The sequence below is a fragment of the Ahaetulla prasina genome, chromosome 7, assembly GCF_028640845.1.
Source record: "Ahaetulla prasina isolate Xishuangbanna chromosome 7, ASM2864084v1, whole genome shotgun sequence".
Classification (NCBI taxonomy): Eukaryota; Metazoa; Chordata; class Lepidosauria; order Squamata; family Colubridae; genus Ahaetulla; species Ahaetulla prasina.
Window position 1 is genome coordinate 66,186,472 of NC_080545.1, and position 117,066 is coordinate 66,303,537.

Here is a 117,066-nt window from a genome sequence, read left to right on the forward strand (position 1 = left end):
CTATTGTGTGCTCTGTATTGTTGTGATTGAAGCTGAAGTAATCATTGACAGGTAGGACATTGTAGCAAATGATTTTATGAGCTATGCTTAGGTCATACCGAAGGCGGCGTAGTTCTAAATTTTCTAAACCCAGAATTTCAAGTCTGGTGGCATAAGGTATTTTGTTGCAAGTAAAGAAGTGGAGGACTCTTCTTGTGAAATATTTCTGGTCATGCTCAATTGTATTAATGTCCGATATGCAGTATAGGTTCCAGACAGATGAGCTGTATTCGAGAATTGGTCTAGGAAATGTTTTGTATGCTCTGGTTAGTAGTGTCATATTACCAGAAAAGAAGCTACGCAAGATTTACAACTCTTAATGCCTTTTTGGTGATGTTGTTACAGTGGGCTTTGGCACTTAGATCATTTGATATGAGTACTCCAAGGTCCTTGACAGAGTGAGGGTCATCTACAAGGTCATGTCCACTTAGCTAGTATTTTGTGTTCTGATTCTTTTTGCCAATATGTAAGACATCTCACAACCCCTCATAACATTCACCCTGCTGGTAGTCTCCCAGGCCTTTATATATAGCAGCAGTTCTCAACCTGTGGGTCGGGACCCTGTTGGGGGTCGAATGACGATTTGCCAGGGGTCGCCTAAGACCTTCGGAAATATGGGAAGTATACTTGCGAGTTGAAGAATCGCGCTCCAATGGTTGACTCCACAAGCCAGCTGCAGGCTCTTCAAATCGCTAGCTGAATTTGGCTTCAGACATGATCAATTAAAAAAAGAGAAAAATCTTTGCTCTGATGTCTCCCTCTCAAGCCAGCTGCAATCACTCCCAATCGCTAGCCTAATCTGGCTTCAGGCGCGATAAACTTAATAGGGGAGAACTCTCCGCTTTAATGCCTCCGTCCTCAAGGCAATCGCAAGCAGTTCAGATCGCTAGCCAATATGGCTTCAGACACGATAAATTCAAAACGAAAATAATTTTACGGTTGGGGGTCGCCACATCATGGAGAATTGTATTAAAGGGGTTGCAGCACTATAAAGGTTGAGAACCACTGATATACAGGTAATTCTCAACTTACAACCATGATTGAGTCCAATATTTCTGTTGCTAAGTGATACCATTGTTAAGTGAATTTTGCCCCATTTTACAACATTTCTTGCCACATTTGTTAAGTGAATCACTGCAGTTGTTAAGTTAGTAACATAGTTGTTAAATGAATCTGGCTTCCTCATTGATTTTGTTTGTCAGAAGGTCACAAAAGACCTTTTCACAAGATATGACCCTAGAACATGCAACCGTTGTAAATATGAGTCAGATGCAAGCATCTGAATTTTGATCATGTGACCATGGGTATGCTACAATGGTTGTAAGTGAAAAACGGTCATAAGTTACTTTTTTCAGTGCTGTTGTAACTAAATGAACTGCTATAAATCGGGGAATACCTGTTGTCTGGGTATAGCCAGTTCAATATCAGGTCAACTGACCAGCCAGGAATTCATCTACATGAGCTTAAAAAGTCCGGCAGGAAAATCACATCCAAACTGAGATCAAGCCAGATGCTGAATCATAATGTAATGGCAGAGCCTGGGCTGTGCTAAAATAACTCCCTGATCCTATTGATATGTTTCTGGTACACTAAGCCCATGGCTGTTATCCTCTGCCAAGGAGGCCCGAGTCCCAAGGCCCCAGCCAAGAATGGAAAATTGCCTTTGCCAGTCCACCAAGTCCAGCTAGCTTTCAAGGCCAGGACAACTCTGATCACACTCATAAAAGTTTTCTGTTGCTTCTCGTCATCATTTCCAGCTCTATGCCGAACTCCACCAGAGGAACAGGATCCTATACCAGCCAGTCCACAAGAGGGATCTCCCCAAAGCAGAATTTGCCCATTCTCATGCTCCATATATCTAGTCATCATCCGTTCCTTCAGTGCATTTCTCTTTTTCCTTCTCAAGTAGAATTCTGTTTCCTTTTAAATCAGATTTGGATTACATAAACCCCTTTATTTCTGCAGAAACACTTTTCTTTCTCAAACCCATCATTGTATTGAAACACACCTCAGAAAAGAAATGGTTTTACAGAATGAGGAGCAATAGTGTTCAGGAAGGGAAATCTTTTCAAATGCCTAAAGATTCCTGTCCACCAGAATGATTGTTGTTAACAAACTCTAATCACTTTTACCTTCCAAACAGATGCTCAAGTTTTTTAGTTGCTCATAAACTACAGGTACTAGATGCACCAAAAATGAAACTGAAATGATTTTAGGATAGAGACAGCAGCCCTTCTCTTCCTTATTACATATACTTGATTTGTGCATGCCAGGAAGTTAAACTGACAAATGAGAAAGCTGACACCACCAGAAAATAGGTAACAATTGGATAGTGGTGATTTTAACTCAGTCACCAGTGAGGACAACACATTTCCACACCGATCCTCTACAGAAAGTATTGAGTCTGAATGGATGATTCAAACAAATTCATGATGGCAACTTTTTGTGGACACAAAGAGGGGAGAGATTTGTTTTAAATTAGCAGTGTAGAAATGCCTCTTAGCCAGGGATGAAATGTTTCCGGTTCAAACTGGATCAGCCGATCCAATAGTGATTGCGGCAGGTGGGTCGGAGAACCGGTAGCAAAAAATCCTTGCCTGCCCTCACCCATGCCCACCCAATCGCCCAGTCACCTGCTTGCCCGGTTGCCGCTTCTTTCCGGCTTGCTCGCTTTTCCTGCCCGAATGGTAGGAATAGGTTGTAAAAAATGCTTTTAAAAGTAAAAAAAAAGGGCTCTGACGATCACAGCTGAGCTGCGTGATCATCAGACCCTTTTTTTTTTACTTTTAAAAGCATTTTTTAACAACCTATTTGGCCAAATAGGCTGTAAGAAATGCTTTTAAATGTAAAAAAAAAGTGCCACATCTGATCACCCCCCCACACACACTGTTCTGCTTACCCCATGCCTCCTTCTGGCGTGCACTTGGTACATAGCTTGCACTGCACATGCATGTGCACAGCACATATTTGGCATGCAGCACGCATGTGCAGCCAGCAAACTGGTAGTAAACCAGTTCACCACTGCTCTTAGCCATTTTTCCCAATGGCACAACACAGGAAAGAAAAGCTATATTTGGATTCTCTATAAAATGCATGAATTAGACAGAGGAATTCATGATGAAAAACATATATGAAAATACTTTTGGAATCACCTATAAAAACCCCATATAATGCTAAACTATCAACTGCATTTGTATACCATACTAAGTTTTCATCTCAGATTTTTTTCTACTTTAGTGTATTTTTAGTGAAAGTCATTATACCTGGTTGTAAATGGCGAGATGAGTTTTATATAAAACAAGAATAATAGTTCTAAAAAGCCCATTTGAATTCAATGTGCTATGTACAAACCTAAGAGCTCTCTTTGAGGGAGATGGGCAGTTCAGAAATGTGAAATGTAAATAAGTACAATAAATGAATAAAGAAAAAGTTACATGTGTTCTTTAAATCAGGGGTCTCCAACCTGGACAACTTTCAGCCTGGCGGACTCCAACTCCCAGAATTCCCCAGCCAGCTTTGCTGGCTGGAGGATTCTGGGAGTTGAAGTCCACCAGGCTGAAAGTTGCCCAGGTTGGAGACCTCTGCTTTAAATACAGCTAGAGCACTATATGAATTTAGAAAATTGGGACAATTGGAATAACCAGTAAAAAGATTTTACTGCTGGGGCATTGGACATAAATGATGGACTCTGCAATTGTGACTTGCAACGTTTATGCAGATTTGTGTTTTTGCCTGAGAACAAATTCAGATATATTTGCAGGAAGTGCCAATTTGTGGTTCTTATACAAAAAGCTAAAGGACTGGAACAGTGAATGGCATGCTTCAACTGATGAGAAAAGGTGCAGGTTTAACCAGTGATGGGATTCAGCCAGTTCGCACCACTTCGGGAGAACCGGTTGTTAACTTTCTGAGCAGTTTGGCAAACTGGTTGTTGGAAGAAATCATTAGGGTAGAGAACCGGTTGTTAAATTACTTGAATCCCACCACTGGGTTTAACAGATTAAACAAGGCACTACAGGAGGAGCTCTGAGCGACTTTTCTCCTCTCATATCTAACTATAGTATGAACATTTATTTATTTTATTTTATTTAATCATATTTATATACCGCCCTATCTCCCGAAGGACATATCTGGCAAGTTTTTCTTTCTGATGGCTATGCAAGATACTGGCTTTATCTTTGTCCCCAGCAGCCAATGACTGTGTCAGCCTTAAGTTGTCCTTAGGTATATCAATGTTAAAGTATTTGTATCCCCCTTAATATGCCTTTGTCCAGTGCTGGTAAACTCAGTTATACTTCCCTGGCCATAACATTAAAGGAAAAGTCAGGCAGCCAGTGGAATCAGTGCAGTACCTACTGACTGTTAGAGGCTGTTATAGGCATATTTCCCCTCTTCTGATCCCTGGTCAGACTTTTCACCTGCTAATTTTTTTTCCCTCTGTACAAAATGAAACACAACAAAAATGCACAATAATAACAAACTGCTCTGCTAACACTACTGCAGGGACTTTAATGCTTTGGTCCTTACTGGTTTAGCACAAAGCTAAAGTAGCAAAACAGTGAAATGACGGGGCTAACTAGCACATTGCCTTTCAAACAGAACATAGAGGACTCTAGTAGCTAGTATTTGTTGTATGAAGAAAGGAAAAGAATGGGAGAGAAATTCTAAAAGTGCTGTTTGTGACTCAGCTCCTTTTGTGACTTGGATTTTTTTTTTAAAAATTGATGTATGTTGTAACTGAATGGAGCAAAGGAGGAGGAGTACAAATAACAGCCTAAAAATGAAAGTGGAATCTCTCATCTGAACCCTCTCCATTCCTACTGCACTGCTTGCGATTGGTGAAGGCTTCTCCTGTTGGCTGGTGACATAGGAAAGTATAAGACAGCAAAACAAAGCATTGTATTTGTCACACATTGCACATGCAAAATCAGGACACCACCATTTGGCAGGAATAAGAACATACACAATAGAGGCAGAATGTGGATTTTCTATTTTAGGCCAGAATACTTTTCCAGTGATCAAAAGATGGTGGTAGCAGTTTAACTCAACAGTGAGAAGACTAGAGGAAGTTAGTCTATTTAAGGAAGATATTCAAAGAAAGGTGCTAACACGGTGAACAAAAACAGCTTCTAGAAGCAAGAGAGGTAGAAAAATATTCTCTGTGCTGGAACACAAGAATGTTCTGGCCCTGATAGAAACAAGCCCATTCCCTTCCAGGAACGAAAGGTACTGGAAACAAAAAATGGGCAAACTGATTCCAGAATGGCAAATGACATGCTGCTGGACCCTACAACAAGAGAAAAAGGGCTTGATGATTAGTGACTTCCTGCTACAAGGATCTGAGATAAATGTATGGGAAATGGACCCTTAAATCTACTGCCTCTGAATGACTGGCTATACAAATGGGCAGAGTGACAGGGATTTCATTCAAGGGACTATGTTGTGAATTATCTGGATGATAGGTCACAGGAAGAAAATAGGTTGCAAAGAACTGGTTAAAAATATGTTTGGCTGAAGCAAGATATTGATTAGGAACGTTTTAAACAAAATCCTATAAGATCTGGAACATAAAAAGGAAATAAGGACCTAAAATGAAGTCTCATACATTGGAGGAGAAAGATAAAGTATTGGTACAATGAGGCCCATTTGAACTACGATATATAGTTTGTTCAATATTAACAAAAACCATAAAAGGGGGGAAGAAGTATGTTGAAAGTATCCCCATAATGCTGAGAAAGCCAAGAGAATAAGAGAATAAATTTGGTGATACTGTCAAGAACATTTAAAATAAATAGAAGATCAAAGAAAAAAACTTATGAATTATCTTTGAAAATATACCTGTTAAGAAGCAGACAAGGAGAATGAGAGATTGATCAGTAAGCATTTTAATTACAATGCAGTAATTATCTCAGATTGGCATGGATTTGTCAAAAAGCCTTGTCAGACTAATCTGGTTTTTAAATGTAGTAACTTCTTTAGCAGACATAATATAGTTTGATTTCAGCATAACATTTGATACATCTACTTAAGCAAGCTGGTTAAGGGGTGGCAGGATAGTCAAAAGTTTGGCTCAGAAATCATAACTAATGCTCATTAGTAGTACTCATTAAACTGGGCTGAATTATTTGTAGGGTGCCACAAAGTTCAGTTCTGCATCCTGTACTATTCAACACTTTAAATAATGAATTGAATGAAGAAGGAATGCTAATCAAATATATAGATGCCACAGATTGGGTGAGATAATTAATACTTAAAAGTTTGGATTATGGTATGGGCTAAAAATAACAGCTAAATGTACAGAGAGTTAAGAAATGTTAATTATATGCACAGGTGTAGGATAGGGAACCCCTGGATTGATAAACTTGGTACTGTAATTTATTACAAAATGAGTATCAATCAGCAGTGGTGATGTAATAGTAAAAAAAAACAGTTCTATCTTGCATCAACATAAATACTGTTTTAAGGAATGGGAAATAATATAATCAAATTATTTTGAATTGATTATATCCCACCTGGAATGTAACATTCACTTTTGGGAAACACATTTTAAGAACCAATCTTTCTTAAACTGTGAAACAGTTTTGCTGAAGAACAACGGGCGTGATCAGACAGAAAATAAAAGAGAATAATAGTATGTTTCAAATATCTGAAACGATGATAGACAAAAAAAGTTAAGATTCCACCACCACCCCCTGCATTCAAGAATGCATTTTATGGAATTGTGAGCCTAACTTATAGGACAGCAAATTTAAACTGAATGCATGAAATGCAGTGTGAATGTTGTGAAAAATCCTTACAGAAAGAATGATTCATTCATAGACTCTTTTTCAAGCAAACACTATGTAGCTATCTACCAGGATTATTTTAACTTAGATTCCTGCAGTGGACAGGAATATTATTTAAAGTAATATGTGTAAATCCAATCATACAACACAATTCCATATATATGTTCACATGTACATGGTTTGCTTAACCATGATTACTAAATAGATCCAGGGCTAGACCAATGTCAAACTATTTCCATTTATTTCTAACTTAGAACTAATTATGAGCCCTTTTATGTTAGGCTAGTACTATAGATACTTTCCTCTATCAGATGGCCACTCCAAATCAATATTTTTTAATAAATATTTTATGCTAATTAATGAAATGACTATCACAATGGATGTATGAGTTATCCAGAATAACATCTACATGTAAAAGGGGGACTACAGATTATTAAGGCTGTGCTCAGTTGCCGTAGCAACCAGACTTCCAAAGTGATGCAATGAAGAAATAGCATCAAACAGCATCGCTAAGTATATATGACAAAGTCAGAGGGAAAGCAAGCCAGCCTAGTGGGGAGTTTTCTCGCTGCAGAAAAGAGAACTGCATTGTCTGAATTTGCAGCCATGAACAGCAGTCAGTCCAAAACTGAAATTGGGGCGTTTGGGTAATCATCAATTTAAACCATGAATCTGGCTAGAGCAAGACAGCTATGTTATATCTATGGAAAAGTGAATATATTCAGTGAGATTTACTGCATTACCATGTAAATGATAAGCATGATTCCCAATTCCTTTCTAAAGGACTGGTGATAAATTTCATCATACTGTAATTCTGAGTAACAGCAGTTGAAGAAAAGGAATTAAATAGATCAGCTTCCCAGTGGTCATGTTATCTGGGGAGAGCCCTAAATGGGGACAAATGTATGTTTTCCTCTCTGAAGGAGCAAGGAAAGAAAATTCTGTATGATCCATAGTCCCAGCAACATCCACTTTGCCCTAATGATATGACATTTCAGCCATGTTTTGAATACTATATACAGGATATAAATAATGCACATAGAGAGGATGCTTCATGGATGGTGCACTTATTCACTTAGACACTCTCATTTATTCTTTCTTTACAAAACTCACTTGTAAACCTTGTAAACCTTATTAATTTAATAATGGGCTGGATGACAGAAAAAGATGAAAGTGTTATAAATAAATAGGAAACTGGACTTGGAGATTGAAGTTCAGCCTGTTTGGCTCCCCCTGGAAAAGTAATTTTTCACTCTGCCACAGCTTTTTAGTTCTGAGTTGTACTTTAATTTGCAAATGGCAGCTACTATGAGAATTGTTTTTATACAATTATATTTACTACACCAGCTGTGTCACTTCCTTAAGCACTCAGATATAGTGTAAGCCCTTGCTGACATCCAACTTGATTGTTGCAATGCATTCTGAATAGGGCTACCCTTGAAAAGTACCCGGAAGTTGCACTTGATGTACTGTAAAAATCTAACTAAAACAACTGCACAATATTTTACTACTGTAAATGCACGAATGAGGGCAGAAATGTATTTTGGTAGGAAGAAGTCTTGTCATGTTCTTAGATTGTTGGCACAAATTAATCATGCTGGCACAATTAGAACAATAGCCACTTTTTTTTTGCATGAAACAAATTCTTCGACTAAAGCTATCATTTGCATAATAGTGAATTAGCATAATTAGCATAAAGTGAGCAAATCCATGTGATGCATGGATTATGCTTAAGCATAAACAAGGAAGAGAATCATACAAATTTTGAAACTGCCTTCTCTTTTAATATAATTGTTTGATCTATAACCAGCCTTTCCATTTAACAGGTATTCAGGGTAGCTAATAATGACTAAATATAGACTAAAAATAATAAAAAAATAAGTTAATTAATTTTAAGAATCATTAGTAATTTAAAGATTATTATTGAGCATATGATGAGAACATGACAGAAGGGAAGTAAACATGTATGTACAATCCAAGTGATTATACTGTAAGTAAAACATCTTTGTGGGTATGGCATGGCAATGGCCTCATAATTGAATATCCAACTCAGCTATCCAGGCGATCACCATCACGGTTGCTTCATGCGGATATTCTAGAGCAGGGGTCTCCAACCTTGGCAACTTTAAGACTTGTGGACTTCAACCCCCAGAATTCCTCAGCCAGCAAAGCTTCTGGGAGTTGAAGTTCACAAGTCTTAAAGTTGCCAAAATTGGAGACCCCTGCTCTAGAGAACCAGAGAATGCAAAGTTAATAGGCAACATTTAAGGTATTTTTTTTTTAAATTAAATGGGAAGGAGCAGTAGAGCTGGATGTCATCAATTTAATGATGGTATCCACTTCCAAGTCACAATCACCTCCTTTGCAATTTAATGTAGATATTAAACAGTACCACCTTTTAGATATAATCCCAGAACAAGAACCGTAGCTTCAAAGCTCAGCCCTGACAGTTAAATGAGAATTATGCTATTGTCAAGGGTACAGAACCTGCTGAGAGGTTCAGGAGAATGAGGGGAGCCATACTCCCTACTTCTAATTTCTGGCATGAGAATGGCCAAGATAATCAAAGCAAGGTGATATGCTACTGGAAAGCAAATTAATGCAGGCCCTAACCATCAGTATTATCCAGATGAGTCTCTTCTTTAATTTTTATTAAAAATTATGCATGAAGACCAGACCTTAGGAAGAGTCTTCATTTCTCCCTGATGTTAGGGTAGTGGTGGGCTTGTGTGTCAAAAATTTGGAAAATGCCTAACCTGACTTTGCTATTATCACCCTATACCAAACAAAAGAGAAACAATTCTTTACATATTCATTTATTTTAGAAAAAATAGTGCAATCATATGCGTGATCCTCAGAATCTACTACTCACTGCTTACCTTTAGGCTATGACCTCTGTTGCCAGGCCCCTGTGGTCTACTTGAGGTAGCTCCAGGTCACATAAAGCCTTCATTCTTGAAACTGCTTTGTAGAATACTCTTCTGTGGCCACTGCATTCTCCCCAAAACATGCAAAAACACATCCCAGTCTTGTATAATTTTGAATGCTCCAGAGATTTTGGAAAACTTTGCAAGAGCACACCATGTGGCCTTTGTAGCCTTCAAAAATTGTGCAGGAATAGGGCTTGCTTTTGAGCATGGTTTTTGGTTTTTGGTGAATACTGGCTTGCCATCCAAAATATTGTGGTATGTTATCTTTGGCAGATGTCATGGGTTCTCTGTCACTGTCTTAGGATGACTAAAGTAAGAAGAAACTAGAGAGAAACAGCACTGATGCAGAATGGCTGAGGCTGCAGGCACTAGAAAATATGTTATCTTACCCTTTTGTGCATACAGCATTTACAAATTTGGTAGATTTAGCATTTTGCCCAAATCAGTAACAGCCACCATTTTAGACATGAAGAAACCATGTCTTTGTTCTATAGCACATTAGCACAGCATATTCTGTAATCAGCTATTATATGTTCTCTACTTATTTGATTTTGATTTAGCATGCTGCTGTTGAGATTTATAACATGAAGCCAACCTTGCCAACTGTAGTCTATGAATAAACCACAATTGGCTGTTTTGTATATCTTGTCATTATGAATTATGAAAAAATCATAGTTAAACAAGCCATGAAGTATCAGAGATACAGTTGATGGGCAGCACTTAGTCAACAATCTCATATTTATTTACTTAGGAATAAGTGCTAGAGAACATAGTGGGATTTATGACTGAATAAATATGAATATGATAGCTGGCCACCAGGGTTATAACAGAACCAACCTTAAATCACATGAGAAAGAAAGATATTATTAGTGTACTGTATAAGCAATACATTGGTCCTTGAACCAATTTCGCTATAATTAAAGATCTTAAATCCTAGAATAAAGCCAGCTGTGAGACTTTAGGCCAGTCACTTTTTCTCAGCCCTAGGAAGGAGGCAATGTCAATCTAGTGCTGAAAAACCTTGCTAAGAAAATTGCAGGGACTTGTCCATGCAATCTCCAATAATTGGACATGATTAAATGGAAGAAAAACAAACAAACAGTGCATTGGCCCTTTTGCCCATTTGGGTATAAGCTAAAGTCTCTAAATGCTGTCCAGGAGACACTAGAGCTCTTAAAAAAATAAGCATGGCAAGGTACCTAATGACGAGCTAGAGCTAAAACAAAGGGCCAGGGTCTAAAAATTATCAAATAATTACAGAACAGCAAACAATGCAGCAGCATCAAACATGGCTAGTATTAATACCTGAGCTATAGCTTTTTAACATATACAATGCCATATCAATATTTATTGATACTAATTTTATTAATATTTTAACTGTACTATCTTTCTCTTCAATTAAATGATGTTTATTCCTAAATTTGTGATATGCATCCTAATTGTAGCAGTACACAGCATGGTACAACCATACAGACCAAGTAGCAAGATTTTCTAATTTTGTTTTTTTTTACAAAAGAAAATAGAGAATACCCAAGAGGTAGGAAAACGTCCTCCAAAACCTGCACCTAAATCTAGTGCTTTTTGTATTGTTTTGCAATTATACTCACCAGTACCACATACTTTTTATTGTAATGGTGCCTTCAATATGTGTTGGACAATTCTTAGAAGAGAATTCTAAGTGTTGTAGTCCAACATATTTCAAGGGCTCCATGTTGTGGAAGAACATGGGCCAAAGTGATTGAGTCTTTAAGTCTGTCCCGTAGCAAATCACGACCAGGAGACAAGTGAAATAATAATGGATCATTTTATAAGCGCATAGTTTATAAGCATATTTTATAAGCATATGCTTCTACAAGCATAAGTGTTATGTATTCATGTTTGTACCTTTAAATATTTGAGCGGGAAATCAGCACGTTGCTGATTGGTCGAAGCCTCCAGCAGAACTGTATAAAAGGAGAGGTTTTTCCCCCAGCCTGTTGCTGGGTTCACCCTATATTAAAGAGCTGTTGTCACTACCCTGGTCTCCAGCCTCGTTACTTCCCGAATATAACATTGGCGACGAGGATGGGATTTCGAGGCTGAGGAGAACCAGAACCGAGCTGAAGCACAATAGACCCGAACCCAGCAAACCCAGGGCAGAAAAGCGGAGATGGCCAGTTACACTCCGCCCGCACCGTTTGACCCGGCTAAAGAGAAATGGGGAACGTATATGACCCGTTTCGACAGCTTTCTAGAAGCCAACGAACTGCATGGAGTTCCAGATAACCGAAAGAGGGCTTATTTCCTAAGCCACTGTGGTCCGGAGGTCATCGATATCGCGGAAGCCCTGGCAGAGCCAACACCGTTGCAGTCGGTGTCATGGCCAACTTTGCAGACTTTGCTAAAAAATCACTTCGCACCAACGCCGTCCAAATACGTGCGGCGGTTTGAATTCGGAGAGCGAAGGCAGATGGAGGGCGAATCCATCGGTGACTACATGGCCGCCCTAAGGAAAGCGTCCAAGGACTGCGGATACCGCGACCTAGACGAGGTGCTTCTCGAGCAACTCATCCGAGGGGTCAAAGATATCCGTTTGCGACGACGGCTGCTAGCAAAGAGCAACCTCACACTGGCCAACGCTCTGGACGAAGCCAGAGCACATGAAATGTCCACCCAAGCGGCAGAGACACTGCAGAAGCCGGTTCCACAAAAGGCGAGCGCAAAGGCAACTCCGGTGCACCAGGAGGAGGTTCAGACCGAATCCGACGGTGAAGACGAGGAAGGGGTCTGCCGCACCGAGAAACGCGACAAAGGGGACCGAGACGAGTGCGGAAGCTGCGGGGGTCAACACCAGCGCCAACGCTGCAAGTTTAAAGACGCGACATGTCGGCGGTGTGGGAAGAAAGGGCACCTAGCTCAAGTTTGTCGAGCGGCCCAACCTTCCCGCCGAAAATTCAAATCGGCCAATCAGAGCGCGGAATCGGCAAGGCGGCCCGCGATTGGCTCAAACAAAAAAGGCGCGGATTCCAACCAAACAACTGTGGTTATAGGCCGCGCCTCGACCAAAGTGGAGAAGAAGATCTTCACCAAGCCAAAAATAGAGGGAGTACGGTGCCGGCTTGAAGTAGACACGGGATCAGCGATCACCATCATGTCCTGGGACACTTTGGCGAAGTCGCTGCCGTCCGTCGCGAAGCGCCACCTGCAAGCACAACGGCTACGAGTGCACGACTACCAGGGGAATCGCATCCCTGTTCGAGGGACCACCTCCGTCCGAGTCGAGTACGGTCCACATAAAAAGACCCTGCCCATCACGATCGTCGAAGGAACTCTGCCCAGTCTGTTGGGACTAGACTGGTTTCGTGCCCTGGGCATGGGAGTGACTGGCATCTACAGAAGTGACTGTAACCTGAAAGACATTCTCTTTAACGAGTTCGAAGATGTCTTCAAGGACTGCCTGGGCAAGTACAAGGGGACCCCTATTTCCTTCAACTTAGACCCCCAGGTAGCCCCCATTAGGCTTAAGGCGAGGAGAGTCCCTTTTGCCCTAAAACCAAAAATCGATAAGGAGCTGGATAAGCTCATTAATCAGGGGATTTTGGTGCCAGTCGACCACGCAAAGTGGGAGACGCCAATCGTCACCCCCATCAAACCGGACGGGTCAATTAGAATTTGCGCTGACTACAAGGCGACGCTTAACAAAGCCTTACAGAAAAGCGCTTACCCGGTTCCCGTGGTGCAACACTTATTGCACTCTTTGGGGCAAGGGCAAGTCTTTGCGAAGTTAGACTTGGCCCAAGCCTACCAACAACTGCCAGTAGATGCCCGCACAGCCGAAGCCCAAACGATTGTGACGCACAGGGGGGCCTTCAAGTGCACCCGATTGCAATTTGGGGTCAGTGTGGCACCAGGGCTGTTCCAAAACCTGATGGAACGACTACTGCAGGGGCTCCCAGGGGTAGTTCCCTACTTCGATGATGTCCTAATTTCAGGGGAAAACATGGAGGAATTGGGGGAGCGGTTAAGAAAGGTCTTGAGCATTTTCCGGACAGCCGGACTAAAAGTCAAGACAAACAAATGCCAGATAGGGGTCGAATCCGTCGATTTCTTGGGCTACCGGATAGACAAGAAAGGAATTCACCCTACTGAGAGCAAGGTTAAGGCAATTAGGAAGGCTCCAGCGCCCAAAAACAAAGCAGAGCTGCAGGCATTCCTCGGATTGGTTAATTTTTACGCGGTCTTTTTAAAGAACAAAGCAACTGCTATGGAACCGCTGCATAGGCTCTTAGGAAAAAATACTGTTTGGTCTTGGGGAAAGTCAGAAAATAGGGCTTTTGAAGCAGTAAAGAACCTGCTCTCAAGTGATAGCCTGCTCATCCAATATCACGACTCATTACCCCTAGTGCTGGTTTGCAATGCCTCCCCTTATGGGGTGGGGGCTGTACTCAGCCATAGACTTCCAAACGGCACAGAAGCCCCTATAGCGTTCTACTCTAGAACAATGTCCTCCCCAGAGAGGAACTACAGCCAATTAGACAAAGAAGCACTAGCCATTGTGTCAGGGGTCAAAAAATTCCACGAGTATGTCTTTGGGCGGAATTTTGAAATCGTGACTGACCACAGACCACTACTAGGGATACTGGCTGGCGACCGCCCAACGCCTGTGGCACTTTCGCCACGCTTGACCCGTTGGACTATATTTCTAGCCGCTTATTCGTACAAGCTGCAGCACCGACCAGGAAAAGAAGTGGGGCATGCAGACGCGTTAAGCCGCTGCCCACTACCAGGGGCGACCGAAGACCCCACTCCGGGGACGCCCATCCTACTTATTGACTCGTTGGACTCTGGCCCAGTCACATCAAAGGAAGTGGCTCGGGCATCATACCGGGACATTGTGTTAAGGACTGTACTCGGTTGGGTACAGAGAGGGTGGCCCGCTGCGCCGGGCGAACGGTTCAAAGAATTTGTTAAAAAACGAGATGAGCTCTCGGCTCAAGGGGGGTGCCTGTTATGGGGTGATCGTGTAATAATTCCTGAGAAGTTAAGGGGAAAGGTATTGGACCTCCTCCACGAGGGTCACCCAGGGATCGTAAGGATGAAGGGGTTAGCTAGAAGCTATGTATGGTGGCCACTCATGGACGCAGAGATTGCTGAGAGGGTAGGGAAATGCCAAGCTTGCCAAGAGTCCAGACCTCTACCCCAACGGCCCCAGTCAGAGAATGGGAAAAGCCCCAAGGGCCTTGGTCAAGAATCCACATTGATTTTGCTGGCCCTTTTCACGGCCAAACATTCCTAGTGGTTGTGGATGCATTTTCCAAATGGTTGGAAGTCATAATCATGAAATCCACTACGGCCAAGCAGTAATCGCAACTCTGCGCCACCTATTCGCAACTCACGGGTTGCCGGACACTCTGGTGTCCGACAATGGGCCCCAATTCACGGCAGCCCAGTTTGAAGAATACCTGGCAGAGGAGGCATCCGACATGCCCTCTCTGCGCCTTTCCACCCTGCGCCGAATGGCCTTGCAGAGCGTTCCGTCCGAGCGCTAAGGAGGCATTGTCCAGGCTCAAGCCAGGTGACTGGCAAACAAAATAGACTTTTTCCTAGCCGTCCAGCACAGAACCCCAAGCACGGCCACCGGAAAAGCCCAGCCGAATTGCTAATGGGACGGAAACTCCGTGCCCACTTGACCGCTTGAACCCCATTACACACCCGAGGGTTACAAGGCGAACTAGAAAGACAAGGAAATGAGCATAGGCGACGGGTGTGGGCCCGAAACTATGGGGACGGCCCTAGTTGGTCCGCAGGGCAAATAATAAAGATAACCGGCCCAAAATCGTACGTGGTAGAGCTACCAGACAACCGAGTGTGGAGGCGCCACATAGATCAGTTAAGGAAACGAATAACTGACCAAACCGAACCAAATGAAATAGATCATGACCAATACCAATTTGAATCCACAGTTGACAATGACCCGGGGGAGGCGCAAGACTTAGCTGAGGTCCCAGAGTTCCAGCGACGCCATCAGGTTCCCGAGGGAAGCAGCAGGGAAAGTTCCAAAATTAATCCAAGGCCGGAGGGCCAAGAAAAAGAGTCGGCCAATAATCCGGAGCCCGTTGGCCCAGAGAAAGAGCTGGGAGGAGAAAACAGCCCCTCCGACCAGCTCAAAACACCACCCAGAACTGAACCGCGCAGGTCAGAAAGAACGAGGAGACGCCCAGATTATTTGCGTGACTACGTCGAAAAATAACATGTAAATAAATATGTAAATAGAGGCAAAGTGTTTTCTGGGAGGGGAGGAGTGTTATGTATTCATGTTTGTACCTTTAAATATTTGAGCGGGAAATCAGCACGTTGCTGATTGGTCGAAGCCTCCAGCAGAACTGTATAAAAGGAGAGGTTTTTCCCCCAGCCTGTTGCTGGGTTCACCCTATATTAAAGAGCTGTTGTCACTACCCTGGTCTCCAGCCTCGTTACTTCCCGAATATAACAATAAGCATATACAAAATGTATTTTCTCGCTCTTGAGCGAACTACCACCAACCCACCAAGCCTGCTGGTTTATTTATTTATTTATTTATTTATTTATTTATTTATTTATTTATTTATTATTCAAACTTATATACCGCCCTATCTCCCAAAGGACTCAGGGCGGTTTACAGGCATGTAAAAACATCAATATACAAATTAAAATAATCATTAAAAAACTTATTCTAATGCCCAATTATTAAAAATAGAAATATAAATATTAAAATCAATTTAAAACCCCTCTAAATTTAAAATCTAAGCCAGTCCTGCACAGATGAATAAATGTGTCTTCAGCTCGCGACGGAAGGTTCGAAGATCCGGAAGTTGACGGAGTCCTGGGGGGAGTTCGTTCCAGAGGGCGGGAGCCCCCACAGAGAAGGCCCTTCCCCTGGGCGTCGCCAGACGACACTGCCTAGCTGACGGCACCCTGAGGAGTCCCTCTGTGAGAGCGCACGGGTCGGTGAGAGGTATCTGGTCGCAGCAGGCGGTCCCGTAGATAACCCGCCCTATGCCATGGAGCGCTTTAAAGGTGGTCACCAAAACCTTGAAGCGCACCGGAAGGCCACAGGTAGCCAGTGCAGCCTCGCAGGATGGGTGTTATCACGGAGCCCGAGGGGCTCCATCTATCACCTGCGCAGCCGCATTCTGGACTAACTGTAGCCTCCGGATGCCCTTCAAGGGAAGCCCCATGTAGAGAGCATTGCAGTAATCCAGGCGAGACATCACGAGAGCGTGAGTGACCGTGCATAGGGCCTCCCGGTCCAGAAAGGGGCGCAACTGGCGCACCAGGCGAACCTGGTAGAACGCTCTCCTGGAGACGGCCGTCAAATGATCTTCTAGAGACAGCCGTTCATCCAGGAGGACGCCTAAGTTGCGCACCCTCTCCATCGGGGCCAATGACTCGCCACCGATGGTCAGCCGCGTATTTAGCTGACTGTACCGGGATGCCGGCATCCACAGCCACTCTGTCTTGGAGGGATTGAGCTTGAGCCTGTTTCTCCCCATCTAGACCCGTACGGCCTCCAGACACCGGGACAGCACTTCGACAGCTTCGTTGGGGTGGTCCGGTGTGGAAAAGTACAGCTGGGTGTCATCCGCGTACAGCTGGTACCTCACACCGAACCCACTGATGATCTCACCCAGCGGCTTCATGTAGATGTTGAACAGAAGGGGCGAGAGGATCGACCCCTGCGGCACCCCACAAGTGAGGCGCCTCGGGGCCGACCTCTGCCCCCCTGTCAACACCGACTGCGACCGGTCAGAGAGATAGGAGGAGAACCACCGATAAACGGTGCCTCCCACTCCCAATCCCTCCAACCGGCGCAGCAGGATACCATGGTCGATGGTATCGAAAGCCGCTGAGAGGTCTAATAGGACCAGGGCAGAGGAACAACCCCTATCCCTGGCCCTTCAGAGATCATCCACCAACGCGACCAAAGCTGTCTCCGTGCTGTAACCGGGCCGGAAACCGGACTGGAACGGGTCTAGATAGACAGTTTCATCCAGGTGTAAGGGAAACTGATATGCCACCATACTCTACAACCTTTGCCGCGAAGCGAAGGTTGGAGACCGGACGATAATTACCTAAAACAGCCGGGTCCAGGGAAGGCTTCTTGAGGAGGGGCCTCACCACCGCCTCTTTCAAGGCGGCCGGAAAGACACCCTCCACCAAGGAAGCACTCGTAATCGCCTGAAGCCAGCCTCGTGTCACCTCCTGCGTGGCCAGCACCAACCAGGAGGGGCACGGGTCCAGTAAACACGTGGTGGCATTCAGCCTCCCCAACAACCTGTCCATGTCCTCGGGAGCGACAGGGTCAAACTCATCCCATAAAATGTCACCAAGACCACCCTCAGCCGTCTCACCCGTATCACCGCAATCTTGGTCCAAACCATCCCGAAGCTGAACGATTTTATCGTATAGATAACCGTTAAACTCCTCAGCACGTCCCTGCAACGGGTCATCCCGCTCCCCCTGGTGTAGGAGGGAGCGGGTCACCCAAACAGGGCGGCTGGGCGGTTATCTGCCGATGCAATGAGGGAGGAGGCGTAGCTACGCCTCGCTTCCCTCAATGCCACTAGGTAAGCCCTAGTATAGGACTTCACTAGTGTCCGATCAGCTTCTGAACGGCTGGACCTCCAGGAACTCTCTAGGCGTCTTCTCCGGCGCTTCATCCCCCTCAGCTCCTCGGAGAACCAAGGAGCCGGTTGGGACCTGCGCCGGGTCAGAGGCCGCAAAGGCACGACACGGTCTAAGGCCCCCGCCGCGGCCCGTTCCCAGGCCGCAACAAGTTCCTCAGCCGAGCCATGAGCCAGACCCTCAGGAAATGGCCCAAGCTCCGTCCGGAACCCCTCCGGGTCCATCAGGTGCCTGGGACGGAACCAACGTGTCGGCTCCGTCTCCCTGCGGTGGTGAATGGCGGTCAGAAAGTCCAGACGAAGGAGAGAGTGATCTGACCATGACAAAGGTTCAGTGACTATTTCCTTTAAGTCCAGATCTCTCGACCACTGACCAGAGACAAAAACCAGGTCCAGAGTGCCACCCCCAATGTGAGTAGGGCCATCAACTACTTGGGTCAGGTCCAAGGCCGTCATGGAAGCCATGAACTCCCGAGCTGCCGTCGATGACGAGCCGGACGATGGCAAGTTAAAGTCCCCCATGACTAAAAGTCTGGGGGTCTCAACTGCCACCCCGGCCAGCATCTCCAGGAGCTCGGGCAGGGCAGCTGTCACGCAGCAAGGAGCCAGGTACGTGATCAGCAAACCCATCTGGCACCTATGACCCCATCTCACAAAGAGGGATTCGCACCCGGCAATCTGAGGTACAGTGGTCTCCCTCGGCTCTAGACTCTCTCTAATCACAACCGCCACCCCCCCACCCCTACCCTGAGCCCTCGGCTGATGGAATGCACGGAAACCCGGTGGGCACATCTCCACAAGGGGCACACCCCCTTCCGTGCCCAGCCAGGTTTCCGTAACGCCTATAAGGTCCGCAGCGCCCCCCTGTTTAAGGCAGGGGCAATAATAAATCCAGCATGGGTTGCCTCCTAACCCTTTTTTTAAGATATTAAAAAATAGCTGCATTTCTTAATAATCTGGGAGACAGAGAATATGGATATATGTTATGGAGAATGGGGAATATGGATATATTTTATAGTTATCCATTTTGTATACAGCATCATTTTCTAAACATTTTCCCATCAGTTGTTCTGTTACTTGTTTCAGCACACAGACAATAAAAAATCTCTTGATCTTTGTGCAGACTATTTTAAAGCAGGAAAACTATTTTTTGTGTTCAGTGTGTATATTTTGAATAATTGGTATAGCTGTACCTTGTCACTCAACTGCTTTGGAACTCATCAAATTTGGTACTCAACACATTTTTATGTGAAAATTTTGTCCCATAGTCATCCTTTGTTTGGCACTCAAACGCACAAAGTAGAACCTGTTGGAGTCAGCTGCCTTGTGACTCACTAGATTATTCCTTATGGGAAAAATTTGTTTGGTACTCATCATTTTTGGTACTTATTGTCTCTCCTGGAACCAAGTAATACTGAGTACCGAGGTACCACTCTAATAGCAATAGCAATAGCACTTATATACAGCTTCATAATGCTTTATAGCCTTCTCTAAGCAGTTTTACAGAGTCAGCATATTGCCCCCAACAATCTGGGTCCTCATTTTACCGACCTTGGAAGGATGGAACGTTGAGTCAACCTTGAGCTTGGTGAGATTTGATCTGCAAACTGCTGGCAGCCGGTGATCAGCAGAAGTAGCCTGCAGTACTGCACTCTAACCACTGCACCACCACAGATCCTAATGCTTTTTACTAAATAAAAAAAATCTTTTTATGGCACAGTATGTAATAATTAAAAGCTGGGGTGAGGTCAGAAAGTGAAACAGATTGTTATATCCTATCTTTCTTTAGCTTTTACAGGCTAAAATAGGGACTCAGATATGATTACCATTCAGTTAATAATGACTTTTTTTCTGAAGAAAGAAATGATGCAATTTTCAATTTCTGACAGTAGCCAATCAAGCTACTGTCACATTTTAGCCAGATGGACTAAATGCTGATGAGGGCTATCTGAGCCAATCAAATTAAACTATGCAATACCAACTCTCATTGGAAACCTTGTTAATTATAGGCTAGTATAATGTTTCTCAAATTTGGCATCTTTAAGATGTGGGGACTTCAAATCCCAGTTGCCATGTTTGAGGAACACTGTGTTAGTAGTTGTCAAAACAATGTGTTACTTCATGCCGAGAACATTTTCTCTGGTTATCTAGCAATATTACTTTCTGAAATGAGTGCTGACTATAATGTTTTATTTATTTCTCATCACATAAAACAACAAAACTAACAAAATCCCTGGAAACAAAACCCCAAAAATAATAAGAACTCTTGGGTTATGTGTTCTGTATTATTTTTGATTTTGAAGCACACTAAAATATACAAAATTCATATACATAGAGACATGTCAAATATCCATCTGTGGTATGTATCTAGAATAATGATGTAATATTTAAAAAGAGCACTACATATTCCAATATGTTGGTTAAGTATAGATTTGTCTCCAAAAATGTTCATATTCTATTCATATTTCATATTCATATTTTTATAAATACACGGCTTTTCCTATTTTGAAATATATTATCAATATGAACTTCAATTATCAATTGAAAAGCAATTGTTTAGTTGACAGAATCCTGATTTAAGAGAAAAACTCTTGTGTAGTTTCAATTTTGTCCCTTTTCCCCAATTCAGTTGAGGTTTCAATAGTATATTCATTTACCTGGCAAAAAACTCCACTGAATACAATGGGTCTCAGAATATGCTACAAATGATAAAACACCATAACTGGAACAAAGTATACTTAACCAGGGCACCTACTATTTGGCTATATTCACACAATATTTCAAAACCAAAGAAAAGGGTTACAGTAATTATAATAAAGCAGTGTAAATCTTATTCTATGTCATGTAACTTGTTAACTAAGGCTCAAATCTGACACAAAGCCTCTCTTATTGTGTACACGCAAGCTGCTACCTCTCTAATTTGCTGAAACAGGAAATAGAAAGTTAAACTAATGTTGGTTTCAAATGTAGTAGTACACACTACTTTATATTATTTGTACACTACTTTATATTATTTGGTTTGGCCTTCTTATGTGTCAGGGCATGATCTATTCCTTGCTTTGACTAATACACAGCCAAATGAGCTTGTTCAATAAACCATAGGTAAGCAAACCATGTCACAGTATAAAGTATGCCCCTTGTTTGGGCAGATGGACATTTCTCAAGCTTTAGAATTTTCTGGTCAAACCCCCTTTTAAAAAGGTTATCCTTGCTTTTTTCCCCCCTGGTTTCCATATTTCAGAATTTGAAATTGTGTGAGGAATTTTATTTAATGTTGTAATTTTCATTTATGTTATCATACATATAGTTATTTTCTTTAAAAACTGTAATTTAATTTGGATCGTAATTCCCCCCCCCTTTGTCCCATTATAGAGATTTTATTTTATATTTAAAAAAATAGAAAAGTGAAATGTTAATGTACACCCATATGTGTATGGAAGCCAATATATATTTATCAGCATGAGTTAGTTTTTAAGCCTGTGGAGACCAAATAAACTGTCTACTTTTGTAAAGAAAGAACCAGCAAGTAATAAAATGTTACAGCAATGCAGACAGGGATAAACTGCATAAATATCCTTTACTCCATAGCAACAGAGCAAATTAGTTGCAAGAGTTAGAGCAGTAACAATCATGGAATGTTACAAAATCATCTACTGATGTCAGTATTGTTGCGCTTTAATGTAAATGTAAAATCAGGATTTCTGAAAGTTGTGTATACTTACCTATCTGATGACTCCCTCCTTTTGAATTTGGCTAATCAAGGCTTTACCTATATTTTATTTATTTATTTATTTATTAGATTTCTAGACCTATAAAGCTTATTCAAGTGCCAAAAACCAAAATCACATATAATTTTTGTAATAGCTATGTTAAAAATATACAATATTATGCTTTAGCTTGATAACCCCATTCACACTATATCCTAGGATAGATTGTTTGTTAACAGTGATTGATGATATAGCAAGTTGTGTGAATGCTTAAAAAATAACCCTTACTAAAAGACAGACGGATGATTAAGTTAATGCTAAATAGGAATTTCTATATGATTAATTCTCATAGAACGTTTATCTCTGGTTAATATAAATTTAGCTTGATTGGTTATTCCAATTGTCTGGGTTTGCTTGGCACACTGAACCATGCAGAAGTAATACGGTACTGCCTGTGCTCATGCAACTTGTTTGGCTGAAATGTGGCTCAATATGTTGTTTGAACATATCTGCTGTGGGTGCATGTCATGTCATTTCAAATAGTTTGGCTAAGGAATATGTACCTCTCACCATCTTATTTCCAATACATGCAGAAAATCATTAGGTTTGCTACTTTCACAAAATCTGAAATAGTTATTTCTTTGGAAAATCAATTTGAAAGCAAGATTTGATATAAGTTACAAATTCTACTTCTGTAAATGGTAGATGATGACATTTTGTAGTTGGATGACAGTTTAAAAATATGATCTAAAAATTTGGCCAATGACGGGTAGAAAGAACCACTTTCTTTCTTTTGGCTTGGTGAATTATGCAAGTATGCTATTTATGTAGCACACTGAACTAGCAAAAACTAGCCTTTTTAAAAGTCACTGTGCTAAATAATATGGTTGTGTATCATGCTAATTCAGAAAATTATTAGTAAAGGATAGTTAACTAGTGCACCATGTGAACACATCCACACAAGGTCTTCACCTGAAAGCAAAAAGATGACTGCTGAACAAAGACCAATCGGAAGGGTTCTTGATACTCTCTGAGGTTGTTTTCTTGCAGATGTTTCATTACCAAACTAGGTAACAACTTATTTAGTTTGGTAATGAAGCATCTCAAGGAAACCAATCATGCTCAAACAGCACCAAGGACCCCACAGTTCAAACTTGAGCTACAAATATTCTCTTCCGTTGAAGGCCAAGTTCTTCATTCCTTTGCATGTGTAGAAGAGAAAGAACAGAAAGAGCATCAGAAGCATAAAGGTACTGAAGGAAAGGCCCATTACCAGCTTAACCAAAGACCAAGGAAGACCCTGAGAAAAGATATTGTGCATAGGACTGATACTGGAAGAACCAAAAGTATAGAGGACTGGATTATGTTCTTTTTGGATTCATCCCCCACCGCCCCAAAAAACCCTTAATTGTTGAATGAAACTATTTTTACTAGGGACTCATAAACATTTAAGATTCAGTTATACAAATTTGTATAAAATATGCCTTTAAAATATGTTTAGAAGCTTTTGAATGCCCCCTTACTCTCTGCATATAAAGGTAGTACTCTACTTACAACAGCTCATTTAGTGACTTTTCAAAATTACAAAGGCACTGAAAAACGTGATTTATGGCTGTTTTTCAGAGTTACGACCTCTGCAGCATTCCCAATATTATGTTGATCAAAATTCAGATGCTTGGCAACTGGTTCATATTTATGATGGTTTTGCTGTGTGTCAAGGCTATGTGATCACTTTTTGTGACCTTCCCACCACCAAATCAGTGGGGAAGCCAGGTTCACTTAACAAACGGGTTACTAACTCATCAACTGCAGTGATTTATTTAACAACCGTGGCAAGAAAGGTCTCAAAATGTGGCAAAACTCACTTAACAAATGTTTCATTTAACAACAGAAATTTTGGGCTCAGTTATGGTTGTAAGATGAGGACTATCTGAATGAGTTAAGTGAAAATGATGTTACTAAAATTTCTGCCCTGCAAACATTTTGCTCTGCACCACAATCTGAATAATCCTATGGATCAGAATTAAAATATTTTATATTCACCATTCTGTGAGATGCCACTATACTATTTGCTTATTCAGCCAGTTTAGAAATTCCTATAGTCAGGCTATAGTTGAAATATATGCATTTGTACAAGTTATTAAGAATTTGTGAAAAATATGAACTTCTAATCAGTTTAATATCCTTTTGGTAGTATGAACATTACTGTTATAAATCTGGATTTATTTCTGAAATCAGAAAAACACACAATCAGATTCAAGATGATTTGCTCATGGCTTATTGAAATTACCAGGTTTTCTTTGCTTCTTACATGAGCACTTTGTCATAACTTAGAAACATTACTGAACTTCTCTAATTCCACATAGGAATGATGTAGATGATTTAGCATTTTGCTGCTGTAGACCATGAAAGATGTTCTAACATTCTTACCTTTTATGAGAAATTGAGAAGAAATGGCTTGTTGCTGATCTCTAAAAGTTTTAAATGTTATGATTTGATGACAGCTGCATTTGTTTACTCAAGGGACATTTCTGACCGCATGCTTTTTATAGGTTGCATTAGTCAAATATATGCACAATTATGGATTATGTGTAAATAATTATTCAGAATATGTAATTGCAAGGAATTGATGTCTACTTTAAAATAATTAAAGTTATAAAAATTCAAGAAGCAATTCAAACAGGAGACCAAAAAGGTTTATTACTCACAATGACTGCATTAAGAAAAAACAAAAATGGTATAACAGAGTCAGCCCACTTGCATTGTGGAAAGCTTAAGTTAAGACAGAATAAACTTGGGGATCTCGGCTCTCCTGCTAATGTCCATACCTAGAAAAAAAAAAGTATTTTCCTTTTAGAGCAAAGCAGCAATTATGTCAGAATACAATCATTTTTCCAATCTACAAAGAAGTTATTTAGTTATATATATATATATATACTTCTATACATATAGAGAAGTTATATATATGTTTTCTGAGGTTTTCGCGGGTGTTTGTATGTAGGTCTTTGGTTATTCGGGTTTTCTCCCGCGTAAAATTGGAAGTGTCTTGGCGACGTTTCGATGAAGTCTCATTTGTCATCTTCAGGCTGAAGATGACGAATGAGACTTCGTCGAAACGTCGCCAAGACACTTCCAATTTTACGCGGGAGAAAACCCGAATAACCAAAGACCTACATACATACATACATATATATACACACACACACACACACACACACACACACACACACACATACATACATACAGGTTTTGGTATATACCCTTCTCTCTGGCACCAGGCCAAACAGCTTCCCAACAAAACTCCCATCCTAGCGTGAGGGAAAATCTCATGGACTACCAGAAGATTAAAACGGTAAGGATCCCTCAGATCTCAGGTGGGAGGCTATTCTAAAGGGCTGCGGCAGCCATGAAAAAGACACAACACTTAAGGGAAGAGAACCTGGAGTGCGTCCACTCTAACAAAGTGGGATGAGCAGATATATATTCTCAGAGAGAGATAGTCCTGCAAATAACTCGGCCTGTGCTATATACATAGTACTTGGATGGGAGACCAATAGGAAATAGCAGGAAGGTTAGCTAAATTGGTTTTTAAAAAACAAAGTGGAAGAAAGTGTTAGTAAGTCACTTCTGGTTGGTAAGAAAACTACATAAACATTTCCATGAAACCACCAGAAGTTGTTCTTAATTTGAAAGAGTCCTGACTTGCAGAAAAATTGCTGATTTGCAGAAGTTTTGAATGCCAAAATCTCAAAAGTTTGTTCTTGCTCATGTTTAAAGGGACAGATATGAGGTGGTTGAAATCATCTAGAGCAAACTAGGTTGCATTTTCCTGATTTAAGGGATAGCACCTGCAAATTAGTATTTATTTAGCAAATACTAAATAACTCTATATCAGTGCACTGCTGGTTAACTGCTAGTTTGCACAGGCTGGCAATTCTGCCATTTAAAAATGAACGAAACATCATGCTTATACCATATTTAACTATGGGCACACTTGATCTGAAATGTGTTGTATGATTTACATTACATGTCACAGAATGTTGAAAATATCTGAAATTCTATCACTGACGCTTTTGTTTATAATGCTGCAATCTTATTGATTCTTATATATTAATTAAGATCAACAGAAATCTCTCCATGATTTAGAGATGTTATTGCTGCTTATTACAATAACAAAACACTGATAAATTATTAGATTTAACAGTCATTTTGCCATAAACTGTTACTAATGTAGTTGCAAATCTGCTCAATTCTTCAGTTGCAAATCTGTATCTATCAAATCAAGTTTATAAAAATATACTTTATATTGTTATTGGTATTTTAACAAATATCAGATTAACTACCTTTATTTCCAAAGACGTTTAGTCCTGAGTACAGATAGTCCCCATTTTAAGGTCTACCCTTCCCAAGGTCTATCTTTAAGTCAAATTTGTATGTAAGCTGGAACAATATAATTGTATAAGTAATATTGAATAATTAACCATTATGTATTTAACTTGAATCACTGTATATTTAACTCAAATTTTGCTGCAATAGGCTCTGTTCTTAACTGTGGGTTATTCTTAAATCAGGGCATTCTTAATCTGGGGATTTGTACACAATCATTCTACTTATATAATGAAATGTATGTGCAATCTTGAATATAAGTCTGTATACTTTATATATGGATATGCTATACTTTTATCAATGACACTTTTCTCTGCTGCCTAAAGGATTAATTCATACATGTTCATGTACTTCCTTTTAAGCAGATATTGTAATGTTGTACTTCATCTACATCCCTTTAAAGCAGATGGAAGTGCCAATTTCAGCTTGCCAAAACACTCTTAATGTAAATAATCTATAATCAAAACACCTAGATGAAATTATGCATATGCTATGGTTAACTGTATTTCTCTTATTTAGGCAAGTATATGATACTTACTTCTGAAACTCCCATTCTCGATTATCTAATGGGCATACCTGCCGAGTCTTAAGCCAGCGGGAAATGCAGTGAAAATGGAAAGCGTGCTAAAAAAAAAGGAGGGAAAGTTATGAAAACAGCATGCTGTAAACTGTTTTATTTCTATTTTAACTTTGTAGAATTACTTCAGAAGATGATGAGATCACCAGCATATTCTGGGTAAAAATTATCACCAGGAATTGCAAGGCAAAGCCTGATGTACAGAGAAGGTCCCCACGCTCTCTGTTACCCATCCTTTCAGTTTTTTGCTTTCTATTTAAGCCCTTTAATTTTAATTGCTTTATATTATCTTTTTCACCTTTTTATTATATTGTAAATTGCCCAGAGTGCTGGATTGGTGAGATGGGCAGCATAAAAAATTAATTAATAAATAAAACAGTTTCAACCAAATACACTAGCGCAAACAAATTTCAGTTATGTTACAAAGGAGAATGCTATTAGGTTCACTGCATTCCCCCAAATTTGGAGGCTGTTTCTAAATATTTTGCTTCTTAAGACTTCTAATTTATTTAATACTGGAAATTATTAGTAATTCTTATTGCTACTGGAATAAAAAATGTATTTAAACGGCATGAAAGTAGATTCCTTACATTACAAACACCCCATGCAACAGTGCATTCTTCCGAGGTAGCTGATGCTTGGTTAGCTTGGCATTCTATACCTGCAAGAACAAGAACATTAATGTTATGATTCATAACTAGTTATTTGAGTAGATGAAACAAGAACCTGTGATGACAAGTATGTTCTCTGCTAAAAGTGGGACTGGAGAAACGAGACAGCTATACTGTATGAGTAACAAAGAAGGTTCAATACGACATAATAAACAATTTCTCCATTTTTTATTTTCATTACATAATAAGAAGCTATAGAAGCCAACAGACCAAGCATAGCAAGCAACACCGGTTCTCATAATCATAATGACATGGACAAATTTGTCCATCCATGACTGGAATGAGTCTTAAAACCAAATAAAAAAGAGAAAACAAAGAAAAAGGGGTTGGGCATAAAAATATGCCTTCTATTAGAATATATTGCATGGATGTGTAACTGATAACTCTCCAAAGCCTGAGTGCAGCCCTAAAAGCCTTCAAACACTGCATTCAAATAATAATTTGCAATGTAACAGAAAAGGAAAATTAGTAAAAATACTAGCATAATTATGTCTCCATCTACATTTAGCTAAATTTATTTATTTAATGTGGTATACTTGCTATTGAAATCTCTTTTAACCATTTACAATAAATTTAATATCAAGACATTAAAAACAGCAAAAATGACAAGTAAAAAGAAAACAAATCAAGAGGAATAACAACAATTGCTCAGACTCCATATTTTTTTCTTTGCAAATGGAAAAGGAAATTTATTATTCATTTGAATTTTGAATGACTATTTATTCTGAATCTCAAAATTAAGAAATGGTGCTCAAGGCAAATTGGGATTATCAGTTTATTTTTGGCAAATTCTGTTCACCAAAATAGTCCATTGGAAGTATATGAACTGCTTTTGGCAGAAAACTAAGGATTGCATATGGGTTTTCAGAAGCAGAGTTCAATTTAATTACATTCCGAATCCATGATTCTGATGGACAATCAAATGCTATTAAAAACAGGCTACAACATTTATAATACAATAGCTGTGTCATAAACCACTGTGAACTTCATTTTACACATGCAGCTTCAATTTCCTAGCCTTTATCAAGCAACCATCAATTTAGGGAAGTAGTTAAACTGAAAAAGAGAAAAAGAGCTAGATTTCATTAGAAGCAATTTAATTCCAAATTACAATATGATTTTTCTCAGCAATCATTGCAAATTTTAAAGCAATACAAACTTGTAGCATCTTGTAGCAATATTTTAGGGAGTTGAAAATTTCGCAACCAAATTCTAGAGTCCAGCTATATAATAAACCATGTTATTCATACCATTTCCACTACCCAGTTGTATGTAGGTGTTTCAGAACAATGACACAGTAGATTATATCAAAAAGTTAAAATGGCTGTAATGTGCCATACTCCGGGGCAGACTTTATTTTCCTGGGTTCCAAGATCACTGCAGATGGGGACTGTAGCCAAGAAATTAAAAGACGCTTGCTCCTGGGGAGAAAAGCTAAGGCAAATCTAGACAGCGTACTAAAAAGCAGAGACATCACCCTGCCAACAAAAGTGCAAATAGTCAAGGCTATGGTTTTCCCAGTTGCAATGTATGGCTTGAAAGTTGGACCATAAGAAAAGCTGACCACCAAAGAATTGAGGCCTTTGAACTCTGGTGCTGGAGAAGACTCCTGCGAGTCTCTTGGACTGCAAGGCGAACAAACAAGTCAGTCCTAGAGGAGATCAACCCTGACTGCTCTTTAGAAGGCCAGATCCTGAAGATGAAACTCAAATACTTTGGCCACCTAATGAGAAGGAAGGACTCACTGGAGAAGAGCCTAATGCTGGGAAAGATTGAGGGCAAAAGAAGAACGGACAACAGAGAATGAGGTGGGTGGAGTCACTGAAGCAGTAGGCGTGAGCTTAAATGTATTCCAGAGGATGGTAGCGGATAGGAAGTCCTGGAGGAACGTTGTCCATGGGGTTGCGATGGGTCGGACATGACTTCGCAACTAACAACAACAACAACAACAACATAATGCATTTAGCTTAGTTGTAATATATTTGTGGTATCTTGCACTAACTTTCATCTCTGGATTACTTTTTAAGGAAGATGTACAGAATATATAGCAGTATTACAAATCTGAGATTAGCAGGAGTATGCCAGGGCTGTCCCTAAGGAAAACTTAGAAGATGTATCAGCCCAAAGAATGGTGTTGGACGCCAAGATATGCTCCTTCAGTAAATCTACAAGCATTGCCAGATAAGGTATGTATTCTTGCAGTGAAAATACAGGACCATTTAAAATAGATAAATGTCTGGCCTGATGATACAGAAACAAATCCTCAATGTATCCAGCCATTCTTTCAGCTAGCTTTTTCATGTTGTGTTATCTGCAACAATTGAAAACATAGGTATTTGGGCATATTTTTTCAAGAATCTTGTCAATACTCTGAAGCAGGGAAGGAAACATTGATCACACAGAGATGGAAAACATACAGGAAAACATGCTTGAATAGAATCTGCATCAAATTGCTAGCTTGACAGAATTTAGGGAATTTATTATAGCAGATCTTCAGCATTTTCAGTAAATTAAGAGAAGGCTTGATGTCACTCCACAAACCTGTTCTAAATAGTTACGTAATGCAACAGATTCAACAAAGTGATTTTCTTTGCTTTTTTCGTCGACTGAATACTCTAGCACACGCGTTTAAAATTGGGGGCCCGCGGGCTGGATATTCACACATAGGCCATGCCCACCCCAGCTCCCTGAAGGGGAAAAATGTCGTGATACATCACATGATTTTGCAAGTTTGACACTCATGCTCTAGCATATGACTGATTAGCCTCATAACAAGACCCACAACAGATATACTTCAGCCATTATTCACCCTTGTTTCACTCCTTGAGAGAAGCATAAAACAACACAAATGTTTTTAGTGTCAGAAAACAGATTCAGAAGCAATTATGACAATGGCTTAATTTGCCTCACCATTCCATAATGAAAGCAAACTTTAAAGGCAGAAATTTTAGCTTGTCTCAAAGGTTTTCTCTTTAAAAACCAAAAACCAGTTTATAGTCATGACATTCATAATCTCCAGCCTACAAAGAAACTGCAATTCAGTGAAAATTTGAAAGTTGGGAACCCAGACCCAGAACTATGAATATAACTCCAAATGGGAGTGGGATGGGGAATCTAACACAAATGGTGGCAGGCAATTGTTGCCCTACTTTCCATTTCAAGTTGTTTTTTCATCATGTCACTGGACTTTTCTATTAGTCTTTGCACATCTGTAATTATAGGACTTGCAATACACAAACACATATATTGAAGGTTGAGATTGAAGGCTCTGCGCATGCGCGAGGATGGCGGTTTACTAGAGGAGCTCGGATCGGCGTGGGGTGCTTTTCCCGAAATGGGGGACTCCAGATGACTTACCAGGCTGCTCCTGTCCCTCGGAGTGTTGCATCATCTACTTGGCAGCCGCAGGAGAGGTCTTTTGGCCCTCTCGGATGTGCGGCAGCCAAGAACGGGCCGAGGGAAGAGCGGCGGACCGGTTGGTGGTGGCCATTTTTGGGGACGCGAGGGAGGCGAGGGAGGCCTGCTGCTGCCTGTGCTGATTGCAGGCCTCGATTTCGGCCCGGCTCCAGCCGATTCCAGCGGCGATGAGAATTCGGCCCGATTCCAGCTGGGGCATGGATTCCGGTCCGTTCGCCTGGTTATGGGCCCGCCAGTTCCATCGGCGCTTTGTTGCGCCTGGCGAGGCCTTGTGGGCCGCGAGGCGCCCGTCCAGCGGCGTCCAGTGTTCTGCGGCCCCATCGGTTCCATCGGCGGCGGGCGTGGTGAGGCCGTGGTCGGAGATGAGGCCGGAGGCAAGGCTATGGTTTGGCTCCCTCTTCTGGCACTTTTGGCACATTACATCGTGCTTTGTTCATCTGCCTTTTGCTGTATGGCCTGCCTTCCTCCCCCCCCCCCCCGGACTTTTGACCATCGAAGCTGGGTCGTCAGGTATTTATACCCACGGGTTCCTGGACTGGACTGGATTGGACTATGGACTATGAACAGACTGACGGCCATTTCTACCTTATTAAGACCTTCTGTAGAAACATTTTCCATAGGTTTACCATGGAGGCTGCCGGCCTGTTTACCTGGGCTTATCATCTTCATCTGGTTCCAGCTTTATTTGTCCTCTTTGACATCTGGACATCCGTTGGAGGATCCATCTTTAACGCCTTACCATCTGGGATGTTACCATCTTAGCACCCTCACCGATTCGCATTTTCTATGCGTTACGCTGCACATGAACTCTTGCGCCTGCAGGTGCCCCCGCCGCAGGAATGGCCTGCTCACTACCAAGGGCCGGCCTCAATGACGGGTCTTGGGACCCACAGAGGTGGCATGCTAAGAGGAAGAGCCTTTGGGGTTTTTAGATAGGGCATTTTTAAGGGGTGGGAGGGTTAGGGCGGGTGTTGGGGGTAGCCCGTCGGGAGGGAAACCAGTCCCTGCGCGCGCTCGTGGCGATTATTTAGTGGGTTCGGAGGTTATGGGGGGGGAATGTGTTCCTTTTTGTGAGGGTGGTTCCATTTGCACGGTAAGTGGAGGGGCAGATATGGCGGAAGGGGGATCGATCGGTCTAGGGGTCACGCTGCTCGATGTCTGCAAGCGATCGCGTGCCCGATCCTCTGACTTTTCCGTTCCCGGATGGTCAAGACCCTCAGAGCCTGGGCCTTCGTCTGATGTTATGCAACGCACGGTCCGTGGCCAATAAGGCCCCCCTAATACACGATCTTATCCAGGGGGGCGCCGCGGATCTTATAGGCGTTACGGAGACCTGGTTGGGCACTGAAGGGGGCGTGCCCCTGGTCGAAATGTGCCCACCGGGTTTCCGTGCATTCCATCAGCCGAGGCCCAGGGTAGGGGTGGGGGTGGCGGTTGCTATTAAAGAGAGTCTAGAGCCGAGGGAGACCACTGTACCTCAGATTGCCGGGTGTGAATCCTCTTGTGAGATGGGGTCATAGGTGTCAGATGGGCTTGCTGGTCACGCACCTGGCTCCTTGCTGCGTGACAGCTGCCCTGCCTGAGCTCCTGGAGGTGCTTGCCGGGTGGCAGTGGAGACCCCAAACTTTTAGTCATGGGGGACTTTAATTTGCCATCTGCCGGCTCGCCATCGACAGTGGCTCGGGAGTTCATGGCTTCCATGACGGCCTTGGACCTGACTCAAGTAGTTGATGGCCCCACTCACATCGGGGGTGGCACTCTGGATCTTATTTTTATCTCTGGTCAGTGGTTGAAGGATCTGGATTTGAGAGATGTAGTCATAGAACCTTTGTCATGGTCAGATCACTCTCCTTCGCCTGGACTTTCTGACCGCCACTCAACACCGCAGGGAGACGGAACCACAACGTTGGTTCCGCCCCAGGCGCCTGATGGACCCGGAGAGGTTCCGGACGGAGCTTGGGCCACTTCCTGAGGGTCTGGCTCACGGCACGGCAGAGGAACTAGCCGCAGCCTGGCAACGGGCTGCGGCTGGGGCTTTAGACCGTGTCGTGCCTCTGCGGCCTGTGACCCCGCCGAGATCCCGACCGCCCTTGGTTCTCCGAGGAGCTGAGGGGGATGAAACGCCGGAGAAGACGCCTAGAGAGCTCCTGGAGGTCTAGCCGTTTAGAAGCTGATCGGACACTAGTTAGGTCCTATACTAGGACCTACCTAGTGGCACTGAGGGAAGCGAGGCGTTGCTACGCCTCCTCCCTCATTGCGTCGGCAGATAACCGCCCAGCCGCCCTTTTTCGGGTGACCCGTTCCCTCCTTCACCAGGGGGAGCGGGATGACCCGTTGCAGGGACGTGCTGAGGAGTTTAACGGTTATCTATACGATAAAATCGTTCAGCTCCGAGACGGTCTAGACCAAAATTGCGGCGATTCAGATGAGGCGTCTGAGGGTGGTCTTGGTGACATTTGTTGGGATGAGTTTGACCCTGTGGCTCCCGAGGACATGGACAGGTTGTTGGGTAGGCTGAATGCCACCACGTGTTTACTGGACCCGTGCCCCTCCTGGCTGGTGCTGGCCACTCAGGAGGTGACACGAGGCTGGCTCCAGGCGATTACGAGTGCCTCCTTGTTGGAGGGAGTCTTCCCGGCCGCCTTGAAAGAGGCGGTGGTGAGGCCCCTCCTCAAGAAGCCCTCCCTGGACCCGGCTGTCTTAGGTAATTATCGTCCGGTCTCCAACCTTCGCTTCGCGGCGAAGGTTGTAGAGAGTATGGTGGCATATCAGTTTCCTCTGCACCTGGATGAAACTGTCTATCTAGACCCGTTCCAGTCCGGTTTCCGGCCCGGTTACAGCACGGAGACGGCTTTGGTCGCGTTGGTGGATGATCTCTGGAGGGCCAGGGATAGGGGTTGTTCCTCTGCCCTGGTCCTATTAGACCTCTCAGCGGCTTTCGATACCATCGACCATGGTATCTTGCTGCGCCGGTTGGGGGGATTGGGAGTGGGAGGCACCGTTTATCGGTGGTTCTCCTCCTATCTCTCCGACCGTCGCAGACGGTGTTGACAGGGGCAGAGGTCGGCCCCGAGGCGCCTCACTTGTGGGTGCCGCGGGGTCGATTCTCTCGCCTTCTGTTCAACATCTATATGAAGCCGCTGGGTGAGATCATCAGTGGCTTCGTGTGAGGTACCAGCTGTACGCTGATGACACCCAGCTGTACTTTTCACACCGGCCACCCCAATGAAGCTATCAAGTGCTGTCCCGGTGTTTGGAGGCCGACGGGTCTGGATGGGGAGAAACAGGCTCAAGCTCAATCCCTCCAAGACTGAGTGGCTGTGGATGCCGGCATCCCGGTACAGTCAGCTGAGTCCTCGGCTGACTGTTGGGGGCGAGTCATTGGCCCCGATGGAGAGGGTGCGCAATCTGGGCGTTCTCCTGGATGAACGGCTGTCTTTTGAAGACCATTTGACGGCCGTCTCCAGGAGAGCTTTTCACCAGGTTCGCCTGGTGCGCCAGTTGCGCCCCTTTCTAGACCGGGATGCCTTATGCACGGTCACTCACGCCCTCGTGACGTCTCGCCTGGATTACTGCAATGCTCTCTACATGGGGCTCCCCTTGAGGGGCATCCGGAGGCTTCAGTTGGTCCAGAACGCGGCTGCGCGGGTGATAGAGGGAGCCCCTCGGGGCCCCCGTGTTACACCTATCCTGCGCAGACTGCACTGGCTACCTGTGGCCTTCCGGGTGCGCTTCAAGGTGTTGGTGACAATCTTTAAAGCGCTCCATGGCATAGGGCCGGGCTATTTACGGGACCGCCTACTGCTTCCAAATACCTCTCACCGACCCGTGCGCTCCCACAGAGAGGGACTCCTCAGGGTGCCGTCAGCTAGGCAGTGCCGTCTGGCGACACCCAGGGGAAGGGCCTTCTCTGTGGGGCTCCCACCCTCTGGAACGAACTCCCCCCAGGACTTCGTCAACTTCCGGACCTCCGAACCTTTCGTCGCGAGCTTAAAACGCACTTATTCATCTGCGCGGGACTGGATTAGATTTTAAAGTTATTGGTTTTAAGGGGTTTTTTTTATTATTTATATTGTTTTTAAATTAGGCAATAGAATAAGTTTTTTAATTGTTGTTTTTTAATTTGTATTTATATGTATTTTAACTGCCTGTGAACCGCCCTGAGTCCTTAGGGAGATAGGGCGGTATATAAATTTGAAAAATAAAATAAAATAAAATAAATATTCTCTCTACAAGTACTCACAGAGATCCATAATATGATTTCTGCATATTGCACAGTTGTCAACAACGATGTCCCAAGCCCAGAGGGCAACCGCATTCCACTACAAAAAGAAGAGACATTTAAGTGCATACAAGTATCTACAAAAGAATCAATTTTGCCCATTTCCTCCTAGTCATCCTTGACCCAATTTAGCTCTTTTACTGAATATGGTTTACGGACCAGCAATATAATACACAGACCCAATCATATCTAGTTATAAACACTTTTCATTCAGTCCCAGTGATTTTCCTCAACCACTAGTGTTATTGTAGATGTATTTTATTGTTCTAATTAACAAAAATAAATAAAAAACCTTATTCATTTTATATTAGCCATGGTTACAATGCAGTACTGCAGGCTACCTTTGCTGCCTGCTGGCTGCCTGCAATTTGATAATTCAAATCTCATCAGACTCAATGTTGACTCAGCGGTTCATCCTTCCGAGGTGGGTAAAATGAGGACCCAAATTGTTGGGGGCAATATGCTGACTCTGTAAACTGCTTAGAGGGGGCTGTAAAGCACTGTAAAGCAGTATGTAAGTCTAAATGCTATTGCTATTAAGCCATAGTACTTAACTATGGATTACATGTGAAAGTTTCAAACTATTGTTTCCAAATTACCATATTAATACATAAAAAGTGTTAATCCAAATCAAATAAAGTGTGGGTATGTGAACTCCATATAAGAAATATAAGAAAAACAAGAAACCATTCTCAATAATCAGTGAATCATTAATGCAGAGCCGATACTTTTTTCTCAACCTCACTCAATACATATACTAAAATTACTACAATCAGTAATATTTAATATTTTAATAATTTAATGCAGTTACATCTATTATTTTAATAGCAATTAAATTTTACTTTTTTCTTTCAATGAGCCATCCAATTAGAAAATAGATTGTTTCGTAACTCAAAAGTATGGACCAATTCAGAAAAAATCAGTTATTTCAAGTAAATATAACTAAATGTTGCTGAAGTTGCTTTCAGACTCTGTTAGCAATGATTTATTTTTAAGCATTTCATTTTCCTTTATTATGAAAAGTCAGAAAAATTATTGTTCCATTGAGATGGTCCTACATACACGTTTGTCTTTCTTAGCTTTCACTCCAATTAGCCAACCACTGTGAAAGCTACAAGTATCTTTAGAAATCACCTGTGCAGTCTCATACACCTAACACTTTCTTATCTAGTGGACTAAGTTGTGGAACTATGTCATAAGGACACATACTGATTGAAAATTAATACAAGTAGTCTTCAACTTACGGCCACAATTGAGCCCAAAATTTATGCTGCTGAGTGAGAAATTTGTTAAGCGAGTTTTGTCCCATTTTACAATTTTTCTTGCCACAGTTATGTGAATCACTGCAGTTGTTAAATTAGTCACACGGTTGTTAAGTGAATCTGGCTGCCCCATTGACTTTGCTTGTCAGAAGGTCAGAAAACGGGATCACATGATTCCAGGATATGCCAACTGTCATAGAAGTGAGTCAGTTGCCAAGCAGCCAAATGTAAATCACGTGACCCTTGTGATGCTGCAATGGTCATAAGTGTGAAAAATGGTCATAAGCCTCTTTTCAGTGCTGTTGTAACTTCAAACGGTCATTAAGCAAACTGTTGTAAATCGAGGACTAGCTGTATGTTCATATTTACAAACACAGTCACATGTAGATTAGGAAGACCAATTGGTATGACCTTAGAACAGGAGCCAGAAGAGCCAATTTCCTGATGCATCATTTAGCTAATATTTCTTGGTCAGAGATCTTACTGTCCCGTTGCGCCCCTCCCCACATCCTCCCCCGCAGGCATCCCAAATCAAAGAACTACCGAGAGCCGGTGATCGAAATGCCGTCTTTAAAAAGCCTAGTGAGTACTTAAGTCCACCGGTAAAGTTCTCCCTCACTTTCCTCTGACCTCTCTCTTCTTCCCATCGCCTTTCGAACCGAGCCGCGCAACACCCCGAGCACCTGGCGGCTCACTCCCACGCGTGACAGCCCCTTCTCAAACTTGGTCCAGAAGGATGCTGCCTAATCCAAGCATCTGCCCGCTCACATATAATAAAGAAACCCCTCAAAAGAATCGACACCCTCTCTAGTCCGTTCGGCTTCGTTAGCATCACAGGTCAAACCGCTTTCCCTTTTCTCACCTTCTTTACTTCAAAGCGCTTTTTACCGGCACCGCTGTTGGTCCCACTTGGAGTATCAACATCCATCGCGGCAGCCATTTTGGATGAGGAAATCCCTGCAGCTGCCTTCAATTCGCATGCGCGCGATTAAATAAAAGCCACGCGATAGTTTCCCTTTGGTTCCCCTCCCTTAATATTGTGTTCGGTGGCTGACACCCGCCCCTTCTTACAAGCAGGTGTGAACGAAAAGGGGGAGCGAGGAGGGGGACCTGATCACGTGCCCCTCCTCTCTTAAAGGCGCTGGCCAAGGCGGGGCCCGTTACGCGCAGCCCTTGCGTCGTCTTCGTTGCCGCTCCTCGCCAGTTGCCCAACCCTGGCAGGCAGGGTGGGTGGAGGAAGAGGGGTAGAGCCTCGTAGACACTCCTTTAAAGAGATACTCCCGAATTACTCAACGTCAGTTGATCAGCCGCAGAAAAGGCAGGGTTACCAAATCTGGCGGCCCTACCTTTTCTTTATTTCCTTGTTGCCAACTGGTGGTTGTCTGGATTTGCGCGGCCCGAAATAAACACAACACGGGAATAATTAAAAGGAAGGGGGGGAGTAAAGGCGGGTGGGTGGGCTGGTAACAGAAGATGCAGTAGCCCAAATCTTAGTCACGCCATTCGCAGCTTCAGAAGCAACTGCTAAGAGTCGGCCCTACAAATTTCAAGCGAGTCGCAGCGTTGGCAGTTCATCTGGTCCCTGCAAAATCCCCCTCCGTGTATTGGGCTACGACCAGCCCGCGTCGGAAGCCTCTTCTTAACTGCCTGAACCTTTTATGTGCATCCTGCCTGCATTGGCTCCGATTAGCAACTCTTGATTTCACCAGGGTTTGCAAAACGATTTTTTCATTTTTCAAAACATTGCACGCGGCTCTTCGCCGCCGTCTCCCCGGATGCTTTGTTTCGTCCTGCAATACATTTTTTGCACGGATGTTGTTTGCCAGATCTGGTTACAATCGATCGCGTGTAAAATGCACTTGCGGCCAAAGCCAGCAAAATCGTGTTGCCTTGCTCGAAAAGCCCCATTAAATTTGAACAGTACTTCTAACGAACGAAATATTAGGACGACAATCGATATATAGCCGTCCATCTTCTCAGCGTGTTAACTCGCAAATAAGTCTCGCTGAACTCCGTGCTGTGCTCTGCGTCATATCGTCCCTGTAGAGATGGCATCTTGGCATATCCATAAAAGCTTGCTTGTTCTCTCAGTTTTTGATTTTGATGTAACGGTTTGAGGTTGTCGTTGATTCTGATTACAACGCAAACGAAATAAAACGAGCCAAAAAAAGAGGGGACTTAAATTCATAATCACAGTCATTAATAAACCAAATATTAAAATCCTATACCCATAATTAAAATTATTAAAATGCCACTTTGAATACTATACTCAGTTTCTTATCAACAGCCTGCATGGCTGACTTCATGCAGCTACTTCCCAAGCCCAAGATAATGACTCCTAAATTGTTAAGGTGTATAGAGAGGCCTGTTTCAAATGCAAAAAGACTGAATTGTAGCTTTTACATAATATAGAAAAACTTCACCAGCATTAAAAAAAAAACTTGCCTTTTCCTTGTCACTTACTTCCTTTTCCTTTAAAAAACCAGTAAACTGAGGAAATTAAAAATGTTCTATATTTTATTAACTTCCACATACCCTGAATCATTGATACCCACCTATCCTGAACCTATGCAAAAGTATTTTTTGAAACTTAGTTTTTCATATACTCACTCTTTCCTCTTAAGTAACTGCTTCTTTGGTTTAATATCTACATACTTTAGGCTTGGAATAACACCCTTACCTAAATATGTATTTACTAAATAAAATAGATATGCATTAAGTAGGTAGGCAGCTTTTCTGTAAAATTAAACTTACTGGAGTGCAATACTCTAGTAGAAGCATGAGTTTCTACCAAGAATATATTTCACCAGTATCCACAACATTTTTCAGTGCCTAAGGTAATTGTCCTGTGAGAGCTTAATCTGAAAGATGGACTATAAATTGTAGATTAAATCAAGCAACCCAAACTCCAATTCAATTAGTAAATACACACACAATCTTAGCTTTCCCAGCTAAATTAGCAAAAACTTGAGGAGAGAGGGGGAAGCCAGCAAAAAAAAAAAAAAGTTACCCAAAATTGGCATGCAATCCTTTATGAATAATCACTAAATAAGTATGTTGAAGTAAACATGCATAGAAATGTTACCTGGCCTGTTCTATATTAATGTATCAATTAGTATAGAACAAAAATTAGTAACCTGAAGCTCTAAGGCTGTACATGGCTCCTGGCCTAATTTTAATAGTCCTCTATAAGAGGTCAATTTGGATCCCAATGATGAAAGTGTTTTTTTCCTCTAAAGTTTGAAAGTTGAGATAGAGAAAAAGATCAGTAAGTAGTGGAGAAAAAAATACAAACTGTCAAACAGGAGGGGGTTTCTATTTACTTTTCTTCTCCTGCTGCCTACTTTTTACTATGGCCCTAATTTTTTTTAAAAAAGATGCCTATGATTAATAAAGAGTGAAATCAATTCAAGTCTATAGCCATACAGTAGTCACTTCAGATTTCAGAAGTGTCATATTATAGAATGATAGAACCTAGACAGCTCAAGGGTTTTTTTGGACTTTAAATGTGTATCAAAAAATAATACTTGAAGTAATACTGTTTTAGATCCATGAAAATGTGTATTAAATAGAAAATAAAAGTACTCTTAAGCATTTCATTCTTTCCTGCTTTTAAAACAATGGGAACCTAATTTTACGCAGCTTCTTTTCCAAAAACTCTACACTACTAACTAGAGCGTACAAAACATTTGCCAGACCTATTCTCGAATACAGCTCATCAGTCTGGAACCCATACCACATCTCTGACATAAATACAATAGAACACATCCAGAAATATTTTATTAGAAGAGTTCTTCGCTCCTCCGAAAACAACAAAATACCTTATACCACCAGGCTTGAAATCCTGGGATTAGAAAATTTACAACTCCGTCGACTTCGACATGACCTGTGTTTAACACGCAAAATCATCTATTGCAATATCCTTCCTGTAAGTGACTACTTCAGCTTCAATCGCAATATTACAAGAGCAAAAAATAGATTCAAGCTTAATGTCAACAGCTTCAAACTTGATTGCAGAAAATATGACTTCTGCAAGAGAGTTGTTAATGCTTGGAACTCATTATCTGACTCTATAGTCTCTACTCAAAATCCCAAAATCTTCAACCAAAAACTGTCTACTATTGACCTCACTCCATTCCTAAGAGGACTATAAGGGGCGTGCATAAGAGCACAAAAGTGCCTACCGTTCCTGTCCTATTGTTCCCTTTATTATATCAAATTAATATAGCTGATGCATATTCTTTACTTATATATATATATATATTCTTCATGATATGTTTTTTTTACTTATGACAATGTTTGTGTATACTGTTGTGACAAAATGAAATTTAAAAAAATGGCCTGAAAAAAAAGGCAAAGCTCCTTGAAAGAAGTTTGTAGGGCTCTTTTTTTTGTTGCCTGGAAAATACTTTTTTCAACACAGAGTATCCTTAAACTTCTGTGGGCCGGATTCACCCCGCGGGTGCTTAGATCTGGCCCACAGGGCCGCCCTGGAAACAGCAAAGGACCAGCCCACAATGCCTCTGCCAGTGAAAATGGGAGCTCAAGAGGGTTGTGCGCGACCGGATGGCCTCCTACAGCCCTCTGCCAGTAAAAACAGAGCTTGGGGGGCTGCGTGTGGACCCCTGGGCTCCATTTTTACTGGCAGAGGGCTGCAGGAGACCGTCCAGGCAACCTCCCCGGGCTCCGTTTTCACTGGCAAGCAAAACAAAACGAGAAATGTTCCCCTTTTGTATTTAAGCATTCAAGAAGGAACAGGAAAGGAGAAAGAGCAAAGAAAAAGAAAAAGATGGGAAGACAGCAAGGAAGGAAAAAGAAGGAAGGAAGGAAGGAAGTCCTTCCTTAACACTTGGGCACCAGCAGATGGTAATGCTCCTCTGGAGGAAAAGAGTTTGGCACTCTCCCTGGTCTCGCCTTCCTCCGCTGGAGACAATGGATCTCCCAACCCCACCGAGGCCACCATAGGTGCTGACGCAAGTGATGTCAAGCTGGCCACTCCCACCCCAGCCACCCCCACCTGGCCCCCTGAGATCCAACAACCCTGATGTGGTCCTCAATGAAATAGAGATTGGCACCCCTGTTCTATGGGGATAAAGTACCAACCTTCTTCCAGCTAACTTAGGAAAAAACTATTACAAAAGGGATGCAACAAAAGTAATCTGATGACTACTTATATATGGTACTAATCAGGTTAGTTATTAAAAAGATGCAAGTCTCCTTTCCCCTATTTATTGACATTCATAATTAAAAATGGATTGAAGAGAAATCCGCAGGTGTCAAGGTTTCATAGCAGGAAGAACATGAACTGCCTCCATCTACCGGTATGAAAGCAAACTTTTTTCAAAAGGCGAATGCTTAAATTTAATTGCTCATGCTTTCTTAAAACTATGCAATATTTTATCTATATACAGGTGGTCGTTGACCTATGATTCCACTTGATACTGTAATTTTGGTTCCTAAGCTATGCAGTAGTTAAAATGAGTTATCATGTGACTGAAGTTAATTTTACAATCATTTTTATTTTGGTTGTCAAGCCCATCACTACAGTTGTTATGTGAATCATATGGCTGTTAAGTGAATCATTCCCCAACTGATTTTTCTTGTTAGAAACTACCTGGGAAGGTCACATATTGCAATCACGTGACCACAAGATGTTGCAGCTGTTGTAAATGCAAGCCAGTTGTCAATCATCTGAATTGCAATTGTGACCGTAGGGGAGGTAAAACAGTCGTAACTTTGAGGATGGGTCAAGTTTGTGGGTGTGTAGCTAATTAGTAGGCTAGCTTGGTCGCTCAACAGTGAGACATTGGTCGAGATACTGGAAGCGTCGTGGCGATACTGGCTGGAAAGTAGCGGGTTCTGACAAGCCTGGAGAAAATCCAGCCAGGCAAACAGTTGTCTTCGGACTAGAACCATCCTCTAGGGATGGTGAAGAAGAAGAGGCATCTCAGATGCCTAGGGGGAACAGGCAAGTTCCCCGGGAAGTCAGAGAAAACTCTTCGATCCGGCGGCAGCCATTGCGACCGTCACAAAGCTGGGGCAACTGGACTAAGAATTGTGCAGGAGTGAGGTCTTTGATAGAGTATTGGTACTGGGTGAGTGATTGGCCAATTCACAGGTAATAAGAAACAATTTGAAATTTTTGAAAAGAGATCCAGCATAGAATTAACGGCTAATTAGCGCTGGGGAATCTTAATAGAGGGAAAAGAACAAAGCAGAAGTAAAATCACGAAAGTCCAAAACGGAGTTTGTCATTTGGATTTGGAAATTGGATTTGGAGAGTTTAAAAGTGTTACAAGAAAAAGAAACCTGAAAGAAAAGAGTAAATGATTGAATATAAACTTTAAGAAAAACTTTCAACTTTAAAGGAATACAGGAAGTCTTAAAATAAAAAAGCCTTGTAAAGATATTTAATTGGATTTAAATTGGAGTTTAAAACTTGGATTTGGATTATATAAAAATTAAGAAGAGAAAAAAGAATTCAGAGAGACATTAGATAATTGGATACTTTGTTAAGTTGTTGATTTGAAACTTGTGAAGAGAGGTATCTACTGGCGGAAAAAAACTACTATACTGAACATTTTGACCTTGATTAACGAACAGTGAGAACTTTTAAGGATGATGTTTTCTTTTCAGCTATTTGACTTTGATAATCAAAAAAGCAGACAAGTAATAAAACTTTAAATTGGAACTAAAGCCTAAGCAGACGTCAAAATGTGGTAGGAATTAATTGAATTGGTTAAAATGGTATGTGTATCATTTGATCTGGACAGAAAGAAATCAACGATTTTGTCAGAACATACTCAAATGGAGAAACAGTTTACCAACCAGAAACAAAAAACAACACTGAAGATAAAGATACTGATGAACAATTGGTTATATGGGGAGTAATAATGAAAAAAGAGAGAGAGCAGGAGGGCACAACCAACAAAAAAGAAAATTAAGAGAAGGAAAGTAGAGAGGAAGAGTTTCGAGGAAAACATTTTTAAAGATTACACTGGGATTGACAGTGGTAAAAAGAGAGAAGGTAGAGAGAAACGATAGAAACAAGAAAAAGGGAAGGGATTAGCATCAAAAAAAATTAAGGATTACATTGGGATTAACAGTGAGAGAAAAATGGGGAAAAGGGAAAAGAGAAATAGATCAGATGGGAACATAGTCAAAATAAGCGAGTAATTGACATAAAAGTTATAGGAAGGAAACAAGGGAAAAGATATAATAATTATAAAAAGAAAAAAAGAAGAAGAAGAAAATGAGGGAATGGAACAAAAGAAGGTGAATTGTAAGAAGAGGCTAGCTAGATGGGCCAGGAGAAAATGGTTAAAAGTAATATGAGATATAACTATGATGATAATGGAACTACGATTAATATTGGTGATTGTAATATATAAATAATTTGTAATATATTCTATGATAAAATGTATAAAAATAATGGCTGTGAAACATAAAATGATATATTTAAAAGAGGTTAAGATAAAATGGTGCATATAATGATTTATTTAGAAAAGGAAAATTAAACAAAATGGAAATGGAAGATAGGTTTAATTAAATGCAAAATGACAATTTGAAATTACTTCTTTAAGTGGGGAAATGATGATATAAATTGTGAAATATAAAATGACTTATGAGAAGGGATATTTTTTTGAAAACAAAAAAAAAGATATGGTAAACAAAACTGAAGAATACATTGTCAAAAGGGTAAGATGATTATTAATATTGGTGATTGTAATATTTGAACATTCTTAAACAATGGTAGAGCACAGAAAAATAATGGGGGTATGATGAAATTAATTGTGAAGTATAAAATGATTTACTTAGAAGGGTTTTACTTAGAAGATGTAATGGAAATTTAAATGAAAGGATAAAACTGAAGAAATATTCTGGTAAAAGGATAAAATGATTAATAAGGAAATAAGATAGGACAATCTGGTCTACCTTTAGAAAACAATGGATATTTAGAAATAAGTATGAAATATTAAAATGATTGTGTATAATTTAAATGGTTTCAATAAAATAAAGAATTACTGGAAAATATATGTGAGAGGGAGAAAAAGATTGAAACGAAAGAGGATTAATATTAGGAGGTTAGGGCAGATGGTAATTTTGATTATATATTAAATATAAAATAGAGATAAAAAAGTAAGTAGAAAAGAAATATAAATGGCAGAAATTGAATTATATGAATTAAATTTCGGGAAAATAAGCTGTATGTATTTTGACTTGGTCAATACTCTCTTCAGAAAAAATGTATGTTTGTTTGTCTTTAAAAAATAAAAAAACCTTTTACAAAAAACAAACCAGTGAGACATTGGTGAAGTGGGCACAGCAGCGCCTGCATTTTCTGCGTCGCATGAGAAAAGTACATCTTCCTTCCCCTGTCCTTACCACTTTCTATGGAATGACAATCAAGAGCATCCTGTCATATTGCATTATAGTCTGGTTTGGAAGCATTATGGCTTCAGACAGGAAGGCGGTGTAGAAAGTAGTGAGGATGGCAGAAAAGATTATTGGTAGTTCACTTTCTTCTATCCATGACATAGCATATAAGCGATACTTGAGCAGGGTGCACAGTATTGCCTGGGATGCTACACATCCTGTTCATGATCTCTTTTCTTTGTTATCTTCTGGGAGGAGGCTTCGTGGTATCTGAAGCAGAACATCTAGATAGAGTTTTGTTCCATACAACATCAACCTTGTTTGTGAACTCTCAAGTTTCCTTTCTGCTATGGATTCAAAATGGACAGTGATTTATATGTGTGTATATATATATATATATACATATACATATATGTAGGTCTTTGGTTATTCGGGTTTTCTCCCGCGTAAAATTGGAAGTGTCTTGGCAACGTTTCGACGAAGTCTCATTTGTCATCTTCAGGCTTCAGCTTCGTGCTTCTGGGAGCAATGTGTGATTGCAGCTGTTTCTTCCTTTTTAACTGCTAGTGGGGGTTTGAACTGATTGGGTGGGAGCTTGGCTGTGCTGATTGGATGGGTTTTTTTTGTGTGTGCTCTGATTGGATGGGGGTGTGTCCTGTTTGGGTGGGGGCTTGGTTGTGCTCAGATTAGTCTGAGTTGCAGGGGGATTTGAGCTGGTGAGCTGCATTTCATTTTTAATGTGGGTTAGTGTGCTCACAGTAAAACTGACAAGATTATCTATCTTAAGTCACTTTTTCCAAGGTCATCATAACTTTGAACCATCAATAAACAGTCATAATCAAGGACTATTTGTACTACTAAAAGCCTTGTGGCTGTTTGTAAGCTTCAACTGGGTGAAATGGTATATCACAGAGATCCCAACCCCCAGGGCATGGACCACAGCCTGGTCCACAGCCTGCCAGGAACTGGTCCATACAAGGAAGATAAGCCCCATCTATGCGCGTGTGGGATGCAGGCAGCATGCAACACCATATTCGCCCCGGTCCACAGAAAAACCACTTTCCATGAAATTGGTCCTTGATTTCCAAAAGATTGGGGGCTGCTGGTCTATCATATGGCAACAATTTTTGAATCAATGCACATCAACTGGGTTAACTTTCAGAATGTGTCCAAAAACTGGGAGCCATGAAGTTATGAGATTGAATTTTAGTATTGTGGCTGCTTCAGTGCAGCTGTGCTGGTGTTCTACTGTAGATGATCATCATTTCTGACACTCCCGGTTAGCTTCCTACAGAGAAAGTCAATGGGCAAGCCCGCTGGTAGTTGGAAATTGCTTCTACTCCCATTGCTTGTTTGGCCACTAGCCGTCATTTTATTCTGCTTAGATAAGAAAATATCTCTGAAACAATGATCCAATAAGTCATGGGTTATTTAATATATGCTAAAAACAGATTCGTATCTTCAGTGGCTATCACTGATAAAGGGCTAGAAACGTCTCATTTTAGGATATTGAAGAAAATAGGTTAACTGACAAGGGGGGGGGAGTTTCTGTAAGCCGAGTTTTAAATATAATTGTTGAAATTATACCTTATTTTCACAATACAGATTTTTTTCTTTTTAGAATAAAACACTTTTGTATATTACACATCTGTAATAATTACATTGTACACGGATAGCATCTTTCTTTCAAAAATGCAAAGAGCACTTCACAAAAAATAGTCACCAGATAATTATGTAACATTTCATCTTTTATAAAAATTTCTTGGAAAACAATTTGACCCAACTAGAATAGTACCAAGCTTTAATCATATTTTTGAACTTAATTAGTGTACTTATTTTTATGTTTCTACCTGTTAGAAAGTTGTTGATTTCTCAATTTAACTTTTGTTTTGATCTTCTGATAATATGTGGTATTACCTCAACCTTAAAATAGAGTATTCTGTAAGAATTTCAAATTTAAAAAATCCTGATGCTTTATATCACTTCAGAAATAGTCTTATATCAATTGCTAGATTTTACCACAATATAAAGAATTGGAGTGTTATCACTTTTGGGGTTACTATTTCTATGTATTTAGTCAAGGAAAAGGGCAATTTAATATAAATGCAGTACTTTTCATAGTTGGATCCCAAAGTGCTTCTGTGTTCACATTTCCTATGAGAGGCTAAATACATAAAGAAAAATACAGTAATCACAACTTCATTGATAAGCATCTTGAATCTAGTGTGATTCACTGTGAGTTTATCAAATGAGCTCATATTATTTTCACTGAAAACTGACATTTTTAATCACTAAAGCCAAGTCATCAATATATGCAGGACTGGGTATGCTTAAACACATTGTGATCAATAGCTTTGCCACATCTAATTCTGCACAGGGATTTGTCTTTAGCTGTCCTTTATATGTAATACCCTCATTTTCACATTAATGGATTTCCCAACACGGCAGCCCTTCTTGTATCTTCTGAAAAGGGGAAAAACTCCTCTAATTTCAAGATTGCCATTCTTCTTCTTCTTCTTTTTTTTTTGCTTTTCTTTTATAGACTGGAAATTACTGTATCCAGAAAAATATTCCTTTTTTTTCTTTTCAGTTCTTACAACTAAAACACTAAAACTAAAAAATTAATTGTTATGGCCACACATATGCAGTCTGAGAAATGTCAGTACAGCTGATATTCTCTGTACATCTCTGTAAATAACGTCATCACAGTATAAGCACAGAAAGAAATAGAACAAATGTTGGGATGCAGAATTCTGTTTCATCAGCTTTGTTTTAGTATTGGCATAACTTTAAAATACATGTTGAACAGTAATGTACATTGTCCCATTTAAATAGTGTAATTGTGCCTTGCAAAATATTTACACACAGTTCCTTGCCAGTAATATTTTTCTAGTAGTGATTCTACCTAGTTAAACAGTCCTGTAAGACATGAAAACTGTTATATATGAGTGTATATTTTCCAATCTAAACCCAACCGAAGTATAAAAAAGGCACTGAAGAACAATCAAAGGCTACAACTGCAAACCTGTTCAATATCATAGATCTCCTTTGGGCAATCTGCAGACAAGATTAATGGTACATTCTCTGTCACCACCACATCATCCTCAATGCGTATTCCTATGCCACGGAATCGTTCAGGGGCACTGGTATCATCTTCAGGTATGTAAATGCCTGGAAATGTAAGTACTGATCAAAATCTAGCAGATTCCGTTTGCAAATTATACAGTATATTCCTTCAGGGTTTAGAAGGCATAGCACAAATGACAGGTTTTATTTCCACAGGTCAAGAATCGATAGCTAGTGTGTCTGCACCTTGATCCAATTGATATAATGCAATACAGCCAAATTCACTTTGTACCAGTAGTGGAAACACTGGGCCAAACTTACAAAACCAGAGTAGTTTTTACAAGCTACTCTACCCTGATATAAATTCAATGAATCATCCTTTTAAAAATTATTTTCCTACAGATTAAAGATCATGAAGGTTGTTTGTTCATAATTGAATCTATGAAGCAAATGGCAGTGTTTTCTGGATAGTTCTCAATGCCTCTAAGATGACTACCTTCCCACATTTATGGCAGTGAATAATGGAAAATGAGACAGGATATGTTAAGAATCTGAAATTATTTAAAATCAAAATAGAAAAACAATTGCACTGAAATTTTTGAGCATTTTTTTTGAGAATGTTTGAAAATAATTTTTGAGAAATTATTGTAGCAATCATTGCATAAATAACTGGGTATTCTTCTTTTCAAGATACCACACATAGACACACATCTTTTTATATTGATTTCACTAGTGCAGGGGTCTCCAACCTTGGCTACTTTAAGACTGGTGGACTTCAACTCCCAGAATTCCTCAGCCAGCAAAGCTGGCTGAGGGATTCTGGGAGTTGAAATTCACAAGTTTTAAAGTTGCCAAGGTTGGAGACCCGTGCACTACTGCACTATTTTACCTGGCTCAATGGTTATCACCATGCTTGGCTGGAGGAGAGTTGATCGGGATACATCAGGTGTATCATGAACATCCATTCCCAGATAATGTCCTACATGATGTGGACAGTATTTCCGAACAGCCTATGAGGCAAAAAAAAAAAAACAACATTCCTAAAACAAACAAAATTTGGAATAATATTGGATGGATATTCTTCAGCACAAAATGTGCTAAAAACATACAGTGAAAAGGGACTATAACATTAAATTGGTTGTTTTTACTTATAAATACAACTATTATGTTTTGTGTAGGCACCATCTTCTGCCTTCTATCTATCAAATTTGCTGTTTGCTGTAAAGGCAACAGACTCTGGTCTTTAAGCAAAATATATAAATGACAATCAGTTTGGTATTAAAGGCAAATAGTGTCTGTTTTGAGCTCCAAGGTACCTTTGATCTTTCAGCTGGCAGATTCCTCTGTGGGTAAAAAATTAATATTACGTGGAATTGTGAGGCCATCGCTTATTTCAGTACCTTGCCTAAATTTTATGCAATGTTTATTCAAAACCATTTGACCTAAGCTTGGTTTCTTGTTCAAAACCTCATCACTTTTTCCAGCAGACCAGCATGAACATGTAGGTTGTTCTTACTGGGGTTCTGAAACTTTCCAGTTCCTATGAATTTCAGAAATCAGAGTAGGCAAGGATCTCAAGAAGCAGCAGTGTGCCTCACTCTGCTAAGCAGTTGGTCTTTGTTGTTGAAGTGCACATATTATATCATGGTAACCATTGCTGTACGCAGAAATATCCTTAAAGAGTATAAGAAAGAAAGTGCCCAGGACCACTTCCCATTTTAAAATGTTCTCAATACATAACTTGCAAGAGTAGCACATCTCATAACACTGTTTTACTTAGTATGAAACATTTTCCTACATTTGCCAGTTGAAACAGAAGTTGATACTACTTCAAAATATCCATTGATTTAAGATAATTTTATTGGAAGTTGTACTGTGTAAAACCATACTCTGGCCATCTATTATTGTTTATGCCAACAGGTTGCAGCTGTTTAGAGATCCGCAAGTTTTTCCTTGCCCCATTAGAGATACTGGGCAGGCAAGTATTTGATTGCTGGACTAAATACCTATTTAAGGTTTATTTTGTTGGAGCTCACAATTTGTGCCAAATTTCAAAATACTAGTATAGTGATGCGTTTTTTATTTGTCCCATAATTTCTGAGATTGATGGGTAGAAAGAGCTTATACTGAAATATTATCAGTCCGTGTATCTGTCTATGAAACATCAGGGAGTATTACACAGGTAACTTGAATCAAAGTGAGTCATTAACAGATTTCTAGAGCAGGCGCTTTCCCATCTACATGGCAAAAAAATTATATGAAAATATCTTCCATAACTTACCAAAATCTTAAAATGAAGCACTTTTCTCCTCAACTTAGCAATCAAATTTAATAAACTTACTCACAAGTTAGAAAAATCCCACCACTGATCTCTATCTCTTGAATTAATTGTTCTCAAGAATTAAAACAACTGGTGCATAGAAATATATATATCTAAATAGTCTAAAATCTAAATAGTCTGCCATCTGCTGGATGAAAGAGATATTGTACTGCTGATAACCTTCGACTTGTCACCAATATACAGTAAGTACTTCTCGGTTCATGACAGAAATTGAGCCTGGAATGGTAGTCATTAATTGAGGCATGTGACCGTATTTGAACTTACAATTGTATTTAAAACAGTAGTTAAGTGAATGCTGTCGTTATGAAGCAAATTCATTTCCCACAATGGCTGTTCTTTGCCAAAAGCTGGAAGTAAAGGTGACTCAGTTGCCAAGAGCCCAAAATGGGATCATGTGACTGGGGGTGGGGTGGGGTGTTGTTCTAACTCCAAAAATAAATTGTAAGTAATTCTGGGGCGGTCCATCAAAACCCTAAATGATTCTTAAGGGACAGCTTGTAAATCTATGACTATCTTGTATTTCTTTTAGACCTGCTTATCTGCAGGAAGCTACAACTTCAAAACGTAAAATGGGAAGATTTAAATGATTGTTCACTTTTTATTGTTCACTGTTGTTGTTTTTTTAGCCAGGAAAAATAACAGGCTAAACAGATATACAAAGAAACCAAGTACCTTGAAAACCTGACCCTCACTAGTGCTATCCTTTAGGATTCCCAACTCTTTCAGCTTCTGTCCAATGAGAGTTAGCATTAAATTGTAGATGTTTTCTAGGCTCACACCTGAAGAACAAAGTCTTAGGCATGACTTCTGGACCTCCAGTATAGCCTGGTACAGCTCTGCCTGGGGACTAGTGAACCTGATAATAAGAGAAAAACACAAATCAGCTCAAGTGAGATTTAAGCAGAAAGCAAACATTAAATGCTAAGATGAGGTACAAAATAATTATGCGGCACAGTTCTTTGGATTTGTTCTACTCCAAAATGTTGGTGGAAGATTGCACACCTCAACACCTCTCGCTTCAAACCTTTCTGTAATTTTACCTTGGAAAATATCAGTGAAATCGATAAATAATATTTCCCCATTAACATTCTGAAATGAAATAATGACATGCAAACTTTTCTAAATTATCTGGTTTTGCATTACTACAAACTAAAGCATATCTCAACTCTAGAGCAGGGGAAGCAGGTCGACTGTAGTACATTGCACTAAAAACTGCAACTACAGTGTTAGCAAGGATGATTTCTGAAGTATAATGAAATGAAGAAATCACAATAATGAAACATTTCAGGAAAACCTGCAACCAACTTGATGTTCCTTTACTGGGAACAGGACCTACCTGCCATTGATGGGCCAAGTACGGGTAATGTCACTCACATAACAAGAGTATTCACACCCTCCGTCCAACAAAACCATTTCTCCATCCTGGAGCACAAGAAAAAGCAATTACTTGGCATTTAAGAATTTCATTTAAATAGTGCTATAAAACAGTTTTTAAAAAAAAAACAATCAAACCAACCAACCTGGAATTTATCTTCAGTGAGATAAATTACATTTGCTTTTTCATCTAATAGTCCAGCAGAGTGTAGCTTTTTATAGTTATAACGCACTGTCCGTCTTTGCAAGCTTTGATGTTCAGCTTATTTTAGCACTTATCATCACTCTTATTTATTATTGTAACTACTATTATTGGCTTCGGTAGTCCCATAAATGACAGTTGGATTATGGGAACTGAAGTCCAGCACAAAGAAAAGTGCCAAGATGAGAAAGTCTGATCTAACTTAACAGCTGTTGCTATGTTAATTTCATTTACTTTCATTTAACTTTCATCTTTTAATCACACCCATTTTTATTGGCCAATAGCGGTCATATTCATCAAGCACATTGGTGGGGAAGGAGGCAAAGAGAAGGCCTCCTGAAAAATTCATTTTTGTCATGGAACAAGTACCTAAATCAACCAAATCACATGAGTAGTGGCAGATATTATGGGGACCATACTACAAGACCTGTTTGGAGATAGATTGCTTTTATATTCTTTATACAAATCCCTGTATTTCCTCATTAAAAGATTTATATGCAGCACAGCTGTAAGATTATTCCTACATTTCTTTGTTCTACTCCATAGAATGAGGAAGTAAATTTTTACCCCTAGAATATAGGACAGGTCAGAAACACACTAGAATGCAGTTGAACTGGTTATGGTCTACTCAGTTTAAGAAGATACTCTGAAATAGGATTATATCCTCTTTTAAAACTGTAGTTCCATTCCAATCTTCTTAAATGGCTTAGTTAATATATTACCTTCCATCTTCTGAGGTGGGTAAAATGAGGACCCAAATTGTTGGAGGCAGGATGCCGACTCTGTAAACAGCTTAGAGGGGACTTTAAAGCACTGTGAAGTGGTATATAAGTCTAAATGATATTGCTATTACTGGAGTACATTTTCATTTATTTCTTTTGGAAGGGTTCAGTAGATAATAATACTATTATGTTGCAAAGTTCATTCAGTTACCTTGATAAGTTGATTGTTTTTCACATAATGCAAGGTATTGGACCTGTTGCCGCCAGCAACCACAGGGGGATAAGCTAAAATATCAGCACCACGAGCCCGACACTCAAATTCAAACTGAAAATAAAATAATCCATGAATTGTTGAAATAAATGCAGCCAAGCCCTTTCTCACAAAGGCTCTGCCAATGCCCATACTTGTGCTAGTAAACGAGCAAAGTATATGGGATACACTGTATGTTTGAATAGGAAGACTTAATTCAGCTTTCTTAAGTCAGGTGGTCCTCGCTTAATAATCATTCATGATTATTCAAACTTACAACAGTGCATGAACGAATGGTACCGTGTTTCCCCCAAAATAGGACATGTCCTGAAAATAAGGCCAAGCCTGATTTTTGGGGTGGGCATAAATATACGCCCTTCCCTGAAAATAAGCCCTAGTGACGGGGTGGCCGTGGCCAGCACAAGAGGCAGCCCTTCCCTTTTCTGGTCACCTCAGAGCTTCTTGGCCCCTTAATCGGATCAGCTGAGCTGCTCAGGCTGCCATTCACAGCTGATTTGCAGGTGCTGCTCAGGCCGTCGCCTCCAGCAAGAGTGGCCACTTTTGCAGCCAATTGTGGCTGCAAAACAAGCCAGAGGCCAAGCGACGTACCCCACATGCCTCGCACCCTCCTTACCTAATGGTGACAATCATAGCAGGCAATTCCGTCCACGGAAGAGCTGCCTCATGGGTGCCGCTCCAGCTGGCGCCTCCAGCAAGTGCAGCTGTTTTTGCCATGGATTGCGGCCACTTCTCCAGCAGGAGGCCAAGCGATGCACCCCATGTCCCTCGTACTGGGCCACGTGGGTTGGGACAAAATAAGGGTTCAAAATTTGTAGACAGCTGCTGATACAGTACCCTTCAGAAAGCCGGCATGAGTCTCCTGCTGCAGAAGTGGCTGTGCCAGGGGAGCGCTTTTGGGAGAGAAGGCAAAGGGGAAGTGATCGCTTGCAAACTCCTGCCCCGCTCCCGCCTCTCCACCAGGCAACTTCCGGCAGCCCCAGATGCCCAAAGCCCACACCCACCCGGCTCCCTTTTCCACAGTGCCCGGCTCTTTATCGAGTGGGGTGGCAGGTGGGGTGGGGGAGAAGCGAGATGCATGGAGTGAGACAGGGCTTGCTCCTCTTGCCATCTCTTCTTCCCCTCTCACTGAGCATGGCAGGATTCAGTTTGGGAGTGGTAGGTGGGGAGGGGTGGGCTGGGGAGACGTGAGATGTGTCTTACCTGCCTTATAGCTCTGTTGTATGTCTCACTGTTGTCTGCAGGCAAACACGTAGGGTAAAAAAATCCTCGCAAGTTCAATCAAACTTTTCAAGCTCGCAAGAAGTTTGGTTTTACCCTACAACGTGTTTGCCTGCAGACACAGCGAGACACACAACAGAGCTACAAGGCAGGTAAAACCTGTGTCTCATGTCTTCCTGGCCCCATCACTCCCCACCTGTCACCCCCAAATTGCATCCAATTTGGGCAGAGGCAGGAAGCCCTGCCATGCCCGGCAAGAGGGGGAGAAGAGATGGCAAGAGGAGCCCCATCACACTCCATGTGTCTTGCTTCTTCCCTGCCCTACCTGCCACCCCCTTTGACAAAGAGGCGGCGGGGAAGGGCAGCAGCCAAGCTGCTGTTACGGTACCATTAGGGCATGTGGAACCGTCATACCTGCCTTGCAGATGCAATCAAACTTCTTGAACTTGCGAGAAGTTTGGTTTTACCCTACAACATGTTTGCCTGTAGACAACGGCGAGATTTGCAACAGAGCTACAAGGCAGGTAAGATGCGCGTCTAGCATCTCCCCAGACCCTGGCGAGGGAGGAGAAGAGACGGCAAGAGAAGCAATCCCCATCTCGCTCCACACGTCTTGCTTCTCCCCCACCCCACATGCCACTCCCCTTGATAAAGAGCCGGGTGCTGTGGAAAAGGGAGCCAGGCGGGCACAGGCTTTGGGTGTCTGGGGCTACCGAGGGTCGCCCGGTGGAGAGACAGGAGCGGGGTGGGAGTTTGTAGGTGAGAGGGATGGATGGATGGGAGGCGGGCAAGTGCCAAGAACACCAGGGAGATTCCCACCGTTGGTTGCCCCAGCGAACAGCTGATGAGTGGCTATGTTGCGCTGCCACAGCAGCAGCCATGAAATGGCCACAGTCACTGCCTCCTGCACCCCCAAAATAATAAGACCCCCCCGATAATAAGGCCAAACCCTTATTTTGGTGTTCAAAAAGATATAAGACAGGGTCTTATTTTTGGGGAAACACGGTACTTGTGACTGTACTTACAACAATTGCAGTATCACTGCAGTCACATAATCATCATTTGCATCCTTCTTTGCTAACTTCCTACAAACAAAGTCAATGGGAAAGCTGGCAGGAGTTCACAAAAGGGGACTACATGGCATCCTCGTTTAACGACTTCACTTATCATCAACAGAAAATGCAATTATTTCCATTGCGAAGCAGCACAGTCATGTGTCACCACACTTTACAACTGTATCACTTAACAATGGAAATTATGATCCCAATTACTGTTGTTGAATAAGGACTGTCTTTAATGGATCTATATCATAGCTTGCTGTGAGGACTAAAAAATGAACAACCATATAAAACGGGGCTGTCAAACTCCTGGCTCAGGGGCCAGATGCGTCACTTCCTGGCCACGCCCATGCTCGGTTCAATGAAGGGAAAAAATAGTTCCGATAAGTCATGTGGCGCTGCCGTGACGATGTGAGTTTGACACCCCTGATATAAAAGGTTTTCTTAGCTCCTTGAAGGAAATGTAGTATATTAACCCAAAGAGCAAGATACTGCTTAAGTAAAATACCTAACAGCTTCAGATATCGCAATCAGTGAAAAGGAATTCTGTTGTTCAGCACCATATGAAAAGCCATACATTTATTTTCCCTCCTATAGTATGTGAACTAAAGAAACCTAATATGCTGTGGGAAGCAAAAATATATCTAATTTTTTTTCAGGAAAAAAACTCGGTGATAGTTTTAAAATGGCAAAATCAAAGGTAGATTTTCTTATGTGCTTCTATGCCCAATTTCCCTCCCCCCTTCCTATATTTATCCTGATCTGGGTGAATATCCATAAGAGTAGCAAACCAGCCAAGGATTTCTTTCACTAGATGAAAGTAACATGAAACACCAGGAGGTACTGACCTCATTGGGTTTGTGGTAGGCTGTATTTCCTACTCAATTTTGTTCCTTTGAAAAGGAAGAGACTTTAGTCTGTAGTTATTCTCACATTTTCATTACGTTTGAGGGGGTGGCTGTTGGCACTCTCAACTGTTAATTAGAACAAAAATGTATTTTTTGGATACTATACATGTGTAGGAGAATGTTTGTAGGGAAAAATACTTCTAAGTTAAAATGTGCAAATACATTAAGTAACACTTTGCATTTGCACTATTTTTTTCTTGAAATTTCATTTTCATAACAAGCATTCTTAAGGAAAGATAATGTTCAGGAAGTGAAATATAATTAATGCTGAAAAGCAAAATCCTCTCACTATTTAGATGAAAGGCTATCAATAGTCCCCTACACACATCTATTCAAAAGCATATCTTACCAAGTTCAATGGGATTTACTATTTGTAAGTACTGAGGCATTTTCTTAATAAATCTTTTCTACGCTTTATTAAAATCCTGGTCTCTCCCTTAATGTTCTCCTTCTTTGGTATCCATCCTACAAGTTCTAAATTAAGTGTCGACATGAGGATTAATAGAAACCTATCATATGTTATGCCAGCATACGCATTACATGTGAACACAATTTAAAAACCGGTTGTCAGGTTACAGCGAAGGACTATTTTCCACAATACAAAAAAGCACATACCTTCGCATATAGGAATGCTTCATCCACTGGTGCTTTACTTGTAAACATAGTCTCTATGAATGCCTGTTGAAATGCAGTAATAAAAACTATTAATGAATATGTTAGTTTCTAAAATATGGTTATATTTTCCAAAAGATGAGTCAAAACTATCAGCTCTCCTAGATCTGATTCTAACCAGTGAGGAAGAGCTGGTTGAGGAGCTGAATATGCCATATTTGGATTTAATATACCATCAAATGAGAAATTGGATCATAGCTGTAAATGTACACATGTACATTATGAGGTATTATAGAAAGCGATCAGTTATGTTTGATTTCTTGTTCACTGGTATTTTTCACATTAACTCATATGATGATAATCTTATTATGTGAAACATAGGGGACTATAGTGGTAATTGTTTACCGAAGGCTTTCCACAAACACAAGGATCCCAGATTTTATTTCTGGAATAAATCATCAGCATCAGATCCAGAAATCTCCTAGTAAAAAGATGCCAGCTATATCTACTGTGTTTCCCTGAAAATAAAACCCGGTCTTATTCTCTTTTGGGCTTGAAAATAAGTACTTGGGCTTATTTTTTTTAATTGCAGGAGGTGGTGAGCATGGTGGCTGATGGGAGTGGGAATGCAGCTATCTACCCTCTCTGTCCTACTATCTGCCTGCCTGCGGCTGCAATGGGCCAAGCTCTTTGCATGTCCCGCCCTCCACCCACTTTGCCTGCTGACCCAGGTCTGCTGGTACATTTCTTGGCTGTGGTGGGCACCGTGCTGGCTGCCAAGCGGCTGCCCATGCTGCTGCTGGCCTTGCGGGAGGCTCTTCGCCCTCCTGGCAGGGTGAGTGGAGGCCGGGATGTGCCAAGAGCTTGGCTCCAATTGAGGCTGCAGGTAAGCAGAAAGATGGTAACGGCTCAAACACTTTTCGCCAGAGGAAGCTTTGTTTGCTTGCAAAGGGGACACTTTAAAACGGAACCATTAGCTCCATTTCAAACCGTCTCCTTTGCAAGCACACAAAACTTTGAGTCTCCATCATTTCTCTGTCTGAATGAAAAGTGTTTGGTCGTCCGTTCCCAAGCACCCCAAACAGAGAAATGATGGAGACTCAAAACTTCATGTGCTTACAAAGGAGAGAGTTTGAAACAGAGTGATTAGCTCTGTTCCAAAGTGTCCCCTTTGCAAGCTAACGAAGCTTCCTCGGGGTGAAAAATGTTTGGGCAGTTACCGTTGGCCCTCCCCTCTCCCTCCCCTTTGTAAACAGATAAAGCTTCATCTCCCTCTGGGCGAAAAGTGTGCAGCAAAGCCAGGCGAAGGCAGAGGCGATCGCAACGCACCGCCCACTCCGTCCTGTCTCTTGGCTTGCCTGCGGCTGTGTCGAACCACCACCCACACTGGACTTCAGGATCGCCTGCCTCCCCCATCCCCCATGCCTCTGCCTGCTGCCAGTGCCACCCTGCAGCAAGGATCACCTTTCTCCCCCCTGACTGCCTCCATGCTCGCACTTACTGGTATCTGCACTGAGCCTTCAAGGGGCCAGTGGGCTGCGGCTGGACACCGTCCGCTGGACACCGTCGGCCTCCGCAAGCTTGCTGCATCTCATGCTGGCCATGCCCATCCCCCCAGCTTATTTTTGCAGTAGGGTTTATATTAGGCCCACTCCCAAAAATCAGGCTAGGGCTTATTTATGGGGTGGGTTTTATTTCTGAGGGAACATGATATATGTCATTTCCCTTTTGGCATGAATTCCAGTATCATGGCTTTTTTTTCTCTTAACACTTTGTGCAACATAAATGCTTTGATCGATACCTGTGAAGTGATTTTGGCAGCAAATTTCATCCTCTCAATCTCTGTGGCAGATTTGATTAGCCGTAGGTTTTGCACTAGATGCCGGACGGCTCGAACACGGTTGTTGCATTTAGCTTTGACCTCTGCCAGATGCAGCAGATAATCAGAATGGAGCTGTGGATGCACAGGTTTAGCAAAATCATACCAAACTGTGCTAGAATCATCTGTGAAACAGAACGTAATTACAATTTAAGTTTAATTAACTATACTTCTTTGGAAAGATGTTTGCATATTTTTGGTTAATATCAGATTGCAGTCAAATTTGGATTTTTAAACCTGCCTGAAAGAATCAGTAATAAGAAATATTGATGAAGTGTAACCAACTAACAGATCAGCTCCTTAGAAACAAAGATATGGATTTGACCGGAAGTGTCGTGGCAATACAGTCGGGGAATAGCGGGCTTTGATGAGCCTTGCGAAAACCTGGGCTGACAAACTGCTGTCGAGGGGTCTTTGGACCAGATTTGTCCTGTAGGGATGGAGAAGAAGGAGAGGCACCTTGAATGACCAAGAGGAACAGGCAAGTTCCTAGAGGTCAGAGGAAACTCTTCAACTCGGTGGCGGGAGCGGCGGCCATTGCGGCTGTCACTAAACTGGGGCAACTGGACGAAAGTTTTGAGTGTTTTCCCAAAAATAAGAAAGGGTCTTATTTTCTTTTGACCCCCCCCCAAATAAGGGCTTGGTCTTATTATCAGGGGTCTTATTATTTTGGGGGTGCAGGAAGCTGCGAGCGTGGGACTGAATGTGATTCGCTGTTGTCACCTCCTCTCTCTGTTCTTCACGCCAACCGAGCAGCCCAGCATGTCCCACCTCACCCCAATGGCAACAGCTGCTTCTCTTCCTTGCCCTCTCTTTATTGAAAGGGGTGGCAGGTGGGGCAGGGTAGAAGCAAGACACATGGAGCGAGATGTAAGACCAGAGGTCTTACCTTTCAAGCTCTGTTGCTTTCCTCGCCATTGTGTCCAGGGAAACACGCTGTAAAAGAAAGCTTTCTCCCAAGTTTGAGAAGTTCGATTGAACTCTCGAGAAGGCTTTCTTTTACAGCGTGTTTCCCTGGCCACAGTGGCAAGGAAAGCAATGGAGCTTGAAAGGTAAGACCTGCATCCCGCTTCTCGCCTGCCCCATCTGCCACCCCCAAATTGCATCCCTAAATGGGGCAGGTGGCTAAGCAAGGAGCAGGAGTCCTGCCATGCCTGGCGAGGGGGGTGGGGGAGAAGAGATGGCAAGGGGAGCCATGTCTTGCTCCATGTGTCTTGCTTCTCCCTTGCCCCACCTGCCACCCCTCTAGATAAAGAGACAGAGGGGAAGAGAAGCAGCCAGGCTGCTGTTGCCATTGGGGTGGTGGGGTGGGACCAAAGATGAAATCCAAATTTTTTTACTACCGGTTCTGTGGGCATGGCTTGGTGGGCATAGTGTGGCTTGGTGGCCATGGCAGGGGAAGGATACTGCAAAATCTCCATTCCCACCCCACTCCAGAGGAAGGATACTGCAAAATCCCCATTCTCTCCCCATTTCTGGGGGAAGGATATAGCAAGATCTCCATTCCCACCCCACTCTGGGGCCAGCCAGAGGTAATATTTGCCGGTTCTCCAAACTACTCATAATTTCTGTTACCGGTTCTCCAAACTGCTCAAAATTTCCGCTACCGGTTCCCCAGAACCTGTCAGAACCTGCTGGATTTCTCCCAGGGTGGGATGTGTCAGGTTGCTCGGGCGGCGCAAAGAACAGGGAGGGGAGGGCATTTTGGCTGCGCGGCAAGCTACCAGAGGAAATGGCAGGACCAGCTGCGCATGTGTATAAGTAGTTGATGGTGGGGTTTATTTTGCGGGGGTGGCTTATATTATCGCATGTGCTGAAAAGTTTGATTGGGCTTATTATCCAAACATGTCCTATTTTCAGAGAAACACGGTAGTTATTCTCAATGGACAATAAAACTATTAGTTATTCCTATACTATTTAATATTGTCCACTTCCATTGCATTAACAATTTAAGATCAGCAATAATATTTTTCAATAGGACACTGGAGCCACTTCCATGGCTATGAGAGATCACATATGGCTCTGGAGCTGTAGATTATGAATCTCTATTCAATAATTTTAACAAAGCTTCTTCCTTTCAGAATACATTCTCATTCATGTGGACACAGAAATATTGTTTTTAACACTCTTAAGAATGCAGCCTAAACAAAATACCTAGCAGGACTGTGCAAATCCTTTGAAAGAGTTGGAAGCATATACTTTTGCACAAAAGCAATGGTTTCAAAATTGAGTAGCTAATTAGGAAACTATTTTCAATTATTTTTTCTGCCTTTAGTGCACGAAAGCTATTTTCTTTTGTGCACTAATCAGGAGAAGCAACAGTACTATAAGTTGCAAACAACTGTTTCTAAGCCCTGTTACTTATCACCTTCAATATGTTGCACATATACATGACTCTACTACAACAGTTCTTAAAGAAAGAAATTGTGAAAATAGAACTTAAATGTTCTCTTTGGAACAAAAGACCAATAAATTAATTACAGTTCTGTAGTAATCATTTCTTCTGTGTATCAAAGATATATAAGCCCAACAAACTTGGAAAACTTTCATTGTTGCATAACAGTTATCATGTGGCCACAAACTGGGCAAAGTAAGACTCTCCAGAGTCTGTCTGTCTCTATTCACAAATTTTACAAACCTTGCCCTTAAATACACCCATGATATAGAAAGCCATTTGGGATTGGGGCAACCTAGAATAAGATTAAATAAACATTTGTACGTATTTCTGAAATGAAAACTTCAATCAAAAAGGAATCAAAAGGATTTAGTTGGGCACTTAATGCTGTTTTTCAGATTGTGTAGAGTTTCAGAAAATATGAACTTTGCATGTTAATATTTGCATTAAAATCCAAAACCAAATTTGCCCTCCTCTCTATTGAAATTATGATATTCTAGTTTTTTTTCTATAAAGGCACATGCCAAGCTAGGAATGCAGGATTTTAATTGGGTTAAATTAAATAATAAAGTTATTATTTCCTTAGTTATAGATCACTGAATAATTGATGTGCAATTCATATAACATGCCTACCATGAACTATCTTTTATGAACCACAGTTGTTGATTTCAAACATTAAGGCAAATCCAACCCATTCTAAGGCTTATAGGTAGTCCTCAACCTACGACTGGTTAACTGTTCAAAGTTATGACCAAAGACATCTGAAAAAATGTACTTACGACTTGGATTTCAAGTTCTGATACCCACCCCACCAATCACATGACTGCATTTTGAGCATTCAGCAACTGGCCCACATTTAGTCATTTGCAGTGTCCCACGGTCATGTGACACACTTTTGCTAGAACTCAGCATTTACTTCTGGTTTGCAGCAAAAAACAAACAATGGATTTGCTTAACGACTGCATTCACTTAATGATGGCTGCAAAAAGGCTGTAAAATTGGGCATGGGCACATGATGACCTGTTTAGTAACTGTGGTAACTTATAACTGTAATTGCAGACTTAATGATGGTCATAAGTTGAGGACTACCTATAATGCAATGCATGAATCTAGCTTTCTATCTTAACTATGTCCTTTACTTGACAGCAAATTGCTGAAATGATTCAATATCATCCTATTTCATATAGTGCAAAATCTATTTTGTTTTCATACCTTTTAATTTAGATACCAGATGTCTAAACTCTTCCATGGTATATGCTTCATCTACACCAGTGAGAGCCATTGCTCCATCCGTGCCAGATCGTGGCCCATCCCACAACTCTCGGCTTGGATCTCGTTTTGGAACAAATAGTAAAGCTTTGTGATATGGCAAAGATCTACCAGGCACACTTTGCAACACTAAGATACTATCCGGTTCTTTGAAGCCACACAAATATAGGAAATTAGTGTCCTGGTGAAAGGTATATGGAATATCATTGCTCATGTAATAGGTAGGATTTGAAAGCAGAATTACTGTGTGATTTGTCCCTTGCACGTCTTGCTGTATCTGAGCCATCAACTTGTGTCTACGGAGAGCATATTCCACTTGTGATAATCCTGGTGTTACCTCTCCTGTGAATAGAATTCAAAAACACAATTTCTATCTTAGAAACCATTTTTTTTCATGCTGCTCAACCCTTACAATTTTTTGATACTGGTCTTACATTTTCCAGTTCATCTCCTTTCTATTCATTTTCTCTGCACTCATGTCTCCACATTCCTAGTTCAATTCTAAACTATTTTTTCTCTATTATTGGTAACAAAAATTGTTGGTTTTGATTACTGGGAGAGAGGAACAAAGAAATGTAAACTTGAATACCTTTTTATATCATTTGCACATTGAACAGAGGATGGCAGAGCTTGTTGCACTGTGCGTTTTGATAGCAGTATGGATATTTCATTACCTAGGAATAACTTCTCCATGAAATGCAAAGCTTATAGTACTGAATTAGAAAAGGATCTTTAATAAGCTGCGTATCTAAGAATTAGATTAGAAGTACTACAGAATTTTCTCAGTACTTCAGATTTAATTATTCAATCTAATTTAACTATAATCTATAATCTAACCTATCTATAATGAATGCAATGCCCCAAAACCAAAAATATTTTAACAAAAATGAACTAAACACACAAAAATTGACTGTAAATGGAACGTTTTTTTAAACAGTCAAAAACCAGATTTGTATCTATTAAAGCCATTAAAGGCAATCCATTAAATTGAACAGAGCTAACACTTGAAAAATGTGAGAATTATACTTTCTGAATCGTAATTAAATCTAACAAAAGGTTTTAGTGGAATCAAAAGGACTTAGTTCCACATACAATAATGAATATTTTTATTAATACATTTATCTGCTGCCCATTTTACCATGGAGCTACTCTAGGTGGTTTATTATATGCCCTATCATTTGAAGATACCTTTTTAAAATGTAAATATCTGCCTTAAACCTGGACGTATTATGTACTTAAGGTTGTTAGCCTGTATTTTAAAACGTTTTTCTTTATATTTTTCTGGCTAAGATGCCCCCGAGTCATATTCTCCCCATGAGAAAAACATCTCTTTAAAATTGAGGGGAGAGAAAAAAGAGAGGTAATATTTTCTAGACCAGAGTTCCCCAACTTTTTTGGCTCTGGACGGCAGAGGGGGTGGTGCACACATGTGTATGCTGCTCACACTCACCTGCTGCTCACACAAGTGGGGATGCATGCAAGTGTGCGCGCTTGCCCCCCACTTCCAAGGCCTGGTTCTGAAAGGCTGAAGGCCTGGTAGTGGGCCACAGCCATGACCCATGTTCTAGACTATGGTCCTCCAAACAATTGCAGAGGACTGTGGGACTTCTAAAACAGTCAGCAGTAATGCAAGTAGGTGGTTGAGAGAGAGGGTATCTGTAAATTTGTCACACATGTTACAAGTTCATACAGAGGGAATATGATAGTGAATTCCGACTGCAGGGACAGGTTGCTGCCTTTATGCCTTAAATATGGATCTCCCTAAAAGCACTTTGCTTGCTACTATGGAAACACAATGAGGGACTTTGGATTGATGTTGTAGGACTTCTCGTGTTCTTTAGGAAGAGACATTGGTTCAACTAAACACCAGACTCTTTCCCATCTTTAACAGCAGCATAATGCTACCTGATAACTATCCATTTTTTAAAATTATCCAATCCTTTTCAAAAGGAAGCGAAAATTTAAAAATATGAGATATACTTTTAGATTAACATTTTGTTTAGTTTTTTTCTTCCATAAATTATATCACAGTACACACTTTAATTTAAAAACATTAACCTACTTGCAGTAAGCAATTTGCTGACCTAAGCTAGTTGCTGGGCAGCAGCATCACTAGACAAGGTGAAAATAAGACATTTTCCACTGTGCAGAAGGACAAATGCTGGGCACATTATCTACTCAGATGCCAGCTAGTGAAATTTTCTGTAATACAAATAAAATGTGAGTGGCATTGATATACCATTATAATTACCTAATCAATATTCATAGAGAATCACACATTTCAAATATTAAAGATGTGGTGGAATCTCTGGCTAGAGTAGAGGAAAGAATAAAGAAGCAGTTTAGCTTAGTCTCTCAGTGGTAGGAAGCAACAGAGGCAAGACTCTTGAAGCCTTTATCTGCCAGCTTCCAAGAGAATGCAATTACTCTGACAGAGGACTGGTAATAGAGGAAATATAATAAAGAAACTGCTTTGGCCTAACCATGGAATTGTTCTGGTTAAAGGACAACCAAATCTAAGAGTTTTCTAAAGAGTTGAAATGACAAAAGCTACTTAGCAGTACTCACACAGACTTTTACTGAAGCATACATCTAAATAAATTAACAGTTGAAAAGATAATTAAATAGTGCACATCAACAAAAACACGGGATTCTTTATAAACTTAATTATTAAAGAAATTTAATAATGAATTTGACTAAAAGGATAGCTTATCAATAAGTTATAAAATCATGCTACGTGTTTGGAGAGACAAAGTTATTGACAAATAATGTCATAAAATATACTATATATGAAGCAAAAGGTTGAGTTCAGAAAAATGCAAAATTCAGACCTGACACACTGATGAATGTTTTCTCTGTTTTCTAATGATCCTGGGCCTTATTTATAAATTTGAATCAAGCAACTACAGTTGTTTACTTCTGATTTTGATCTGCTATTGTGTCACACGATAAAAAATTAATGTTCAAAAAGAAAATACCACTCAAAATGCTTAGCTAAAATAAAATATATTGATAAAAAAAATAAAATCTTCATGGAAGAAAAATTATATTCACAGGCCCTCTGAAGGTCAGTAAAGAATGTCTAGTTTCTCAATATTTCCACGCCTAAGTAGCACATCTGTTTCTGTCTCATGTCCACCTTCTGTAAATCTGATGACAGACAAAAAAGCCTCTCAACAAGATTTTGTAATTTTGGGAGTAGTTCTTATGACAGGAGACAATTCTTCTGATGGAAAACAATCACTGTAACTTTTTCCAACTGTTGCAAATACAGAAATTTTTGCTAGCATTACCCGCAATTGGGTAATTTGTATCAGCAACCCACAACTTTTGGGTGCCAGGGGCTGGTCCCATGGAGGACGGTTTTTCCGCAGACCTGCGGTATGTGGTTTCATGCACTAGATCCCACACATGAGCAGATGGGGCTTCGTGGGCCGCAGACTTGGAGTTGGGAAGCCCCTGATTTATCTGATACTTTTGTCTCACAAATACATACATCTAAGAGAATATGAGTAGAATTTTAGGAAGTATTTTCTATCTGGAACATAAAACATTCTAAATAGGAATTCCTTGAAGGATATAAAATTCTCTTCCCCCCAGGTTGTTCTTTAAGAAAATTATTAAAAAGTGAGATGTTAAAGGATAGTGTCAGTAATGTAGTATTAAGCAAACTTGTCAAGGATTAAATATCTCTGAACACTTATTTCTCACTACAGTAAATGTACTTAGAGTTGCATCCTTACCTGGCTTAAGAAGATGCGGATGTGTGAAAGGGCTAGGCTGGCCTAGATATCTATTTGGAATCTTCTTTTGTTGAACTGGTTGAATGGATAATTTCCGAAAGAAACAAAACTTGCAGGCTAAAATGAAACAGCGGAATAGTATCAAACTGAACTGTTTTCCCATTTGAATCTGTGATAGAGTCAAAGTGAAGTTTGCCATTCTCAAACATTCCTCATCTCTTTTTGCTTTAAAGCTAATATTAAGATGAAAAAGCCATGAATGTTCTAGAATAAGATTTTAATATATTTCATTGGCTGATTCTAATTGTTTGTCTAATACTTTTGTGTTTTTATTGATGTAAGTAATCACTGATGGAATAGGCTGAAAAGCGAGGTATATATTCACATTTATAAATATGATGGTCAAGACAGAATGGTTTTGCAAAAAGTTCATAATCGAAAATTTAAAAATGTTTTTTCCAGGAATGGTTCTCTTGTACACTACAAATCACACAGCAAGGCAAATTTAAATATTTGGAATACACTATGCTGTCTAGGAAAAGTTATTGAACTAAGCAAAAATAACATAACATAACTACTTAGATACTAACAATAACCTTCAATGTTCAATGTTCAATGCAAAGTACTAATATTTAGGTTAGCAGATGGGAAAACAAATTGAAGAGAAGGAGAGAAAGTGTCATTATAAAGAATTTCTATAATTTCTTTTACTCATGGTTTATCAACAGTTGTTCTTATGTTGTATATTTAACTTTCTAGATGACTGTTAAAAGCTTAAATTTAAAAATAAAAATAACATTTCTGACCTTAGCATTTATTTCCTTTACTATGGTCGCAAATGCTATAATTATGGTACTGATTGTATTTGCATTTATACAACAAATAATCCAATCTCCAGTTTAAATATTGCTAAAACATTTATGATAAACCATTGAGATATTCCAAAAAATGCAAAGATTACATATTGAAATTATGTTTCTAATAATCATTTCTGTTCCAATGACATTTAATAGGGATAACAATGATGGGATCTTATATAAGAAAACAGTGATATTAATAACTTTTTATTTATAGCAACTTTATCCTATTTTTCATAATTACCGTTAAGTAATTAATCATTAAGTGTTAAAGAATAGCAATGTTTCTGTTCTTTAGTACGAAATAGGATTGCTACTTGACACTAAAACTTTTTTCAATCCAATTTTCAGAGCGCAACCTTTAATCATATTCCAGAGTCTAAAAATTATAAGAGTTGACAAGCAGAGCATCTTAAATCTCTAAAAGGCTTAAAGCAGCCATTATGCCCTTTACATTTATGCACTCTTAAAAAATATCCAAAACAAAATAGGTCAGTTTTAGATCTTTCTACTCTGGAGCCAAAAAGAGTGCTACAGGCTTTGTTTCAGTGGAAACAAGCAAATTAGTATTATTTAATATGGCTGATCAGAATATAGGCTTATTAAATCCATTTTTAGTATATTAATTTATTATATGAACTCTTCTTTTATTAGTTTTATTGTTTTTATATGGGGTTTTATATTCTGTAAGCCGCCTTGAGTCACCGTGTGATTCAATATAAATTTCTTAAATTTGAGACCCAGTTTGGTGTAATGGTTGAGGTATCATGCTAGAGAGCAGGAAATAATTAGTTTTAGGTACCCCTTACACGCAAAGCCAGCTGGGTGACCTTGGGCCAATCATTTTCTTTCAGCCGTGAGAAGGAGGTCATGGCAAACTATTTCTGTAAAAACTTGCCAAGAAAACTGCAGGGACTTATCTAGGTGGTCTCCAAGAATAGAGCATGATTGAATGTAAAAAAAAAATCCACTTAGTAACACAGAATGCTTGAACTATAAATATAAATAATTTGCGGTTATGCATTCTGTTTTTAGATGTTAATCCAAAGAAATCCCACATAATGTAAAGGTTCTACAGCTAGGTAAGGATTGCAGTATAAGGCCAATAGTCATCCAAGTGAAAAATAATTAATTTGTTTTAGACTACAATCCTCTATATACCTACTTGGAAGTATGTTTAGGATGCAACTCAGTAGCCCAATTCACAAATATCCGTGAACTAGGACTTTTTTTTTTTTTGAAGAACAAGTTATATTAGCTTAAGTTGCACTTAAACATTATTTTAGTTTACATGTTAATTATGCCTTGAGTTTTGCTCCACTATAAACATACATAGGCTCAAAACTATATCTAAAATTCCAAAGATAAAACCCAACTCCAAGATTAAATAAAAATTGAAAAAATAAATAAACTTAGGGATTGTTATATCTTATTTCGTAACACACTTCACAAGGCATGTAACATGTATTTCAGCTGAACCAATCTCATTGATACCCAGTAAAAAATGTACAATCACTTTTTTCCTCTTCTTTATTGAGATTGAAAACCTCATTTTAATTAAGGATCTGGTAATATTTTGTTAGCAATTCTGAAATCTAAATTGACCAGTTTTTGAAACTTCTATTTTAAACAAAAGAAACGTTTCTTTAATAAGAGATTTCCATAATACTACCGAGATCTTCAGTGTATTTTTTTTCACCCTAGCACGAAATCATTAAGTATCATAGTGTGAAACTGAGACAGTAAAAATTTATTTTATTGTATATACAATAACATATACAAAGTGGAGGGGGTACCTAAAATAACTAGCTTTCGCCCATAATTTTAGAATTGTTTTCTTATGGATAATCAAATTAAGTCTCTGACCTGAAAAGTTGCATTTGACCCTTACAGGTTGAATAAGCCTCTGAGCTGGCAACCACACCATAGCTGAACTCCCTGCCTGTAAGAAGAGTATTCAACACTACGGGGCGATCTCGGAAGAAATCGCAACGCCCCAAGTCCTGATCTTCCTCCACTTCGCACTAACACTTTCTTTCCTGATCCCCAACCCTGAAGCATGGCCAGCTACACTGAAGCTCGATTTGAGTTCGCACGTTTGAAGGACCTTGCTTTCACCAGGTCGGCACATAATGACGTCACCCTCAATTGTAACCAGCTACTTTGTATTTGGCCTCTTGAGTTTCGGCGAGTGACTAGTCATTATACTTTAGGCAACTAAAGAAATGCCTACTTGTTAAAGTGCTTCATTCGCGCCTTTTTCCCACCGTCGCGGTTAAGAATGCACCAGAGCCAGTAAACGCATTGCTATGAGTTTTAACTGGCATCTTCACATGGACTGAATCGAAGGAGAAAAGCGTGAGTCCAAAGGCAACGGAAAAAGGCAATACCGAGGGCAACTCCACTTTCATTTCTAGAAGATTCTGGACCCCGCTGCCAAAACTGGGGCAATAGGGGCGGTTCGTCAGAAGACAGGGCAGGAGGGGAGGAGCTTCGGCGGCGCGGGGAGAGTAGAGCGGCAAGAGCGGGAGTCACTCCCCCCCCCCCACGGGAAGGTTGCCAGAGGGCGTGGGGGAGCCGTTGCACTGTGCGGCGCGTGACGGCAAGGCCTGCTTGAGGGGGGGTAGCAGGTTGGGAGTTCCGGCTGTTCCTCCTGGAGAGAAGCTGTAGCGGCGGGAGCACCAAGCGCTGCGTGACAGGAGGAGGAGGAGGGCTAGCTATGGACCCGCAGAAGTTGACTGAGCTGCGGACCTTCGTGAAACTCTGCAAGCAGAATTCTGCCATCTTGCACTCCGAAGAACTGCTCTTCTTCCGCGACTGGATAGAGAGGTAAGCATGGAGCTGCTCTACCTGGGGAGCCCGAGCGGAAAGCAGGTGGGGCTACGGCACTTATTCCCGCTTCTTTGACTGCTGCCCCTTCGGTTCTCTCCTCCCTTCCTGCTCCCCCCCCCACCCCGTAGTTAAAGTTGTTGGGGTCGGTCCTGAGCTGGTGAATATTTGGGGCGAAATTGTTTTGGTCTTCCTTTGAGGGGCGGCGTGAATTTTGTCTCTCGTCGGGTCGCCTGTAGAACTTGAGAAACAAGGGCGGCTGGATTACAGAGAGTTATTAATACTTTAAGTACTTGTAGATTTTAGAGGTTGAAGGATTTTATTGATCTGACGCCTTTAACTTGCCTCAAGCAAATCAGAGACGATTTGGGGAATGGAGTACTGAGCTTTTGGTAGCAAGGCCTAGTCGTATCATTGAAACCTGGCCTCTCTGTTCGGTTACTCAACTCACACACCACACCACACCCCCCTCAAATCTAGGAAGGTTTAAGATTTTCGCAAGGATCTTCCCTGTTATTTAATTTGCCTACTTTTAGAACTCAAATGGTTTGCCTGATAAATAATACTTTATATGAAGGAAAGGATATTTTAAAAGCTTTCTGTATCATATCTATGTGCAAAAAAAAAAGTCTTGTGAGTCAGTTGCTGGAGCTATAATGTGATTATCACGGTTAGTGCTCCAATATGTTCACACAACAAACTATGGTATCTTAAGTACATTTCTTCATTTCCCCCCCCTCTTCTTAAATCCTTTCTCTGTGAGGAAGACGACTTTAAAGTTGCTTAACTTTAGGAAACTTATCTTTTTCTATGTGAAAAGAAAGTAGTTTTCTCAAATTATGTATTCCATAATAAGCAATAAAACATTTACTAAAGCCTAGTATAGAATTTAGGGGTCAAATGCTATACAATTCTCAACTTATGATCAAAATTGTGCCCATAACTTCTGTCACTAAGCAATGAGGTTGCGTTGTGGCCAATATTATAACCTTTTAAAGCCATGGTCATGAAGCAGATCATGTGGTATGGGGAATCTGGTTTCCCCCATTCATTTTGCTTGTCAGTAATCTGCTCGGAAAGTTGCAAATGGCAATCCCAGATACCTTGGGACTCTGCAACCATGGACAAGCCAGTTGCCATGCACCAGAATTTTGATTGCATGACCATGGGAATGCTGAGTGGGTCATAAGCCACTTTTTCAGTGCATTTTAACTTTGGTCATTAAACAAATGGTCGTAAGTCAATAATGCTTTGGAAATGAGCTTCCTCACAGCTATAAAGGCGCTCTGCTTAAAGCCCTTGCTGGTTTACCCATTTTACTTTATGCAGCCACTTTTTCAAAATGCCAATTTGTTCTTTGACACTAACTAAGGAGTTAGAATAGCTCCTCTGTGAGGAAAGACTGTAGAATTCAGTGCTGGTATTTATGGTAATGACAATTTGCATAGTTTTAATAGAACACTGGATGGATTCATGGAAGATCATGCTATTAGTGGCCATTAATACTGCCAGTTGTTCTATCTTCTGTATTGTAGGCTACATGGCTTATATACTGTGACTGTCAGAGAATGCCATCACTTCAGTTTAGATTTATGAACTTTCACTTCTGTACAACATAGAATGTTGGATTTACAGCCTACTGCAGCAGGATTCTTATCTCTTAGTTGTCTCACATTAGCTTGAGAGCAGTCAGACTCTCAAGGACATTTTTGTATTCTAGTAACAAACCTCATAAAGTAATGTTGGTTCTACAAAAAGAATGGAACAGCAAGTCTTTAATGGCCCCATGACATTGCAAAAACATTGATTTCAAAGTGGCATTGAGGAGCCGTGCTGTAGATAAGGCTTTCCATTATATTTCTGGCTGTAGCTAAAGTGATGAAGCTAGTTCAGCCTTTCCCATCTAGGGTCTTCTAGATTTGTTGGGTTTTAGTGGTGTAATCTCTAACCATCATGACTGGAGCAACATTCGGGAAGGTGCTGAATAATAGAAAACAAATCTAAATTGTTGAAGATAGGTGGATCTAACCTGTACCCCTGGACAGCTGGTAATATGGCCCTGATAATAAAAATAAAAAGTTTGTTTATATAAATTAACTTTATTATATATTTTATGTGTGGCCCAAGACAATTCCTCTTCACTCAATGCAAGCCAAAAGGTTGGACAACCATGATTTAAGATTTTGGGGCAGATTGTGAGATAATTCTGAATTAGTTGATTATCAATTAGCCCTTTGTAGATTCCAGTTTTCAGTTATAGTCTTAAATGTGCCACATTTAGCATATAAATGAGCCATAAACATGAATATATTTATGAAAGTTTAGCTTAAAAAATGAGCAAATCAAAGATTTATACTATATATTTGCACGTAATAATTTTCCTAAAATTGTCTTGAAACAAAAGTTGCTATATTTGAATTGAACACCATTTTTAAGATATGATATTTTTAAAGGGAAAGGAAAATAATGCAATACAGCAAATCTTTATATTTTAGAAAATATTCATAAAATGTAAACACTGATTCTAGCATCACGTTGCTGTCATGTGATGTATCGTGATGTTTCTCCCCTTGACGGAGCTGGGCTGGGGTGTGGCCTGCTTGTGCTGTATCCGGCCAATAGGCCGCCAGTTTGACACCCCTGTTTTAGATGAGGCAATGTGGCATGTCATGAATTTAATAGGGCACAGGTACAATTTCACTCCATTTTTGCTGGGCATTTTTGGAGCAAACAGGTGGGCAAAGTGAAGGTTTTGGGGATAAATACAGAAATGTTAAATGTGTATCTGAGCATCAGCACCCTTTGCTCTAGAAAAGTACTTGGGATTGATGTGCATTTTATTTTTCTTTAATAGTATTTCCCCCTATTATGTTCAGAATTAAACACTTTTAAAGAGAATAACTTTCTGTGCTCACAATAATTATCCCTAAATATTTTGGGTTAGGTTTAGAATAGGATCCTCTTAAAACACCCCTAAATATTTTTTTCATATTTCTTAGATCAGAAGGCTGCAAATGAGAGTGTAATTTATTCTCCTTAAAGTGGGAAGATCTCTGTCCTAACAATTTAATATTGAAGTTTAAAGCATTCCTGAAAAATAGTTTAGAAAACTAACTAGATCCAATCTATCCAAAGCAAAAAAACTTTTTTTGCCCTGCTAATTATTGAACTCATAAACAGGTCTTTGCTACAAGTTACTATGGATTCCATATAATGCTTTAATTTAAGCCAAAGTGTTTATATTCATATTTAATGGTGTTTTTAATTGGTGTTTTTCCTTTTGATTATAAAGCATGGGAGGTACAATACCACCTGCTCCTTGCAAAACTTCAACAGAAACAACTGATGAGGTAAGAAAGAAGCTTGGCTACAATGTACAATACTTTAAAAAGGGGATATTGCCCTTTTTAATTTTCTCTGCAAAGGAAGGGGTTTTTTTTCACATGTTCCGACAGGTTTGATAGGTAACCTCACCTTATTTTCATTCCCCATGTCTTGCCCTGAACTCTTGTAACTCAGATTTCCTATTACTCTAAATGTGAGATATATAAATAAATCTTTATATAAGGGTAATGAAAAGTCTAAGTCTACCAAAGTTTATTACAGCCATAAGACCAGAGGTAAAATACAAACAAAGCAGGTATATGTATATATCCCCATCCATCCATCTATTATTATAAAAAGATAACATTATGGAAACTGTTAAAGAGACAGCAGATCACAATATTTACAAAGACCTCTTAGCAATTTCCCACATGTGGGATATTTATAATAGCTAATACAATATCCTCTAGTTCAGGGGTGTCAATCAGTTTCATTCAGTGTTTGACCTCTAGGGGCTGGGGTAGGCATGACCAGGGTGGGCACGGCTAGCTCGATGTCACCCGTGTCGGTGCCTGTGGTGACCCGAGCACTCTGCCAACGAAAACAGGCTTGCGAGCTCCGTTTTAGGCTGTGACGGCCTCCTGCAATCCTCTGCCAGTAAAAACGGAGCTTGGGAGGGCCACTTGCAGCCTTCCCGAGCTCTGTTTTTGCTTTTGTTTTTGCTGTTTGTTTTGGCAGAGGCACTGCGGGCCAGATCTAAGCATCCTGCGGGCCGGATCCAGCTCCCGCGTCTTAAACTCAAGGTTCTAGATGGCTTTGACTACATTTCCCATTTTATTTTCTCTTGGATGTAACTTTACCCTGCAGAATACGTTATAAGAACTCTAAATTTTTTCCTGCAATCTTAATTTACCTTCAGAATTTGGTGTAGTTCATGAAACTTTGCTTCCTGTGATCCTACATCGTATTGTATATCATGATCCTTTATCTTTCCCATATTGGAAAAATAGGAAATAGTGCTGATCATTAAATTTTGTGTCTATTATTCTTTCTATAGTCACACAGCACTGTATAAAATAGTACTTCCAGGTAAATACATTGCTACTCAAGCAGATTCTTCTGTTCCTGATAGAGGGTATTCCACAGCAACACTTTGTTTCCTAGTTTGTTTTTTAATTTTTTCCCATCTTCCCACTCCCCATTAACCATATTTGTGTGCTTATGGAAAGTCATCTTCCTTGCAAAAATCATTGGAAGTAATAATACCGGCCATTCTTTAAATCTAATAATTAATTGAATTATTTCACTCTCGGCCACTGGCAAAAGGAGATTCTGAGAGAGGAATCTCCAATGAATTGTTCTTCATCTTTAACTAATTTAAATATATTATTGGTCAGAGGTACTTTTCAATACTCCCTCTCATTCTGTGTTTATATATGTTTCCAAATCCACACAGATTTTAAATTAATTGAATTTTAGAGTTTTTTTCATTATCCTGTGCCAAGCAGATGTTTTATAATTTTATATCACAGTTTGGATGAGTTCACCTATGGTTATTTTAAAATCTCTCACAAGAAATGTCTCTGTGTCAATAGTTACGAAATTTACTCCCTGATTTTTTTATATTTAAATAGACATGACATTCTATGAGAAAAAGAGGATGTTACTAATTAGTTAATTTTTTTAAGCCAAAAGCAGAAGAAAAGGCAGAAGAACCACCAAAACCACCTGAGCCTGAAAGTGAAGAAAGTGATTTAGGTTAGTGACCAGTATTGCAGTCTCTTTGATGTAATTCAATTTTTTATTCTGAATAGAATAAAATTTTTATTCTGAACTTAGTTGAATTTTTCTTATTTGAAATATATGTTTGTATTTATTTATTTTTTTGCAGAAATTGATAATGAAGGAGTAATTGAACCAGACAGTGATGAACCCCAGGCAATGGGAGATGAAAATGTTGAGGTAATAGTGCTTGGAACTCTGAATCTATGTGTCACACTTAATCAATAAAGCAGTTAGTGTAAACATGCCTATGTGCAACTGTTAGTTCCTTCTTGTTTTTGGTTCCGCTAGGAATGAACATTTTAATGGTTTGGGTTTTTTTTGCTAATTGTGTCATCTAAGCATATCTATAGCTAGGTTTGCTATTGACGAATATGTCGAAATGGAAATAACCAAAAGATATAACCATGACTTTTTTTTATTTGAAGCAATGCTATCTGGTCAGTTTTGGGCAGCAATATCTTTTAACCTATGTTCAGATGACATGTTAAACTGTAAAATCATTTGCAGTTGGTTTGCAGCCCAAAAACAGACACTTGTGTACTAATCAACTCTTGGTTAAATGTAATATGTGAATGCTCCATCTGATTTTAAATCCAGATAACTGTTTCCTGAAAGTATGACAGCTTTGATCTGCATTCTAGTTTCTTTGCCTTTGTTTTCTTTAGGTTACGGAAGAAATGATGGACCAGGCCAATGAAAAGAAGATGGAAGCTATGCATGCATTAAGTGAAGGTCAGTTTTATATATACTATATCAACTTTCTATCGTTTTTATGAGGTACACCCATAGAGATAGTGCTTGGTTACAACTCTTCATTTGTCAACTGTTCAGTTATAATGCTACTCAAGACTGATCCTTAAAGTTCTGGCTGGTACTTATGACAGTTGCAGCATCTTGCAGTCATGTGACTTCTACCAGCTTCCTGCAAGAAGTTAGTGATAAAGCCACCAAGGAAGGTCACCACTTGAGTCTCTGTTTTTCTAAGTCATTTTTATACATCATGTCCAATCAGTTCTTTTCTTTTCACATTTCTAGATCTCCACATTTAAAATGGATTTCTTTTTCACTAAAATTTTATATTTTCAGGTGAACTTGCGAAAGCCATTGATTTGTTCACAGAAGCCATCAAATTGAATCCTCATTTGGCTATCCTGTATGCCAAAAGAGCCAGGTGAGAGTTTACATTTGAATATTTCTACTATAAAATATAGCTAATATAAAGATAGCATAATCTGGACTGTGTTTATGAATTATTTTATAGACTTTTAAAAGTTTCTTACAGAATAAATGATTTAAAAATTTGTGTTATACTTACATTCTGAAATAACAGGATATTTTTATAATTATTATAATCATTTTTGGCATTTTTAGGAATACAAAGGCTTTCTTCCGTTTTTCTCTTGATAGCCATATCCAAGGTTATGTTTTATCTTGGTTACCGTTTTTTCTGTTCTTTAATACTGGTGCATTTGTATACCTTGCTTTCCATGGGAAGATTGTAACTGTAGCTAGGCTATAAGAACAAAAGTTTACAATACTGATCGTGCTTTAACTACCTTCTTTCTTATATCTTGGTGAATGAGGGAAGAGCCAGCCAAAATCTTCTCCAAATACTATCTTGTTTGTCAGGATTTAAGGAACATTTTGCTATCTGCTTCTTGTCTGTTTCCTATATAATTCTTTACAATAACTGTTTATGGTTTCTAATCACAGTGGCTATATATTATCTCCAGTTTGGGAGCCTGTAAACCTCCAAGTAATGGTTATTGTTATATGGAGTTACAATAGCATTCAGGGCTTACTAAAAATGGGAATGAGCCACATATGGCATATCTTTGTGGCAGCTCAAGTTAAAATTGAACATAATGATTAATGTCATTAAAAATACCTACTGTTAGTGATCCTGGAATCAGAAAATTTTAATGAATATTAAACAATTGTATAATGGTACTCTACAAGAACATTTGATAATTCAGATATATTTAAATAGGGTAAATGCAAAATGTATTGAAAGTGCTTATAATTTTGTGGCAAATTATAAGTGTATTGAGCTGAACAGTATTTTATTTCTGTTGCTAAAAGTATTAGGCTGCAAAGCATATGATATTCTATTTATTTTTAGTTAAGAATGTATGCTTTTCATGTTGACAGTGTTTTTGTGAAAATGCAGAAGCCAAATGCTGCCATTAGGGATTGTGATAGAGCCATTCAGATAAATCCCGATTCGGCACAGACCTACAAATGGCGAGGAAAAGCTCACAGGTAAAAAACAAAGCGAAGCAACCCTCCTATCTTTATATCTTAATCATCTTATTGAAGAAACTAAAAACTTTCTAGGTTAAACAGAAAGCTTTTAAGATGTGTTGCTTTTATCTCTACTACATGTTACACAGTAACTTTTAATTTTCTTCAATTTTTATAAATGCAGAACTTGAAACTAAAGGATATTTGGACATAATTAAAAGCATACTTATTTATACCCATGATTTAAAAGTGGTTTTAACATTGTCTCAAATGATGCTGACTGGAATTAATAATTTTCTTGCCAGGCTGCTGGGTCATTGGGAAGAGGCTGCACACGATCTAGCTTTGGCCTGTAAACTGGATTATGATGAAGAAGCTAGTGCCATGCTTAAGGAAGTACAGCCACGTGTAAGTAATGAATGAAAATTTGGACCACTTCTTGCTTAGGTCACGATTTCACTTCTATGATATTTTATGGAATTTGTGCTAAAACGCTATCCTGATTTTATGTGATTTTTTTTAAAAACTCCAGTTTTGTAAGGATATTGTGGTTCTGTAATTTTCATCTAAAAGACTGTAGCGTATTGCCAAATTTAAGACAATTCTGTGAGATACTTTGGAGCTGTAAAACTGTTGAAGGGAAGAATTAGTGTTGATTATAGGCCTACAATTCTTGAGAGAATTAACATAATATAAACTAAAAATAGTTGTAGAATGCTAGAATTATATAGTATAAATGATACTATACATGACAAATAATTTTATTCATCTTGTACCTCAGGCTCAGAGGATTGCAGAACATAGAAGAAAATATGAACGAAAGCGTGAAGAAAAAGAAATTAAAGAAAGAATGGAAAGAGTAAAAAAAGCCCGAGAGGAACATGAGAGAGCTCAAAGGGTAAGAGCTTGAAAAACATAGTGGCATAGTTGAGCCCTTAGAGGGAAAGACTGGAGATGTCAAACGAGTTCATACCCTGACACATCATCTGTCTAGGAACTAGACAGTCTTGGAAGACACCACCAGTCTTCCAAGAGCTCCTCACCTGGCATCTTCTCCTTAATCCCAATGTATGAGAAGGCTGTGCTGTTTTTTCTGATAATTAATAGGTAAAACTCAGGGGAGGAAAATGAAAAAGGTTCTATAATATATTCTTCTGGTCTTATAGTATAGAGGTATGTGATTAGGGATGTCAGCTCTGCTCCTTCCATTTGGGAAATAGATTTAAACAAGAGCAAACTTTATTTTAAAAAAATAAAAGAACAGTTTATATTTAAAAATATTTGGTGTTCCAGACAGACCACAGGATGCTGCTACTCTTCTATAATTAGCGACCTCAGAAAAAAGTGTTTTTAGATTATATCTAGAAAAAATAATTCTTGGATATAGGTTGAAGTGGGAATAAAAAACGACTGAGCAAAGTTTCCTGCTTTATAAACACAAGAAACAATAAAATTTAGTACTTTATAGATGAATAAAAAGCGAAAATTCTAATGCAGTTTCATGGCTAGATGGTTTCTATTTAAAGAATATGTAGGGAAACAGATAACTGAAGCAATAATGCTCTTGCTTGCATATACTGTACTTTTCCAAATCCTTGTAGATTCCTCCAGAAATTCAGGAGACCTGTGCAATGCATGTTCTTATTTCTTAACTGTGGTACCCAATTGTTTTTCCTTCATAACCACCTCCTGTTTTGTTCGTGACAACAACTAAAGTTTTTCTTTGCCCCTAGAGATTGGTGTGGATTAATAATATCTGCAACTTGCCGAAAAATGCATACATATTTATGCAGTTTATGGCTGTAATTGAGCCTGGAATTGCAGTCATAAATCATTGTGGTTATATATGTGACTGGACCTGTTTTGTCAACATTTTTTGCAATGGTCATTAAGCAAATGCTACATTTGTTAAATGAATACATTTTCCCCAAAATGTATTTTTTCCTGGAAGCCAAACGTAAACACCAAACACCAGCAAAAAACATTGCAAATCACTGTTGGTTGACTGCAGGATACTGCAAATGGCCATAAAGATGAGCCAATTGCTAAGGACACAAAATGAAATCATCTGATTGTGACGGGTGCAGCTGTTGTAACTTTAAAAATAAATTGTAAGTAGCTCTGGGGAGGGTCCATCATAACTTTGAACAATGGTTAAGCAACCAGTCATAAGTTGAATACTATCTGTATTTAGGTCTGAGCTGGTAGCTTGTGCCAGCTACAGGAATAACATATTGGGAAAACTTAATTTCATATTTTAAAAGTCTCTGTTTCCCCAAACATCATAAAAATGGCTTCTTACCCAACAGTCAGATTTCTACTTCACACAATATCACAAGGTTGTTTGTTCAGTTGTAAATTAACATAATGAGGAAACTCAACTATACTTTATCCTTTCTGAGGCTATTGTAACTTTATTCATTAAATGACCGGTTGTAAGTCAAAGACTACCTATAAAATAGTTTACCATTTAACATGCTGGTTTGTTTGAATGTGGACAAATGGAAAAAAAGGTTTATTTCCAGTGAACTCCAGAACCACTCCTGAATGGCTGGGTTGACATAGGTTTGAAGGAAAAATAGAAGTTTCCATCTCTGAAATGGTGGATTTTGAATATTCTTATTGGAGACCAAGTAAATATTTTCATTTTTGCAGGAAGAAGAGGCTCGCCGGCAGACAGGAGGACCTCAGTTTGGTGGTTTCCCAGGTGTGTATTCATCTCAAAAGCATTTATAGAAGAAACTTGAGCTTCATATTATGGGATCATAATATTTTGCTTTACTTCTTTTATTTTTTTGTACTTGGATTTATCAAACAAATATGGAAGTGCTGTACTTCTGATGTTTGAATATAAAATATTCTAATACTAGCAGTTATCCAAGGTTGTGATAGTAAACAGTGTTAACATGAAAACATAGGCAAATAGACAACTTTATTTCAGTCATTGAGCAATAAAAATACAACCAATAAAATGAATAACACAGTACTATTCTCTAATAAGAACTATTAGCAACCATAATGTAGCAAAATTTTGCTGCTTTTAGAGAAATAAAATTTATCTTAAATTATTTAACAACTATTCGAGTATTCTGGAAATTTAAATAAAACAGGATTATTATATAATAAAGATGTAACTAAGATGTAGTCTCCTGTAATACTTTTTCTATAATAATACTCCTTATATTTTCAGGTGGTTTTCCTGGAGGCATGCCTGGAATGGGAGGCATGCCTGGAATGGGAAGCATGCCTGGTCTCAATGAAATTCTTAGTGACCCTGAAGTTCTTGCAGCCATGCAGGTGAGGAACAATTGAGAAAAGAATGCTGCTACAACATAAGAATTCTGATTGCTTTTTAAGAACTCCTGCCCCAATTGCTATAGATTCTTGCACTACTGTATTTGTTATTTCCAGAGATTTTTATTTTAGTTTTTCATTGATTCATTCTACTAACTTGGGGTTTGTAGGATTTTGAAAACAAAAGTTAACTGGAAAGAAAAGGTGCATCCTTCTTACAAATTGTTATTATAGATTGTCACACAGTCAGCAGATGTTTAGGCTGGATTTGGCATTTTTACCCACTTGTTGAGTCTTTTTCAAAGACCTGGGTTAGGCAGATGTTCTTGTTTTATGGTGTTAAAGGTATCATTGCAGGATGTAAGCTATTCCAAGCAATGCTGCCTTTTGCAATTGACTCATGGTGACTTCCGGTAGTATGGTTTATAATAATTAATCAGCTCTAAATAACTGATATGTTTGTTATTAAAATTTTATGTAGTCAGGTTTTTTTTCCACAAAACAGCAATAATTTCCCACTTTAATGCAGTTTAAAAATGCATCCCATAATTGAGGTATATTTTAAGAAGGCTATAACAAGATATAGAAGTTGAATTGGAGTAAACAGCAGATACATAGCAGTGTGGTTTAATGGATACCAACATTATCTCTGAACCTTACATTAGAAACATGTCACAAGATTGCATAGCTACCTTCAGTAAAAAGCAATGACTCCAAACATTGGATGCAAAGGAATGATTTATAAGTAGAACAGATTTTGGCTGTGATAGTTGTCTCCAATTAAAAACTACAATATCCATATTAGAATAATAAATTGCATATATTTCTGAGGGACAGATTCATATTGTAGCAATATTCACTATTCTTTTTTACTGAGGTACAGTATATTTTCTTCCTGCTTCTATACCTAGCTGTAAATAACAACTTGGCACATCTTTAGTTTTACGTATTTGCTAGTTTGACAATTTTCTATGCCAGCTCTTCTCATAGCCTTTTTATTTTATTGGTGCTTTCATCCTTATATTAGTAGCCACTGTGAAACTCCCAATTTCAGTCCTTTCTCCTTGATAAATCCCTTCCTAGCATTTATTATTCCTGGTTTTAGTCACCTCATCTCCTCTTAGTCTTTCATGTGTGTAGTAGTAGTTTATTTGATAATCCCTCTATTCATACAAGACATCAGTGTCCAGATCAATTGGAGGACGGATTTGTTAGATCTTTGTTGAATTTTGATAGGTGATCCAAAATAGCATGTTGTATTTAGTTTAATTGTAGTTTCTTGTACTGATTTTTGCTTTTCAGGTTTATGAAATGATTTAGATATAATCTAACAAACTGCTTAGTACATTAATTTTACTGTACTTTTTCTACTTTATACATTTTATGATGGATTGAACCATAAACTATATAAAAACTCGCATCATACTATCCTAGTGATACATTTCAATCCTTCCTCATTTTACAGGATCCAGAAGTAATGGCAGCTTTCCAAGATGTTGCCCAGAATCCAGCAAATATGTCAAAATACCAGAATAACCCTAAAGTCATGAATCTCATTGGCAAACTTTCATCCAAATTTGGAAGTCAACCATAAAATTTCTTTTCATTGCAAGACATGGGGGAAGTATTGATCGCTTATTATATCTCGCAATAACACAAGCCATTGTACTGCTAATTCTCAAATGAGAACTAGGGTGCTCTGGATAGAATCCATTTTCCTCTGTTTCAAAAATGAATCTTAGTTCACAACTGTATGCAAAGGTTCACATAAAACCACCTTACCTTTCTACCATGCCCTTAATTTTCTTACTGAAAACAGTTTGTTTTTAAATTGTATAATTGTTATTTCTTAGTAGATCCAAAAATATAGAGTGGTTGGGGATAAAGTTTGGAGTGGAGGAATGATGGTTCTGTTTATGATAGTTTGGGATAATTGGACTGTTTAATTTCTAACACAAATTAGGCTCACTGTTTTTATTTTAATTGGAAGAATTCATTTTCTATTTTTAAATTCACAAGAATTACTTAAACTGTTGAAATCAACTCTTCTTGGATCATATCCTTGCACTGGAAAGAAGCACCCTAAATGTTGCATGCTTTGGCTTTAACTATATTGGTACAAATGATACTGAGGCTGGAAACTCTACAATCAGTGTTGAGCAGATTAACACACTACTCATCTATGTCACAGTGAGCAAATATTTTATCAACACCAGTAAGCTAATTACTTGAATGATTGGGAGCCCTTTAGTTATTTGTACTGATTTTGCTATTGAATATGACTAATTTCTTTGTTTTGAGGGAAGGAAGCAAAGTGGTTCCCATTACCATGTAATATTCATTATACAATTCAGAATATAGGTAAAATATAACTGATAAATGGTAATGACCTAGACAGTACATTAGAAAGGTATATACACCATCTATCTCTAATGTCATGTGATATGAATACATATGGTGCAAAAGGAAGAACAAAAACTATTCATTGAAATCCTTGCTATGAAATATTTACTGATGGCTAACACAAATCTTGTTTTGGTCCCTACCTTTTTAATTATCTGCTCAATGTTGGAGGGGCTGTTATAATTAGGTTTTTTTTTTCTAAGGCTTTTGAATGTTTCCAGTTCTGTGCTCTTGTAATTTTGTCTGAATCCACAAGTGATGTATGTTTTCTGTTTTTAATGAAATCTCAACTGGTTCAGAAATTCAATATATTCTTAAAATAAAACCCATATAGTAATTATCTTGTCAAATGAAAGGAAATATGACTTCATTTTTGCTTAAGAAATAGTTATGAGAATACTTCTAGTTGCCTTTAAAATAATAAAGACTGGTTTTGAAGAATCTTGGTTTATCTGTCAACAATTAATTAATGAGAGGTAATATTCACAATTTTGTCTGTATTCCATGGATCAGGAGAAATCTTCCTTTTGATTAAGGAAAATGTAATTGGATTGTTGAATGAATATAAGTAGTCCTGGACTTATGATTTGCAATTAGGATCAGAATTCTGGTCATAGATCATTGCAATCATAAGCAAGGGCACCACATTACTGGGCCTAATTTTTAGACTGTTTTTCATAGTGGTCATTAAATGAATTAAGTCCAATTCCACTCTCCCAAATGGATTTTTTGCCTGAAACTGGCAAAAAACATTGCAAATGTGACCATGTGACTAGTTGTAATGCGGTTAAGGAGGCACAGTGTATCATTTTATGAAGGCCACAATTGCTTTACAGGCCATAAAATACCTTTCATAAGGCTGTCATAACAACGGTTATTAAATGGCTGGTTGTAAATTGAGGATTATTTGCATATTGCAGCTACATAATTTCTAAAGAATAATATTTTCAGAATATTTCAGTTCTCTATTTTCAAGGTGAGTTGGTGATTCATAAGAACCAGAGCAATAGCAACTAACAGTATTGTTAAATGCTCAGATGTAATTTGGTGCTTGATTATAAGATAGGAATTTAATTCTTTACCCTTTTTCCTAGTTAAATGAAAATAAAGTTATTTTTAATATATTGAAAGTCTATATACGGCAAAAGTTTTTTTTTAACTTGCAAAAATATATGAATATTTTTATTTACCTCATCAAAGTACAGGTAGACTTTGACTTACAACTGCAATTAAACCAAAATTTCTCTTGCTAAGCAAGGCAGTTGTGAGTCTTGCCCCATTTTATGACCTTTTTTGCTGTGTTAAATGAATCACTACAGTTAAGTGAATAATGTGGTCATTCAGCAAATCTGGCTTTCCCTCATTGACTTTGCTTGTCAGAAGCTCCGAAGGTTGCAGATTACGATCTCGGGACCCTGGGACACTGTAACCATTGTAAATACATGGCAGTTACCAAGTAGCCAAGGTTTGATTATGTTCACTGTGGAGATCCTATAATGGTCACAAGTATGGGAATTGGATATAAGTCACTTTTTTCAGGGCCATTGTAACTTAGGTCATTAAATGAATGGTTGTAAGTCAAGAACTACCTGTATAAGAAATAGTTACTTAGTTACAGACATTGTTGGTCTTACCTGCTATAGCTTGTGAAAATTCCATTGTTGCAGCCCTTGGCTTGTACCTATATTATTAGAAGCAAGCAATACCTGAAAAACTGGTTTGAGGCTAAGGCAATCCAAAAACATATGTGTTAGAGACTGTTTTACAAAATCTACCCCAGATCTTATATTTGTACACATACTGAGAATTATATTTAAGAACACAAACAATAGCATAATATATAAATTCTGCAGAACAAAAAAAAATGTAGTCACTAAAGTTATATTAAAGAAAACGAAAAAACAAGGATTTCATAAATTACTAATTATTAAAATGAATGAGCATATTGAGTGTGTACCAAGTATAGATAAATAAAATAGTCTGGCTACCTTGCTTGTCCCTATTACCGGTATCAGTTCAGCATTTTTTCGCTATGGAGTGATGGTTTAACACCTGATTCCTGTAATCTGCAATTTTTTTTCTCCAGAAATCCATTCTGGATTTTTGCTGGATTTCCAGGGAACGGTGGAATTGCAGACTACAGGAACCAGAAACACTACTCAGGTGACCTTGAGAACACAGATAAACCTTCAAGCGCTTCAATGACCCTCTAAAACGGGTGTCAAACTCAATTTCATTGAGGGCTGCATCAGGGTTGTGTTTGACTTTGGAGGGCCAGGGTGGGTGTGCAAGTTTGACTTTGGGGGGCCAGGGTGGGCGTGGCCAGTTTGACATCATTCACGTTGGGGGTGCGTGAGGTGGCCCAAGTGCTCTGCCAGTGAAAATGGGCTCCTGAGCTCCTGCAACGGCTTCCTTGCAACCCTCTGCAAGTGAAAACTGGCAGACGCACTGTGGGCTGGTCCTTTGTTGTTTCCAGGGCAGCCCAGCGGGCCAGATCTGGCCCCCGGGCCTTGAGTTTGACACCCCTGCTCTAAAAGGATGCAAATGACCAGCTCTCTGCAAGGAATATAAATCCTTCCATTCCCCACTATCCTATTAGAACTGAAGAAGCTTCTTGGATGAGAAGCAAAATGTCCTCAAAGAAAAAACAAAGTCTAATTGGCTCCTGAAAAACAAGCATCTTTGGGATTTAGATTAATCAGCTTGCTGTATACATAGTTGAATTCTATTGATCCAATTGGATCAAAAGTGAAAACATCTTTGCTGAGCACAGGCACATTTTAGAAATGACTAAGCTCTGGACCACTTTCTGATCCTTCACTGCTGAGCCAAGGAATATGCTTCCTAGCCCAGACTTTACATTTTCACAGTCCTCATTGATTCCAAATCAGACTTCCTTTTAATCCCAAGGGAGAGGCTGTGGGATAAATGAAAGGAATCCTCAATGCACAAAAGATTACTGCTGCTTTTTCTCTGTTCTAAAACTCAAAATTTCAAAAAAAAAATTTTGCTGTTCAAAAAGTGAACAGTTTATGATTATTTTCCTTGAAGCATCTCTCTGGAGCTGTCACTGCATCCTCCAGCTATTATGCCTCAAGGATAAGGCAAGATTGAAGGTGCTTATGCTTTTCTGAGCCACTTTTCAACTAGCCAAAGAACTGGGTGGAGGGAGAGGGTGAGATGGAATGTAGATGCTCCAGACGTCAACCATGAAAGCCAAGTATCCACCAAGGACGTTTTTCTACAGGTATCGGCCAAAACATGGACTAAAAGCAAAAGACTGATTCATAATTGAACAACGTGACCTATTGCACGGGAGGAAGAGAGAATGCTATTCTTTAAGTATGCAAGCTTGTGTGGGAAAAGTTAGAGCTGATTTTGAACCTTCAGTGTCAAAATAATGTATTCAATAAAGTTTTGCTTTTGGGATTTTGAAATTCCAGAAAGTGTCTACTTATGTTGGGTTCGTTAGTTGGAATGTTGACAGTTGTATTTTGGCTTCCCTACTTTTTAATTTAATAATAATAATAATAATAATAATAATAATAATAATAATAATAATAATAATAATAATAATAATAATTTAATTTTTATACCGCCCTTCTCCCGAAGGACTCAGGGCGGTGCACAGCCAGATAAAATCAACAATCCATGGATACAGTACAAATAAAAACAATGCTAAAAAACTTATTAAATTTGGCCCCTAAATTAAAATACATAACCATAAAACCCCATTTAAAATTATAAATATAAATACTAATACTAATTCTATGCCAGTCCTGCGCGGAAGAATAAATACGTTTTCAGTTCGCGACGAAAGGTCCGGAGATCAGGAAGTTGACAAAGTCCTGGGGGAAGCTCGTTCCAGAGGGTAGGGGCCCCCACAGAGAAGGCCCTCCCCCGGGGGTTGCCAGCCGACATTGTCTGGGTGACGGCACCCTGAGGAGGCCCTCCCTATGGGAGCGCATGGGTCGGTGGGAGGCAAATGGTGGCAGAATGATTTGATCTAAGTGCCAAAGCCCACTGCAACTACATAGCAAAAAAAGCTCTAAGAGTTATAAACCTAATCTTGCATAGCTTCTTTTCCAAAAACACCACACTACTAACCAGAGCATATAAAACATTTGCTAGACCAATTCTAGAATACAGTTTGCCTGTTTGGAACCCTCACCACATCTCTGACATCAATACAATTGAACGTGTCCAGAAATATTTTACAAGAAGAGTTCTCCATTCCTCTGAAAACAATAAAATACCTTATCCCACCAGACTTGAAATCCTAGGCTTAGAAAACTTGGAACTCCGTCGCCTTCGACAAGACCTGTATTTAACTCACAGAATCATCTATTGTAATGTCCTTCTTGTTAAAGACTACTTCAGCTTTAATTGCAATAATACTAGAGCAACTAATAGATTTAAACTTAATGTCAACCGCTTTAATCTAGATTGCAGAAAATATGACTTCAGAACAGAACAGAATCATCAGTGCTTGGAATACTTTACCTGACTCTGTCGTCTCTTTTCATAATCCTAAAAGCTTTAACCAAAAACTTTCTACTATTGACCTCACCCCATTCCTGAGGACCATAAGGGGCGTGCCTAAGCGCACAAACGTGCCTACCGTTCCTGTCCTATTGTTTTTCTTTTCTTCTTCCTATATATATATATATGCTTATACCTCATATTTACTCATATATGTGTTTATATACTATATAATCTTTTTTGTATGATACGTACATATATTGTTGTGACAAAATAAATAAATAAATAAATAAATAGAAGGCGATCCCGTAGATAACCCGGTCTTAAGCCATGGAGTATTTTTACACAGTATTTCAGGCAGTCTTGCTTTCTACATATCTCCTCACTCATGGTCCCAGGACTTTTAGATCAGGGGTCTCCAACCTTGGTCCCTTTAAGACTTGTGGACTTCAACTCCCAGAGTTCCTCAGCCAGCTTTGCCAAGGTTGGAGACCCCTGTCTTAGAGAACCTTTTAAGTCAACCTGACTAAAAAAATGTTATTGGCGAGCTCCATCTCTAGGATTTGCATTGTACAGCTTCTGCCCACTAGGCTGTGAAAATGCAGAAATGCAGAAGTGTTCTTAAGGAGTGGATCTGGGATATAAATTTTAAATTATTTTAAGTTGGGTTTCACTTTGATCAAACTGGATTATTGTCCTTTGCCATGCTGTTGGAGCACTAGAAAATACCACTTTTCAGCAAAGCATAATACCCTGTGGGGATGACTGGGTAGTATCTGAGCCATATGCTTTTTCCCATCTGTTCAGGAAATCCCAGATTATTTTCATACTTCCTATCCTAAAGAAATTCCCTGGAAGAGAATTGGATTTCTATTTGTCATTTCTGTCTCATCACTTCAGAGTTGCTCAGTTTTATACTTCCATATATGCCATACTTTTTTGTGTTGATTTTTTATTTTTTATCAGCCTTTATTATTTTATAAATAACTCAAGGCAGTGAAAATCCCTAATACTCCTTTTTCCTCCCATTTCCCCCAAATTACAATCATGAGGAGAAGTTGGGGGGGGGGGGAGAGAAAACTTGGCCCAAAATCAGCTAACTGGCTTTCAGTACTATGGCAAAACTAGAATTTCTTGTCTGCTCGTTTCTATCCTGGTTCCTTAACCAAGGATTGTATTAATATCTATCCATTCATCCATCCTTCCATCCATGTTTTATTTGTATTGAGCACTAGATTTATTGCTATAATAAATGATTTCATAATCATTGTCAGGATTAGCCATTTTATTGTGTAAAATTTCAAATGAGCATATTGAGTCTCTGCTTAATTTTATCTGTTGCCCTTATGCAGTCTTATAATAGGCAAAATATGAAATTAGTGGTAACCATTATAGCAAAGGATGCTACCAGAACTTTGCTTACAGCAGTGATTCTTACATCTACACATTTGCGGAATATTTGAATCATGTAGCAATAAATATTAAACCCATTAGACTCTAACAAAAAATATTTTTCATGAAAAATCCTCTATAGTTAAAAAAAATGAAGCAAAGAGTGACATTTAAATTTTTTGCAAATATCATCTGTATCTGGCAAATAATTTTGATTTTTGGATCTGAAGAGAGTCTTGAGGAACCCCCCAGGAACCCTTGGACTATGCTTTAAGGAATATTGGCTTAAGGAATGTCTTTACCAGCACATCATATTGTGTTTGATATAAAGCTAGTATTACTGTTGAATGACATTCCAAAGATATTCCCCTCAATCAGAATAGAGCTGGAAGGGACCTTGGAGGTATTCTGGTCCAGCTCCCTATTCAAGCAGGAGACCCTGCCTATACCATTTCAGACAAGTGACTGTCCAGTCTCTTCTTAAAAACCCAGGGGTGGATGCGCACACAACTTCTGAAGGCAAGCTGTTCCACTGGTTAATTGTCCTCACTGTTAGGAAGTTTCCTTAATTCCAGGTTGCTTCTCTCCTTGATTAGTTTCCATCCATTGTTTCTTGTCCTGTCCTCTGGTGCTTTGGAAAATAAATTGATCCCCTCCTTTGTGGCAACCTCTCAAATACTGGAATATTGCTATGATGTCCTCCCTTGTCCTTTTCTCTAGACTAGCCAAACCCAAATCCTGCAACCGTTCTTCATGTTTTAGTATTCAGGCCTTTAATTGTTTTAGTTGCTCTTCTCATACTTTTTCCAGTCTCAGCATCTTTTTTGTAATGTGGTGACTAAAACTGGATGCAGTATTCCAGGTATGGCCTTACTAAGGCTTTATAAAGTGATACTACTACTTCATGTGATTTTGCTTCTACGCCTGTTTATACAACCAAGAATTGCATTCACTTTCTTGGCTGCTGTGGCACACTGCTGACTCATGTTGAAGTGATTGTTACTCATTTTGAGCAAGGTTTCTCCCTCCCCACTTATTTTGTTCACAACAGGTTTGATTTTAAAGTAGCCTTTTCAATGTTTACTTTTTTGGCTTTATATTCCACAGGACATATATCCTTCTTGGGCACAATTTTCACCTGCCTTCATGCGTTATTCTTCCCTTTGCTAACAACCACCCATTTTCAATTGTCAGATGTGTACCTATCCCTCAAATAGCAAGGCCATGAGAGGAATAAAATAGAATTACAGAGTTGGAAGGGACCTTGTAACTAGGTCATCTAATCCAACCCCTCCTGCTCAAGGAAGAGACCCTACTCCATTTCTGACAGATGGCTGTCCAGTCTCTTCTTGAAAACTTCCAATGATGAAGCACCCACAAATTCTGAGAAAGCTCTTTATTTTGCTTTGCGCATCTGCCAGTTTGGCAGAACTCTCAAAAAACAAAGTTTGACCAACAAAAACACGGCTTAACCATCGCTAAGAGAACAACTTGAGATCGCTGGACTTAAATTGCTGAGGAGTGGGTGAAGTGTAACCGGGATAAGCAAGAGCGCGAGTTCCGACACCCTTTCTTCCTCTCGGACATCTTTCCCGATCCGTGTAAGGGCCGCCGTGTGATTGGCTGAGTGCAGGAAACGTCACGTAGTACGGCAGCGGCCCGGCCGGCGGTGGTGGCGGCGATACGTTGCTTCCCTCTCTAGCCTCTCCGTTTCTGTGCTCTCTTTCAGCAGCCGGGGGAGATCGCAGCAGCGGTGATCGGGCCCTGCCAAAGGTGCAGCTATGGTCGGCGTCTTCTCCTACGAGAGCTTGGTCCATGCCATGGCTGGAGCTGTGGTGAGTTGGCTGCGGAGGAAGCGGGTGTGAGGAAGACCCGGAAGGGACGGGGGACAGGATTTGGCTGGATTATAGGAAGGCACGGAGATGGAGGGGCTTGTTCGCCCTGCCTTCGGTGCCTTGGGCTAGAAAAATAAACTGCGGTTAGCTTTTGAAGTCGAGCTGTCCTCCTAATTTTTGCCCCGGCGGGTGCCTGTTAGTCTGAACTGTCATCCTAAGTATTTTTTATTTACTTATTTATTATTTACTGTTATGCTCCGTTTGCATAGGAGCTTGAAGAGCATAGTTATCAATGAAACCACTGCTGCAGAAGAAAAGATGACATTTTTCGTTCTGGATGGTTTCATAAAAAAATGAGTTCAGCTTTCAATGATATGCAAAAGTTTATTGCAGTCTTTAAAGGAAAACTGATACTTTCAAGGTATACTTTGTTTTCTGCCTTGAGTTATTTGTAAAACTAATAAGGCAAGATACAGACAAATAAATAAATAAAATATAACATTGTTAATTGTACAATACATTGGATTAGATGTCCACTTGCTTGTCTGTTTTCGTCTAATTGCAAATCTGTTTATCAATGACTAGGGTCCAGAATCTTGTCAGGATTGCCAATGTTTGTTACTGAACCTGAAATTTGACTTGGTGGGTGACTTGCCTTTTGTTTTAGATGCCACTTTAAATTTCTCTCATCTAGAAAATAATATTTCTGTTTGTAATTTCAATGTACACGAGTTTCTCTTCAGATCCATTGATGATTATGTCTTATCAAATTGATGCCAACTCTTAGCATTCATATAGTTTTTCTTCAAGAATTCAGGCCTATTAACCTGAATAGAAAAAGGTTCAGTATTATGGGAATTTTTGTTATTATTCTTCATTTTTTAAAAAAAGTCTAGGAACTTTAGTACCAAGGTTGACTCAGACTTCTGTCCTTCTGAGGTCAGTAAAATGAGGACTGTTGGCAATATGCTGACTCTGTAAACTGTTTAGAGATGGCTATAAAGCACTGTGAAGCGGTATATAAATCTAAGTGCTATTAGTGTTTTGTCCTAATAGCTTCTAGGTTTACTTGTTTAATACACTTTATCAACATGCCTGTTAAAAGGATTTTTAATATTTTTCTTATTATTAATAAATCACTAATAAAACAATCAGAAACTGCAAACAGTTTGCAGATCAAATGAATTATTGTTATTTATGACTGCTTTAATATATGAATCATTGTAATAAAACATGTAGTGTACAATCCAAGAATCAACATATATGGTACATCTCTTTATTATCAGTGGTCCAGATTAAAAACATAATCGGGTACAGTATTCACCCTATTATAATCTCTTCTACTAGAGTAAGTTCAGAACTCTAAATAAAGCATGCTGTCATTTTCATATGTCATCCACTATGATGAGTTCTTTTTGGTAAATGCTACATCCAAAAAAGGGGTATAATTTTTCTTCCCTTTCTTATAAGGGATTTTTTTTATTATACCAAAACACAGTGATCCTTAAACAGGAAGTATGATACTTCCTTATTTCATACCTATGACTCTATTTTTACATATTCTGTGTTACTTCTAAGGATTTTTACATATGGCTTCTATGAAAATTCATAAAATCCTTGTTCTCTCCTCCCCCTTCTCCTTTACAGACAGATTTGAATTACTTATATCTGTGAAAAGATATTGCCGTGGTTAGCTATATTTTGGGCTGCTCTCTCAGCTATAGAGAGCTGGACAAATTTCTTAGTTGCAATTATAGCCACCGCTTAACCAATCTTTCGGTACATTAAAATACTGTCTAGTTTGGTTCTGCAACCCAACAAGACAGACTCAGACGATAATTAGAACTGCAGAAAAAAGAATTGCTACCAACCTGCCTTCCACTGAGAACCTGTATATTGCGTGAGTCAAAAAGAGGGCTGTGAAAATATTTACAGACCCCCTTATATCCTGGACATAAACTGTTTCAACTCCTACCCTCAGAATGACGCTATAGAGTACTGCACACCAGAACCACTAGACACAAGAATAGTTTTTTCCCTAACGCCATCACTCTGCTAAACAAATAATTCCCTCAACACTGTCAAACTATTTACTAAGTCTGCACTACTATTAATCTTCTCATCGTTCCTATTACCCATCTCCTTCCACTAATGACTGTATGACTGTAACTTTGTTGCTTGTATCCTTATGATTTATATTGACTGTTACCTAATATGATTTGATTGCTTATTTGTACCCTATGACTATCATTAAGTGTTGTACCTTATGATTCTTGACGAACGTATCTTTTCTTCTATGTACACTGAGAGCGTATGCACCAAGGCAAACTCCTTGTGTGTCCAATCACACTTGGCCAATAAAATTCTATTCTTCTATTCTATCAGCTGGCTTTGCTGCTGGCTTACGATTAAATATTTTCAGCCAAATACCAATTGCTGCCATCCTTACCTCTTACGAGACTTAAGCATCTTATAATTTTTTGCTAGGAAGGGAAAAGTTCCTTATCAGCTGCTGGATGGCTGTTACTTGTCAGTGTTTTTATTTTTGAGTCTGAATTCCACATACCCCTCTCCCACACTGACATTTACCCCTCTTTGTCTGGCATTTCCTCCTCTTTCACTTGCAACCTTAATTTCTTCCAATAATTCCAATTGCCCATCTCAAAATACAGTATACACCCATATCTAAATACTGAAGACATTTTCTCTTGGAGCACAGGTATAGCCCAGCTACTCATGCTGTCTTAAAGGTATGGGAGGGTGTTACTGGATAAAAAGAAGGAAAGAAAAGGCTTGTATTGACAGTTGTAAGACTCTTCTTCCATACACAGAAATTAGATTACACAATTATACAAATATATCTGTTTATATGGGGGGTGGTAGTTGCGCAGTCCAGGAAAGCAGTTAAAGAATCAAGACTGATTTCATGTGAAATGTGAACAATCTTTATCTACCCATTCTATTATAACTTGTTTAGACCTGCATAGGTGGAACAAGAATGAGAATGCCGTGAAATTATTTCATGTGCTCATTGTCTTCTGGCTCATGGATTTGAAGATTAACAGGTTGCTAAATAAGTTTCACATTTCTTACCTGTATGAATAATTTCGATAATCAGATAAGAAATTAGACCATATCTAATTGCTTGTGTGGACATGTTATACAGTGATGCTTGAAAAAGATGTGAATCTTTTTTATTTTCAATATTTTTGCATAACTATGACCTAATAGTTTTGAAATATTATCTAAAATGTGATCTGCTTGCCACACAATGCTAAAACTAAATAGACTGGATTAAACAAATGAGTTAAAAACTATATAGTTGTTCCATATATTAGGATTGTAATATATTTTTTTTTTTTATTCAAAAGTTTTATTAGTCAAAAAGGTTTATACAAATACATATCAGGTATGGTAAATTTTCATTTTCTTATCTAAAATGTGATCTGCTTGCCACACAATGCTAAAACTAAATAAACTGGATTAAACAAATGAGTTAAAACTATATAGTTGTTCCATATATTAGGATTGTAATATATTTTTTTTTTTTTTTTATTCAAAAGTTTTATTAGTCAAAAAGGTTTATACAAATATATCTGTTTATATGGGGGTGGTAGTTACGCAGTCCAGGAATGCAGTTAAAGAATCAAGACTGATTTCATGTGAAATGTGAACAATCTTTATCTACCCATTCTATTATAACTTGTTTAGACCTGCATAGGTGGAACAAGAATGAGAATGCCGTGAAATTATTTCATGTGCTCATTGTCTTCTGGCTCATGGATTTGAAGATTAACAGGTTGCTAAATAAGTTTCACATTTCTTACCTGTATGAATAATTTCGATAATCAGATAAGAAATTAGACCATATCTAATTGCTTGTGTGGACATGTTATACAGTGATGCTTGAAAAAGATGTGAATCTTTTTTATTTTCAATATTTTTGCATAACTATGACCTAATAGTTTTGAAATATTATCTAAAATGTGATCTGCTTGCCACACAATGCTAAAACTAAATAGACTGGATTAAACAAATGAGTTAAAAACTATATAGTTGTTCCATATATTAGGATTGTAATATATTTTTTTTTTTATTCAAAAGTTTTATTAGTCAAAAAGGTTTATACAAATATATCTGTTTATATGGGGGGTGGTAGTTGCGCAGTCCAGGAAAGCAGTTAAAGAATCAAGACTGATTTCATGTGAAATGTGAACAATCTTTATCTACCCATTCTATTATAACTTGTTTAGACCTGCATAGGTGGAACAAGAATGAGAATGCCGTGAAATTATTTTATGTGCTCATTGTCTTCTGGCTCATGGATTTGAAGATTAACAGGTTGCTAAATAAGTTTCACATTTCTTACCTGTATGAATAATTTCGATAATCAGATAAGAAATTAGACCATATCTAATTGCTTGTGTGGACATGTTATACAGTGATGCTTGAAAAAGATGTGAATCTTTTTTATTTTCAATATTTTTGCATAACTATGACCTAATAGTTTTGAAATATTATCTAAAATGTGATCTGCTTGCCACACAATGCTAAAACTAAATAGACTGGATTAAACAAATGAGTTAAAAACTATATAGTTGTTCCATATATTAGGATTGTAATATATTTTTTTTTTTATTCAAAAGTTTTATTAGTCAAAAAGGTTTATACAAATACATATCAGGTATGGTAAATTTTCATTTTCTTATCTAAAATGTGATCTGCTTGCCACACAATGCTAAAACTAAATAGACTGGATTAAACAAATGAGTTAAAAACTATATAGTTGTTCCATATATTAGGATTGTAATATATTTTTTTTTTTATTCAAAAGTTTTATTAGTCAAAAAGGTTTATACAAATACATATCAGGTATGGTAAATTTTCATTTTCTTATCTAAAATGTGATCTGCTTGCCACACAATGCTAAAACTAAATAAACTGGATTAAACAAATGAGTTAAAACTATATAGTTGTTCCATATATTAGGATTGTAATATATTTTTTTTTTTATTCAAAAGTTTTATTAGTCAAAAAGGTTTATACAAATATATCTGTTTATATGGGGGGTGGTAGTTGCGCAGTCCAGGAAAGCAGTTAAAGAATCAAGACTGATTTCATGTGAAATGTGAACAATCTTTATCTACCCATTCTATTATAACTTGTTTAGACCTGCATAGGTGGAACAAGAATGAGAATGCCGTGAAATTATTTTATGTGCTCATTGTCTTCTGGCTCATGGATTTGAAGATTAACAGGTTGCTAAATAAGTTTCACATTTCTTACCTGTATGAATAATTTCGATAATCAGATAAGAAATTAGACCATATCTAATTGCTTGTGTGGACATGTTATACAGTGATGCTTGAAAAAGATGTGAATCTTTTTTATTTTCAATATTTTTGCATAACTATGACCTAATAGTTTTGAAATATTATCTAAAATGTGATCTGCTTGCCACACAATGCTAAAACTAAATAAACTGGATTAAACAAATGAGTTAAAAACTATATAGTTGTTCCATATATTAGGATTGTAATATATTTTTTTTTTTTTTTTTTTATTCAAAAAGTTTTTATTAGTCAAAAAAGGTTTATACAAATACATATCAGGTATGGTAAATTTTCATTTTTCTTATCTAAAATAAGAATTTTACTCAAATTTTTTAACACATACAACAGCCATAAGGCAAGCAGGTGACACGAAGTAGCTAAGTTTGCAAATTTTAAATACGTAATAAAGAAGAGTCAAGAATAAACAGAATATCGTACAAAAGAGAATAAGGAAAACCAACACAATCCCAAATATCTTTATCACTTCCTAGTTTTGGATCTCAGAACTCTGGGTTCAGCCTGACCCAACTCCAGGGCCGCAACAGCGGCAGCCGCTTCAGCCCCATGATCTATAACCTCCCCTTCTTCAATTCCTGGGTCATCTGATTCCAGGAAGGCTTTGTGTTCCTCCACATAGGCCGTAGCCTCCGCAATTGTACTGATTTTTTCGTAATGCCCTCCCGGAAAATCATCAATCCCTCTGGCATCAGCCATCTGAAGCCCACTCCTTCTGGTACAATTTGCTTGACAAAAATAATATTTCTTTCTTTTTCACGTACCTGTATGGGAATCTGCCTCAGTATGGCTATCTCTCTGCCCCTGTAAATCAGTGCTCCACTTCTTTGTTTTCTAAGAATTTCATCTCTCGTCTCTCTTCTCACAAATTTGACATGAACCTCTCTGGGAACTGCATGCGTGCGTGCATATTGAATTAACTCTATAAACTCGATCCACATCCCAATTCATGAAATCAACACCTCTCCCAAGAAATTCTCCCAACAATTTAGTCACAACATCTCTCAAGTCTTCTTTGTCCACCTCTTCCCAATTTTGAAACCTAAGGAAAAAAGACATTTTATCCATCTGTAGTCCAAGCACAGCATTGCCTGTCGACACCTCTCTTTTCTGCACAGCCCGCATCTCACCCTCCAAACCTTCCACTTTCTGCTTGTTTTCTGCTGAAACTTGTTGAGTATCCTTTAAATCCTTTTGGATAGTCACAATTTCTGCTCTTATTTCATCCAATTTCTTGTCCATATTAGATAACTTATCCAAAATTCTCCATCTCTCCAGCAGTTGGTCTCTGACCTTTGCCATTAAGGAAAAAAATACAAAATCCTCAGGCAGGCACAGTATCCTTGTAATTTCCTCCGGATCCACCAGGGGCACTCACAGGAGCAACGAGTCCAGAGTACAGTTAGTCAACCAGGAAGTCAAGGGAAGTGATGTCATCAAAATTCTCATAGTGAAGGCGGAAGCTGGACGCCACCACTGTTCCCCAGAAGGAGGGGCCTCAAACCTTCCCTCCTAAATTTCTCCATCACCTCTTCTCTCCAGAGCTCCACAAAACCGGTAATCTTCTTATTTTAAGTTCTCCTCTCTCCAGAATAACTCGTGCTCCTTCCAACCGCAGGGGAGAAAACCCCCGCACTCCGGAGCACTCCACCACGCCACCGATATTCCTTCCTTCTCCTCCTCAATTCTTCTCCGTGCCCTGTTCACCACCAGGCTGCTGCAGTTATAAATCCAATGCCCCGGTGTCACCGGGCACAGCGGCCCAGGCGACGACCAAAATAATGGCCGCGGCCTGTGGCCTCCGAACCCCGCCGAGCCTAGGACGCGCCAGCATCGGTCCCCACAGTCCTGTATGTCGGCTGGGAGACCCCTGGCGAGCCGTCCGTGCGGCAGGTGACCTTTTCGGAACACCTGGCCCCTGAGGGCCTCGGCGGCGGCCGGATTCGGGCGCTGGAGGCAGGAGAAGCCTTCCAGACGTCCGTTGCCGCTGGATACCGGAAGTCGTAATATATTTTTGTATTAATTCCTCCTTTCCTTCTTTGATAAGTATAATAAAGATTAATGCTAAAACTTTAGATAGAATGCTACAGGGATAGATTGTGTATAAATATATCAATATTGTGCTTCACCCAAATATCAAAATTGTACTATGGCAAGTTGTAAATAAAATATAAATATTAAATATTTCAGTGTGCCTGGAATATACTCAAAATCTCTGTTTCAAATGCATATAGTATGAAAATGAACTTTAATTTATTGTGAACCACAATGCAGTTGTATGCAGATTTTTTAAAAATAAATATTTTCCTAGCAACGGTCAGAACCACAAAGTTCTGTTTAAGTTGAAAATGAATTCATATACAGGAAGCGTTTTCACTGCCATATTTCATAAAATTTGATGTAGTTTTCTTTCGGGCAAGGATTTAAAAATATCCTCCTGAGTTGCCCAGTTTTGTGCTATTTCCTGCACAATATGCTGCACCATTAATTAAGTCTGGTTACTTATTTATTACTTTTATAGCAATAGCTTTATTTTATTATATATGTTCTTATTTTAGATCCTATTTTAATCATTGTTTTCATGCTATACACATAGATACCGGTAGTACCAGTAATAGTTCTAATATTGGATATTTTATTTTACCTGCTCAAACAGCTGCAATAAACTTATTTTATTTAATATAGGTCATTGTAGGTTTGGGAAAAAATCTGCATGCTCTACATAGTTAATTTTTTTGTGCTAAATGTTTTAGGGTAGTGTGACTGCAATGACAGTGTTTTTTCCTCTGGATACAGCTAGACTAAGACTTCAAGGTAAGCAACCCATTCTTTTACATTTAATACTACTACTACTACTACTACTACTACTACTACTACTACTACTACTACTACTAATAATAATAAAATGTTTATACCGCCCTTCTCCCGAAGGACTCCTTTTAACCTTTGAGAATATTATATATGACTTACCAACTTGTTTTTGCATTTATATCTTAACATTTGTTCAGGGTAATAGCTGATCTTTTTTATTTTGCTAGCTGTTAGTATATTTTTGTATTTATTTAGTTCACTTTATTTTTGTTTGTTTTGTTCTTTTACGTTTTGTTGGTCATTGATCAAATACATGTTGTTAAGTGATTGATCTGTTTTATCCAATAATTTTTGGAGAGGTGCTAGGCTACTACGGTACCTATTGACGTGTATGTGGCAACTAATGCATTTTCTGGCTGACCAGAGCTTTTTATTGATTTCAAATTACCCCTAAAATAATTGGGATGCCAAAAACTATGGTTAGTATTTTCTTTCTGAGTGCAAAACCCCTGGTTTTTTTAAAGACACTGTGTACTGAGCAATAACCAGTCACAGATATGTAACAATTTTTCAAAGTATATTGATTACAGCATGTCTCTGTTGTGATAGTCTTCAGAAAATGGAACTTGCAAAATCTTTGCTACTTTGGAAACCTTTCAGATTCCTAACTAAGCTGATGAAACTCCATAGTATGATATTATTAGAGTGATTAGAGACAAGACTCATTAACAACTATTCTTATTTTGTGTCTCTAAACTGCATGAAGATATAACCTGGATGTTCTAAAAGATTACTGTATTTATTATTCTTTATTCTCAATCCTGTACATGAAAGAAGGTTATATTCACATGGCAAATTTACATTTTAGTAAAATACAGTAACCTCAGTTTGAGAAATGCAGAGAGGTGATGGAGAAATCCTTTCAAAAAATTAATTTTAGGATTTGATGGTTAAGTATAGAAGACAGATATTTAAAACTGAAAACAGGTAACCAATATAGTTATTCTTAGAGCAGATATAAAATAATCTTTTGATGTAATCTTAAACTTTCCAATGAGGAAAAGCAAAAAGTCTATGCATTTCTTTTTTGTAATTTGTATACATGCAAACTTTTCTAACCCTAATTCTTAATTTGTGGTCAGTTGTAGATCTAACCATGAAGGAGAAAACAATTGTTCTGTTTTAGATTGAATTAGTGAACCTGAAGATTAAATAAATAATGCACTTTTACTTCTGCCCTAGCTTCCCCATCATATTAGAAGATGATCTTAAAGCAGTATAGAAATATATTAAATAACTTTTAAAAAATATTTCTTGTTTTCCAGTTGATGAAAAACGCAAATCAAAAACCACACACGCAGTTCTTTTGGAGATAATTAAAGAAGAAGGCATGTAAGTGCAGGACTATTTTGCTAGGAGAATTAGTTTTTTTAGAACTTCTGTGGAGAATAATGTGTACAGTACATCTTCCTAAATTTCAATTAAGTAATTTGAATAGTTATAATTTAAACAGAGCCATTAGAAACTAAGCCATCTTTTAGAAAGCAGAAAAAAAGAATAAAAAAAGAATTGATGAACACATTTTTCTTTGTAATTCAAAACACTATTTAAAAAATTAAAAGTTGGGTTTAATCTTCCATACTAAGGGACTGGCTGCAATATTGTTTTTTCAAGAAGAATTTCTAGGCAGGAATTACATTGGTTGAAATCTTGCCTGAATAAATTGGCCTGTCTGTAGTTAAAGCTTCTGTCACATAAAAACATTTGTAATGTCTTTAGTATGAACAGAATATTGTTAATTATATACGTACAGTATGTTAATTTTTAAAATGTGCCTCCATAAAATACTACCATCTCTGAAAAGAAATGCTTGAACAAGAAATAATGTGTTTGAATTGGATGATTCTTGCCTTTAGATTGGAATTGTATTCCTTTTGATTTTTCCAATAATATATCCTCTTGGGTTATGTTCATAGTTATTCAGAAATAAATATGTTCAGTTAAATTTAATCCTGAGTATAGAATTGTATTCTGTTAAATATAGTTAATAAGTATTTAAATATGTTTTATTTTGTCACTTGGTTTCTTGAACACTGAACCCAAAACCCTTTAGTTAGATATATTTAATTGATTAAGTTTGGAATGGGGTGCAGATATGCTTTTTTGCTATGATGATTGCATTATTTTCATTTTTTGCTTTTGTTATTTTGTCCCTTAGCATTGCACCATATCGAGGGTGGTTCCCTGTTATCTCCAGCCTTTGTTGTTCCAACTTCGTCTATTTCTATACATTTAACAGTTTAAAAACTCTTTGGGCTAAAGGTCATCATTCAACTACAGGAAAGGACTTGATTCTTGGGGTGGTTGCAGGTAATAAAATCCTATCAGAAAAGTATTGATTTTGGGATGTGGATTAATTTATCCATGAAGGCAATTTAAAATAATGAAGTAGTAAATGTATTTTTAACTTGAAAGGATTTGTCTCATTTCCTCTTTTCTAGTTTTACTCGTCTTAGATTTTTCACTTTTGTATAACTGAATGTTTCTCTTCATTTCATTATCTTATTTTTGAACATGAGCATGTGCTGAGTTGATGTATATACACATATCTTTGGAAAGTCATTCATTTGATACTAGCAATGAAATTTCATAATTTTTATGAAATATTTTAATATAGTGTGAGTGATAAATATAATCATATATATAAAACAGAACCTGAAAATGTATGTTATGAATTTAACGTCAGATGTTTTCCAAAGCTTATATTTTCAAATTTATATATATTTGTATATGTGTGTTTCCCTATTCAATTTATATAGCCACCCATTTCACAAATATGATTCTGAGGCATGTACAATGAAGCAAACAGTCAAAACCATGTAAAGCAACAATTGAAAACAGTTAAATACAAATATAAATAAGAAAGCAGTAGAATGGATCAGAATCCTACACACAGTGTAACAATCTCACAAGCTTACTATTTTCATGGGATTCCCAGCCTTCTGGAGGAACTCCTTTTTATTTCCTCTCAAATAGAAGGAATGATGTCACCAAGGGTGGGTATCATGGTAGAAAAGGCCTGCCTCCAGATTCCTGTCAAATGGAATTTTTTAGCAGAAGGAACCTGTAACACACCCTTCCTGCCAGACCTGATAGGACAGGTAGATGTAACAGGGGAAAGATAGTTCCTCAAATAACCTGGATTCATGTTAAAACCAACATCTGGAATTGAACTTGAAAATAAACCAGCAATCAATACAGCTCATAGAGAAGAGATATAATGTATGTTTTTCTATGGTTGCCAGTGCTGCTGCATATTTCTTGATCTGTATTATTTATTTTGATTTATTATTTATTTTAACTTGTGTTACTGTCTGATGTATGTGCCACTTAAGGTTATTGGAGATACGGCTTTTGAATCCTTAATTTTATTTAAAAGTTTAGCACTTCTGATTTTCTCAATGCAGGATTTCATAATGAAGAATAATGTGGGAAGTTTGCATCAAGTTAGGAAAACTATTTGGAAATAATTAGGTATGCACCTGTGGTGAAAAACAAACTTGCTTTTCTTGTCTTGCTCAATGAAATGTGTAATAATTGATAAAGAACCAAAATAAAGCAAGCTCTATGGATGTCTATGAACTAAAGAAGCTTGTTGGATGAGAAGTAAAACATTTTCAAGGCAAAAAACCAAGAAAGTCCAGTTGCCCTTTTAAAAAAGCACCTTTGGAACACGCTCCCTTGACTTTCCATTTTAAATATTTTTTTCCTCCAGAATAATTTCAGTCTAGATTTTGTGAAGTATTTCAAATGGTACCTCTTCTACTTTATACATTAAAGTTAAAACTTTAATTTTGATTTTAATTTTCTGAGGCCTCTTTTTACTGAATTTTGCTTCTGTTTCCTTAGGTGTAGTGAATGTACTGTTGACTACTCCGCTCTGGGTGGTAAACACCCGTCTTAAACTCCAGGGGGCAAAATTTAGAAATGAAGATATTATACCAACCAATTACAAAGGCATTGCAGGTAGGTTGTTGGGGTGTGTGTATGTGGTTGCCCTCATCTATTGTAATGTATTTAAATTATGCTTTTTCAAACTCAGTATACCAACACATAGCTCTACCACTCCTGAGGCAGCATTTTGGCATAGCTTTCCTTGCTCATCAAACACACTGTCCTTTTTGTAGGCTTGAAAAAGCTGCTATGCTCTCAATATCCTACCAATTGCATGAAAAAAGAACTGATACGAGAATGTAATGTATTTCATATTCTCCTGCTCATGAGCTATATTCTCCAGAAATTTCAGCATTGTTATTGATTTTATTAACATACAGTATACCATTTATATACTTCCTTTTTATTCTAGTAACGATGGGACAGACTTGTTTTCAGGTCTTTATAATCTGAACGATGAGGTGGATTATTCAACCTCTACTCTCTCTAGTCATTTTGTAAAAAACCAACTACCAATTATCTTTAACTTTCAATGTTATTTTTACAAAGTGAATTAAGGCATATAGCTGTAACTCGTATCAATTATATGGAGAAGAAAATTCCAGATTAATTTCTATTTTTTATTTTTATTTAATTTGAGAAAAATGTAAAATATAAGCAGAATACTAAGATACACTAAAAAACAAAATCCTTAAACACGGAGCTGAGATTCCTTCCCAGCTGAGATTCCCTTCTGCCAAGCTCCCTAGCTAGAAAAACCCAAGATTAAAAGTTGATTAGCAGCAGAAAAGGAGGGAAATAAGGAACCAACATCCAGATTTCAAGAAAAAAAATGGGTTGCTGTACCGAATAAGGCTTCATCCTTAACAAAGGAACAAATTGAACAGATTGTAGTTCCTCAGGGATATCACGAAGTAATGTTGGAGTTAGCTCAAGAAACTCCATGGTCTGGATATATTGGTAGGCGTAAGACCACTTACAGTATTTTGGATATATTCTATTGGCCAGGGATCTGTGGAGAGATGGCCCAGTACTGTAGATCTTGCCCGGTGTGTCAGTTGGTAAAACCAAAAGGGGAACACAATGAAGTTCCTATGGAAATAGTACCTTTAATTCTTATTGCCTTTTCTAAAATAACTGTAGGTGTTGTAGGCCCTTTGCCATGATCTAGTAAAGGCAACGAGTATATCCTAGTTGTCTGTGACTATGCCACTTGGTATCCCAAAGCAGTTCCATTAAGGAATGTGACCACCAAGAGAATAGCAGAGAAGCTGGACGAAATCTTCAATAGACTAGGCATACCAAAGGAGATCCTTACAGATCAAAGAACCAATTTCCAAACAGCACTACTGAAATATTTATACACGGATCTAGGAATAAAAGAGATGTGTACCAGTCCTTATGACAGTCTTATGGAAAGGGTGAAGCAGACCCTAAAATCTGTTCTCAAAAAATAAGCAGACCAAGACCCAAAACATTGGGATATATAGATGCTTTTTCTATCTGAAATTCCTCAGACATTTACAGGATTTAGCCCTTTTGAGTTACAGTATAGGAGTCAACTTTTGGGGTTCTAGACATCATTAAGGAAAATTGGTGCAAAAACCTAGAAGGCTTTAAAAACCTAATTGCATATATCTTATTCTAGAGCAGTGATGGTGAACCTTTTGGCACCGAGTGCCCAAACTGGAATACATGTGCATGTGCATGCGTGCGCGTGCCAGAACACCGGAAATCCAAAGACCAGCTGGCCAGTGTGCACATGCCTGTTTTTTGGCCATGGGGAGGGGCATTTTTAGGCCATGTATTGGGCCGTTTTCAGGCCATTTTTTGAAAACTCCCCCAAAACACCTTGAAAATGGCCCAAAAAACAGCCCAAAAAATGGCCTGTTTTTTGGCCGTTTTTCAGGCCATTTTTCAGTGCTCTGGCACCCACAAAGACCAGCTGGCCAGTGTGCACATGCCTGTTTTTTGGCCATGGGGAGGGGCATTTTTAGGCCATGTATTGGGCCGTTTTCAGGCCATTTTTTGAAAACTCCCCCAAAACACCTTGAAAATGGCCCAAAAAACAGCCCAAAAAATGGCCTGTTTTTTGGCCGTTTTTCAGGCCATTTTTCAGTGCTCTGGCACCCACAAAGACCAGCTGGCCAGCATGCATGTGCACACCGAAAACCAGAAGAGCAGCTGACAACGGCACATGTGCCCACAGAGAGGGCTCTATGTGCCACCTCTGGCAGGCGTGCCATAGGTTCGCCATCACGGTTCTAGAGGAATAACTTAAAATCCCTAGGTCACATTGCTAAGGAATATTTAGAAACCAGAAAAAGACAGAAAAGGCATCATGATAGAGATTTAAAGGTGAAGCAACTTAACCTAGCAGATCAAGTCCAGTTACTGTTGTCTAGTAAAGAAAGCAAACTACAGGCTAAGTGGCAGGGCCGTTTCATAATGAAGAGGTGAACTGAACCAATAAATTATGAAACTGAATTGGGAGACAAGAAAAGGAAGTGCCAACCTAGTAAGGAAATAGCACAATAGAATTAAATCTTGGATGGTTTTGCTGGTACTAGAGGAAAGGCATCCAGAATCAACCTTGGGATGCAATACTTCAACTATTCTATGGAAAAACACTTATCAATTCAGACCTAGGGGATAGTCAAAACAAAGAGATAAAAAAATATTACGGGACTGGAAACATATGTTTACCAAACAATTGAGTGTAATATCTTACTTAGTTGAACACAAAATAGAAAAGGGCAAAACCTGATCAATTAGATCTCCCTATAGAATTCTTGAGCAGTTGAAAGATGTGTTAACAAAATGAAGTAGAAAAGATGCTCCAGATAGATATAATAGAACCATCTCTAAGTGATTGGTATTCTCCAGTTGTATTGGTCTCAAAGCCAAATGGGGATTATGGTTTTGTGCAGACTTCAGGCAAATAAGCAAAGTTTGATGGGTACCCAATGCCTAGACTGGATGAAGGAGAGATAAAATCTGAACAGAGAAAGGTGACAACAAAGATGTTTGCTCTTTTCTGGTTTTGGGGGAATGTTATCAAAGGTTTATCCCTCTAACAGACCTAACGAGAAAAACAACCTTCAAAAGTATAGTGGTCTAAGGAATGCCTGGAGACATTTTTGAAAATAAAAGATACATTATGTAGGAAGCCAGTATTAAAAGGGCCAGATTTTTCCCAACCATTTGTTGTATAGATAGATGCATCTAATGTAGGCTTAGGTGCCGTGCTTATTCAAAATCATGAAGGGATGAACCATCCTGTGATCTATTTGTCAAAGAAATTCCTTCCAAGCGAACAAAACCATTAACCAGAGGATGCCTGTACAGGAAAAATAAGGAACATAACAATTCTAAATAAAATAATTACTGTTAACCTAATTAAATTAATCTTACAGCTTGCATAGCATCTTAGAGTGTAGAACTTGACAATTCTTTGCTGAAAGGGATGGAGATTATCTAGATTTTTGATCCTTTGTTTTCCTTCTTTTCTTTTTTCGAACTATTCTTACTGTCTTATAGAAAGCAGAGGACAAGTAAAAGCCATTCTCTTTGAATGGACTAAGTGTTCTCATGGGTCCAGCGAGAAAAGTATTTAACTGTTGAGAATCAGTCTTCCTGATGATTTGATGAGTGAATAATAAAAAGGCGGTATCTGGTTTCATCCAGTTGTGCCATTGATTAAAAACGATTGCATTAAAGAAGCCTTTGGGACAAACAAAATGAATTCTGTCTATTCAGGTCTTTCAGCAGGGAATGAACTAAGCAGATGCTGTAGGGGGCATTATTTATCACAAATATATTTTTCACTTGCACATGGCTTTCGAAGACCTATTTTAGTTGATTGATGAGTTCCATTTAATACTGAAAAGGGTTTTTTTAAATTTCAAATGGCATAGATAACAGTCCATTCTTAAAACTGATTTCTTAATTGATAAGGTCTTGTGAATGTAAGAAGAAATTATTGTATTTGTCTTATCTTAAACTAAGGATTAGAGTAAAATATTTTCAACAGAAACATGTTACCTGTCAATCACCGAATCTCTAAACTTTCCATTGCTTCTCCTTGGGATGATGGAAACAATATATGCTGAATAGTAGAAGAAATTGAAATGAATGGTAAAATCAAAAAAGATCAATATTTCTATTAGACAATTGCTGGATAAGATAATTAAAACTCTGGGGAAATTTAGAAGTAACTATACACACATTTAATTTATATTAAACACACATGACATGGTAGCAGAAGTGTTACTTTGCAATCAACTAATTAATCAATCAATGATAGAAACAAGTAAATAAAAAAGTACTTTTCTGCATGCCAAACCTCTTTAAACTTAATTTGAGAGGCAGAAAGGTTAGTCTGCCTTAACTAATTGCTACGTATTTGATCAGCCTTGCATTGCTGAAAGAAAAATCAACACTGCTTGGAATAGTATGGCATAGAAACATTATAAATAAATCTCTGAATTATGTCACAATTACAGGAAAAATTTGAATTGATTTATAAGACAACTTTTGTATGCTGTAATTTTTTATGACCAGTTTTAAGAACTCCTTCACCTTCTCTTTCACCTTGAATTTGATCATTCCAGCTTACTAACAATTGTGTGTGATCAATACTGAACAATAGAGTAAAATCTGCTACAATGAGTCCATACAAAATTCTTTAAATTCTGATCTAAATTGCAAAATAAATGTAAAACTCAGTGAATAATGCTAAACTGGCAGACTGATCAAATGTATAATTCTGCATCCGCTGTAAGATTCTTATTTCCCTTATTTATTTTTCTAATCAGATGCTTTTCATCAGATAATACGAGAGGAAGGAATCTTGGCTTTGTGGAATGGTACTTTCCCCTCACTGCTGTTAGTATTTAACCCTGCCATTCAATTCATGTTTTATGAAGGGCTTAAGAGGAAAATTTTAAAAAGACAACTGCAGGTGAGATTCCAAGGCTTACAAGAAAGATGATGTTTAACTTTGATCTCAGAAATTGTTCCATTCAACTATATTGTTACCATTTTGGTTTAAGGTTATGATGGATTTGAAGGTTCTTAATTTTGTTTTTGCATCTAGATACTAATTTTTTTTCATATTGTTTTAGCTGTCTTCACTGGACGCCTTTGCTATTGGAGCAATAGCCAAAGCAATTGCCACTACCCTCACTTACCCTATGCAGACAGTACAGTCAATTTTACGGGTATGTACGAGTAATGCCAAATCACTTTCATTCACACCCTAACTTGTAAACCCTTGTTCCATTTAATAGGTCTTAATTTGTTATTTTATTTATTTATTTATTTTGTCACAACAGTATATATAAGCATAAGCATGAAAATAACTATATAATATATAAGCATATATATAAGCATAAGTATGTAATAACTATATTAATTGGATATAACGAAAGGAAACAATAGGACAGGAATGGTAGGCATGTTTGTGCTCTTATGCACGTCCCTTACAGACCTCTTAGGAATAGGGTGAGGACAGTAGTAGACAGTTTTTGGTTAAAGCTTTGGGGATTTTGAGAAGAGACCAAAGAGTCAGGTAGTGTGTTCCAAGTATTAATAACTGTTACAGAAGTCATATTTTCTGCAATCAAGATTGAAGCAGTTAATATTAAGTTTAAATCTATTGTTTGCTCTTGTATTGTTGTGATTGAAGCTGAAGTAGTCTTTAACAGGAAGGACATTGCAATAGATGATTCTATGAGTTAAATACAGGTCCTGTTGAAGGCGGCGGAGTTCTAAGGTTTCTAAACCCAAGATTTCAAGTCTGGTGGCGTAACGTATTTTGTTGTATTCAGAGGTGGCGTATCCCACTCCTCCACTGACGGCCGGGTCAGGGAAATCCGAATCAGGTGTGCCTCTGCAGCTCTGCCAAAGTCCTAGCAAAGTCCTCAGGGCAGGCAGGAGACCAGAAACTGACTTCAGCAAGATATGTTTAGACTTTGCCTGACTCAGAGAATGCCAGAAAGCAGATCCTTTATATAGGCCATGTGGTATGGCTCCATGACTCAGCACTTATCCAGGCCTGCCCCTCCCTTCCTTCTGTTGCCTCCACCTATCAAGTCTTCTGACGCGAGGGTCACTCCAGTCGGCAGCTGTTGGTAATAGACCTCCCTCAGGCTCACATGCTGTGGAGGAGGGGGAGGGGTCTAGTTGCTCCGTTTGCCTGGGCATGGAGCCAGAGCTGGGGGCTGGAGGTATTTCTTCCTCTTCAGCCTGTCTGGGCATGGAGCCAGGGCTGGGGCCGGGAAGCATACTAGAACATTCCTCCGTGTTCGGAAGCAGATAAGAAGACCCCGGCTGAGGTGAGATTGGACGAGACACAACAAGAGGAATGGAGAACTCTTCTTGTAAAATATTTCTGGACACATTCAATTGTATTGATGTCTGAAATGTGGTATGGGTTCCAGATAGGCGAGCTGTATTCAAGAATTGGTCTAGCAAATGTTTTATAAAATCTGGTTAGTAGTGTAGTTTTTCTGGAGAAGAAGCTACGTAAGATTAGGTTTACAACTCTTAAAGCCTTTTTTGCAATGTAGTTGCAGTGGGCTTTGGCACTTAGATCATTGGATATGAAAACTCCAAGGTCTTTAACAGGGTGGGGGTCATCTGTAAGGTAATGCCCATCGAGTTTGTATTTAGTGTTTAGATTCTTTTTTCTAATGTGTAAGACAGAGCATTTGGTGGTTGAGATTTGGAGTTGCCAAGTTTTTGACCATTCTGACACAAAGTCAGGGTCTTTTTGAAGGGTAGCTGTATTGTTGGTAGTGTTAAATAGTTTGACATCGTCAGCGAAAAGAACATAATTACTTTTAATATGGTCACAGAGATCATTAATATATAATATGAAGAGTGTTGTCCAAGAACACTGCCTTGGGGAACGCCGCTATTGACAGGAACAGGATTTGATAGAGCACTGCCTATTTTGACCACTTGTTGTCTGTTTGACAGGAACACTGTTACCCAATTGTGGAGGGGTCCGGAGATGCTGTAGGATTTTAATTTTAGGAGAAGTTTGTCATGTACCACTGAGTCAAAAAGCTTTACAGAAGTTTATGTAAATTGCATCTATTGTTTTGCCTTGATCAAGATTTGTAGTCCATATGTTTTTGCAGTGAAGAAGTTGTAAGTTACATGATAATTTTTTTCTGAAACCAAATTGTTTAATGTATTGGTTGATGATAGATTCCATAACTTTACAGATGACGCAGCATAGAGAGATTGGTCTGTAATTTTCAACTAAGCTGGAGTCTCCTTTTTTGAAGACAGGGATGATCATGGCTAGTGACCAAAGTTTGGGAAAGAAACTGGTTGTGAAGGCTTTTCCAAAGATTATGCTTAGGGGTTCTGCTATATTAGTGGAAAGCTTTTTTAAGAAGTATGCACATAGTCCATCAAGTCCTATAGATAGGGATGGTTTCAGTTTGCGAAAAGCTTTTTCAACATTTTCTTCAGTGAAATCTATATGTGTTAGGTCGTTGTTAGTGCAGTTGGGAAATGTTGGGTATGAGGCATTACTGTTAACAAAGACTGAGCCGAAGACTGTGTTACAAGAGGTTTGCTTTAACTGTTTCATCATTATTTTCTTTGCCGTTAGATTCTTTTAATGGTGGGATGGATCTCGAGTCATTAAGTTTGTTGTTCACAAAATTATAAAAAGCACGATTGGAATTTATGTTGAATAAATAGAATAAATAAATTGCATAGAAGTCTATGCAATCTACATAGACTTCTGCAAAGCTTTTGATTCAGTAGTACATGATAAACTACTCCTCAAACTAAAATCCTATGGCATTCTGGGACCTCTTCACAATTGGATAAATGCCTTCCTGTCAAACAGACAACAAGTAGTCAAAATTGGCAACGCTATATCAAATCCTGTTCCTGTCAAAAGTGGCGTTCCCCAAGGTAGCGTTCTTGGACCAACACTCTTCATACTATACATAAATGATCTCTGTGACCTAATCTCAAGTTATTGTGTTCTCTTTGCTGACGATGTCAAACTATTTAATACCACTAATAATACTTCTACCCTTCAAGAAGACCTCGACTTAATTTCCGATTGGTCTAAAACTTGGCAACTCCAAATCTCAACCAGCAAATGCTCAGTCTTACATATTGGAAAAAAGAAGCCTAACATCAAGTACAAACTTGATGGACATTACCTAACTGACGACCCCCACCCTGTCAAAGATCTTGGAGTTCTCATATCAAATGACCTTAATGCCAAAGCCCACTGCAACTACATAGCTAAAAAGGCCCTAAGAGTTGTAAACCTAATTTTACGCAGCTTCTTTTCTAAAAACTTTACACTACTAACTAGAGAATACAAAACATTTGCCAGACCTATTCTTGAATACAGCTCATCCGTCTGGAACCCATACCACATCTCTGACATAAATACAATAGAACGAGTCCAGAAATATTTTACTAGAAGAGTTCTTCACTCCTTAGAAAACAACAAAATACTTTATACCAAGAGACTTGAAATCCTGGGATTAGAAAACTTACAACTCCGTCGACTTCAACATGACCTGTGTTTAACACACAAAATCATCTATTGCAATATCCTTCCTATAAAAGACTACTTCAGCTTCAATCGCAATATTACAAGAGCAAAAAATAGATTCAAGCTAAATGTCAACCGCTTCAAACTTGATTGTAGAAAATATGACTTCTGTAACAGAGTTGTTAATGCTTGGAACTCATTACCTGATTCCATAGTCTCTACTCAAAATCCCAAAATCTTCAACCAAAAACTGTCTACTATTGACCTCACCCCATTCCTAAGAGGACTATAAGGGGCGTGCATAAGAGCACAAAAGTGCCTACCGTTCCTGTCCTATTGTTCCCTTCATTATATCAAATTAATATAGTTGATGCATAAAAAATTGTGCGCAGAAGGTCTTCTTCTTGCTTGGTGTGGTAATTTAACTGAGGCTAAAAAGCTCTTCTGATGAGCCCCGCTGTGGCTCGACACATGATGCTACAGGGATCCGGATCATGAGAGCAGCCCTTAATCAAAGATTCAAAGGGATGACATGTCAAGGATTTGTTTGAGGGCTGCAGGGATCTGCGTTTGGCAAACATGAGAAAGGAATCAGCGCACTGGCAACTGGGATAGAGGAAGATGAGGGCTGAGCATTAGGAAGATCTGCTTTAGTTCTGGGATTTAGCAAATGACATGGCAGCTGAGGCTGTCAGATGAGGAGGGAGAGAGCAGCTGGGTGTCCAATCAATGGAGCAGTTCAGTCATGGGGCGGGGCATGAGCAGTGCGGGATGTTTAAAAGGGGCTGAGAGGCAGAAGCTCTCAGCGCTGATTTTATACAGAGATACCTTGACTTTTACTGAGACCCGGTTTGTAGCAGACCCAATAAAAGAAGTCACTATCGGAAAGAAAACCAACTGTGGCTGAGCAAGCCGAGATCTTCAAAACTGTTTCTCAGACTTTCACAATTAGAATGTTGTGAATTAATACTAGCATATGGCTTCCATAATGGATGCTGCTTTTCCAAAAGTACATTAGCATACTAGGCTGCATTTATGACTGTTAGGCAGGATTTCTCCTATTATGTAATAGTCAGTTAAGCCTGGTAGCTTCATACTCTCTTTTTAAATCCTTTCTATTAACACCACAGCTCAAGTTATATGTCAAAATTTAAAATAATTATACTTATTTCTCATTTGGAAGACTGAAGAAAAAGAGTAGAAGAGTGGCTGACAACACTCTTCCAAGATAGCCAACAGCTAAACATTGAGGAAGTTTTTCTACAATAAGAAACAGTAAACTAATTTCATTTTCCATTTCTAAAAAAATTGAGATTCTTGAATGGGACTTTAAAACAGAACTAGAACTTATTTGAGCTTTCTTGTTTTTCTTAGAAACAAGTTAATTGACTGGTCTTCTACATCATCCTTTCCTTTTCATTCTTCAGCCCATTCCACTAGCTCCCCAGCTTCATCTAATAAAAATAAGCCCATCTGAACACTGGGAGAAGATCCTGTCATAGAATGGCTCAGTTGAATTCATGGCAAAACAGTGTTTGGTCACAGCAAAGACTGACATTTTAATGTTCAAGCAATTCGCCTTCATTAAAAATAATCTGGATCTGTGCAAAAGTGACTTTGAAGTTTTGCACAAAAACATATAGAAAGACACTCCACCTTTATTGAAATGCATGTCCCAGCAGACAAGTTAGTTAAACAATAAACCTTGGGACTGAGTAATAATAAATCATAAGCCAATAAAGGTGTCAGTGTGCTGACTCTGGTGTGCAAGCAGTTAAAGAAATTACCTCATCAAAGGTATTCTTGCAATTAAATCAGGTTGCTCTTTGTTGCACAGCCTTAATTCTAGTCAGTGGGTCCAAAAGAGCAATTGTAACTTCTCTGGGATAGCTTCTTCGTTGCCAAATAGATTTGTATTTATTTGAGTGGCTCCCACGTTTGCCTTGCAGTAAGTGAATCTTACTGACTTTTAAGCAATTTATTATACCTCGCATGTCACTTAAAAGGAAACAATTTATTGCTACCTTTTGTATTGTTCCAATCAAAGGGTACATGTTGGAGGGGCAACCCCTTTGTTCAGCTCTGCTACTTGTGATCTACATAGTATATTAATTAATAACCTGTTGTTAATAGCAGTATCTCCTCTCCCCATTTGTTGGTTAAGCAGGCAGATATGCAGAATGAGGCAAAGTTTGATACAGAAGAAGCTGTACTTATCAACACTTATGGAGATTTACCCATGGTCAAGCAAGATGATACTTTACAAAGGTTGGATAGCCTTAAAAGAGAACTCTGCTATCAACCTGACTAACAAAAATCAATAGCAAATTCTAGCTTTTAGGACTCTCTTTGGAAAACCTCTGTCCCTTAGGGTTTGAAAATGCCATATACTGTATTTTTCGAAGTATAAAATGCACCTTTCCCCCCAAAAAAAGAGAGTGAAAATCTGGGTGCGTCTTATACTCCGAATATAGCCCCATTCAGGATGTTTCAGAGGCTGAAAAAAGCTTCACAAATGAAGCTTCAGAAAAGAAGCTCCCAAACAGAGCTTCAGAGGCTTTTTTTCTGACGCTGTTTTGGAGGCTTTCAGAGGCAGGAAAAAAAGTTTTTTCTGAAACAGAGTTTCAGAAGTTTCAGAGGCAGAAAAAAAAGCAAAAAAAAGCAAGACACAGAGTTCACAACCAAGGAACCTGTTGCTAAAATTCACCTCTGGGAACAGCTGACTGAGGGTATTCCAAGAACCCGATCCACCTGCCAATGAGCTTTTTTCTTTTATTTTCCTCCTCAAAAACTAAGGTGCATCTTATAGTCAGGTGCGTCTTATATGCCAAAAAATATGGTATCTATCCCATTTTAAAGAACTACTCTGGTAGACAGCACATTTTCTATCTGTCACTGCTCTTATTTAAATGGGACCCTGACATATATTTCCAGGTTGCACAAATTTTGGTGATTGCTACTTCTATTTGTGTTAAAGTCATGATACAGAATTTAATGTAATTTAATGCATTGTATGTCTTTTTAAAAACAGTTTTAATAATAGTTATAGGTTTAGATGTTTCATTATTGTACTCTCTGGCCCAGAGGCCATAATAATTTTAATTTGCTTATGTTTAAGTTATGTACAGGATTATAAAAGCTTGATCACAATACTTTCTATTAACAATCCATAATTTTGCATACTTCTGTAAGCAGAAATTAAAAGGGAAAATGTTCATTTATTCATTTTGTCTCCTTTTCAGTTTGGACATCACCGACTGAACCCTGAAAACAGGAGATTAGGTAGTCTTAAAAATGTCCTCTACCTTCTACAGCAAAGAATAAAGTAAGTTTTGCATTTTTAATTGACTTCTACTTAACTCAATTTAATGTCTTACTACTTTACTGTAAATTGGGCACTTTGTAAATGGATAGTTACATAGAAATATATTTATTATACACATACACACACATACACAACAACAAAATATTAAAATTTAATAATAGAATAAAAGCCCTGGAATTATCCTGTGATAAAAGCTGTCATATTGTTTTAAAATTAGAAGGGAAAAAAGAGGTAATCTAGTTCAATGTATTGCTTAGTGCACAATCCACTATAGCATGTCTAGAGATGACCATGCAGTCTCTGACTGAAGATCTCTGGAGTAGTTGTCACTATATTATATGGAAGCCTGTTCTACTGATTGATAGCTCACATAGTTCCTCTTCTGCATATCACAGATATCAAGATTTCAATCAGTTTTCTGCTAGGTGCCAATCACCTTCAGTTCTTCAACCAATTTCTCCCTTTTGTTGGGTATTAAATCCAGGATAGCAGACCCACTATTTTCCACATTCTTATAAATGAAGTTGTCAGCAAGAGAGTAAAAGAATTTATTGAATCTCTGATTCTTGGCAGAATTGAATTTCCAGCAGATGTCAGGATAAGGGAAATCCGTTATGTCTGTTGCATGCCTGTTTGAAAGACTGGTTTTCTGATACATAAAGGCCTCATTCATATCTTGCCTTCTCAAGTGATTGCCACAATTCCCATTTTTCCTTCTCACTGTTTATTCTTAACCAAATACTTTCTGCAGGATTTCCATGCTCCAGTTCATAAATTTCTGTGCAAATATATATTTTATTTATATACAGTGCACCATCCCCATGCTTTTCATTGGGCCTGTTGTTTTAGAAGAAACTATCTGATGATCATGGACAAGTTTCTACCAAGTTTCATTGATGTTTGTTTTACTGAATCTCTAGGTCTCCCTGTTTATTAAAACATATCAGCTCAATTGATATGTAGGAATCAATTCTACATATGTAGAATTGATTCCTACATATCATGTAGGAAAAGAAGAATTTATAATATGTCTTGCCACCAGCCAGCAGAAGACATGATTAGGCCAGCTCTTTTTTTTTGTATTTTATTAATTATGATTAATTAAAAATTATTAATTTTTAGCTGCCTGAGTGCTCAATTTGACTAGAAAGATGGGTTATAAATCTGATAAAAATTATTATTACATTGTGTACTCCACACAATTCCTAATGATTCTGAGATAATTAATTAAAACCCATCAATGAGGACCCAGATTGTTGGGGGCAATAAGTTGACTTTGTATATAATATACAAATGGATGAAGACTGTTGCTTGACATAGTGTAAGCCGCCCTGAGTCTTCAGAGAAGGGCGGGATATAAATGCCAAAAATAAAAATAAAAATGGAAATGCCAGTCTCTTTCCCAAGACGTAGCTATATCTAGAAGCCCAGTGGAAGACAGAATCTGCAGTTCATTCTACTCAATTAGATAAAGCCAATGGGGCACTGGTCTTGTTGACATCTGCTCAAAGAGTGCATCATATCCTTAAATCCTTAGTCATTCTTAACAATTGCATTCAAAGAGTAGAAGAGAGCAGAATTGATGTATGTTTGCTATAGAAGGAAGAATTATCTACCATTTGTTTTTTTAATAAATATAATGCTTAATATGTTTTTTTATAGGCGCTTCGGATTAGTAGGACTCTATAAAGGACTAGAAGCAAAGCTGCTCCAGACAGTCCTCACTGCTGCACTCATGTTTCTTGTCTACGAAAAACTTACTGCTATTACTTTCACAGTCATGGGGTTAAAGCATCCATTAAAGAACTAAAATATTTGACTATATAGCATATAAAACTTAGAGAGAGAAAAATCAGAAAACCTGACAAATGATTGGGTGCCATAAACAATTTTATCCCAAGGCCAAGATTTTATTTTATTGTGCTTGAGTTTTCAATCAAAACTGTTGAATGTATCTATATTCCAGTATCTAGAAGGCATTGCCTTTATTCCGTTTTATGTAAAAATTGGGGCATTCTTTGATTTTTCATATATTTTAAAATACCCTTTAAGCACTAATACTCTATTTGCTGTCAGATGATATTTCAAATACTTGGTGTTATATGATCATCTTAATAATGAGTCCAGTAAAGATTTTATTAAAAAATGTCCTTAGAAGATATGTTTTAATTGGCTAAAATGTTTTAATTGTCTTGGAAGAACTGAGTTGTATTCTCTTATACCTTCCTGTACCTTATACCAACCTTATACCAACCTAGGAATTTTGAAGATTGGATCTGAAATTGTTTTAAGCATCAATTTTATTACCGTTTTAATGCTTAATTAAATATTGTGCCAGACTTCCCTAGTATGATAAAATCGGATAATATACATAAATAAATAAATATAGAATGTTAATCATGTCAGATTTCTGACGTTTAAGAAACTAAAATTATTCCATACATACTTTTCTCCTTCTATCATATGAACCATTTTAACATAAATTGTAGAATTGGGAATTATCTTTTTA

At 38.8% G+C, this 117,066-nt stretch overlaps 4 protein-coding genes across 13 annotated transcripts; 2 read left to right on the plus strand and 2 right to left on the minus strand.

The window, feature by feature from the left end:
• Positions 1-24,781: 24,781 nt before the first annotated feature.
• Positions 24,782-37,720, minus strand: RBX1 (ring-box 1). The gene is made up of 5 exons (XM_058191769.1): positions 37,561-37,720; positions 35,398-35,476; positions 27,657-27,727; positions 27,028-27,113; positions 24,782-24,931 (listed from the first exon to the last, which is right to left on the minus strand). The coding sequence occupies exons 1-5, from the start codon at positions 37,636-37,638 to the stop codon at positions 24,919-24,921; spliced, it is 327 nt and encodes a 108-aa protein (XP_058047752.1). The 5' UTR covers positions 37,639-37,720; the 3' UTR covers positions 24,782-24,918.
• A 144-nt stretch (positions 37,721-37,864) lies between these two features.
• Positions 37,865-69,371, minus strand: XPNPEP3 (X-prolyl aminopeptidase 3). Of its 6 annotated transcripts, none has more exons than XM_058191760.1 (12): positions 68,856-68,874; positions 66,133-66,249; positions 64,474-64,591; positions 62,333-62,731; positions 58,648-58,850; positions 56,850-56,912; positions 52,991-53,104; positions 51,818-51,903; positions 51,154-51,337; positions 49,030-49,150; positions 48,100-48,245; positions 37,865-38,829 (listed from the first exon to the last, which is right to left on the minus strand). In XM_058191760.1, the coding sequence occupies exons 4-12, from the start codon at positions 62,673-62,675 to the stop codon at positions 38,728-38,730; spliced, it is 1,362 nt and encodes a 453-aa protein (XP_058047743.1). In that variant the 5' UTR covers positions 62,676-62,731; positions 64,474-64,591; positions 66,133-66,249; positions 68,856-68,874; the 3' UTR covers positions 37,865-38,727. The 6 variants fall into 6 exon arrangements, with proteins under 6 accessions (XP_058047743.1, XP_058047742.1, XP_058047739.1 ...); XM_058191759.1 differs by having other exon boundaries at positions 64,452-64,591; XM_058191756.1 differs by lacking the exon at positions 64,474-64,591 and having other exon boundaries at positions 68,856-69,371.
• Positions 69,372-69,557: 186 nt separating this feature from the next.
• On the plus strand, positions 69,558-83,309 carry ST13 (ST13 Hsp70 interacting protein). The gene is made up of 12 exons (XM_058191762.1): positions 69,558-69,818; positions 73,111-73,168; positions 74,831-74,900; positions 75,034-75,104; positions 75,593-75,659; positions 76,014-76,098; positions 77,079-77,189; positions 77,477-77,579; positions 77,953-78,069; positions 79,827-79,878; positions 80,362-80,468; positions 81,931-83,309. Exons 1-12 carry the CDS (start codon positions 69,709-69,711, stop codon positions 82,057-82,059), a joined length of 1,080 nt encoding a protein of 359 aa, XP_058047745.1. The 5' UTR covers positions 69,558-69,708; the 3' UTR covers positions 82,060-83,309.
• Positions 83,310-88,411: 5,102 nt separating this feature from the next.
• On the plus strand, positions 88,412-116,718 carry SLC25A17 (solute carrier family 25 member 17). 5 transcript variants are annotated; one of them, XM_058191764.1, is made up of 10 exons: positions 88,412-90,577; positions 91,163-91,219; positions 98,679-98,739; positions 100,062-100,128; positions 100,955-101,106; positions 102,646-102,762; positions 107,508-107,653; positions 107,817-107,912; positions 114,475-114,557; positions 116,220-116,718. In XM_058191764.1, exons 1-10 carry the CDS (start codon positions 90,524-90,526, stop codon positions 116,365-116,367), a joined length of 981 nt encoding a protein of 326 aa, XP_058047747.1. In that variant the 5' UTR covers positions 88,412-90,523; the 3' UTR covers positions 116,368-116,718. The 5 variants fall into 5 exon arrangements, with proteins under 5 accessions (XP_058047747.1, XP_058047750.1, XP_058047748.1 ...); XM_058191767.1 differs by lacking the exon at positions 91,163-91,219 and adding an exon at positions 90,847-90,998 and having other exon boundaries at positions 88,729-90,577; XM_058191765.1 differs by lacking the exon at positions 91,163-91,219 and having other exon boundaries at positions 89,598-90,577.
• The last annotated feature ends 348 nt before the right edge of the window (positions 116,719-117,066 follow it).

Bases quoted from the DNA above. Each gene is read 5' to 3' on its own strand.
- RBX1 (XM_058191769.1), bottom strand. From the start codon at position 37,638: ATGGCTGCCGCGATGGATGTTGATACTCCAAGTGGGACCAACAGCGGT. The intron at 35,477-37,560 runs GTGAGAAAAGGG...TTCTTTTTGTAG, and splicing joins AGCGCTTTGAAGTAAAGAAG to TGGAATGCGGTTGCCCTCTG. The intron at 27,114-27,656 runs GTAAGGAATCTA...CTTTTTTTTTAG, and splicing joins TTGCATGGGGTGTTTGTAAT to CACGCTTTCCATTTTCACTG.
- XPNPEP3 (XM_058191756.1), bottom strand. From the start codon at position 68,916: ATGGTGTGGTTGCCAGCTCAGAGGCTTATTCAACCTGTAAGGGTCAAA. The intron at 58,851-62,332 runs GTATGAAAACAA...TCTGTTTCACAG, and splicing joins TCTGGTATCTAAATTAAAAG to ATGATTCTAGCACAGTTTGG. The intron at 49,151-51,153 runs GTACTTGGTTTC...TTTGCCTCATAG, and splicing joins GTGAGGGTCAGGTTTTCAAG to GCTGTTCGGAAATACTGTCC.
- ST13 (XM_058191762.1), top strand. From the start codon at position 69,709: ATGGACCCGCAGAAGTTGACTGAGCTGCGGACCTTCGTGAAACTCTGC. The intron at 69,819-73,110 runs GTAAGCATGGAG...TTGATTATAAAG, and splicing joins TTCCGCGACTGGATAGAGAG to CATGGGAGGTACAATACCAC. The intron at 79,879-80,361 runs GTGTGTATTCAT...TTATATTTTCAG, and splicing joins TCAGTTTGGTGGTTTCCCAG to GTGGTTTTCCTGGAGGCATG.
- SLC25A17 (XM_058191764.1), top strand. From the start codon at position 90,524: ATGGTCGGCGTCTTCTCCTACGAGAGCTTGGTCCATGCCATGGCTGGA. The intron at 107,913-114,474 runs GTATGTACGAGT...TCTCCTTTTCAG, and splicing joins CAGTACAGTCAATTTTACGG to TTTGGACATCACCGACTGAA. The intron at 114,558-116,219 runs GTAAGTTTTGCA...GTTTTTTTATAG, and splicing joins CTTCTACAGCAAAGAATAAA to GCGCTTCGGATTAGTAGGAC.